General features: G+C 35.7%; 1 protein-coding gene across 1 annotated transcript; it reads right to left on the reverse strand.

Moving 5' to 3' along the window:
• Positions 1–23,449: 23,449 nt before the first annotated feature.
• LOC132565004 (PR domain zinc finger protein 1-like) lies at positions 23,450–73,912 on the reverse strand. Its single transcript, XM_060229612.1, has 5 exons — positions 73,840–73,912; positions 44,897–45,063; positions 32,636–32,758; positions 28,689–28,941; positions 23,450–25,527 (listed from the first exon to the last, which is right to left on the reverse strand). The coding sequence occupies exons 1-5, from the start codon at positions 73,910–73,912 to the stop codon at positions 23,450–23,452; spliced, it is 2,694 nt and encodes an 897-aa protein (XP_060085595.1).
• Positions 73,913–134,865: the final 60,953 nt, after the last annotated feature.

Genomic DNA, 134,865 nt, shown 5'->3' on the forward strand with positions numbered 1-134,865 from the left:
TGAATGTAAATGTCCAAACCAATACGGCTACACCAAGTTTCCTCGCCGGCTCATCATTTTCAGGCTGTTCGTTCACTTTTAACTCGAAGTGACGTTACGCCGCCATTTTTGCTGAATGAATGGACCGGCACGGTAGGCCTACGGTTTACACCTGCGTAGTGAAATTTTAATTCTCTGGATTGAAGTACTGATATTAAATAGTAATTGTTAAAAGTGTTAAACATATTCATTTCGTCAGCTAATAAAGTTTCAAACTTTATTGTTTTATCAATTTGTCATTGTTTTACTGTTGTTTTTCCACGCACTATTTTTGTCGTCGTCCATCAACATCGGAACACCAACGATTGAGCGGAAAATTTGAATTTCAATTATTTCTAAAAATTAAAAAAAATTGTAAATATAACCATTGAACGTCTGTAACGGGCGTCATGATTATTTATCTGGCACCCAGATTGCATTCATATTGACAATAAATGCAATCTGACAGACGTTCAATGGTTAAATATATCCTGTATGGAAATCATCTAACGTATGTATTGATCACATCTTTCAATGCTTAGATATGACACAAAAACGTGCAGATTACGAGAAAAACTACGATTAATTGCAAAGAGGCCCTCAAATGGGGGTTACAATACGGTAACGAACATATAGAACATCGCGCAAAATACCCGCTACTTTATAAGTTAAGTTAGTTAAGTTAAGTTTATTTCCGGTTCAGGACTAAGACAAGTTCTCTACACCAGACTCATATATGTAAATACATAATATACAGGTATAGAAAATACACATGTGCATAAATATAGCTATAGTTAAAGTTTGATTGTTGCCCTATAGTTATAATAAAGTTCTTGATTCTTCCAGTGGTTGTCCAGACTGTTTTTAAAAGAGTTTATATTGGGTGCCGATACTACTTCTGCAGGTAGACTATTCCATATTGATACTGTTCGTATTGAAAAAAGTTTTTCCGTAACATGTTGTTGCTCCGTTTGGGGAATATTTTTTTTTAATTTCCTCGACTGCTGTGGCGATCTGCCACATCTCTCCATAGTGGTACAGACGTGCAACAATCTTAGATCTTTATGATTTGTTTTTAAATTCAGTTTGGTTTCACAGCATTCCATCTTTCTGTATGCTCGCCAATATAAATCTTTGCCTTTGATATATCACGGTCTCGCGCAATCTTCCTTCTTTTCGCCTCAGAGTCCGTCAAAACACGCTTTCTTCCCCACTTCCCTCGCACGCTTTCTGCCATGTTGGAAGATGGCAGATTTATTTAGAGTTCTTTGCGCATGCGTCAGAGGGCAGGACTTCCAGCATCGAGTTTTTTCGAATTCTTTTTTAAAACTATTTATTACGTTAGATTGGTAGTGATTTACTTAAAAATAGCGTATTACAGGGTTAGTCAGAACTTTTGCTACCCGAGAAAAATAAAAAAAAATCATGATTTTTTTTTAAATATAAAATAATATCAGCCAAGGAGTTGGTCTGGCTCTTTAAACTTTAGGAATATTTTTGAGGAAAAATGAAGACGTATTTCATAAAACACTCATATCTGTTTTGATCGCGGAAGTATGCAATACATCTTCATATTTCCTTAAAACCTGTTCCTAATGTTAAACACTCGATGGTATTAATGCAATAGAAATTCATTATTTAAAAAAAAATAACATTAAATATAATGTCCTTCAGCATTTACAAATAATTATTTATGGGTTTTTTATTACATCTTTTTTAATCTCTTAATTTTGTTAAAGCTTGTGTATCATGATCGCATATGAATGAGAGTTAAACCCATCTTTTTCTACATTCCTTACATATAATAAATGGGTTAAAACTTCAATGATACTATCTAAAATTCGGGGAAAGTTTTGTTCTTTGTTGATTTAAGAACAGTTTAAAATAGTTCAAATGGTTATTATTGAATTGATTCATTTCTTTCGACTCGCACTATATTTTTCAAAAGTACTCGAATGTATGTCAGTTGATTACCATCTATTAAAATATTGAGTTAGTGTGATAGCATAAAAGTAATTGGCAAAAATTTTAAAAGTTGTTAGATGGAGAATAGTTTTTTTACAATTACTTTTATAAAGCAGCTATTACCATAGATTTTAACATCGGAAAATGAAGAATTCGGCTTATGAATAATGTTTTTACAGTTCTTATAGCAAAGTTATTTCTTCTTCTGTTGGTCCTGTGTTGTTGAAGAAAAATCGTGTTATACGTGTCCTCGACCTCTTCTTATTTCTACGTCCAGCTGAAAGAGGAAACAAAATTGCATGATCCTTGTCATAGATTACGAGGTAAACAAACGCACGTCTTATGTATGACACTTGCCGTTGCGCCTTTCTGCTAATTCTTGTTTGCAGTAAATGATTCCATAGTGTTATAATATATAATTTTTAACAATCAATCTTAGTAAATCGTCTTGTTTTGGGTTCGCCTGCGCTCAACTAGTGGGGCCCCAAAGGGGGTAATTACAATCGGAAAAGGAAAAAAACTCATTGTGCAGAAATGCACAGGAAGTGATACTTTGTCTGTACACCGGATTAATGGATATTGCTTTGTTTATTATGAAGGCTATGTTTATCATCACGGTTGTTATTCTTACAGTAACACCAGTACCGTCATAGTTTTACACTTAGAACGAATACTGTAACAAAATCAGTGTCATGGATTTGAGATTATTTTAAAATATAATTTAAATTATAACTACACAGCTTGGGAATTATTTAGAAATATAATTTAAATTAGAACCTTCATAGCTTTAGGATATCTACCTTAATATCATAATTTTTACAATTTGGGATTTCATCTGGTAAAGATACTGTAGTGTATAACAGTGATTTTGGTCTTAGTCTAGACTATATTACTGTGCTCCGTGGGATGATCAGGTGGCAGGTAATTAACAAGTGGCTGTATCTTAGATTCACGTTAATGAATTGATCGGCGGGGGTGGGGGGGGGGGGGGGGGGGGGGGGGGGGGGGGGGGGGGGGGGGGGGGGGGGGGGGGGGGGGGTCTTTGGTCTTAGCAGAGAAGTGTGTCTCTTTCATAATATATAATTACTCAAGGCTGAAAACTGGAACATCTGGTGTTCTAGAACATTCTAAAGGAGGGGGATCAGTCACGTGATGTTTCTAAGTATAAGTCATGGTTCTCGGAACTAGAGGGTATGGTTCAGGCCATATTCGGGAATGGGTTTAGAACCAGTGTCCAGGGGCTATAAATCTAGGGCTGGACACTGGTTGAGGAGAGCGTACCTGACTGAGCAGACATGGCTATTAACACCTCCAGAAGACCCGAAATAAAACTACGATGTAACCAACAACAGAGTTTTGTCCTACTATACTATAGGACTTATTTTGGTGCCGTGAGGACCAGGATTTTTGAACCCGAGACACAACGACTTTGAAGATTGACTGAAAGAAGAACGAACGAAAGAGACAATGGCAAATCTTAAAGAGCACCTCGCCACCCTCCATTCGGAGCTCCAGGAGCTCATTAGAAGCTACGTTGTCAAGGACCGGGTCGCGACGCTCCGCCCCTTGACCCGGGAGATTAAGCTTTTCGCTGAGGATGTTCGAGACTCAGTAGGTTTTACACCCTCCAAGATCTTGGATCTCTCGGAAACAAGGGAGTGAAAGCTAGAATTACGGGCGTGTGAGGTATGGAGGGAGGCTTACCTCCAATCTCGCAGAGAACAACGACGCCCTAATTGGGTTAGACATCGACAGGCACCCGGGGCACCATAAGGCCGTGGGCTTTAATACTGACCCTTTCACTCTCTGGGCTAGTCGATTGTGATGTTCACAATCACATTGTTTTTCAAAAACTTAATGAAGTCACCACCACTCGTTCTAAGTGGCTGGTCAGTTTTGTAATAGATTTAGAACCGTATCACTTATTTTTGTCTAGGCTATCCGCTGATATCAATCAGACTATTGCATCAGCCGATCAAGTACTACAGAGGCATGGTGATAGTAGTTCGCAACATTATACAGTATCAGTATACACCACCATCTCTAAACTGAAGTTAGAACTGGAACCAGTTCATGACGCAACAAAAGAGTTATTATCAAATTTTATAGCGTACAGGAAATTACACCCTCGAATAAAGCGATCTATTCTACCTATTCTGGGAAAGGCTCTCAGTTTTCTGTTCGGTACAGTGTCAAATAGTGATTTAGGTGCTATCAGAGGTCAATTAGGGATATTGGCATATAATCAGGCAAAACTTAGTCATGTCCTTACACAAAGTCTAACTATTCAAAATATCACACGTACACATGTAGAGGAAAATAGGGTATTAATAATGTCATAGAGAGTTTTTCACAATTAAATAAGAGGCTACTGACTTTATCACTGGATTAAATCGTAGATTGGGAAAATTAGAGGAATTTATGCACATTTTTATTCAACTTGATATGGTTGTTGTGGAAATTCGGTACAGACTACAAACTGCGACATTCTACACTGAAACTATGCGCGCACAATTAGATATGCTTGCACTAGGACATCTGTCACCGAGTGTCATTTCACCAACAAACTTACAAGAATTATTAGTCAGTTTAGATAACAACTTGCCTCACACATTAAAATTACCTCACGATCCTAACAGCAGCAGCTTCGCAGATCCTCCTTCATCTTTCGCCATCTATCGATCTCCTGTCTAAATATAAATTCTTGCCTGTCTTGGAGTTGCTTCCCTTCTGTTAATAACGCCGCTGATTGTAATAGGACCGAATCATTTGTACAAAGAAGTGATATGGTCTTAAAGATCTTAAAGTTAGGATAATTGCAAAGAATTTACGAGTAAGAATATGAAGATTTGCGAAGACTATAGACAGTACGAGAAAGTTGATTTTGAGTGTTTACATCACGTTTATTAAAATGAACGAGTTACTTCCCTTCCACCATATCACAATACGATTGATGTAAGCTTGTGTGTGAAATTATGGCCAGTATTAATTTGCAAAACACCAGATTTGATGCAATATTCTTTAATGATATCACAAATGAAACTGAATTGATCTATAAACATTTCCAGTAAGTTAACAGTAAACTTAACGATTTTTTTTTATTTCTAATTAAAAACGCTTAAATGTTCAAGATATTTTTATATTATTTTCTTTGACCATTTGTTTAACCGGGATAAGAAAGGCAATGTCTGTGAGTTGCCGTTTTACTTTCCAAACTATTTGATTGATATAACTGTAACGATTCGGCAGTATCACCTATAAATTGTGGTGGTAGTACCTAACGTTGTTTCACCGATAATATTATAATGCTGTGGTGATGTAACCTATTTATTATAGTGCTATCATAAAATTAATTGTAGATATCACCACAATGAATGAACGTGATCCCACCATAATGATCATCAAGCGATATTGGTGATACAATCTATTCGACTGATGATATCACGTGATCATTCTAGTGATATCAACGTAAAACGACGTCCCTTATCTATTTACGTCCATGGTTTAACATATTATATGAAGGTCCACGAACTCAACCAGCAAATTCTCCTTTTCATCTTGTTTCCTTCTCACCCAAGAAATTTTATGCGTTTTAAATATTAATGTGATACGTTGCTTTCTTTGTTTAATTGATAAGTATTTAGGCTATTAGGAGTCCAATCACGGTGTTGTTATGTTGCTGCGACAGTGACCTTGACCTTAATTTGAATTTATTCTGCATGCGATTATAGTTTGACCTTTGTCGGGTTATGACATTTGACCTTTACTGACTGTGACCTTGATTTAATTATGATTTAAATTGGCCTGGTTGTGGCCTTGACCTTTGTGCGACTTTTCTTTGCTCTGTTTCTAACGTCCAGTGTAAGTGACTATATTATGGCAAGTTATACAGGTGTTGTGTTTGTTTGGGTAAATTTCAGTACAGTTGCAAAATTGGTTTTAATGTCACTACAAATAATGACACACACATATATATATATAACCTTAGATAAAAAAATTAGCTGGTAAAAATGAAAGTAAAACAGATCAATTACACTGATAACACAATGACTTGTCCTAGAGGTTAAATTGTTTTCTAAACTTTCCTTTTCAACGATGAGCACGAACCCAAGCCGAGAACACCCACAGTAGGGAACTCTAACGACCCCAGTCACTGGAGCACGACTCAAAACTTACACACACCACCGATTCCTTGTTCAATCTTATTCAAGCATTCGTAAGCGAACGCTTCCAAACCCGCCACCCAAATACAAAAAAAAAAAAAACGGGGTCACTCTCACAGGACAGAAAAAAACAACCGTTAACATTAGCTGGTATTGATCACATCAATAGATCTGCTTGAATTTCGCACCTGTGAAAGAGTTTCAAAATCAAAAAGAGGAGGTGATCAAAAAGGGCGCTTTCTATTGACGTTGAGCATTGCCTGTTGGTAGGGAGATCACTTTCAGGTGTCGGTTTCACCTCCAGAACGATCCGATTTCTTTGGCACTTGTTTCGTTGCTACGAGTACAAAAACGGGTGGCGATTTCTCACGATGGTAAGGAACATCCAAACCAGATAAATCTCTTTCATGTCCAAAGAACAACACCTATTAATGAACAAGATTCAGGTGATCAAATTCGTGGGAAAACTTTTTATCATCCTGTTGACTGTTTAAAACAATTGTTTCTTACATGGAATATATGTATCGCTTGTTCAATACCGTTTTCCTTACCATTTCTCATCAAGGAGTAATATTACATTACCATGGAATATTTTTTGTCGGTTTTGTTGCTTATTATTATAATTTTATTAATTATTATTTCCATACATATCACGTGATAGTCACTAAATAAGGAAAATGTCCAATTATGACAGGACCTTGAGCGTTATCTAACATTGGTCGGTATCTGTCAAGACTCATTTGGCGAGATACTTCGGAAAATGACGTCGTTATTCTTTAAGAAAGCTTTTACAATTACATCTAACCCATATTCCAATTCTCATCTAGCCACTAGGTTGGGCGCTTAGTTAACCTTTGGCCATTGTGTAATGGATAAATAAATATTGACAAAAGTAAAGTTTGCAGCTATCGTGTTTAGTTATCCATGATATCAAAGTATTCACAATATTGAAAAAAAAAATCTGTGGCCATCGTCACAGGTTTTCATGACATTCAAAGTATTTGAAAAAATGATGAATTCGATAATCCTGGAGTTGCGTTGCACTTTAGATTACAAAGCAAATATAAAAAAAAGAAGTGTTTACTGCCAAACTACCGCCTATTGTAGCAACACTACTTTCTCACACTAAATATAGGGGAGATATGATAAGTATTGTTTTTATGCCAGTCCGGGTGGACGACTTAGTGATAGCCCCAACGAACTTTACGGATACCATCGTCACAGCTTTTGTTCATCTGTACCATTTTTACGCTTCAAGCAATGAAAAAAATCACTTAAAGGAAAATTGCCACATTTCAAAGCATTCATTGAATGGTAAAATTCCCCATGTATTCATAAACCGAGTTTCACTGAACAATGGTGTAACTATCTTATCTGTAAGTCTCGTCGTATCCGAACGAATGTTACAGACGTTTGTTTTTCACAAAGAAAGCTTCTACTTGTTCAAATTAAAGAATAAAAACTTCGTTTTCACTGTAATTTTTATCAGATTATCTTTGTTCTAGCTATCTGACGGATCCTTCTGGTTGTAGATTTGTGTGGACAACCACCTGTTTACATCAAACAGTCACCCATACAATATCGAAAGGCGCTCACCGTAGTTATTTTAAATATTCAACAAAAAAAATCAGTGTTAAGAAGGTAAAATACATTTCCGACAAGAGATAGCTAGCAAACTAGTCCTGGTCATGAGGCTACTTCTTGGGAGAATTGCATGCATTGCATGTCAATTGCCATGGAAAAGAGTCGCGGGCTTTCAATACCACATTTTACTCAAGCAATTTTAAGAGACCAGATCTACCTCATTTTCACAGGGCATTCAGAGATCAGTTCGGTGCCAATTATTAATGGCGGCGTTCAGGGGTCAGTTTTGTACCCTATTTTTACTCGGAATGTCTTTATTGGGCGTCTGAGAACACCCTTCAATATTAATTTTTTTAATTGAATACCCGGGAGCCGTGCACCATTTTTTTTTAAAAAGACGCTCTAGGTTAATTATCTACCTTCTACTACACACTTGAAATGAGTCTATGATCAAGTTCCGGTTTATAACCGAATTCCGGTATGTAACTTCCGTCTGGTCGCTTCAACAAAAGAAAATAACTGCAAAGTACATGCATCCGTGTGAATGTCCGTTAAAATTTTATAGATAAGGCACACTCACTATCGTTGTACCAATCAGAGGAATGGATTACGTCAATTTGAAAGGATTTAAAACTCACGATGTGGTTGATTTACAGCAGAATAACAAACTATTTTGATAGATATCTGATGAGATCGAATCGGAATAATTATAAAAAGCGACTGCCGATCGAAGAAGAGATATGACACCTTTAGCTCAGTTTTCATGTCAGCTATCTTACTTTAGATAGTAAAATTAAAAAGAAATTAATATAAATAGGAAATCTTTCTCGTCGCAACATTAGGCAATGCTGATCAACTCGATAGTAACTGTAGCGCTACGATGAACCGTGTCACGCGATGTACGTCATTCGGTTCGTCGGCGTGCCGCCATGACAGAAAGGGAAGGCGCCCAATAAATGGAATGCTATCACGCGCTCCATTCATAAATCACATCGGATAGGTTGACGAGAAATAGATACTATGTAAGATGATGATGAATACACCTTATCTCTTAAGAAAGGGAAAAGTAAATAACGAGTAAATTTGTACGTAAACACGAAGGACAGAAAAGTCCCACGGTCGTAGAGGCATGGCGGGGAACACGAAAGCACCTTTGATCATCACGCGAGGCTCGGGACCGATCTTCGGGTACTCAAAGAAACTACGGGTGGAATTTCGTGTCACCTATCTAATTGTGATTTCTGAAATACACCACTGATGTAAACGTTGAGCAACTGAAAAATAGCTCGTGTGCCGAGATGAATGTATGGTATATCGGACTTGAAAGAACGCGTTCAACAGGGATGTTTTAACAAGAACATCTAACAGCATCTGAATTGTAAAATGGAAAAACAAAATCAAGCAGAGGATGTCCTTCGCCATCTTGTAACTGTGGTAAACGACAAGAAATAACCTCTCTATGTATCTGCAATAATGGCATTTCTACAAAGGGAAGTTATATCGCATACTGCCGTCTCCGTGTAGCCGAAACCGATGCAACCGGAACTATTGATGAAAATATTGTCCAAATTCTTGCAGTTCAGAAAGTCTTTTTGGACTGATTTTTTGTGATTGATGTCATTTAAAATACCGTTCATTGTTTAGCTGAATTGATAGCCATTAGGGCACGGGGATATATATCGTAATGACTCATAATAAAATTCAATTACAGACATATACGTAACCATTAAAACGAATCCTCTTAGTCCTTGGGTTACGTATGTGTGAAAGCAATAGATTTGATCATCAGATTGAAAATGGATTTCAATTTCAAATAATCGATCCATTTCTTTTTGAAAATTGATCAGAAATATTTTTCACATTCCAGTATTGACATTCCGATCTCTTGATACAATTATCATAGCAACTTTGACTAGGTAGAACGCCAGAATTTGTACTGGTTGTGGACATGTAACACGCAGTCTTTTACTATGAAGTAAAGATATTACAGAGATAGCGGGTATCATTTCCACGCATTGGCTTACCGCATGCTTTTAGTAAACGCACGAATGCGCAATGGATATGTAATTATGTTAGAAATAGTATTTTGGTGAATAATCATCATTGTTCTTAATTGAAACCCACAATCTAAATGTGTGAAAGAAACAAAAAAATGAGGAAAAAAACGTCGATATTTCCTATTAAACATAGGATGCTTTTGTTCAAAAGAATTTTCTAAGTAACCACGGATTGAGTGGGTGTTTACACTTGTAAAACTGAAAGTCTGAGAGGCGCTGACTGAACCAAAATTAATGAATAAAATAGAAAATAAGAATCATGATTATTATTATTTTTTGTCGGACTGCAAGAAAAAATATTTCGGGTAGATAAAATTGTTTGAATTAATTGTTCCAACAACTTACGGTTTGAGCGATGGATAATGTATAATGTTTTCTTTCCCTGAGTGAGTGATGTGTATCAGGCGGAACTGAACGGTCTGAGTATAATAAGTGGTCAACCAGAACACCTTTTCCCCCAGTTTTTCCTTTCCGGAATTATATATTGATATTTCATAAAATATTAGTTTAGACGTTTATCATCTAATGTTGCCAGAAGCGTTATATTATGTATTGTCTAAAGATGGCTTCGTAAGTTTTAAGAAATTGTGCCCAATTCCTTTGATTGTTTCTTCAATAAAACACGTTTGAGTTAAATGGACATGTGTGATCTAGATGTGTTTGTGAGGGATGGACATGTGTGATCTAGGTATGTTTGTGATGGATGGACATGTGTGATCTAGATGTGTTTGTGAGGGATGGACATGTGTGATCTAGATGTGTTTGTGAGGGATGGACATGTGTGATCTAGATGTGTTTGTGAGGGATGGACATGTGTGATCTAGATGTGTTTGTGAGGGATGGACATGTGTGATCTAGATGTGTTTGTGAGGGATGGACATGTGTGATCTAGATGTGTTTGTGAGGGATGGACATGTGTGATCTAGATGTGTTTGTGAGGGATGGACATGCGTGATCTAGATGTGTTTGTGAGGGATGGACATGTGTGATCTAGATGTGTTTGTGAGGGATGGACATGCGTGATCTAGATGTGTTGGTGAGGGATGGACATGGGTGATCTAGATGTGTTTGTGAGGGATGGACATGCGTGGTCTAGATGTGTTTGTGAGGGATGGACATGCGTGATCTAGATGTGTTTGTGAGGGATGGACATGTGTGATCAACATCTGTTAGTGAGGGATGGACATGTGTGATCTAGATGTGTTAGTGAGGGATGGACATGTGTGATCTAGATGTGTTTGTGAGGGATGGACATGTGTGATCTAGATGTGTTTGTGAAGGGTGGACGCCCTGTAGCAGTTTACAGACTGCTGTACGATCGTTTTAAACATTTATGAATACTCTTGAAAGTGGTATTTTCCCTTTGAATTGATGGTTGTACATAGACCAACACGCAATATCCCTTAATAGTTCAAAAGATAAGCATGTAATTCTAGCTTAGAAGATATATTTCTGTTAAATTTGAAGTGACGAATTGATTTCATTTGACATAAAACCTACCTCTACTCAGACTACCGTTGATTGCATTTTGCATACTGTAAAAATCACCGTGCTTTTCTCGCAGTTTTACTAATAAGAAAAACAAAAACAAAAAACAAAAAAAAACAAAAAAAAACAAAAAAAAAAAAAACAAAAAACAAAATCAACAACACTTTATTCAATCATTGTAAATATCGGAAAATAGAACACTTGACGGTGTTAACTTTTACCCTTTGCAAACTTTTCTTTCTGATCTTTATAACCGCCTTCCCTATAGGATCTTTATAACCACCTTCCCTATAGGATCTTTATAACCGCCTTCCCTATAGGATCTTTATAACCGCCTTCCCTATAGGATCTTTATAACAGTATTCCCTATAGGATCTTTATAACCGCCTTCCCTATAGGATCTTTATAACCGCCTTCCTTATAGGATCTTTATAACCGCCTTCCCTATAGGATCTTTATAACAGTATTCCCTATAGGATCTTTATAACCGCCTTCCCTATAGGATCTTTATAACCGCCTTCCTTATAGGATCTTTATAACCGCATTCCCTATAGGATCTTTATAACCGCATTCCCTATAGGATCTTTATAACCGCATTCCCTATAGGATCTGTATAACCACCTTCCCTATAGGATCTTTATAACCACCTTCCCTATAGGATCTTTATAACCGCCTTCCCAATAGGATCTTTATAACCGCCATCCCTATAGGATCTTTATAACTGCCTTCCCTATAGGATCTTTATAACCGCCATCCCTATATGATCTTCATAACCGCCTTCCCTATAGGATCTTTATAACTGCCTTCCCTATAGGATCTTTATAACCGCCATCCCTATATGATCTTTATAACCGCCTTCCCTATAGAATCTTTATAACTGCCTTCCCTATAGGATCTTTATAACCGCCATCCCTATAGGATCTTTATAACCGCCCTACCTATAGGATCTTTATAACAGTATTCCCTATATGATCTTTATAACCGCCATCCCTATATGATCTTTATAACCGCCATCCCTATAGGATCTTTATAACCACCTTCCCTATAGGATCTTTATAACCACCTTCCTTATAGGATCTTTATAACTGCCTTCCATATAGGATCTTTATAACCGCCATCCCTATAGGATCTTTATAACCGCCATCCCTATATGATCTTTATAACTGCCTTCCCTAAAGGATCTTAATAACCGCCTTCCCTATAGGATCTTTATAACCGCCTTCCCTATATGATCTTTATAACCGCCTTCCCTATAGGATCTTTATAACTGCCTTCCCTATATGATCTTTATAACCGCCTTCCCTATATGATCTTTATAACCGCCTTCCCTATAGGATCTTTATAACCGCCATCCCTATATGATCTTTATAACCGCCATCCCTATAGGATCTTTATAACCGCCCTACCTATAGGATCCCCTATATGATCTTTATAACCGCAATCCCTATAGGATCTTTATAACCGCCTTCCCTATAGGATCTTTATAACCGCCTTCCCTATAGGATCTTTATAACCGCCTTCCCTATAGGATCTTTGTAACCGCCTTCCCTATAGGATCTTTATAACCACCTTCCCTATAGGAACTTTTTTGTAGCCACCTTCCTTGTAGGATAAAATTGACAACACTGGATTTCAATAACCTATTTCTTTGTTGTTCAAAACTGAAACTTTCACTTAAAACGTTTTTAGCGCTTTTCACTTGTCGATTTTTCAAATCATTTGTTGCCTTGAGTAACTCTTTTCTCGTGATTTTCTGAGCAATGCCGTAAGGTTTCGTAATATAGTGAAAGAAATTCTTAATTTTAGCTTCTAAACTATGTAGATCATAAAGCTTATAAGATAATGATTATTTATACTAATTTTATTGTCTATATTTAAAAACTGATATGATTTCACCGACTTCTTTATTATTCCGTAACTAGGAATCATCAACCCTCGTGCGATGAAACATTATTTAAACATTTTAAGGGCTCAAGTTAAAATATAAACGAGCAGATTGTATTTCTAAAATGACAATAAATTTCTTTATATCGTGGAAGTTTAAATGACCTTGAAATTCAGGAAAGCCACAAATACGTCCCGGGCCTACATACAGATAACATAGACATATGTCACCACGTGGCGACACAGAAACTGGTAGCGGCCATATCTTCGTAAATTTACACCTTTTTCTGTGTATATTTCAAACCTCGTTATTTCCACGTGAATTTCCTAACTTTACTTCTGGTGACCTTCGCGTGACATACAGGAAAAGTGTCTCCCAGATCCTCGTTTATAAAATTTACCCCATTTTTCACTTCTTTGATATATTACGACAAATCAAAATTATATACATACCTAATTTTAGCACAACTACTAATTAATTGGCAATGTAGTAATAAGTTATAATGTATATAACCATGTGAGCAATTTGTTTATAATAGTACTCATATAAGTAAACATTACATTTATATTATATATATAGGCTCCAAGCCATTCCGTACATATATATTATATATAAAACTCGTTGTCTATTATATAATATATGATGCAATTATATAGGCTCCAAGCCATTCCGTACATATATATTATATATAAAACTCGTTGTCTATTATGTGATATATGATGCAATTATATAGGCTCCAAGCTATTCCGTACATACTCCCGTCTATTGTATAATATCTTATGTAAGTATATAAGTCCCGACCCTTGTAATATCGCCCAGTTACGTGACCGATGTATCGTTATGTTATATATACATTACCAGGAACAAAGACCAAAACTACCTGATTCTTAGTACAATTAACATGATAGCGCAAAAAAAAGACATTGAAGAGACCAAAATAGATCTGTTTGTCCCACTTTGGTCTTGATATTTGCTGTTCTTTCTTGTCATGCGCTTTCCTTCTTTGTTCTGACACCCGTCATCATACGTTGACGGATTTGGCAGAGAATTTACAATTGTAAATACAACCTACACACACTATATGTAGGCATGAAAATCGCGGATGTTTGCCCCCTAAAACCACCGGCTATACGATACCCTTACCTTGCATCGGAAAAATATCTTTTTAAAAATTTGTCAAACTATTGTGATTTATGTGTTAATTTCTTAATTTGTAGGTAAAACATGGGGCAGAATTGAACCAGATACCCGAATGCCGTTGGCGACAGCGGGGGCTTACAACAGGAATAAGTGTAGAGGTGCACCCCACTCAATTAATTAAGTACCACGTAAATGGTATCGTACAAGCAATTAGGTAGCAAACGAACAATATCATTATAGTCCTTTTAGTGAAACAAAATGCATAAAACAATGCAACATATTGCAAAAAACATTGGCAATATGTCAAATGTGCCATTGATATGGAATTGTATTTTGCCTCCCCGCCGAGTTGAATTGAAACACAAGACTTTTTCGTATTTAGTGCCTTATTAGTCCGCTTCAATGCGTTAAAATAAATTCGTTGAATGGAAAAGATTTTGATAATTGTAGAACAATGGCGTAGAGTGATTTTACCGAGGTACTATATCAACAGAGCGATTGAACGTATGACATACTCTGTTATCTTCGGACAATCTTGTGTGAAGCCTTACGAACTCTCAAATCTATCGTTGTCGGTCGCGCGGGCATTGTACGCGCCACGCCGACCGTAAGCAAGAAGGGCGTACTTGGTTGATAATTCTGTTGTACGATTGCTTTTTCTTTGGTCACACGGACAGTAGAGTGCAGATAGCAGTTGTGTTACCTTGGAATGATACATGAACGGCAAGGCAGAGGGTGGGAGAGAGAGAGAGAGAGAGAGAGAGAGAGAGAGAGAGAGAGAGAGAGAGAGAGAGAGAGAGAGAGAGAGAGAGAGAGAGAGAGAGAGAGAGAGAGGGGGGAGGAGGAGAGAGAAGGAGGCCATTTGAAGCAAAACACATCTATTATAAATATAGGAATATATTAGTAAAATGTATCCTTTATAAGCTAGGCATTCATGCAATCATAAGTTTTAGATTGCTCCAATATGTTATCCTATAGGCCTACAATGACTGTAAATTCCTGTTTCGAACTCAGATGCTGCTCTGCGTTAATCGAACCCGTAACCGCAGTCTGATGGCGTCTTGCGTAGATTATCAAACTGAAACTATCTGATTGCTAATCGGTAATCAGTATCATATGCCTTTGCATGTTTAGAGGAGACGAACGCATGCTCGACTCAGCTTTAGATGACCAGATGGTGTATATGTACGACTAGAGAGGATGAATGCATGAGGAATGTTTTAGGTAACGTATAATCACGGTAAAGTTTGCGCAGTCGTTCCTCATGATTTCTCTACCATCCAGCAGGATTTCCCTTAATGACGATAAAGATATATTTTAATGGAAATTTGAGAATATTGAAAACAGAAATCCGAATCGTTGTTGATACGATCAGATATGATAGATGCTACAGATTGCCTGATACTTCAGCAATGATCCCATGATACAATATACACAGATCCGAGAGTCGGATTTCGGCGAGCAGACGACACGGTTTCCTCATTTGGGAGAAGGAATGAAAACAAAGTCTCCATTTCGTTTGATTACAAGATAAAATTGTTTATTTGTTCAACACCTGTGTATCGTTACAAATCTCTTAAAAACTCAACTTTTACAAATATCTTCTGCCTATGTAACTCTTTCCATGCCATACAAATTTCATGTCAGCTTTGATCATACTGTGTCATTCTGTTGATACAGGGTCGGCAATATTTATATCTTGTCAACTTAGAACCATACGTCATTCAGAAATCTATTGAAGATGCAATCAGTTATCCCGTATTAAGTCTTTTGTTTTAAGAAATAGCTAAACATCTTAACAATACCGACTGTAAACGACTGATAGTCTGTCAGAGGGTCCCAGCGTGCGTGAGATTCACCTCTTCCTAGCCGTGGTGGTAAATGTTTCTGACTGGACTGTACCATTGTTGTTGTGTCCTTGGAAAAGACACATTATCCTTATTGTTGCGGATGGCATACAACGGACCTCCTGCATGTTGTTCAGTGAGGTAATTGCTATTCCCACAAAGATACCCTGTCTAGCAATGACTCCAGCTGTTCACGGGACGATAAACCCAACTCACTGTAACAGCCAGATATCCTGTCGATATCTGACCCTGTAATAGTCAGATATCCTGTCTATATCTGACCCTGTAACATCAGATATCCTGTCTATATCTGACCATGTAATAGTCAGATATCCTGTCGATATCTGACCCTGTAATAGTCAGATATCCTGTCTATATCTGACAATTTAATAGTCAGATATCTTGTCTATATTTGACCCTGTAATAGTCAGATATCCTGTCTATATCTGACCATGTAATAGTCAGGTATCTTGTCCGTATCTGACCCTGTAACGGCCAGATATCCTGTCTATATCTTACCCTGTCACAGTCAGATATTCTGTCTATATCTGACCCTGTAATAGCTGTCTATATCTGACCCTTTAATAGTCAGATATCCTGTCTATATCAGACCCTGTAACGGCCAGATATCCTGTCTATATCTGACCCTGTAAAAGTCAGATATATCTACATTAGTCACTGTAACAGATATCCTGTCTATATCTGACCCTGAAACAGTCAGATATCCTGTCTATATTTGACCCTGTAATAGTCAGAAATATCTACATTAGTCATCGTAACAGTCAGATATCTTGTCTATATCTGACCATGTAATAGTCAGATATGTCTACATTAGTCACTGTAACAGATATCCTGTCTATATCTGACCCTGTAACATGAGATATCCTGTCTATATTTGACCCTGTAATAGTAAGAAATATCTACATTAGTCATTGTAACAGTCAGATATCCCGTCTATATCTGACCATGTAACAGTCAGATATCCCGTCTGTATCTTACCCTGTAATAGTCAGATATCCTGTCTATATCTGACCCTGTAACATCAGATATCCTGTCTATATCTGACCATGTAATAGTCAGATATCGTGTCTACATCTGACCCTGTAATAGTCAGATATCCTGTCTATATCTGACCCTGTAACATCAGATATCCTGTCTATATCTGACTCTGAAACAGCCAGATATCGTGTCTACATCTGACCCTGTAATAGTCAGATATGTCTACATTAGTCATTGTAACAGATATCCTGTCTATATCTGACCCTTTGATAGTCAGATATCCTGTCTATATCTGACCTTGTTATATCAGATATCCTGTCTACATCTGACCCTGTAATAGTCAGATATGTCTACATTAGTCATTGTAACAGATATCCTGTCTATATCTGACCCTGAAACAGACAGATATCCTGTCTATATCTGACCCTGTAACATAAGATATCCTGTCTATATCTGACCCTGTAATAATCAGATATCCTGTCTACATCTGACCCTGTAACATCCGATATCCTGTCTATATCGGACCCTGTAACATCAGATATCCCATCTATATCTTACCCTGTAATAATCAGATATCCTGTCAACATTACAACCTGTAATAATTAGATATCCTGTCAACATTGCGACCAGTAATAAGTAGATATACTGTCAACATTACGACATGTAATAACCAGATATCCTGTTAACATTACAATAATCAAAGATTATGTCAACATTACAACCTGTAATAATCAGATATCCTGTCAACATTACGACATGTAATAATCAGATATCCTGTCAACATTACGACCAGTATTTATCAGATATCCTGTAAAAATTACAACTTGTAATAATCAGATATCCTGTCAACATTATATGCTGTATTAATCAGATATCCTGTCAACATTACAACATGTAATAATCAGATATCCTGTCAACATTACGACCAGTATTTATCAGATATCCTGTAAAAATTACAACTTGTAATAATCAGATATCCTGTCAACATTATATGCTGTAATAATCAGATATCCTGTCAACATTACAACATGTCATAATCAGATATCCTGTAAACATTACAACTTGTAATAATCAGATATCCTTTCAATATTACAACTTGTAATAATCAGGTATCCTGTCATTATTACGACATGTAATAATCAGATATCCTGTCAACATTACAACCCATAATAATCAGATATCCTGTCAACATTACAACCTGTAATAATTAGATATCCTTTCAATATTACAACCATAATAAGATATCCTGTCAATATTGCAACCAGTAATTATCAGATATCCTGTCAACAGTGTAAGCCTTCTCTATTGTTGAGACATTTAGTATAAACATTTGACTGGTATGATCTGATATCAGTTAGATATCCAGAAACATCTGTCCTTGTATCTCATCATCATTGACCGACCTGTATCAGTCAGATATCCTGTCATTATTTCACTCTATATCTGTGAGATATCTCATCATCTTTGACCTGTATCAGTCAGATATCCTGTCAATATTTCACTCTATCTGAGATATCTCATCATCATTGACCTGTATCAGTCAGATATCCTGTCAGTATTTCACTCTATATCTGTGAGATATCTCATCATCATTGACCGACCTGTATCAGTCAGATATCCTGTCAATATTTCACTCTATCTGAGATATCTCATCATCATTGACCTGTATCAATCAGATATCATGTCAATATTTCACTCTATATCTGTGATATATCTCATCATCATTGACCTGTATCAATCAGATATCCTGTCAGTATTTCACTCTAAATCTGTGACATATCTCATCATCATTGACCGACCTGTATCAGTCAGATATCCTGTCAATATTTCACTCTATATCTGTGAGATATCTCATCATCATTGACCCTTGTATCAGTAGGATATCCTGCCAATAACTGACCATTTATCAATTAATTATGCTGACTAGATTTGGCCCTGACAACATATGACCATACTCTAATTTATCTGTTACTACTACTTAATGACCCCTGTGATATCCTGATCTATGTTCTGTCTGACCTCTAGTGTATTGCCATGATCTATTCTATCCATGCAGATACTGTCTGTAATATTCAGGCAGTAAAATGGCGTTTAATAGCAGAAATAAGTAGAGTAAACAATCAACAACAACAGACACAAATTGTTTTCATTTTATGTTTTTTATTACTCAGTATTTTGTTTATTTCCTATAAGTTAAATACAACTTGTATTTGTACATCTACTTATGGTGGAACAAAAGCCAGAAAAGGCCTCCAGCTAAGTTACATGGTAATTCTGTATTTTGATTACAAACTTTTTCTCTATTATTGTTTTACTATCATAACCATAGTTACAAAATCATGTGTTTACACACAACAACATTTCATTCCTGCCATCTCCATATTTACAAGATAGGCCCTGCCTTCATTCATTTAGAAGAGTCTAAGATGCCTTATGTGGATGGACAGGTTGATTACCCTGAATTTTCATGTCACTGGTCCCAGTTTGTGATAAGCTGTACATCCCCATAAACGACATAAATGAACTCTTCCATATATATCAAGTAGAAGTGGTCATATATATCACTTAGGAACACAAAAATCAATATACATATGTCTAATGAAATTAGAATATTGCAAGTTTAGAAGCAATGACAATCTTATGATAGTTTGAAGTAACAAATCTTCTGGTTTCAATTTCCTATGAAATATGATCAATCATGAGTTTTCACTTAGCCCACTTAAATGAAAATATATTTGATTTCTATCATAATCTCAATTAAAATGGACACTCATATAACATTTTAATTCAATTTTGATTTTCAAGGAGAAGTTAAAAAATGTTTTGACTTAAAAGAAAAAATATAAATTCATTTAAAAAATAAGGAAAAATATTCTGTTTAAGACAACAAGTCATAAAATCCTTGAGTGATTTCCCAGGATTAACTGAAACAATGAAATAAGGTGCACGTTACATTTGTGTTCTGTTAACAATGTGCTCAAACAAATATAAAAAAAAAAGAAATAAAAAAAATAATCTAATAAATTCTTGTGAAACTGTTCAACATGTGAATGAAAGAAAATAAAGCATTTCAGTTTGAAAACGTTCATGTAAGTGCAGAATGGGACTAGGACCTTTTAACCCTTCAAAACAACAATAGTATAGTCGGTATATTGATCCGGATGATTCAAATGTTACATACAGGGGTTGGGAAACCAATACTGAAAAATATCATTATTACTAGGATTTTTTTCTATGTTAATGAATGATTTGATGGACTTTGAAAGCCTAAGTGGATTTATTACGTTTAATCACCGTTGGTGTCAGTATCTGTGATTTGTTGGTGTTTATCATTGTACTCTTAATACAACACACCTCTAATATCCCTTTCATTTCTCTCCGGATGTATTGTCATAAATAAAATTCTAAATTGCACAAACTGACAAAATCTCTGTATGGCAAAGCAGTCCTTTTTTAAAAAAAAATACCGATTCTGCTTAAAAAAGTAGGCAACTTTCACAATGAATGTTATCAAGCAATTGTCAGACTCTGACAAAAGCTCCTGTATCGGAAAACGCAATCATCACTTATTAAACACCAATAGGAGTTAACGTGATGAATAGAGAACACAACCAGAATTTCTTTTCAATTTCCATTTTTACCTGTTAACATAGTCATAAGAGAAGTGAGGTAAATCATTATTAAAGAGGTTTGTACAAGTGTACGGATCGCTGTGATTGTCAGCCTACCATTCAGCCACTAATGGTGTCACCACAGTTTAAAACAATTACCGATAAAAGGTTTTCACTAATTCGTATTTCCAATATTGGAAAAGTGTATTTCATACGCGACATTAGGGAGTTACCTGGAAATCTTATACACATCAGGGACCGAAAGTGGTCTGAAATTTGACCCAGATTACATTTCACTCTTTTGAAATAACAGCGTTTTCTGTGGATTTACAGCAATGCTGATTAATGAAGCACGGATTTGAGTAAATATTACAGAGTTATTGCAAATGTATCTGTCCGAGTTCATAGTCTCTGAACAATTAGCGGCTTTCTTGTCTCTCCATTTAGATTGTGATCATAATGCACTAGAAATAAAAGTGCTTTTCTTCGTACCCAAGTGAGGCGGAATAGCTGGGTACGCACACACTGCCCTGGTTGAATTACTGCAATATTCTAAACATGACCTGTGATGTTTCATTGATCTTTCATAACAAAAATCACTGATACCTCTGATTATAGCTCCAATTCTTGTCTCACAAATTACAACACCTACACTTTATACTTTGTACCTGGTGTTTTATCATAAATATTAGGAAAAAAAAAAGTGATTTTGATTCATATAGTAAGGATAGTAAGGACAGTATATGAATGGTTTAAAAGTGATTCTTAATTCCATTTCTTTTAATGATAAAAATCAAGGCTGTCTTATACAAATGAGTATGTTTAGAGATTATAAAATCTTCAATTGCATTGTAAGGAAGTATATTTACTATCTAAATTATGATACAGACTGACTGATGTACTGCGTAACTACTCATGTGATTATTAATTATTTTTCATACATCAAAGTATTATTCTTAATGATGAAAAACCTGACGTCATTGTGTAAAATGTCTAACATAATTATACTATATTCCATGCATGTAGTTGAATGGTTTCTATAGGATGATAAAATACTGGCAACAAGGATTTTAACCAGGACAGTAAGACTAGATACAAATCTCAAGTGACTATCTCGGTAAATTTAATATACAAATGCTCTTTTTTACTTATAAATTAAATCGTTTTGAAATTAGATATTTCAAAAATAATTCATTCATTTTTTGTGTGTGAAGCTGTATTATCTCCATGGTAAGATAAATTTCAGTAGATCCTTTTTGTATCGTATGAGAAAATCCTTTCAATAAGAATAGAAACATCTGTTCCAACTGTAAAAATATCAGCAGACCAATTCCAACACGCCAAACACTATACTTCTTTCTCTGAGTGGTTCAAGATATTTGTACATGTAATTTGCTCAGAGATTAAGTGACGATCTAAATTAAACAAAAATACTAGAGTAAAGCGGACGGATATTTGATCTTGAACAATTATCCTTTATAGCAAATAATTTTCTATAGTTATGCACTCCTTTTATTCATTATGGTACAATAAATAGCTTATCTTATGTTTTTTTTTCAATAGAAAAACAAATTTAGCAATAGTTTTCTTTATAAATTCTGATTTGATTAATTTTTATCTTTCTAATTAGAAACTTTCTCTGGAGTTGCAATTAAACCTTGCTATAAAGGAAACTATACAATTAGATTGAATACTTGTTTTTGAATATACATTAAACATTGGCTATGCTGATATTTGACAATAAATATGAACAAGTTCAGATTAAGACACACCAAATACTGATTTGGTCAAACTTCAAAGTGTTAGTTATGGCACTGCAAAAAGAAAAACTGTTAAAAAAATTCAACCTGAAAATATCATTATATTAAAATTTCAAATTAAACATAATGTACTTAAAAAAAAATTGTAGCTTTTTTCACACATTTACAAAATTCACCATAAATATTAAATTGTCTCCTCAAAATAATAAATTAACGATACTTAAATAAAGAAATACGAAAAATCCATCACTGTTTATCCATCGTGGTTACATAACAGATTTTACATGAATTAAAAGATGATACATGAAGTTGATAAAGAACATGGCAAAAAATTAAGAAGAAATTGAAAATGATTTTAAATGCAATAATATTATACAGAGAGAAAATAAAGTTCAAACATTGAGAATTGATTTAAGGATAATCAGATACAATGTTGACTTTTAAATCAAATAAATGCATCCTGGCAGAGTGAGAGCATAGCAAGGACAAAGTGTCCTCAAAGTCAATTACCAGCTCGATTTGGAAACAAAATAGAGTAACCCCAAACAGCTACGAAAAAGCTCTGTATAATATTGGTTATGTCACCTCTGATTAAATCACAGTAGACACCTTGATTGGTACCCATCAAAACAAAACATTTCTTAAAACAGAACACTGAATACATAATTTGGCATATTAATCATTTATGATTAATTAAATAAATATCATATTTAAATATCATGCATGTCTCGCTAACATTCAATGCAACACTCATTCTTGTCAACACTTTTTGCAAAATACTTAACACTGACTACAACTCAACAAGCGTACCCCAGTATATATTTGATTAGGCCTGGGACTGTCAATTTGATCGTTTTCTTTTTTCATAAATATTTGACACAATAAAAACAATTTATGACAATAACAAATTAACACTTAATCACTGGACCAATTTATGCAGTAATGGCTTCAATGCTGTGTGAAACCCGTGGGGGGCTGATTGTGACCCCTGTGGGACTAAGCGAGCTCTGGGGGCTGGGACTGTCTGATTTAGGAGGTGACGAGGCACTATAGTCTAGTGATTTCACATATGGTCTGGACATGTCTTGGTCATTATCAATGTCAGAGTTTTGTGGGGAGAAAGTTTCCTTCATTTGTAGCATTTCTTCCTCTTCTCTCATCATCATCTCCTCTTCATCCTCCTCGCTGCCAATCATACTGCTACTGACACTGTGAAGGCGGCGGTACATCACCTCCGACGTGTCACTAGGCATGCTCTTTTGAGCATCAATATCACTGTTATCATTAAGTTCACCGCTCATACTCAATTGTTCGTTGTCATGGTATTCCATGTTGTCCCGAGACAAACTTTCCCCATTCAGCTCATGTCGGTCCTGATCCAAGGCTCCTTGATGTGTATTTTCAAGAAGAGCATTATAGTCAAGGTTGATCCCAGGAGGAATACAGTTGCCCGTCTTCCAGTGTGTCTTCAATCCACTAGCACTAATGTACTTCCTGTTGCACTGCGGACACTCATATGGACGTTCATTTGTGTGAAGTCTTTTGTGAAGCTTCAGATGCACAAACTGAGTAAATTTGGCCGGACAGAGTTTACAGTGAAATGGCTTCTCCCCACTGTGGAGCCGCATGTGGGTTTTGAGGTTGCTCGTGGAACTGAACCGCTTGCCACAAACTTGGCATTCATGTGGCTTTTCTCCGGTGTGAACAAGGTGATGCTTCTGTAAATGAGCCAGCTGGGTGAATCCTTTGCCACAGGTTTGACAAACGAATGGACGCTCGCCTGTATGTGTACGTAAATGCACTTTGAGGTTGGATAACTGTCCAAATGTCTTGAAACACACATTACACTCATAGTGCATCTTCCCATCCCGTTTCCTCAATGGGTATGGTAGTGACCTATGACCTCTGGCAGATGAGCTATCTGCCTTTGGTTTGGTGAGGTTGAGGACCTGATCAGGATGGGGAGGAGCTTGTGGAGGATGTGGAAATGGTGGCGACACCTGTTGCTGATTTCCCATCGGATGGAACTGAGGTGGATACATTTGCCAAGCCAGACTTTGGTAAGGATTGAAAGGATACATTGAATTCATTGGGTTCATAGGATTCATTGGATACATGCCTGGAAGAGTTGGGGTAGGGAAGTACAGTGGCGGTCCGGAGTTTGATCCCATCTTGCTTCCCGACACCAGCTTTGAGTATTGTTCATCTGGTCTGTTCATGAATGGAGACATTGGTGATTTGTCCATTATTGGACTTGGAGGGAAAAATTTGGAGTAGAAGAACGGATTAAATGGACTGAATTGGTCTGAAGCTGGCCGATCCTTGGACAATTCCTCTGATTTGGGTTTCTGTTCATGAGCAAGATGTGCTGGATGACCAGGATGAACTGGATGAGCAGGATGAATAGAATGTGCAGGAAGGGTAGGTAACACTGGAGGTTTGATGTCCATGGGAGGTTTAAAGTCAAATGCTAGAGAATTTCCTTTGAGTATTTTCTCAGTAATTTCTTCACCATTTTCTTTCATTTTCTTCAGGAGCAAATTCTCAATAATTCCAGAACTTTTCTTGGGCGTGCTATGAGCCATTTTGATTGATCCCAGATGTAAGTCAACAGAGCTTGGTGGCATTTGTAGTGACAGGGGCTCCAATGGATGACTGGGCTCCTTGAGAGGCTCATGTTTGGGAACTTTAAGTGGTGAGAGTATGGATCCTGCAGACACAGAAAGGCTGTCACTGTGCCCCGACTTGTTCCGGTCGCTATGGTAAACCTCCTGGTCATCACTTGTAGGGCTGCCATCCCGCTTGTGGAGGCTGTAATCAATAGCATAGCCATCCTCCCGAATACACTCCCCATTTTCACAGCTGTCATCCTTCAGTGAGTCCTCTTCATGTGGTGGTGTCTTGGGACGGGAAGGACTCCTGTCTTCCTTGAACAGACTGCCTGGGTTAGGCGGGCAGATCGGGAGAAAACTCTTTGGGAAAGGAAGATGACGTTCAAGCATTTGTCTTCCTGTAATGATACAAAATACAACAGCATTACAAAACTGATCACAAATGGGTTTTTTTCTTCAATTTCAATTTTCATTTTTTTTTTTTCAAAAATAAAGGAAAAATTCAATAAACCAATTGAACAGAGTTGAAATACCACCCAGCTCAATAAATTTACAAAAGCCAGAAAAAAATTGCTTTTAAGTTTAAAACAGAGAATATTATATTACAGAATAAAGTGGAGGATTTGTTCCTGGAAATTGTTTTGTGTGTATGTAGAACAGACTAATTCAAAAGTATTCTGTATGAACAGGACCTGCCTTTAAGCTCAATCTACGGTTCTTGAATATTCTAATGGGAGTTAGAAAGACACTAAATCATCAGAAAGAATTTATATTTAAAATTGGGAAAAAAAGAAGGCTACTATGTGGATAAAACCTGAGACTTTTTGAAATAATTACTATCTAATCTCAATTAATTTATCTTTCACAGAAGAATAACTAAATAGATAAATTGTCTGCACGCCAAATGGACACTTGGTTCAAATAAAATGTTTTAATTAGCATATTTAAATGAAATGCTTTTACAAGTAAAGTGAACAAGGAAGGACACCAGTACTCCAAGATGAAAATCTTTAAATAAGAGATCTTGAAATTTTAATCTAAATTTACAATTTAGAGGAGTTTTTATGTTAAACTGTGGCAACCATTGAAAGAACAGTAAAGCATTGAACTGGAAATGAAACGTGTTGAAAGCTTGATGTCCTGTCTTTACAACAGCTACATTCTCAAAGATAAATTTCCATAACAGTAGAATTCAAAAATACAGATATAAGTTAAAATTGTCATAAAACTGTCATGTCATTTAAATCTAACTTATCATAGACTCCCAGAGAGTGTTAGTCCACAGGAGGGCCAAATGTTAATTTCATCTTCAAAATTTGTAGGTGTAAACAATGATAAAAATTCACCAGGCAAATCTCCCTATAAAAACCTTGAATGAAATGTCTTAAAAAGTCACTTGGGGTTGTAATTTCAACTTTGTTTATGGCCTGGGATGTTCTATGACAGGCCCGGTACCAGTCACCTTAATCTACTCCTGTATTAGCATTTAAAAAGTTGCATGCAAATTAATGGGACTTTTATTGACTTAATACACCCAGCAGCCATCTGGATTAGGGTTTTGTTCTCTGCGTCCATGCCATTGACCAGTTTCGATTTCCACCGGTCACAAGACAATAGGCGTGTGCCCATTGATCATTAAATTACTACTCAACACAATTTGTACATGAAACCGCCATCCGTCATCACACGGAATACCTAGTGTTTTTTAAAAGCATTATTATGAAGATGTTTGATTCTATTCCAGAACGAAAGTTCTCATTCCTTTCACAAGATCTAGATATCATATACTGCGACCAGAGACAGTGTAATTCTAATGGCCACATTTTGACATAAGTGGCGGACAAAAATTAAATTCAATTATTAAAAACGTTCATGTTTACAAACTTAGATATTGAATTGCTTTAAAGGAAATATAATACTAGATAATAGCAGATTTTTACTGCGAATGTCACTTTAAATTATAAATGTAAATTAAAAGGGGCTACTGACAAAGTCTGAATTACCCCAGTCTTCACGAAAACTGACACAACCTGGTTATAAAATTGAATAACTGGGATTTACTTTTAAAACATTTATTTTCAAAGTGTGTGTCGTCTTACATCACCTATAATTAGCTCTGCTGTCGGCCACTATGGCTATATAGAGTAACAAAAGAATGTTGTTTTATTTTCCTCAAACATACCAGCTTTTTAAAAAGAAAAGCAGGAACTAGGAAGTTATCCTATGAATACATCCACACAACTATGAATTTCATAATTCAAACAATTTTTCACACTTTTAAATATAATACTTCCTCCGAGGTGTTGACATTGTTTTCATACTAATGCAAAAAAAATATAATAAATAAAAAAAAATTGCAAATATTTTTTTGCATAAAAATAAAACTGATGAAACGCCTATTTATAAATCACATAGAAAATACCAGTATATCATCAACAAAAATGAAGCTCAAAATGACTTGTTTTCATCACTTTGTTAATTAACTGATGAATTTAATGAATAGGACCAGTGACAATAAAATTGCATGGTCGTATGCTGAAGCTGCACAGGCTGATATGGCTGAAGGATATGGTACTGAGAATCAGGTACACCAAAGGCTCACGACCGTTGTCAAAGGAATTTCTCTTCAGTTAATTTATCAAAGACACCCAAGTCTTGTTCAATAAAAACACCTGTGGCATTTACAACAGTAATTACCTGGGTGATACTCCAAAACTTTACTTTATTAGCCAAAACATAATATAAGATTAGGAAAAACTCTCTTTGATGAAAAGAAGTAAAAATGTGAATATCTTCATTCTGCCACTATGATGACTAGGGGCTATCGCAATAGCTGTATCATTCCTCCTAATCACTTTGAAGTACACTGTCATCTCAATTTCAAATTAAGTCTGAAGTTAGCTTACAGGCGTAGTTCAAGAAACAGTTACTGGTAAGTTGTTGTTGTTATATGATATGCATGAAGCCAAAAACATAATGTGCTTTAAGATTCCAATTTCACACAAATTTCATCTACTATAAACATGTTATTCTAGTTTCCTTATTTCACAAGAATTATCAGTGAAGAAAATATTATCATGACTGTTATCAACAGAAAGTTTTCTGAATAATGTAATGCTTATTATTTTCAATGTGTTTGATTTTTTCCTATTTTTGAAAATTTTAATATCTAACCGAGGATACCATAGTTGTCTCATGATTTTTTTTTTTACAAAAATCACATGCTTTCTATTTCTAGTTTTTCTTAAACTCCAAAATTAAGAACCACAAAAACAAAAAAAACAAAAAAACAAAAAAAACAAAAATTTTTTTTGTCCTTCTACTAGAGCTATAACATACTGTGAGTGTCAATCTTTTTGTGAGCTTTCATTTTCCAAGAATTATCAGGCCAACAAAAATGATGGAAAATTGTGTATGTCCATCAAATGTTTATTACAAAACATAATCTCTACTACCACTTAAATGATGCTGGTCAGATCAGGAATTTAAAGATTCTGATCAAAACAAATAAAGTAAACTGAGAGAAAGCTAAAATTAGCTGAGAACAACTGAAACTTACGCCATGACTGAAGCATCTCCTCGCCAGTGATTGGGCAGTTGATGCGGTCAGCATATTCCCGGCAGTACCAGACCATCAGTTCTGTATTAGGAGGGATCGGCTTTATGGTGTAAAAGTAGATGTTGAAGTCGATTTGACAGGCAATTAGGTTCTGTTGCACGGATGAATATGCAAAATTGATGTAATGCATCCAGCTACTCTTTGTCACGTCACTGTTGTCTATGTATTGGTAAACTGTGTTGTTACTGAAGATCTGAAAATACAAAAAAAATCATACATGTAATTATTGAAGAATTAATCAAGGGAGTTAACTGGTCTGTACAGGTGTTAATAATTGGGAAAATGTTGTAAATACAAACAAAATCGTTCATGTAATTATTGATGAATTAATCAAGGGAGTTAACTCGTTTCTTCAGGTGTTAAAAAATAGCAAAATTTGGATATCAAATCAATGTACTTGAGTATGTCACTGAGTTAAAATTAGAAAAAAAAATTGTTAAAGTTTGGAAATAAAACAACTGTTTGATGATCTTGAACAAAAAACACCAAAAAAAACTCAATACTACATGACACTTCACATTCTACAAAGATATGTTTCGTGGAATGCTAGGAAAATGAAGCACAGATAAAAAGGTATGTATCTTATGGATAATTCCTGAAATAATGGTATCTCCCGTTCAGTTGGTAATCCATACCTTTAACATTGATTCATGTAGAACAACATAACACTTGTTTACCAGATAGTCAAGCATCTTCTACCGTAAAAAGCTAATACTTTCGTCCCATTAAAAGTTAATATTCTGTCTATGTAATGATTAAACTACGGACTAGAAAATGAAAGGAATTATTTCAATTTCTCTCACTGTATTATCTCAGATTAGGTTCTTCCTCTTGGAATCCAAGGACCTTTCGTTTCATTTTCGTAATGTAAATCTTCTATGAGTTAAAATGTTTACATTTAAGGCTTTCTCTCCACAGGACTGGTTTTAGCCTCGGCACATCCCTAAATCAACTTTTGATCTGTAGTGGGAGGCACATCCTGTAATTATGATAGTTCTACTCAGAGAAGACCTAAGTTATAAATCAAGTCTTACTAACCGATGTGTAAGTTTCCTGTATGGATGTAAGACAACAAAAAATCACCCAATTTAAGTGTGTGAACTGGATGTCAGGAACCATGATACATCAAATCATTATCACAATAAACAGTTTTTTTCTTCTCCTTTTTATTTTTCCTGTTGAAAAAAATTCATCCTGTTTTTTGTCCACATGAGTTATTGAGTCGAAAATATCCATCTATCAAAATATCATCCAAAAATATCGCAATAAATTTTTGTATATTAAAAAGCTGACATTTTCCTTTTACTTATCAAACATTGTGACATAAACAAGGTGTATAAAAGTACTGAGGAAGATCATGGGAGCTTGAATCGAAATGTCAAAAATGATTATTTCAACCAAATCTACTGAAACGTTTATCTTGACCGGATAATTCTTACACTATGTGTTTCTGTAGACGAGATAGAGGCCCCAAGGCTTCTTATGACATGTGCCTATCTAAGAGTATGTACAGGAAACAAAATAGTTTATTACAAGGAAAAAAAGTATCAAATTAACCTATCGTTCTTATCAAGGCTATCTGCTGAGATATGGGCTATACATCTTGGGAAATGGCAGAAAATGTGTGTTATACTGCGAACACGATTCTACAACACTGACCTCCAAATCAGACCTCTTTTAAAAAACGTTACTTCAAGTGGAGTGAAACTTTTAAACAAATTTGTCATTAGAACTTATGAATGAAACATACAGGCTACCTGTGGTGAAGTTGCAGGAAGCGCACTCACACAGATAATTCACTTTAAATCAACAAATTTTTCTCATAAACTTTTTTTTTTCATCCCATTTACGGAGATAAACAGGCAGTTGTTGAGTATAGACGACAGCTAGACAGTCTGTTACCATACAAAATAAATCTGCTTATTTTATTAAACATGTCATTCGTCTTTCAAAGTTTATGAATTGATGACATTCTCTTTAACGCTTAACAAGGCATTAGTATTCACAGCAAAGGAAAATAAATTTAATTTTCATACCAGACTACATATTGTAAAACACCTGACTTAAAATCATTTTGAATTAAATACATTTTTACATGACTTAATTGATGTATGGTTTTAATATCGCCTAAAGATATATATTTAGAGAAACCGATTTAAATTTTATTTTCATCTCTCTTACATTTCAGATTATGAAAAAAAGTTGATTTATTTCTCCACAAAAAAAATTTGAATGAATTAGAATTTTTACATTGATAGATAAGGTAAATCAGTTTAATTTTCGCTTTCTTTTCATGACCTCCCTGATCATCATTCAGACTTTCAATAATATATCAGAGCTTGGAATCACCACCGACTCAAATTCTATTCACTATTCAAACCAATTCACATCTCAAAATAAAATTGATAAAAATAAAACCGCTTTTCTAAAATGAATTGACAAACACCATTCTGAATTCTAGGTTAATATCACATTGGGATGAGAGCTACAATGACATAAAATAGGTGTTTTATCTTTTTTTTTCTGGCACTTTTTTTATAAATGTCTAGGTGTAATTGAAGAAATTATTTGGGATACATGAGAAAATTGTATATCATTACACTTGTCTACTCTGCTTTCCTTTTCTATTCAACCTTCATAAATTAACAAGCAATTACCAGCTCCGGTAGCACTCCTAAAGAAGAATCTAATCCATTTATTAAAGGGAAAATAGCTTCCATAATTTCTCCCGTTTCACTTTCTCCGTCAGTAATACCCGGCCCCTCCTACACTCCAGGTAACTGAGGTAATGATATGTTACACTGAGCGAGTGGAGTCTAGGATTATCCCTACCTTAACTTCACAAGTGTATTCAAAATCTTATCTCTTTAGAATTTGTTTAAAATATTGTTTTTTCAAACATTCGAATCACTGACGATTATTTTAAATCCAAGCAATGCACTTTTAAATTTCATTCTATTGACTGAAGTGTCAGAATTTGAGAAATCTAACATAAGTAAGTTTTATATTTATGTGTGTTTAAAGCTTGTAAGGCCTGTACAACTGTGTACTAGCCTCAAGAGTATACATGATCTAGACAATATGATCCATACAACACTTTCTCCACCTGTGACCAATTAGCAATTTATTATGCAACCACCCAGAGCCAAATTACTCTTTCGTAAATCAATATATAGAGACCAAGCACAAACAGACTTGTAAAAGGAAACCTTAATCGTTTATATCATTTCTATCAGGGAAAAAAAATCATGTATAAAAAACGAGATCCTTCTGTTATATGACCGGCAGCTGTCTCTCCCGTTTCAGATTTAACAAACAAAACTTGACAGAAGACACTGAAATATTGAATGCATTTTAAACCAACTTTCAGATCAGAAGAAAAAAACTTTTTCTCCTTGTGGACTTTGTTTTATTCCAAGGCTAAGCTGGGATGGAATGTCGGTGATGAGAACACATGTTTTGGTTATAAATACACAGTTTGGCCATCATAGATTTGTCATAGGACACTACTGATTAGATGTCCTTCATAGTCAATAGCCTCCGTCCATACATAAATAAAATTAAACTTTAGTTTAGTGCAAAAATTACACTACATTATATCTAATTTCAAAAATTATTAAAAAAAACTAAACCAAAGACTCAAGAATAATGTAATTTTTCAAAGAGAAAAAAAATTGAAAGATAATATTATGTTTAAACAAAATTTTAAAACCATTGAATGGAATTCTTGGACTGAAAGTCAGATATGACAATGTTTTGGCCAAGAAAATAAACATGCTCATCTAATTCACATAAAAAGATGAGGATGGTTTGTTCCCTGTATTATAAAATATAGTAGTGTAATCTTTCTTAGATTAGAGACCAGGACTAGCAAAATAAGGACTTACCTTCCATATAGAAACCCTATCCGATTCTTTTCGTAGGAATGGTTCCTTAGAGTAAACGTCTCCGACTAGAGGTCCAAATCGTGTTCCACGTGGTATGTAGTCCACACTCCACACCCCTAACGCCTGCCGATCAGAAAAACCAGGAGAAATTGTTAACGAGTGATTAATTCAACCCCAAGAATATCAAAAGAAAGTTGAAATGAGTTCAGGTTAGTTATCTCTTGGTAAACAAAATCGTCCTCCAAAGGTAGATGGACCTGTACACGGTATAAAGCTAGGCTTCCAAACAGCACATTTCCTTTTTGCTCAAAGATAGAATAACAGTTGATCTGAAAGAAACCATGGTACGCTCGATGGTTATCTACCCCAAAACCACTGAAGTAAACTATTTCCCTGTGCAGATATGTGATTAGCAAATTAAAACCAATTAGCAACCAACCACTGGAAGAGGATGAGCAATTCATCCCATAATATATTATAACATCCGACATTATGTCATAAACAACAAGTGTTATTGCCTCGCAAATCTACGTCATTACAAAAGTGAAACTCCAAGCATTACTTCACAAACAACCCAAGGATGAAAAGAAAATTACAAAATATCTTTTTGAAATTTTTTTGTAAAAAGATTTAAAATAATCATTAGGAAAATCTATCTATGAAATCTATCAAAATGAAACACCTTGTATGAGTGAGGCTTGGACCGAGGTCAGAGCTAACCAGCCGTGCTTAAACCCTCACAATCAATGAAGCTGCTGTATGTTTACTCCCCCTAAAAACTTCACAGACTAGATAAAAAAAGAGGATATTTTTTGATGAAATGATGACTTATTTCCAAGTTGCATCTCTGAGTATGATGATTGGAGGATAAGACCTCGTGCAGGACATATCCCCACCAGCATCTCCCCGATGGGGGGTTTGTAAAAAAGGAAATTCTAGATTAGAGTGAAAAAGTTGAGACCCAGCGTATAACATTGATACTAGTTTCATTGGCAGAGTATTTCAGCTGTCAAGAAACACCCACCAGTGTTTACCTTCACATTGTGAGAAAAAATATGGAGCCGCTTGACTTCTGTGTGATCTTGGGGTATCTCTAAAGAAAGTACTGTGGGTTTCCCGGTGACCATGGCGATGGTTAGTCCCGCAAATCACTTCAACAGCTAATTATTCAAATTAACCTTCATGTTCTTCTCAGAATCATAGAAATCTAATAGTGCTTTTATAATTTTGAGATCTGTTTGCTCAACTGCTTTGCTGGGGCAATGATAAACAGGAACAGAGGTCTACCACTGGCTTTTAAATCAAAGAATGCAAAAAGCTTCAATGATATTATACTTGTACATGAAAAGTTCTCAGTCAAACAAATTATACCTACCACTCATCCAAAAAAAAAAAAAAAATCAAATTTGAAATTCTTTATAAAGATGATAAAAGTGAATGTTAAAAGAATGAAGAAATTTAAAATCTGTTGTTTTTATATCAAAACCTAAATAAGATAATTCAAAGTATTTTAGATTAAATATATTAAAAAGGTAAATTTCAAAAGCATTGTGCAATATAAAAAAATGACGTAAATCAATGGTACTAGAAACAAATATGTCGATAGATATATTTGAAGGAAACTAATATATCAGAAATTTTGCACCTGCATAGCGCACTTCACACAAAGTACTTGAGACTTTTTATGTAGTTAAGATGAATGATTAGGGCCCTAAAACTTTCATGTGGAGAACTACATAAATAGGCATGGTCAAAAATTTCACAACTTAGAGATTCAAATAAATGTAATTCACACAAAAGTCGTTTTTACTCATTACGGTATTATACATATCTTATTAAAAATGTCAAGTCTTTTTTTGAAGGACTCTACTTTTATGAAGCGCTGGCTTTCAAAGAAGTGAAAGTCTGTTAATTCAGAGACCCTCAATTCAAGTGCCATTGGTATCGTTTTGGCAAATCTTGCTTTTTAGTTTCAATGGGCTCCATCAAAGACACTCTTATCAAAGTCTAGTTTCCGCTACCTAGTGAGTAAAACATAGAGAAAAAACGTTCAAGATCTCGCCTGATGTCACTTCAGGCAAGTAAAGGGAAATTGAAAAGGTAAAAAAGCCAAGATTCTGTATTAACACCCAAAAACAGGTGGGTCAATCTTTGCGAAAAGAACGTAAATATATAAGTGAGGAATATAAAAACAAGACAAAAATTAAAATCTTTCTGATTTGGGAGATGTCGTGAAAACATGAAAGTGTGCAGATGTTTCTGTGTTAAGATCTGACAAATGTGAAATTTGAAATTTTGCAGACTTTAATAATTCTTAAATTGGTCTGTTGATGTTTAGTGTGATTTATCATTCATATTAAGTTAAAATCTTATCACTTCCGATGGTGGAGGTCTGTGGATGGCATCTTACGTGTAAATTCAGGTATCGTTCAAATCAAAATTATACTCAACATTACTTTAATGTTATCTTCAAAGATGTTTTTGGCTTCTATCTCCCACCAACACATTATTGCATTTTCTGTAGAGTTTTTAACAAGCAAATTCATAAAACTGCATGAAGAATTTGAAATTTTTACAACCGGAAGTTAACATTCACATATATCAAATTGATAAATCTATGTCAATAAATTATTTAGATTTTTTTTAAGTAAGTTAACAAGTAGTGTAAATTCAAACTGATGTTTTATATATAACCATGGCAGCTTGAATACTTATAAAAAATACATGGAAGTGATGATGAAGTAAACAAAATGTGAGTTTAATTGAACAGAGTGCAAAAAAATGCATTTCAGTACAAACCTAATATACAGCCTCCATTTTAAAATCTCCCAGGCAACTGGAACTTTAATATGAAATTAAATCCCAACTTTCCTCACGAGAACCTGTCCCTGAAGTCAAACCTCAACAACTGACCATGCAGTTTTGTGTTTGCAAGGATTCAAGCATGATAACTACTTACCAACAAAACCCTCTCATATTAGCTTAACAGCAGTTAAATACCTTCTAAATATCCTCAAAACTACCACCTTCAAAAGGCAACGATAATCTCATTCACCTCCGTTTAAAAATAATCCTGACCTCTCGTCTTTGTATTCACTTTCTACAAGGATAAATTGCAGATAAACATCTTGCCATGGAGCCACTTCCCGTTAAGTTAATGCTCCTTTCACTTCTTATGCAAATTAGTACAAGTCATAATTAATATCACAAAAACTGGAGAAGAGAAGGGCCAATGAAAAGCCTCGGATGAGGCCACTAATTCAACTGTCACACTGATTAAAGTAATTTAAATCCCAAAATATTTCATCAATCTTTGTGGGGACCTACAACCATAAATTTGTCTATCTGAAAAGAAATATCTCTTTTGTGAAAGGGAAAAAAAATATTTAAAATGCTCATATTTTTTTTTATAATGACAGTCAAGTTAAATGTACACCCAATTAACATGTGTTAAAGAAAAGAGGTGAAAGTAGACGGAAAATTAAGTTTTGAAGGTCATAATTAAGAGCTATCTTTAAAATCAGGATAATAGGCCCTATCCTATTAAGTTAACTATTCCACTTACTTCACAATTCATTTTTATTTATTTATCCAATTTTCCATTGACCAGAGAAATAAATAGGTGAATTAGCAGGAGACAGTTTTAAACAGCTGAGGTTTAATTAGGAACCCATCAGGAACATCATTAGATATCTCTGTAACATCACACTAGAGTCAATCCTTAAACATTGTAATTCTGGGTTTTTTTTCTTCTGGACATGATAACATCGCTGATAATTTTTTTCCACAGTTATACACAAGGCCAACGGAAATGATCTTCATAAAACACATAGTAAAAACATAAAAACATGATACACTTATAAACTCCTCCAGTTCATAAATTGATGGCTTAATTATAGAAGAATTTTCTATGATTAAAGACAGTTTAAATTTTCTTTTCAAATTACAACAATGATCATGTAATTTCGCAAAAAGAAATCAACTTTCCATTCTTTTCAAAAGGCTGTAAGTCATTAACAAAATTAAACCATTTATATTACCTTGAGAAATATATATTACATACACTAAGGATAATTTGTTTTTTTAATAATCCTAACTGTAATAAAAGATATAAGTTTGAAGGTCAGTTGAAAATATAATAATTTAGTAACTTTACCTTTCAGGTACTGTGGCTTTTTTGAATTGTTAATTTCTTTTAACAATTTCTTTACAAGCTCTTTCACTGGTTTTAAGATCCATGTAACCTCCTCGACATGTGAACTTGCACAGTAACCGTAGCTGTATTTTCTCCCAAGCCCTAAGTGATTTTGTTGAAGAGTGTTAAAAGTTTAGTTTGGTTGTCTTTTTATAATTTCCTGATCATATATAAAATTGCTCTAACTGTTGTGGACTTTACAAAAATACCATCTGTTCTTCCTACCATTTTGTTCAAAATTATTTACTAAGGTTAAATATCTTATGCTGCTTTCTGTCATTTTTCGAAGTATTCTTATTAAGAAATGGTGAAATTTTTATCCTTTGAATTTTTTTATCCTAATGCCTTGTCACTTTTGAAAATGTGCACTCTGTTGATGACTAAAGAATGTATGGGTGTATTTGTTTATTATGAGCGGATAAATGTCTTGTCTCTTTGAGAATGTTGTGTATCAGTCGACAAGTCATCTTCCTGTGTATTGTTTGTGGAGTGAAAGTATTTCTTTTTGCAGGGGAGGTCCCTACTGTCGCCTTGATCAATAAAGGAAAGCCAGCCCCTTTCACTGCAAACAGACGAGGGACACTACAAAACATTGCTGTCGCCACTTTTTACCATAATTATAATGCTTCTTGTCAGCTCAAGGTTTTGCTAAATTTACTTTTTGATGTTTCTAAACATATCAAATATTGAAATGGAAAATAGCTGTGTGTTTGCCATTGGGAGAAAATTACTACTTGAGAGGAATGAAAAATCTTGGCCACTCAATGACCGTGTAATATCCAATTCTATACAAATATACTTTTTCAGACATCGTTCAATTTCTGCAACGTAATTTGATTGGTGCTATTAACTTTGTGCAATTTTCCTTTCATAATTCTCCCACTGTCCCACCTGTAAAATGTACAATGACATTAGGTCAGGGTTGAACTGAATCCGAGTCTCAAGCAAAACGAAAATTAGTCTCGTGTTCCCGTCAAAGCTTCAATCCTTATAAGAATTACTGATCATTGTTGTATCAAAGCAGGTTAAAAGTACCAACAGACAGGCAGGAAGAAGGGTAATGATATGCTTATTATATCCTTTGTAGGAATATTTTCACCTTTTAACCGTCTGTCTGTTAAGCACTTCAATGCATTTGTAATCTGCAGCTCAAAAAAAAAAGAAAATAATTGCATAGAAATTGAAATGAAATTTTTTAATACAAATAAAATTGCAAGTGCCTTGAAATAAGATACAAAAATTTCTTTTTAAATCATTATTTATTTGAATGTCTTGTGAGTCTAACAGTGTCCCATGGCAAACAGTTTGAAGTGATATTGAATATCTATATCTGAAATGATTGCTATCAGCTCCTCGAATCCTTATAGAACCTTTCAAAGAATGAAATTATTGGAAAGTTTTAAAGCTAAAAATGCATTAAAGTGGTCAAAATTACATTTTGCAAAACTGTTGATAATAGCTTAATAACTGTTAATTACAAATCCTTAAGCATATCATTACTTCCAATTGGCAACAGGCAAAAAAAGGAAGAGCTAAAATAGGGGAGACAACCATTATCAGATAAAGTTGTCACCTGTCAAATTCAACCCAATTATAGTACATTTTAGTTGGAATTTAGTGACAAAGCAGCTTAATAGTTATATGTCTGTACATCAATAATATTTTCAGTCATTAATTTGAATTGGGATTGAAGTTTTTCCATAAAGCAGGTACTTTCTGGAATCCAATCGAAACATTAAAAAGTAGCATGCAACTTTGATTTTAAACTGTATAAGAGTGCTACCCTGAATGACTACAACAATTAAGCCACACATTCACATTACTGTTTAACTATAAAATGAAAGGTTAGAAAAACAATACCAACCTATATCCTACACAGGGATGCTTCTACCAATGTAAAAGTGCATTCATCTACTACAGTGACAAGTCCCACACCTATCATACAGCACTGTCATTGGTCAGAAGTGGACAAAGGTTTCCTCTCCACCAATGGAAAGGCATGTAAATAGCCACATATTTACTGCTAATAATATCCCTATATTGGTATCTAAATACCTTTATTTAAGTATACGCCTCACCCCCATTAAGTGAGAGCGTAATCAAATTCTAAATCCACTTGTATCTAGAGTATTAGAAATATGACACAATATCGTGTCAGCTCTCTCCATTATCACAGATAACTGTCCCAAACTTTCCATTTTCTGCTGGTCAAACCAAAACAATGTTAGAGAGTGCTGACGAAGTTAACACTGGCTGAGCTAATTAAACACAATGTTTGACAATCATTCTCCATCCAGCTGAGTGTACGTGACCCTCCCCGAATATTTCACACAGTCATAACAAAATGATTCATATGATCTCAATATAACAACTTTTCGTTTGTCAGCAGGACAGGTATCTACACAAACTTTGTGGTATACTCGATGGTAAACATCCAGATCACCATTCATCATATTTGGGATTCTACTATCACTTTTCAGATAAAATCTGACACAATCAAAATAGAAATGGCTTTTAATTATGTCATTGTTGTGGTGAGGTCCGGGAGATGGTTAGTACAGGTAAGAATTCTGTCACTTCTCTCACACCGCAGGGAAGATAACACATGCCCAGGTGACAGGTAGCCAGATAACCTACAGATTATCTTATTAAGAAAAGTCGGTACTTACTCTCTGCTCTCGTACTTTGGAACTGGGGGTACATCTTAGAGGTCTAATTCACGATTAAAAGTACCCAGAACATTGGTCAATTCAAATATAACAAGCACCCAAGTACTGTGTAAAATGTCTGACCTACCCAAACTTTCAGGAAAAGATAACTCTTTGTATTTGAGATTAACTTCTGCGAATGTGAAACAAGATGGACCTTGATCAATTGATTATACAGATTAGAAAATTATCCATTTTGGTGTGAAGCATAAAGAGGTCAAAGGCTTTATCTGGATTCCAACACTACTGTTGTAACACAATTACATTTATACAAAGAATTTACATAAAATCAAGGGCAGATAAACCAATAAAATATTCAATTTATTAACTGAAATATTAATTAATATATCAATGATGACATCTTAACATGTAGAAACTGACACAGTAAACCTTGTCAAAGAACTTAAGAAATTTAAATTGGGTATTCCACCTGTAGATATTTTCTAACCTTTGTACATGTATTTTATCCATTACTGATGATAGAGTCAGTTAGTCCAAGCAGTAGTTTTGACTTGATCAGAAAGTGTGAGAAGCCACTTTAGTAATAAAGACCTTTCATTAGCTGTCAGATTCATTACAATGAGAACCACTTGTAGACACACAGGGAAAGTTATTCACAAATCCACTATTAAACGACCAAATCATATTGTCCTTGAATTTGCTGTTAAAGAGATCTCAACTGAGTGTCCGTGTCGAAACAGCTGCCTAATGCACCATGGAAAGTGTCTCCACTCAAAACAGATCAAGGCCTTTATACCAGTCGGAACCTTCACAAGTACCAGACAAATAACATGAAAGTAAGACAGGGGATTTTAGCCTTACAAATCCAATTTGGGATATAGTTTTCATGGCCGATAACTTGGATTGAGGGATTTTTTTCTCTTGGTTTTTTTCAAAGCTGATATTGGTCCACTTATTGGGACTGATATAAATTCCAATTAACAATAATTAGTTTAAAAGTAAATATTTTTTTTTTTTAGAAATAAACATGTAATTAACATTATGAACATGCTTCATGATTCCATATGTAGAACTACTTTCCCTATATTTCAGAGTTGACAGGTCGACTGTTAAATTCATGTCAAATCTATTTCTGCATTTTACACCCAAGTACTTACCAATTAGTGTGAATGTGAATGAAGGAGTGAAAATTTATCTTACTTGCTCTGATACAAACAGGTTTGGTGGTATCAATTTACTGGTAGGAAACAGCTTGATAAAGAAAGTATGAATGATGAACAGGATGAGTAAATGATTAGAAATCAGATAAGATTAAAAGTTTAAACTTCATGCTTATCACAACCAATCGGCTAATAAGCCGGCTACATCTTACAGCAATCGCCCGACAATCTGGTGTTTATCGCTGAAATAATACTGGGAGAAACTTGTAGTTGGGACATGAGTAGTAAGCATGTTTATACCAATAAAACATTATTATATTACAAAAATAATAAAGTGGTCTGCCCATGTTGATCGGAACTCATGGACATCTAACTGTATGTTTAGATCTAATTTTTCAAAAATGAAAATACTGTCATACATTTAAAAGAAAGAAATTAATAAAACATTTTTTATTTCTGTTAAATCAGTAAAATATTTTAAGAAGGACATAAAAATTCCAACAACATGTATAAAACCATTATTTATTTTTTTTCTTTTTATAAAACCCTAAAATGACAAACTCTCTCTCCTATGAGGGCTACAATGACTGATGTCTCCTTTACGGAGCAACAATCTTGCAGCTTGTTACTATTAAGTTGGACACAAGTGACTGTATCATATTGATGGGAACATGCACGCTATCTTTAGAGCAGCAAGGGTCTTTTTTCTTCAAACTCACAACAAAAGGTGTGTATTACAACTAGCGACAGAAATATTTAAACCATTACTTTTATTGTCGTCATCATAATGTACAAGTCCATTCTAGTGAGATTTTAAACAAAACTGTTACAACTAAACTGTAAGACCTATCCGATTCCTGGCAACTTTAGATATTAAATAATACAGTAAAGATCTAACACAAAAGAATAAGCAAGTCTGCTTGGCGAAAGGTTTAGACGTGTATAACTGTATTTCATTTGTAATTCTAAATCTCGGGTGTTATTTTACTGTTTATACAGAGAATTTCATTACATACATTATTGTTTCGGTAACAATGGTAAAAGACACGAGTCCCCGAGAATAAGATAACTAAACGCCATTGTTGAAGGCAAACACATTGTTACCTTCGCGATGGTTTCTAATTTGCATTTGGATAATCAAGTGAAATCTGTATTTAAGGTTAAAATGTCTTGCGGGCTTTTATTTCCATTAACAAAATATTTACGATAACAGATTTATTTTATTGCTTCGCTTTAATGAAAATTCCGCCGGCAGTATTTTTTGGAAGTTTTCATGCTGATTAAGTTCGGGCATAATACCGATAGTTTTCTTGATTATATACATATATACATGTTAAAAAGTTGAGTGAAACTTCAAGATCAGACTTGAAAACTCATGAAATCTATTAAATTGTTATCTGATGATTTTCCTGAACCAGTTTCTCGCTTTAAAAACACAAATATGTAATTTTTGTAATTGAAACTGTGACAAAGTGTTTTAAAATACTCCAGAAGTAACACCACAAACTCATCGACTCTCTTTAAAATCAATGACTTACAAAAGACTAATAATTACTGAATCATTTACCCATAATGATTAATACACTTTAGAAGTCTGTTCTTATTTGAAGTCTTCGTGAGCCCTTACTCAGCTTTTACAGGCGACATATTCTCTTCGTTAAATCATCAAAATGCTTATTGAACCCAAATAAATATTATCATTCAAGCTTGTATTTGATATTGACTTGTGATTATGAACTGAACTCAAAACAGAAAGTAAAAGATTTCTGATCACAACTTTCAGGCAATATTGGTGTTCAAACTGATATGTTTCATCGGAACAATTGTATGATTATACTCGGTGAATAGACGCTGTTGTTCACTTTTGAAATGCATCATATACTGTGTGTTTCAATCTTTAAAAGTTATATTTATGAAAAAAAAAATTTTTGGACATAATTTCTATCTAAACAGAGATGACGGTTGTAAAAGGAATCTGTATCAGTCATGTTTTCTTTCAAAACAGAAGTTCTGAGGCTACTTTTCTGTGATATGTCGGTGTTGAGTGCGTCCTGACTGAATTCATCCTAGGGTCACTGTGAAGATGAAACACCTGCTTCTTCACATGTTTCTCACAAGATTTTGGTTTCAATCACTGTGACCCCACCTATCAAAATCAAACTTGAGTTGTCTAAGTTCATGTTTGAATTCACCAACCTGCTTGTGCATTCAACTCTTCACAAAAAAAAGCAAAATTTCAACAAGTTCATTTTCATGTTAAGACGATTTTTTTTCACCAATAAAACAGAATTAAATGTCAACTGATACCCAGCCATGTAGTCAAGGGCTGTACGACAATGAAAGTAAGACAGATATATTCTGTCGAACTCCCTAAATTACCACCGTAGGGGACTTGACCATGACAAATACAGTGACCCCAGCTTTGTGAACTCGACACCCTGCCACTCTCAAAATGAAAGTACCTCTAAAATGGTTAAATTGTTAAACATCATTATAAGTATTTATCTTCAATTCACACAATAATAGAAAGAAAACAAGCATGAAAAATGCATAATTCCTCCTTTTTGAAAAACTGTATACATTTATGAGAAGACTGGTTTAGTGCTGGGATAATTATACAGGTATCTAAAGTCACTTGTGGTGTGGTGTTGCGTAAAATTAACCTAATAACTATTTCTTTTGAAACACGTCCTGATTTCTTTAAAGGGAAAGGAGAGGCGTGTTGAAAGGCTAAACGATGAGAAATTACGCCAATGTCCTTGTACCAGTTTGTAAGAAACAGGAAAAAGAACGTTTTAATAAAGTGCTTAATATATGTTTAAATAAGCCTGGTGGCATATATTATACCGATTTTTAAAAGGTGAAAGTAAATCGTAGTTAAAACAGAAACAAATATCAGCTAGTGGTATTGGTTATAACATGTCCACATTTATATTTGTCACTTTTGAGTTGTGTTTTCTGATTCTAGAGACAGGAAAGTGTCAAGAGCTTTGAACTTCACGTAACCACATCAAAAGTAATATCAAGTTCTACATGACGAAAAAAGAACTTTTCTAATTACAGATAATAAGCAATTCAATCTTTATCATCCCAATTTTGCAGAAAAAAAAAAGCAATTAAGAGATAATTTTTTTTTACCAGTTGTGAAAGGTGAATATCATTCATTAACACCGATTAATACTACATAAGCAGACTAAATCCAGCGTGTTACAGGTTTTTAAAATGCACTTTTCGTCCGATCACACTTTTAACATTTGAACGGGAGATAGATCACTTTGACACTTTGGTGTCTATCTTTTAAATCACTCCATACAAAGAAACGAAGGTAAAATCAAAATTGGTACTTGAAGATTTTCGCAACAGAAAAAGACCTCAGGCATCATTAGCACTCACTGTGGCGCAATGTAAAACACATACTAGCAGAATCATGATGTATAATCCTTATCAGGTCCTCCCATCTTGGTTTTTTGACAGGATCATATACAATAATGTCGGGGAATTAATGGGATAAAAAAATGCCTTTTTAAATGGTTTTTATCTAAAAATTTCTCATTTGTGTCAGCTTATAATGTAAGTGAATATAATTCTACTTCCTGCGAAGTTGATACCGTCATTCAAACCAAACATGAATAGAAACCAAGAAAATTGAAATTATTTCTTTTTCCGTGAAGACAATATCTAAACCAAACTAAACATCAATTGGCAGAAAAAATCTTTCCCTAAGCCTACAAATAAGCTTCCAAAGCACACTTCAGCCTTATTTACTTCTCAGTCTTACACATAACACTGCATTTATAATCTTCAATATCTATTGGATGGTATGACTATTTGGTTTTCCACTTAGGTTCAAAGGTTATACCCAAACAAAATGGATGATTAAGAAATGAAAAATCTGTGTTAGATCATCTTGAACAATGAACAACACATTAGCAAAGAATCTGTGAATAAAGTTGAATATTTGAAAAAGTAAAATATTTTACATATTTGTATGTCAAATTTATTTACCATGTCAAAAATAACCATTTATGATGTATTTTCAAAAGGGAGGTAACTGTGCAAAATTATAGAGATTAGTCAGAAAGAAGTACTTTCTCTTTTACTTCAGAAATCAGAAAGTTTGTTCATCACAATTGGACATCTTCAAGTGTTTGGAAGCTGATCAGTATGGACAAGGTGACAACTATAGACAGGTTAACAACACAAACAAGCTAGGAGATAGTTATCAAAATCTGCTTACATTGTTTGATTGGCTCTGCGATGGTTTTAGTGTGAGGTTGCGAGGAAGGGAGGCCTGGGCGCGATTCTGACACACACGCTCACATGCACGATCGTGGACGATATAGACACAGAATTCTTCAAACTCGTCCTCCTTTAGATTGCTGGAGTCCCATCCTTCCTCCATGTCTGTAACCAAACACAAAAATGCAATTAAATAGAAATATTCTATAATCAAGGACATATCAATTTCTTCATCAGCCGCTTATAAACAATTACATTTTATGTAGATATTAATTTCAAGTGGTGACATACCTATTCATGTTTGTTATCGCATACTCATATGTAACGGGATTGAAGCAGGATATAGGAAACACTTTCATCAAATAGGTAGATTTTCTTAGCTCTATTTACATCCTTGCATCATCCGAAAGGTTTATAAACTAATTCTGAAATTTCTATGATAGACCTAACTGATTTTTGTCAACGGGATGACAAAATTGCCTCGTATCTTTCCAGTTACTTCAGTTTTATTAATAGAAAAAGAAAAAAAAAAATGTTTTGAAAGTTTGATGTGAGAAAGTTGTGGGGTTAGCTACACTAGTAAATGATTTTACTTGAAATTTGAAACATGTTTTAAGTTTATCCTTCAACTAGAAACAGTTTTAAGAAACTATAAACCTGTAGATTTGAACTATCCCTCGACTGGTTTTTATGACTGTTTGATAGACTTGTTTCCATTTCTGCTAATAAAACGTTTCCGTGATTTGAACAAGATTGGGATATATCTGTCAATCTTTTGTGTACATCTGTAGACGAGATGAACATTATGAATGGAAAAGATGTCTCGGTACCAAATCTTTCAGGCCACACTAATAGGTTTTTAAATGAATGGATAAATTTGTACAAATTTGAAAATCCTTGAAATAATCCTACATGAAGCTTTACGCTCAGGAGGAATGAGAATAAGAAAACAAGACCCCAAACTTTCAAAGAAAAAAACTACTATCACTTGTAGAAATCTATGACGAGGTAAGTGCTATTCTTCAGGCTGTACAGCAAGCTATACAATAAAGATAAGTCTAGCTGATCAGCTAGAACTTTGAAGTGGCAGAAGAGAAGATGAAAAGAGCGGGATTTTTCTATTTGATGCACACAGTGCCTATCTTCTATGATTCCTGCCGAGCTGAAAAGTGGCCAGCTATCTTCATAAGCAAACACTTTCAAACAAACAAGCAAATATAGAGGCTTGCAGTATGGAAACATTCAAGTACGGGTATGTATATCTTATCACTACGGACAGCGCCACCTTCCCAGGGTTCTAGTATCCTTTGGACTTTCCACCGCAGCTTCACCTGACAATATCAAATCAGAAAAGAGAAAAATAGCTCTAGTCAAGAGGGTCCGTACTTGTTATTTATCAGCAAAAGCACGATTTTTCATTCACTATCTTTTGCACCTCCTATGGAGAGGTCCAAAGAACGCTCGTTCCCTGGGAATCCTGTGCTCAAGATGTAACAGGAACAAGTAAGGGCCAAAAATCCACGATGGCCACAAACACTTGGTTACCTAGGGCAATGACACTTCAAGGTTAAAACACAAGTTGTTTTCTTTTAAAACAACACCTAACCTGTGATATGTTTGTCAAGTTTGAACAACAAATATTTACAAGTTTAATTCATTTATTTACATATCTTTTTCATAACAAGATGATAATTTTTGCTACTTGTTTACTTAATTTGATTTTGAATAACAATGCTCTGTAAGTGAATATAGTTATATCCACAAAGAAATGTCTTTATCACCAAAAATCTGATACTGAAGTTCTCAAATAAATAACTTTAAAAGAGGAAAAGTTGAATAAATTGAATGAAATCGTATCACATTACATTTGCACTATTATTTTTCCAGTCTCATTCGCAAATTCTAATGCAACAGTTCTTTATTAACTGTTTCACAAAAGAATTCGTAGAACATGATAAAAAAGTCAATAATTTATTCATTAAAGTTATCCACCAAGACCATAGGAGCATACTCAGGTTTGCTTTAATTTTATGTACAAAAGAAAATGATTTAAGAGTTCTATTATATATATCTTACAATCAGATTTTGGTATAATTTCATTAAGTTACAAAATCTTAAAATCTAAATAAAGGTTGATATTTGTTGAAAAGGTTTTGAATTATTAGAAAACAAAATTAGAAGAAATCTTAAGTCACTTGCATTTTTAAAAGGTAATGAACGCTTGAAAACAAATGAATATAAATTACTACAAATGTAGGTTTTACATTCAGTTTTCATAAATTGTCGCTGGTTATACTCAAGAGGTCAAAAGACTAAGACTGGTGACTTAACAGTTGATATGCATGGCTCCGTAAGATTACTACATATCCTATCCTGTCTGTGTGGAGCCTCTGTGGGGCTAGCACGCCGCTTGCCTGCTCCGCAAGATTGCGGACTGACAGAAACTCGCAGGCGGCCTTCAGTGGGTGAACAGGAAGCACAAATGCCGTGGTGATGTTGAAAGCTGATAACTCCCCCACACCATGCTGAGGGAAAAGCCAATAGGATGTACCAATAATATTTATGATAAAAATGATGTTTTTATTTCAATTTTTCTACTTGATTTGTTTCATCCCCCTGTTTCTTTCAATGAAGTGTTGATAACCATGTCAATGTGATATCTCCTCTGATTCCGGCCAAAATCCTAAATATAATCTCATGGGTTAATTAAGACTGTTTATCTCCCCCTAGTAAAATTAAATTACAGAGTATTAAACATATACTCTGATATCTTTGTATATCTTTAAAGCTATGATTTATTTTAAACTACTGTCATTTGAAAACACTACAGTATTTTTATTTTGTTTAAACGTTCTTAATTTGTATATCCACTGTTGACCCATATTTAAACATTCACTCTAACACCTTAATGCCAATTGTTTAAAATGATTTATAAATCAACCAGTCATAGCCAGTACAATAAAAACTCATGATATCACAAGAATATATTTCAACAGAGTTATATATAATTATATATATATTTATTTAGGACAGATAAAAAAATGTGGCATATTTTCAGCATAGAAAATGAAATGCAACATATATTCTGCATGGAAAAAGTGAAAAGCAGCATATTTTCAGCACAGAAAATGAAAGGCAGTTTATTTTCAGCATAAATAACAAAATGAAACATATTTTTATCCCAGAAAAACAATTACAGCATATTTTCAGCACAGGAAACAAAAAAGTAATGCAGCAGATTTTCAGTGTGGAAAACAGAATACAGAATGTATTCAGGTTAAAAAATGCACTGTATGAACAGAGGTCGTTAAACCTAAAAAATGACATATTTTAACCAAAATCAATTGGTCTCACATTTATCAGATTGCACACACCCAAATAATTACTATTCTCCTGTATAATGCTTCCAACTTCAGACATGAAACGATAGATTAAGCACCAAATTAAGTGAACATAACTAAAACTGTCAGATATTGGCAACAGACTTTTTGAAAGTAATTCATCAATGATGAATGATATATTTTATCTATTGTTATAACAAAGACTCCCTATCTTACGTCTTGGCAAGCTATATAACAAATACAGGACAAATGGAAAGCTAAATGATAAGTCAATTTCATATCAACTTATCACATTAAAAAGAAAATTGAAAAAGGACAAATTACTATCATTAAGATGCTTAATGTTGAAATGCAGAAAAATCTATAGTAACCCTGGTATTGAATCTTTAATACCAATTAGAACTGTATAATACAACAGAAACTGGTGTCACAGATTGGCTTACAATTAGCTTTTCAAATGTCATTGACATGCTTGTAACAGATGGAAATACACATAGCGAAAAACCTCACTTCACGTTTCATTTCAATTAAGAACATCATTAGGTTTATCGTGTTAATCTTCAACTTTACGTTTGTATTTATTTTCAGTAAAATTTTGAACAACACATGCTTATTAATCAATAAATCTAACCGTAGAACCGCTTCTTTAAGCAAGCTTCTGTAAATGTTTTTTCAGCTAACTATCTCTAGCTTAGTAAAAATACATTTGGTATAAGATATTCTGTTTAAGGATGAGAAATAATTTGTTCAGGATGATCTGCCAGCTTGTATTATGAAATCTGACCATCCTATCATTTGTGGCGATCAACAATTACATTGTGGTTACAAGCAAACAATGGAAAACAAATATGTTGTTGATGATGGAGATTGTCACACAAACCACTTTAACAGTCATTCTTTACAGCTTGTCGTTAATGTGAAACACGGAGACCAGACAACAGAGTCAGACATCAGCTTACTAATCTATCAGTTAAACAATTAAGCTTTGATCTGAATAATGAACCTGTATTTTGAATTCTTTCTTATTAAATATATCAATTTTTTTCCTTTTTATTTTCAAATTAAATTAAATTTTAAAGTAGAATGAACTTCTGTGGTAAAGAACTTATCAATTTGGAGACAGATATTTAAAAAAAATTGTCCTACCTTCTGGAATCATTCTCCGTCTCTTAATACCATCCCAGAACCTCATAGCTTACAAATTTACCCTCCGTTTGCAATACTTTATACTGATCTTTTAAAGATGACTTTCAAATTCCATTCCGATATACATACATTAAGTGTTGAAATTTAATAAGTCATTTTACTTAATAAACTTTTAAAGATACATGATATATATATATATATTTTATGTTCGTTTTCTCAACATGCACTGACATATTTTTTTGGAAGACTGCTTTCAATCGAAGCGATACAAAGTAATAATCATTAAAATTGAAAATAACCTTCCTTCTTTTCAGAGAGTTATCACAAGTCTGCGTCAAACATCATTGAACATGACTTACTCGTGTGTGTTGCAATGAATTTTTCACAGGTGTAAATGGCAATTAATGTAGATACAGTTCATCCTATCCTATGTTTGAAAGTAGATTTAATAAAGAAAGTTTACCTGTTAGATCATGTATGATCTTACATACCAATAAACATCGCTAAGTAATCTTCGAAAATCACATGAAAACCAAAGGTATACATACTCATTTTATATAGCGTAAATCATAATCTATTTAGAATGTAAGGCGGGAGAAATTTTGTTCAGCCAAGCATACCGTTAGAACCTCCTCATGCCTCTACTTAGAATTAAGTGCCTATTAATCGTTATCATCCACCTGTAGCCATCATGCTTTTTTTTCAAATGTTGATGAAATGAAAATATAGTAATGCAAGGAGCACTCTCCAAATGGTATAATTGATGGTAAAAATTTGTGTATCAGATAAATTAAGATTTCACAGTGAGTGTCTCTATTGATGTGTAAGAAAAAAGAAAACTTTAAGTAGAAAATTAATTGCAAGACAGAGAATCCTCGCCCCATCACACAATTACATGTTAGGACACACAGCAATGTAGATAGATCAGTGCTGAGACTTGTCTACTGCAACAATTATATCATTACAACAGATTTTATAACCAAAAAAATGAAATACATTATAATGATAAAACCATTAAATATTGCAACATATCCCATCTTGTCATTTCAATTTTATTTCTCTGTCAAGCTTGAATGAAATTTTCTGAACATTTAAAAAACTTAATATGTGGATACACTTATGATATGATTGCTTTTTAAAAGTAACAATACTGTATTTCAGCACAGTCACGCTTCAGTGTCACACACGATATTTTAATAGTTCCATCGTAAACACCAGTCAGGTATGTTATGTTTAAAAAAAAAGGAAATGCTTCTTAGTCATTTGAGATGATAAAACAAAACAGCAATTTTTGTCAAAAAAAAAAGACAAATTATTAATTAAAAATGCATTCACTAATTAATCTACATATTATATATTTTGGATGAAAAATAACAAAAAAGTATCAAAATATATATCATAACCCCTATAAGTCAGAAACTGATATAAAAAGAAAGTTGACATTCAAATATTGAAAATATATATTTTTTATAAAAAAAAATAAAAGTTACTTTGGTTTACTTACTGCCATATCCAGGAAGTCTTAGCAACATGGTGATTTTCTTGTGTGAAGTTCAAAATATTGCCAAGTTTCTCATAAACAATACAAGCACCCAAGTTAGTGGGAGTCGGTAACAGAGTATCCTTCTAACAGCTCCCGAAGCACAAGGCTGTGGGTCTGACAGTAGTAAATTATAACGCACACCTTTCCTCCTTGCAGGACTTAGTTACAATGTGTGTAAATGATTCCAGACCAATTGTTTTCACTAGAGTACTGATAAAGTCACCTAGAGCCAGCCCCTTCAGTCACACCTATTGATTTACCTGTAAGGTCTTTACCTGAGCGAGATCAGTGTGATGCTCCACTACCCCGGGTAGGGTAACAGTGAGGATCACACACAGCATGGCTTTCCCACAGTAACAATGGCAAATGTATTGATATCATTAATGAGTCATTATCTAATCGTCAATATTGATGTAGTTAAATCTATAAAATAAACTGAATACAAATCATTTTTAATTTTATTTACTTTAAATTCACTGAATATTCACCAATAGGCAGAAATATTTTGTTTTGTCTTCATTTCAAAAGAAAGAATTTTTTTTTTAAAAAAAAAGAGAGAGATCAAGAGCTTAAAACAACAGTCATGAATATTAATGATGGGAGGGTCTTCAACCTGTCAATCAGGGAAAGAAGACAATATGAGAACACTGATATGGGTCAGCACTAGAAAAACTGAGGCTGGCTGCTGTGGCTGGCACCCTGCTGATTGGTCAGTCCTTCCTAAAGCTTGACTTTGATTCGTCTGTGCCAAGAACTGGCCACAGATATTGATTTTATCAGATACTAGCAGCTTGATATGCAGGTTTGTTGGCGATACTGTATCTGTCTCCACAATTACACAAACCAGATAGAGAATGATAAACAATGCAACATGTTTATTTTGTTTTTAGGTTTGATTTTTAACTTTAATAATAAAAAAAAAAATATTGTTACAAAAGAAAGTTTTTTTTAAAAGTTCCTAATTATAAATGTCATTTAATGAGAAATAATTTTATCAAAACATGCCTAAAAGATAAAGCTAACATTTTGAGTGTGATTTGTGTAGGTATTATTAACTCAAAAAACTATCAAATAGTGAACATTTATATATAGAGAAAGATTTATTTACAAACGGGATATATTTATGATCAAATAATCTATACCCATATGTAAATTTATCTTTGTTTTTGATAAATCATGTACACCCATATCTGACATATTGATTAACACATGGAATAAATACCTGCTACATCAAGGTATAAAACGACGCCACTGGCTCTATGAGAGTAGTCTACCTACCAACACTTATGTAAAACACAGCAGGAGGAAAAAGTTTTCTTTGAATTGTGGAGATTGAGATAGAGACACTAATTTTTTTCTGACCCCTCATATTAAAAATCACTTCACCACCACTCTGGGTAATTCTCTATGTAAGTTCTTGCTCCCCATGGGGGGATAAGCAGCTACTTGAGACAAACAAATTTCTCCGCAGAACCATTAATCCCAAACTTCATTAGTTGAATCTACTGAGTCGGGGATAAGTGAAGAAATTCACTGTTCATGATAAAACTGCTTTTCCTGACGACAAAATCCACATTTAGATTTTAATCAATGGTTTTTGTCTACAAACATATCCAGAAGATTTTAACAAATGACCCTAACTGTCAGCAGAATGGTCTGTGCTATCACTTTATCAGTTTTTTAATGTTTCATTCTAAACCACATTATCAAATCCAAAACAAGAGAAGCTGCCTGTCTACAGCTTTACTACTTTTAATTACCAATAGCAATTAACATTATTATCCTTCAATGAATGCATTTTTACATCTAAATTTTACATTGCATTTATCAAATTCATTAGACTATTAAATCAACTTTTTAAATATAAAAACGTATTAACTGCATGTCTAATCCACTTTGCCACTATCCCTATCTCAACTCCTCCCCCACCCCCCACAGCCACCCAGTTCAAACAAGATCACGTTCAATAGCAAGACATAATAAATCAGTCACTTTCGTCATTGTGTAGTTTTCACATCTCTGATATTGTACTATACATTGTAAAGAAGTGCTTTACAAGCACAAACAAAAGAATTGGACATGAAGCCATCCATTCAGTCAGGCATGTAACACTGCATAATGAAACACCTGTAGCTCAGGTAAAAATACAGGTAATATACAGATCACCTCACCATCCAAACTCTCTATCATCTTTATAATCAAGATACGAAGGCTCTGGTCAAATCACATTGATCTTGTAGGACGTTATCTGTCCAGGTAAGCGGAAAGGAAACTGATTGTCAAGGATTACCCGGTAATACCCGTTCCTTTTCTCGTTAGAGATTACAGATGAGCAGATAAAGTAGATGAAGCCAGAGAAATCAGGGTAGATCAACTTTTGTTATGTGGAGAGAGCAGAGAAACTAGGGGAGGGGGAATTAGCCAGGTTTAAACACCAAACTGCTGATTATATAGTTACATAGTTAACACCTGTTCTATGCCTGTGTGACTTTGATCTCTGATGTGAGGGTAAAAGGCTTCACTTGTTTGGTGAAATGATAAAAGTTGTTTGGTTTGTCTAATACTTTTATTACTTTGATACATAAGTTGTTGATAAGGGAATCCTATAGCAGTTAGAAAAAACAACATCTTCCTTTCTTTAACAACTAATGACAATACAATGACAGTTGATAGGAAAAGACTTATGGTTTCATTTTTCTTTACATGGAACAAGATTGAACTTCTAACTAATGCATCTTAAAAGTTTCCACCATAACAGATTAAAATAAGGTTGCTTTGATATACAATTGGTTTTCATAATATTTGTAAATAAGCCCCTTTGTCCATTTCCTCCTCCTCCTCTTCCCCATTATTTATTTATTTATTTATTTATTTATTTATTTATTTATTTATTTATTTATTTATTTATTTATTTTTATTTATTTATTTATTTATTCTCTTCCACTTCCCTTATCATTTTTTTGTTATCTAATTTTTGAGTGTTTATTTTTTTTATAAATTTCTTATCTATTGTTTGGCTGTCCTCATATTCTGGGGGCATGTACACGGTTTCATGTGATACAGACATGTCTACACCTGTGATACTCCTGATACATCTGTGTCCTAGACTGACCTAACTGGACTTTGAGTCAAACTGCAGTAGATATACAAGTGTGCAATGACAAGTGTTCACTACAGGTAAACACATCTGTACCTCAAATCAAAACTAAAGGAATTCATTCAAAATATCAAAATTTTTCAACATTACAACTTACTTTCCACCACACTTTCAAACACAGAAAGTAAACATTCAGATATGATATAGGGCCACTATTTTTTAAGATGTAATTATTTTCAGTTGATAGTCATAAGAATTCTTTAAAAAAAAAAAAAAGAAAAAAATTCAATTTCATCTGTTGTTGTTGATATTCCTTTCCATAAAGATGTACTTGATATTTGAACGTGTTTTCCCCAACTTGATCTGTATGTACAGATTTATCATCATCAGGACTTGCAGGGAACCTGTTTGATGAATGTTACACCCAGAGTTTATTATCTATAGCCACATGTCAGCATTATACAACCCCCATATGATCCAGATTGTGTCTGTGATTCATTATAACTTCTAATCTGAAAGCGTCATTTATTTTACTGACATATTGAAGTGTATCATCAGATATTGTATTTTTTCCAAGTTAACAAATTACTGTGTTTTTTTGTAATAGCAGTTTAGTTTATACCGATGTTGAACACTGTGTCCGTATGCATGATTCTGAATATGTTGTCATATCATTAGGTTAATGAATGAAGATATTGAAAACAAATTTTTTGTGAAAGGGTTAAAATTGAGTTGATCTGTCAAAAGAAAACAATTAAATTTTACCTGACATGCCTGTTCAATAAATCTTAATTGAATATCAAGCATTTATCTTTAGGTACTGGTGTGTATGTACATAAGAATACACACAATAACAAACAGGTAAATATGACAGGTAATTCAGGTGTTTATCCCCCAGGTGTTAATCAAATAACAACTAAGTCACTAGCAATATAATCACCTTTACAGACAGGTAAGGGACAACTTTCACCTGTAATACACATACAACACATCCATTGATAGGTAGTTAATGATTTGTCAACAGGTGATCTTTAATTAATCAACAGGTAGCTTTATGACATGCATGGTTAAATCTGAAGACAGTCACAGGTATTTGGTAATAGAAATACAACTACTGACACACTTGTACCTGGCAGGTAAACAATATACAACACTACAGGTAATAGAGAAATCTAGCATTGTTTTAAGGGTGTATGTTACCTTACCATGCAGGTTTTAATTGATGAATATCCCATTATGCACTTTATAAAAAGGATATTAAACATATATAATAAAATTTTATTTGCATAATGACGTGTCTCAGAAGTTAACACAACAGTTTAAGATTTCAGGAAAGGGAAAGCTCACACACCTGAAGGTAATAATTTAAAATGCAGGTAACAAGATTTCAAACAAACATACTTGTGGTTGAGGCATGAGCAAACAAGTAAACAAGCTGAGCGTTAAGAATACATAAGAATATGATCTCAAGACATCATAATGTAATAAAAAGGTTTCAATCACTATGCTTTGAAAATATGGAGCAAAAATAGGACATTATATTCCAACCATTCCCCTTGTCATTCTAAACCCTTAGATGTATACTGTATTTAAAGAATAATACAAATCAAGGAATATAGATACAAACGTCTTACTCAATATATAGGATAAATACTTTTAATCCTTTTGCCTCATCCTTGGATATAGTAATCAAAAAACATACAAACTTTTAGTCTAAAATGAAAAATTAAAATCCGCATATTCAGGAAGTGTTCCAAATACAAGAGTTTTTTTTCATAACTTCCTTACCTTATTTATCATTTGTAAGTAGACCGACATCGTACTGCTGTAGTTCGGACAGTCAAACTCTACTTAGTAGTGTCTCCTTCTAATTTGCTCTTTTAAAATTTAGGATTTAAAAAAATGTATTGACTTGTCTGGGTTTTCTCTCAAATGCACTACATAATGTCAGGTTTTCATTTTTTGGTTTGAATACTTCCTATAAATTTCATTTGATTTCCTTCTCCAAGTTAGATGTTTAAATTCTGCACCTCTTTAAGTACACTGTCAATGAATAAGTCAACATTTGGCAGTATGATCATAAAAGATTTCCAATGTCAAAAGCCTGACAATGGCCCCTTTGATCCCTTTTCTTGTGAAAAGCACTTGCCAGCTAATTGATTTGCATGCCATTTAAAATTACATATCTATCACCACAATAAATGAAAATATTTTTTCTCATTTTAAAATGGATTGAAAACTTTCCCTTAAAAACCAATTTCAATTTCATTTTTCATGTTTGCATAATGACAAGCAATGTTAAGCTTACAAAAGACCCAGAACCTCTTAAGGTCATCTGCAAACAGTAATCTTTATCGGCTGAATGTTTGGATTGAAGTTTTCTTCAACAAAATCATGTTTACAGTGATGTGCTTTTCAATGTACCCAATAATTATAAAAAGTGACTTTGAATCTTGAAAGGGGATCCTACAATAGCATATGTACTTTTAAAAGATTATTTAGAGAAGAAAGTCAAAAAAATCATTTTTTGAAAATGAATATATTTATAACCATTTATGGAAATTTAATACATTTTCATCATCAATTTTAACATGTTGTAATGTTTGACAAAACGATAAGTGTTATGGAGATAAATAGATTTATTATGTAATGCAGAATATACAAGTCCTCTACGATTCGGGAAAGTGACATTTTTTCATAGCCTGTCAGAAAGGCTTACCTGTATTATAACAAATTCTGCAGGATAACATCTATGAGAAACTGAAAAATACTTCAACAGAATTATTTTAACTCAAAACTGAAATAGAGTTTACTAATTAAAGTAGATTTCTGTTGGCAGACTGCATAATTTAAAACTTCAAGGGTATTGTCACATTTAAGTATATAAATCAGTTTTGTATTACAATTTATGCAAATGCTGCAAGACAGAGATGAAAAGAATACAGAAGTTGTTTTACTATCACCGGAACACACAGCGAAGCCGCAATTTTAACAAGAAACACATTTTAATGCCATCAATATATATATAACAAACACAAGTTGAAGAAATCTATGATTTCTACAAAAAATTTATCTGCAAGCAGGAGAAGACCATGCTGGAGATATGACAGGACAGAGACAAGATACTACATGTCACCTGTATCTCCTCCAAGTGTTTTCACCTTTGTCGCTGGTGCTTGCCACTGTGTGATAGTATACGGTAAAAGTCAGTGACAATTTTTACAGATTACCCGTTTATCTTATCACGTGCGCGGTATAATGACTGGATCATCTACCCTGGCCTATCACCAATTACCTGTTGTGTAAACATCTATATATGATAATGTTATCACTATAACCAAGTCATTTCCTTCCAGTCACTTTCAAAATGTTTATATTATGATGTAGAGCAGAGATAGTGCACGGACTCTCGCTGAGGACACCCCATGTCTAGATCACAGAAGCAGCCTCTGTCTAACTGTTATCATTTAAAACACATTGTTGGATGATTCCTACAGTTTAAAAAATCTAAAATAGATGCAAGTGTCAAGTCTATTTTACTTCATGAATTTTTTCCGTATAAATGTCACGATAACTTTTATCAAAATGAAATAAAATTTCCTGCCCATTCAGTGGTAATTTTTTTGTGTTATTCCCTTTTCAATATGATATTAATGTTTTATTCACATATCATACATAAAATCTGGATGTAAACTATGGAACTGTATCACATACAAAGATATAATAAAACACCAGCCTCAAGACCTACTGCCAATCAATTACCTAAGAATTAGTGTTGCTATGTTTCAAAATCTAATTTTCTTTCCTGAAAATAGAATAATAGGCTGAATAAAGCTGTAGAATCCTGGGTCAATAATTCTGAAATGTAATTATGATCACCAACTCATTACATTTTGTCAATACAAACTTCAAGAAATGTGCAATGCATATGTTCTTTGTTGTCAACGGAAAGCAATAAACAAGTTCTATGTCATGTTGATTTCCATTGAATACTTTTGTTTCCAATACACATTTTAACGAAATAGTTTCAACAATCAGATAAAAACTTGAATGATAAAGAGTGACACATTATTCAATAAAAGTCTTTCAAACTATAAACCTGAAATGGCTTACATACCCCAGATAAAGAAATGAAACAAGAGATTTATTTGTCATCAATATGACAAAATCTTTCCAGTAAAATGTTCTAATTGTTGAGAGATTTAAATGTAACGCTACTGAAAGTCAACAAGTGCTGTGTAGATTTAGTTTAACTGAAAGGCTGGCACATCCCAAATGAAATGTATACACTTGACTCGCATTTCTCCCCATGTCGTCTGAATTCCCTTCGATTTTTGGACCTAAACCTGTCAGGAGGGCAGCTTACCATACCTGTGTGCCCCGGTAATCTGCCTCCCTACCCGACCAAGTGGACACAGGCCTAGCGTTACCAGGTAAAAACGCACAGCATGCAAGCTCTGAAGTATCACAGAGTGCCATGGAAAACGCAATCCTCCAGCACTTCTACGTGATGGTATCCGCAATATGAACAAATACAAAAACCTTTATTATTTGCAAATGAATATTTTCTCTTCTATCCAGAGTAAAATTGATTCAAACTTTCAGATAAGGTTACCCCAGAAACTAATGTATTAGACTAAACTGTTGACCGTTCAACACTCTCCCAAGCGTTTTTACCTGTTGTTACATAGTTGATTAGGGGCTGCTGTTCACGGGCTCGGGTAGCTAACGGCCATCAAGTCATGCCAAGTGGCGGATACGAAATGAAACACGGTATCAGATTCTAATGTTCAACAACATTCAAGAGGATAAAATGCTTGCTTAATGACAGCAACTAAATGGTATCTTTCCGAGTGGCTCTGATCAAACTCTAGATAAACACTGTCCAGGGTAAAACTCTCTGCGAACTTCACTTTGAAACTAACTTGTATCAACTTTGTCACAACACGTTGGATCATCACCACGATAAATATCTTTCCCAGTGAAAAAAATTAACCTACCCAGCCTCTTATATCAATAAAAATTTCACACACTGTGTGCACTGGTACACATGGCATTGTCTATGCTGCATCATGTCAGATTTCATATTTGTATAGCTATGTTTCATCGTTTTTTACCTATAACCCATTCATCACCTAAGAATGCCTTCCATGAATACATGTGAATTTTAATTAAAAATTAGACGCATTAGGGCATACGTTTTAATTTTTTTTTCAAATATATTTTTTTAAAACTTCTTAAATCATTATGTCAAGAATCCATTTTTGGTCTTTCCGAAGAGAAAACAAAAGAACAAAAACAAAAAAAGACCAGGAAAAACCAGGAAACATGGAAATATCTATCATATATCTTTTTTTGTCTGTTTCAGTGATAAAAATTCCTTTGTCCAGAATCTACCTAGAACTGGAACGCTGCACAACAAATGATATTAACTCTACATTAGTTTTGTTGTTAGGGTAATGCATAACTGGGGTACCATCCTGCCTCTGACACATTACAATTAAAAGTGGTGATACTTTCATATGTGTGTGACATCTGAAGTATCAGATAACATGTGATATAAACATATTCCTTTCTGATGTGCAGTTTATTATTCAATGCTTATTTAAAATGCATTTATTGTAATGAAGCTTGGAAATTTTATCTACACGAAACATTCATAATGGATCGCAGAATTCTTACAGAAGTCAGAATTCACAGTAATAGTTGCTGTAAGGTAGTAGTTATTCTGTCATGCAATTTTCTCCTCTTGCACTTTGATATGCAATTATACACCAAGGATTCACAATAGAATTTTAACGGTTCTGCAAGACCTTAACAGCTTAATTCATCACCTTCGTTCTTTATGTCTTATTTTATGATAATTTCTGGAAAGACATTAAAAAATACGAGATATTTATGCATTCTCCATTTGTATAAACATCTAAGGTTACAGGAAAATTGCCACAGGTGCCAAACCAAACACTACATCTACTGATTTTTCCCGTTTCCTTATATGACCTCTTGAATAAGAACAAAGTATTAGTGTATGACCCCTGTTAATGACATCACCTATCTCCTGCCCAACGAGACATTCAATCTCTAATTAACCTGTACTTGTGGTTTTACCCACGATGTTTAAATTTCATTGGCTTGACCAGATCCCCAGCGATTGTGTTGTCTATATGACCAAAGAATCAATGGAATACGACCGTATCAAACCATGATCAGGCACTTAAGATCGAATGAGGATAGTTATAAATGTCGCTTCATGATCCTCGATTTCAAATGGCATGACAAAACACGTTCAACACAATGAGGCCAACTCTAGATAATAATTACACGCAGCTTGCTTCTCTCTACCAAGGTGGGGGTTCCTCAGGTCTCAAAACAGAAACCTGCGGTTAAAGATTTTTGACCAATCAGGAAAGTTTCTAGGTGCAACACTGTAACAAAAATGTCACAACAAGGCAGGGATGTACCTTTATACAGACCTACCCATGCACGACAAAATCTTTACCGCTACCTCGAAGATTTACACACAAAATTAGACCATATAGATTTTCAAATAGACAAACGTTTTACCCTACAACAGATTTACGTTGACCTGTTGAATACAGGGTTCAAATGGGGTCAAATAATTGAGGCAATTTATCTGATATCATTAAATAACGGAGAAGACAAAATTTTGTTTAGAAGTTCAACGCTCAGCGAACAGCATTCGTTTCTTTAAAAACCACTATATGGAACACAAACTTATAGCGTTCATTGTATCACAGACCTTTATCAGGCGATAAAGACAAACAGAAAGAAAATAAGTATTAAATTTAGTACCTTATACCAGCTTTTGTCACCAAGTGAAGAATTCCTATTGAAAAAAACCAAATGAAGATTTTGAACAAAAGCTTCCAATCAGGCTCCAGAGGCTTTGTATAGTCGTTCATTATTAATCCTCCATTTTCTTTTGCATATAAGACATATCAGAATATCAGGATAAGACAATACCTACATGGGTTTTTTTTTTCGTGTGAATCACTTCATGTTTTTGAAAGACGGGAGATTTACCGATTAATTTTTATAACGGAACAGAAAAAAACTACTCTACGGCATGAAAAGCTACTCAATGTTTCATAGAACACAAAATCTTATACACATCAAGTGAAGGATATTCTTTAACAAATCTTTCCTGTAAAGTAACAAATAGAAGGTATACAGAGAAATCCTACTCAATCAACTGGAAAGAAAACTTTACGTAGCAGTAATGTTTATTTTTTATGAAAATAAAAACTAGAGAATTATGGCAATGATGGGTCAATGATAAATGCTTACATTTTTAACGGACGGTACAAAAAACACACCTTCACATTATATCAAAACCTGTTTAGTTTCACTTTAGCCATTCACACTCCCATTCTGACTAAGATTTGACAATTTCCACCCAAAAGACACCAACAATTACGATAATTCATCAGAATAACTCCGGCTGATAAGAACGTCCTAACCTATTTTTCGTTTCTATTTTCCCTTCTGCACAGTAGGAAGTTCTCCTACTTTAAGAAATATACATACATTTTTCATTTTTTAAAGCACTGCTATCGCAGCGCAAGTGAAGTGTCGGCAGAATATGACAGTGTATTAGGCTTGCTATCGGATTTCTGCTGGTTGTAACTCCACAGGCCATCTTTCACTTTTACTTACTATGGAGCAGATGATAGTAGTTAGATAGCGTAACATTTTGGCAGGAATGCTCCGGATATTGGGACAGCAGAGAGCAGGGTAAGGGACCTGGCAGCCAGCCTGACCCCTTGTGAGATAAGTGTCCCTACCCCCTACAGGGCCCAACCCTCACCTGTTCCCTCAATCCGCCTGATGGCACACAAATTTGATTTTTAATATAAATGTTTTCTGCTTCAATTTCCTCGCGTAATCTGACAGAGAATCTATCTTGACTGTTGGGTGAGCACCTCACTGTGGGGATAACACATGTACTTTCATTTCAAGCCCCGGCCGGACGGCAGGAGGGCCTATAAACAACTTCTGAAACTCTGACATACTATGATAATTTTTTGATAAGCTAATACCCTTTAAACACTTTATCAATATATTTCCTTCCCGTAATTTTTTAGGCTTTAAAGTCAAAAGTCAAAGAGGAATTGCGAACCCAAACGAAAAAATGCGGACTGCTAGCTGTCAGACCTCTCTAGTGATTCTGTTTTAAGTCCACAGTTCCTCCGCTGAACTGTTTCATCCGATTCTGAAGCAAAGCTTTCAACAACATGTTGTTAGTTGCTGCAAGAAATTACTGTTGTTTCTTGGGCTTAAGATTACCAAGATGAAGTGTTATCTCATCTTGTCAAATTATTCAGCAATATGGAAAGTGAAAATTTATCTTCAAATTCATCTTGAAGAACAATGTTTGCACTCATTTAGTCTAGTTAAAAATACTGTATGAAAACTCAATGACCCCAGTTCAGGTCCATTAGCGCTTTGATGGTAGGGTTAGTGCAAGGGCCAGTTACTGGTCTTATAAATGGAAATCAAGAGATAAAGTACTGGAGTAACAGGATAATCCCACTGCCAGTTCATACCTCTATAATAAGAAGCATGTTTTACACCAGATAAATCTGCACGCTGAATTTGTGTATCAATTCAGTGCTGTTGGGCTCTCTAACATACACTATGACAGCAGGATTCTGAACCTATAGAAGTAAACTTCCTCTTTGGTAAAAAAAACCTATACTTGTAATGAAATATCAAAATTTAACATATCTTTACAAACTGTTATCCTGTTGAGGACATTTGCATAAAGAACACACCTGTTGCATAACATACTTTGGTAAATATCAATACGCAGGAAACTGATTAAAGGGAGTATGCTAATCACTTACATCCATGTGTCGCCTGTACAGTGATCAGTAACAGGTTTAACCTCCATATAGAGGTCACCTGTACAGTGATCAGTAACAGGTTTAACCTCCATATAGAGGTCACCTGTACAGTGATCAGTAACAGGTTTAACCTCCATATAGAGGTCACCTGTAAAGTGATCAGTAACAGGTTTAACCTCCATATAGTGGTCACCTGTACAGTGATCAGTTACAGGTTTAACCTCCCTATAGAGGTCACCTGTACAGTGATCAGAAACTGGTTTAACCTCCATATAGAGGTCACCTGTACAGTGATCAGTTACAGGTTTAACCTCCATATAGAGGTCACCTGTACAGTGATCAGTTACAGGTTTAACCTCCATATAGGTCACCTGTACAGTGATCAGTTACAGGTTTAACCTTCCTATAGAGGTCATCTGTACAGTGATCAGTAATGGTTTAACCTCCATATAGAGGTCACCTGTAAAGTGATCAGTAACAGGTTTAACCTCCATATAGAGGTCACATCTGTACAGTGATCAGTAACTGGTTTAACCTCCCTATAGAGGTCACCTGTAAAGTGATCAGTAACAGGTTTAACCTCCATATAGAGGTCATCTGCACAGTGATCAGAAACAGGTTTAACCTCCCTATATAGGTCACCTGTAAAGTGATCAGTAACAGGTTTAACCTCCATATAGAGGTCATCTGTACAGTGATCAGAAACAGGTTTAATTTCCCTATAGAGGTCACCTGTAAAGTGATCAGTAACAGGTTTAACCTCCATAAAGAGGTCACCTGTAAAGTGATCAGTAACAGGTTTAACCTCCATATAGAGGTCGTCTGTACAGTGATCAGTTTAACCTCCATATAGAGGTCACCTGTACAGTGATCAGTTACAGGTTTAACCTCCATATAGAGGTCACCTGTACAGTGATAAGTTACAGGTTTAACCTCCCTATAGAGGTCACCTGTACAGTGATCAGTTACATGTTTAACCTCCATAAAGAGGTCGCCTGTACAGTGATCAGTTACAAGTTTAACCTCCATATAAAGGTCACCTGTACAGTGATCAGTAACAGGTTTAACCTCCATATAGAGGTCACCTGTACAGTGATCAGTTACAGGTTTAACCTCCATATAGAGGTCACCTGTACAGTGATCAGTTACAGGTTTAACCTCCATATAGAGGTCACCTGTACAGTGATCAGTAACAGGTTTAACCTCCCTATAGAGGTCACCTGTAAAGTGATCAGTTACAGGTTTAACCTCCATATAGAGGTCATCTGTACAGTGATCAGTTACAGATTCAACCTCCATATTGAGGTCATCTGTACAGTGATCAGTAACAGGTTTAAACTCCATATAGAGGCCACCTGTACAGTGATCAGTAACAGGTTTAACCTCCATATAGAGGTCACCTGTACAGTGATCAGTAACAGGTTTAACCTCCATATAGAGGTCAAAAGTATGGAGTATCAAGTTTGAAATGGGATCAGCAAATCCCACTTTTAGTCCATTCTGATGATCATGCAATGGAATACAGCAGGTCATTTTTTGGGCTCTCTGATGTCCCCTGAACAGAAGACATCGGAAAAATAATCCGTTACCTGCAAGGGGTGCCCCACAATCAGTTGTAGAGAGATACAGCAGTGGTATTCTTTCCCCACCTCCTGCATGAGTAAGGTCATCTGACTTGTTAAAGAGAACACATACAGCTTATACCTCCATATAGAGGTCAACTAGCGACCATACACATTTATTCTTGCTCAATATAGAGATTAAATATTATAAGGTATCTCTCAAGGTATGTTATGTGACCCAAACTCAGGGTACACCTCCACACAGAGAACACTTGATAGTGAAATCTCTACATAGAGGTCAATTGTTACAGGGTCCAAATCCATAGTACACCTCACAGAGAACACCTGTATAGGGAAACCTCTATATAGAGGTCAATTGTTACAGGGTCCAAATCCATAGTATACCTCACAGAGAACACCTGTATAGGGAAACCTCTATATAGAGGTCAATTGTTACAGGGTTGTAATTCAGGGTACACCTCACAGAGAAAACCTGTATAGGGAAACCTCTATATAGAGGTCAATTGTTACAGGGTTGTAATTCAGGGTACACCTCACAGAGAAAACCTGTATAGGGAAACCTCTATATAGAGGTCAATTGTTACAGGGTTGTAATTCAGGGTACACCTCACAGAGAACACCTGAATAGGGAAACCTCTATATAGAGGTCAATTGTTACAGGGTCCAAATCCATAGTATACCTCACAGAGAACACCTGTATAGGGAAACCTCTATATAGAGGTCAATTGTTACAGGGTTGTAATTCAGGGTACACCTCACAGAGAAAACCTGTATAGGGAAACCTCTATATAGAGGTCAATTGTTACAGGGTTGTAATTCAGGGTACACCTCACAGAGAACACCTGAATAGGGAAACCTCTATATAGAGGTCAATTGTTACAGGGTTGTAATTCAGGGTACACCTCACAGATAAAACCTGTATAGGGAAACCTCTATATAGAGGTCAATTGTTACAGGGTTGTGATTCTGGGTACACCTCAAAGATAAAACCTGTACAGGGAAACTTCTATACAGAGGTCAACAGTTACATGACCTAGATTCATGGTAAACCTCCTCAGATAGAACCCCTGTATAGGTAAACCTCTATAGAAAGGTCAACTGTTACAAGGACATGATGATTGAAGACGTCATTATAAGACCCATTTGTTTAAAAATCAGTTTCAATTTTACCCATTGACCTTTCAATTAGTGCCATGACAAGCCTTCAAATAAAGATCTCTGTGTCACTATTGATAGCAAAGGTGAAAGGTCAGCCAGGTACATCATTGCATACCTATCTTATATCATTCACATTGTAAAACAACAAAAAGACCCATTACTCACATTGATATTAACAAAATAATTTTACAACTTTACTGATAATTATGAAATCATCTTAATGACAAGTTAAATGGTTTGACAAAGAAATGAAATTATCACCATGATATAAAAATTAATGTGTTGAGTTTTTGACGGGGTTTAAACTTCGGAAATTTTAAAATGTTACTGACAAGTTCAACTTCTTTTCAATTCACCGATCCTAATTATTTTGTTCCCTCTCGAACTGTTCTACACCCTATATCTGTACAATAGTGTAATTATTACTAGCCTGGGGTTGCAGTTTGATCCAGCCACAGATAACTTGGCCAATTTAAACCAAAATGGAAGACAGTAAAAACTATCCCCAATGCAGGTGTCCTTTGGGTACAGGATCACTGGCTCCCCCCTCCTCCCATTATCTGATATAGGATAATCCCTTATCCCTACATCTACCAGAGTCATTTTAAAACACAAACAAAATCCTGAAGCATGAAATCTTCCCTAAAGATAAGACAATGAATGTTAGTGTTAGAATAACAGAATTCTTTCTCTTTTATGGGTTTATTTAAAATTGATTATGTTTAAACAGGCCATGGTTTAAATATGTAGATTCAACTGAAAGAGTTCACTGTGAAATGTCTTGGTTGACAAATTATTTTCATTGTTGTGTGAATTACATTTAGATTGATAGTGTATTGTTCACAGTTCACAAAGGTTGAAATGTGTTTGGGAATGTATTAATTAGACATTACATTAATCCTGACTCGTGTCAAGTACTTCAAAACAAAAGGAGAACTAACTGGTACATGAGATACATTCACAATAATCAATCTGATTTAAAAAAATTGATTTTCTAAAACCATTTATCATTTATTATAACTTCATCAGCATTTTTCTTAGTTAAACCAAACAAGTGAAATATTTCAGCAATCTTTTCTCCTGTAGAGATGTATTATTAACAACTAACAATATCAGCAGTGAATATTATTGACAATAACCAGGTTCTTATCAATATAACTTAATCTGAAATATGAGAAAATATTAACAAATTAACCGGAATCAATTTATGGGAAGATTTTCTTACATTAATCGATAATGAATAATCAATGACATAAAAATGAATTATTGATGCGTTAAATTGTCTAACCTGTATTGCGGACAGATTTGGGGTGCATTTCCTGATCACAGGTCCGAGATCTTGAAACTGGTGATTTGTCTTCATGTGAATCTGTTTTATTATCTTTCTCGACTTCTAGGAGCTTCATTTTATCACGCATCAGTTTACTGGGTATCAAAATCATTTTCCGTTCCTCTATATACATCCAGGCTTCCTCTGATACTTTTTAATAGTTTGATAAAAATTAAGCACGACCCAATGATCTCTGTGACATGCCAATTACTGTCCCACCAGGAAAAAAATCACCACAGCTGATTCGTTGTGTATAATAGCATTGAGCAAACACTAGGTGGGAAAGCGACTGTGAAGGTTTGTAAGGATGTCTTCTGACTACTCTCACATCCACGGTCTCTCATGTATACACCCCGGGTAAGAAAGGCCGTTTAATCGACCGAGACCACACAATTCACGCTTTAGCTATTCAATGAAAACATTTCGGTACAATTCTCTACACCAGAAAAAAGGAGCTTTTAGTAGTGTCCGATCGTCATAAAAGCAAACAATGAAAAATGAGTTTAATCGTTTAATATTTCCATAACGATGGTCATCTCATATAAAAGTTAGCTTAAAAACTCAATCTTTTTATTATCTTAACTTCTTGTTCCTTTCACCTGCTGCTAATGCTAATTTAAGTAGATAATTATTCTGTGATAGAGTCTGCTGCAGTACCTTTAGAGAGTTGGTCCCATAAATACCCTCAGATAACGTCCTAAAACCCGAAACTAAATCCCTATCACACCTGAGTAATGATATATTTCACCAGTATCTCTTAATACCAAAAAAGAGAATTATGAAAATGAAAGGTTGAAAGGGAAAATAAAAAAGTCTTCATAATATTCAAGATATTGCAGATAATGACATTTGATGTCACCGTAGCTCATGAACATTTAATGGTGAATGAATTATGGGCCATATATCTCCCTGATAGTTTAACGCTGTTTAAAGATGTCAGGAAAGCGAAAAGATAGGATCATTTCAGTCGAGTCAGTCTAATTTACCGGTAAGAAGGCTGCATATGAAATTAAATTGCAACAAAAAACGTTACTTTCCTGTCAGCAAGGGTACTAGTAAGAAAAATTTACATTTTGCTGTAAAACATTTAAAAAAAAAAATAAAATAAAAAGTTTGACACTCTTAAGAAAAATTACCACATAGAAAATATAAATTTTCCCTGAACATTATCAAGTCATCTACTTTACTTATCCTAGTTTTATCAAGTAACGGCCATTACCATAAACAAAGAACATTTAATAAAAATAACGACAGGGAACATGGTCTGACAAATCGTCATCCATCTTGTCGTACGTCTCTGGCTCACCCAGACTTAGACAAGAATGGAAACAAAACCATATCTCTCTGCTCGTAATTTCTGAAATACTTGAAACTCTATATCTCATCAAAGACTACACTCATCTTCCATATGCAAATTATGCAGAAATGAAATTGCTTTTTTTGTTTTTTTTAGTTTTTTTTTTTTTTTACGGTTAGTGGTTTATAAAATGGACATCCAGCGAAAAATTTGTGTAGCTCATGGTGTTAATTTTTATTTTCATAATCGTTAAGGTTTGGATACAATAGTTGAAAGGAGTAAGAAATTTATATCTTCCTTCCCTGTCTCTTTTCTATTTAATGTGGTCATGGGTTGTCTAAATATTCTTTAAAATAAAAAGAAACACAATTACAGATGCTTTTAGCTAAATAATGAAATTTGTTTTTTCTAGGAATCACAACTAAAATGAAAATTTCTAAGAAACAGAAAAATGAAATGAAATATTACTTCCTTTTAGTAGAAATTTCTTTTCTATTTTAAAATTAAGAAGATTTTCTAAAAATATAAAAAGATTTGATGGAAATATCGTTTCTATTTCAGGTTTAATGAAAACCTTGTCAAAGATGATAAAGTTTCCTCTGTTATATAAAAACAGACACCTGACATGTAAAGAATGTATAAGGAATCAATAGGTTAAAGAAATCCATGTCAAAAGAATGAAAAGTCTTTTAAAAAAATGCTGGTAACTTAATCAATCATATTGAAATTCCTTGGTTGTACGAGGCCTGTGGTTTGTCATCACTGATCAGTGTCTTGGTCAATACTGCGTTTTTATTCTGTGTAAAGTGATGGTCAATCCATCAGTGTCCACTACAACACAGACCAGTCACCTGTCACTAGAAAAGACTTCTGCTTAACTTTTCAGCATCATTAAAAAGTAACATGATCATCCATGCAACTTTTAATTGAGGTACATGGTATAAAAAAGGAAAGAGGTTCACATAAGCAATAATTTCGATAAATAAATAATTAAATGTGAAACTAGAAAGAATATTTTACAGCATTTAAACAACAGTAATTTTATTCCAATAATGAAAATTGTACTGTCATTTTTTATTTGTCAATAAAAAAAAAAATGGATCCCTATGGACTGCAATACCCCTGTGAGTGCCCCATCAAGGTTGACCTGTACTCAGTTTGTGTTTTATGATAATGTAACATGTGATGATGCTCTAGAGTTTATGCTTTGGACCAGCTGGACCCGAGTAAAGACAGTTGCCATGATTACATGGTAACTAAATAATATGATTGCTTGCTCAATCAGGTGTAAAACTCATAGAGAAGTCCAGACTCTGCCTCATTCCAAAGTCATTAACTGTCTTCAGTTAATTACATTTTTATTTACACCATAATCTTGTTTTGCTTTTTATTTGAAAACTTCATTTTTTTTTATTGGTCCAACAAAATGGCCCCTTCACTTGTACTGTAACTACACTGCTGCTCCCTTCCTACCACATCAAAAAAATGTCTGTAGATAAGTTCCTCATCAATTGTTATTTCATTAATCTTCTCATCTTTTCCATCTTACTAACTGATGTACGAGACCTTCCAGGTAATCCTATCCCCTTTCTTTATCTCTCATTCTCTCCCTCCTCCATTTCTCCACTATTCACTTCTATTTCTCCTCCTCCCCACTTTTCTCTCTTCATCAAATAAAACATATTTGTATTTTCCCCAGAATTTTTATATAAAGAGAGAAAATTAATTGTAACAATATCTTCAAAAATAAAATCTCAATATACATGTGTAATTTTCAAATGGATCACACATCCCCATTGTCTTCATTTGATCCTCATTATCAATGAGTTATCTTCCCCTGGTGCTGAGGTGAAGTTGGTGCAGAAAGATGGCCACTTTTTGTACCAAACTCTTCTTAAGTTTTGATCGGAACTGATACCATCCCTAAAACACAATGTCAAATCCCTTTCATTTCATCCACTCCCAACCCCATCAGAGTACTTTGGATTGATACCATGGACAGCTAAACAGAGACACGAGTGGGTCAAAGAGTTATTTTAAATATCACGTTTATAAAAAGAAATAAATAAGAAATTAAGAAGCAAGAGTTTTTACTAAAGAGAGGTTTATCAGTGTAACATTACACTAAACAGTGTAATCAGAGATCAAACGGTGATACTGACCTCCTCTCGAGTGATCTTCTCTTTTTGTTCCAGACATGGCCTCACATTCTGGATCGTTTTCATTCTCTTTTATCTTTTTGGAGGCATGTTCTCATACTCATCGAACCAGGTGACAAGTTTGTTTTCAGATAAACATTATAAATAAAAGTGCTTACATTTTTGTTGCTTTGTAAGAAAGTAATCTGACATAGACTTTTCAGTTTCTTTATATTCATGAAGGCAATGATTTTGCTGGTCATCCATAAGTAATTGTATGTTTTAGGTCTTTGACACAAGATTTTAATCAGTTTTCTGTTTCATTTGAATAGTATACTTTTACCTACAAATGAGATTCTATCAGTTTTCTGTTTCACAACCTATCTTTTGTTTCTGAGAATAACAAAGCATCGGGCGACTAAAGGCTGTCCCTCATACAACACCAAAATGTCATAGAGTTGATTTCCTTTGAAACCAACAGGAATCTATCTGTACCTGATGAAAGCTAATACAAATCTGTACGTATCTGTTTCAGAAATCCACTCCACTTTTACCAGGGATACCTTACCCTTGGTAACAAACAAGAAAAAAGATGTAAATGTGATAGAAATCTGAAATTTCGTTTTTCCTCCATAACTTTTTCTGTGTCATCACAAATAGACAAAACTGAAAACAAGTTGAATACGTTGTCGGGTCTCGAAGCCAACACATAAACATTCCACTATGAAATTGGAGCCAGTATTACTTCCATCCTATTTTCTCATAAAAAGTGAAAAGCTTGAATTTAATTTAAAGTTTGAATAGTGTTTGTTGCATTGTTGAAAAATGAGCCATTTATTAGAACATTAAGCTGGCTGGGTAGATTATCACTTCACAAACAAAATAAAACCTTATTTCACGATGAATCAACTAAAAGTAGGATTTTCTTTTATCCTAAAGTAACAAATATGAGCATTTGATAGTCTAAATTTGTAGTTGTCTAGCCTCAACAATAGCTTAAAAGATTACTTTTAATAAAGCACTAGATAAAACAGTCTGAATGACAGTGATCTATATCATCAGGAAGTTTCTACATATTCATGTACTTAATGGAATTCATTTTAAATTCTTTAAAAAGGTATAATTTTTCTCCCATAACTTGTTTTCCAAATTTTCTCAGGATTTTCGTCACATGCAAGTGAGATTATTATACGATAACTGATCCAAATTCTCAGTCCGTAACCTATTCCTATGAAAAACAAGTTTATCGGCACGCTACCACAAATGCTGTCTCTTTTCATGTTGCTTCATTTCCTCCTTTCAATCGAAACTTGTCACCAGAAAATACCTCCATTTCTGAAGATGTACATGAGCAACACGATGAACAATGGCAAAGTATTTTGATGTCATCACATAGGCTAAATGTCTCCGTTTCTGTTTCAATGTATTGAATGGTGAAACCTTTTATCAAAGACAAACAAGAGATATTCTCACCATCATGTTACACAAATTTCTAAAGCTGCTAAACCTGATTCCGAGTCTACTAAATCAGATGAGATGAAAATCTCTCAAGAGATAAAGGGTCTTCTTCAAGGTTCAGTACTTAGCCCTTTCTCAGGGGTGTTTCATTACCCTGTTAAAAACCAATTACATCTACAACTTTTACTGCTATTGTTTCTATTCCTCTTTAGAAATACACAGGTAATATCAATTACACATTTTGAAAATAGCTCTAGAAAATCACAAATACATTAACTTTCAATAGCCATGTTTTAAAATGTCTACAATGTTATTCTAACGATCACTTTTTTCATTTTATCTATTCACTCCCTTAAATACCTAGGTGATGTTCAGTTTACTCTGAAAATTTTAATCTTTTTGAAATCAAAATATGCAGTAGTTTATCTTATCCATCGTTGAAATAGAAGATGATTATTTATAAAAGAAGTTCAGAACTCTCTTTTGTACCAAATCTTATTTTCCTGAAGAAGCCCGAATGTTCAGGCGAAACCGGTAGACGTATTAATAAAGTTATCACACCAAAGATCCTAAGTTTGTTGCGATTGACCGCACCCCCTTCTTAAATCTTATTTCTGATTCCCACATAACAAGATGTCATTTTATTTCCCAATTCTGACATACCAAAATGTATACGATTCAAAAGTATTACAGATCTTTGCCTTTGATACTTGTTCATAACACTGAATAAAAAAATATCCAACCTTCAGATGAGGTTTGAAAGCTAAACACAATACTTCAATATGAAGGTGTGAAATGTGTTCACTTACAGGGAAGCTATTATTGAGAAGACAAAAATTTTAAAAGATAAAATGAAATTTGACTGAAACAGATATACTTCTTTACTTATGAAACCTAACAAGTTTGTGCCATTAAAACAATGAAATTCAAATTGTTTTTATTTAAAAGTTTCCTGCTATGAAAAAAGAGTCAAACTCAGAAAGGAAGGAAAAAATAGTGAAACAATATTTTTTTGTTTTGTTTTCAAAGCTTTGAAATTGTTACTGTATCTATGTATACGTAAATGATAGTTTTAAAAGTACGTCAAAACCCGAGTTTGCTTTTTTTTCTCCATTTCCCTGTAGACATGCTTATAATAGCAAGGGAAGGTTGTGTCCTACCATCTGATAGCTATGTTGGTCAGAGATAGCAATCAGAATACTGATTGTCACCATCATACAGACCAGGGAAATTAGTACTTTTGATAAACTTAACAGATATTTGTACGAAACTCCTGGGAAATGCCTTTTTTTTGTAACCTACCTCTCCCCTATTGTATCTGAGAACACTTGCTAGTACTTTGCCCTAATGTTTTAATCTTTTACATATGGATACGCTGTTTCAATTAAAATTTTCTAAAAAGAAATTCATTTCCGTTTACTAGTGCAGGGTTTGAAAAACATCCTGACAGACAGATCCATATCTAAAGCCAGCCACTGGATAAACCACAAAATTTTGTAATTTTATCTGAAACCTCTATCTGAAATTTAAAGGATTTGGCAAGAATTTAGATAAAAAGATTTAAAAAGGATTTACAAAAATATTACTTGTTTACATGGAATGAATATACTGTATTTCTTACTGATTAATGACCATCCATTTTAATTTTTGTGATAATAGTTTGCAACAAATAGATGTTTCCGAAATGATTTCTTTCAACATGGAATAAATTAAATTAAAAAAATGAATGTTATATATTCTAAAATAAAAATCGTTTAAGATAACCGTAAGCCATCAGATCAGAGTAATATATACAATTTCATTAAAACTAATTAATGCACATTTTAAACTAATCAAGCCCATGATTCCGTCCTTCATCTTGAATTAAACAATTCCTTTGTGGGTCTGAAGTGATTTACACTTCATTCTTATTCTTAGCTGTCAAATTAAAATGATGAAAATGACAGAGAGACAAAAAAAAAAAAATAAATGAATGAAACCTACTTGTTGGCTCTTCTGATTGGATGACCTGACTCCCCTCAGCCAGTGTAGCCGATGCAGGTGTACAACCAGCCATGACGGAAATCAGTCCGTCCACTCTCAATCCAAACCCCACCAAACTGTGACCACTGACTTTATTAACATTTTATATTGAGCATATAGCTTTACACTTCATTGAAATCTCAATCTGAAAATCTTTGGGTTCTTCGTTCGTTAAAATAAGATCACTGGTAACATGCAAGTGGATAGTGGTGTAATTCGATCGGGAAGCATTGTCTCGTGACTATTGACCGGTAACAGCCAAAGTCGAACTGATCAACTGTAGCCATTTTCGACTCAAGATAATACACGCCTACTTCACAATAGATTACAATCATCTTCCCTGACTTGTCTAAACAGTATGAGAGAGGATTTCAACTTATTCAAAAAGTTTTACAGTTACAAAAATCATGCTGAAAAATAATAAATGTATTCATGACAGGGGAGTCGGATCACCAAAATGGCGTTATCATATATTGATTATGAAAAAAGAATATTCTATACTAGGGTTAACACAGAACAAAAAGTCCTCATTTCAATGGAGTTTAATCTTTCTCATCTGAATTCTTGTGTCTTGTCTAGTCATAGACTCGGACAAAAGACTGACAAGTTTAGTCCCATTTCACTGTACAGGCACATTAGTATACATATCATAAAGTTACCAGACTGTTAAATTTCTAATTTGATTGTGTAAGTTTCAATTTGAAATAAAAACATGTCAATTGAAACTGTTGCTATTTTTTACACAATAAACAGTATACTATATACATTCATGGTCAGCTGATATACAATACTTATATGGTAATTCAGTTTGTAATCGCAAGCTGTAACCATGAATTTAAATTTTCTTTCCATTTAAAATTTGCAATAAAACCAATACCAAATTTCACCTTAAGTCCCAAAAAGGATATTTGCATCCCCTTTCTCATCTTCACCTTTATATACTCTCATACTCCACCTTAACACTTTCATACTCCACTTTCAACACTTTCATCCTCCAACTCCACATTCTCATCCTCCACCTCAACACTCTCATCCTCCACCTCAACACACATCCTCTTCCTCAACACACTTCCTCCGCCTCAACACTATCTTTCTCCACCTCCACTCTCACTATCCACTCCAACAATCTTATCCTCCAAACTAACACTTTCATCCTCCACCTTAGCATTCTCATCTCCACTCATCATGCTCACCTGCAATCTCACACAACACTTTTAAACTTCCACCTTAACACCTTTATCCTTCACCTTAATGATCACCTCAACTTTTTCATCGTCTATCATTTACCACAATATTCTTATTCTCCACTTCTACACTCTCATCCTTCACCATATCACTCTCATCCTTCACCATATCACTCTCAACCTCTACATTAACATTCTCATCCTCCACCTTAATATTCTCATCTTCACCTCAACACTTTCCTCTTCCATCTCAACACTCATCCTCCACCTTAACATTCTCATCTTCACCTCAACACTTTCTCATCCATCTTATCACTCTCATCCTCCACATTAACACTCACTTCTTCCACCTAAATGCTATATGGAGGAAACATCCTTGGTACCAGCTTCTCCCTGAGACTGCTATCCAGAGGAAACATCCTTGGTACCAGCTTCTCCCTGGGACTGCTATCTTGAGGAAACATCCTTGGTACCAGCTTCTCCCTGGGGCTGCTATCTTGAGGAAACATCCTTGGTATCAGCTTCTCCTTAGGACTGCTATCTTGAAGAAACATCTCAGGTACCAGCCACTCCCTGGGACTGCTATCTTGAGGAAACATCCTTGGTACCAGCCTCTCCCTGGGACTGCTATCTTGAGGAAACATCCTTGGTACCAGCTTCTCCCTGAGACTGCTATCTTTAGGAAACATCTCAGGTACCAGCTTCTCCTTAGGACTGCTATATGGAGGAAACATCCTTGGTACCAGCCTCTCCCTAGGACTGCTATCTAGAGGAAACATCCTTGGTACCAGCTTCTCCCTGGGACTACTATCTTGAGGAAACATCTCAGGTACCAGCCTCTCCCTGGGACTGCTATCTTGAGGAAACATCCTTGGTACCAGCTTCTCCCTGGGACTGCTATCTTGAGGAAACATCTCAGGTACCAGCCTCTCCCTGAGACTGCTATCTTGAGGAAACATCTCAGGTACCAGCCTCTCCCTGAGACTGCTATCTTGAGGAAACATCCTTGGTACCAGCTTCTCCCTGGGACTGCTATCTTGAGGAAACATCCTTGGTACCAGCCTCTCCCTAGGACTGCTATCTAGAGGAAACATCCTTGGTACCAGCTTCTCCCTGGGACTGCTATCTTGAGGAAACATCCTTGGTACCAGCTTCTCCCTGGGGCTGCTACCTTGAGGAAACATCCTTGGTACCAGCCTCTCCCTGAGGCTGCTATCTTGGGGAAACATCTCAGGTACCAGCCTCTCCCTGAGACTGCTATCTTGAGGAAACATCCTTGGTACCAGCCTCTCTTTAGGACTGCTATATGGAGGAAAAATCCTTGGTACCAGCCTCTCCTTAGGACTGCTATATGGAGGAAACATCCTTGGTACCAGCCTCTCCCTAGGACTGCTATCTAGAGGAAACATCCTTGGTACCAGCTTCTCCCTGGGACTGCTATCTTGAGGAAACATCCTTGGTACCAGCTTCTCCCTGGGGCTGCTATCTTGAGGAAACATCCTTGGTACCAGCCTCTCCCTGAGACTGCTATCTTGAGGAAACATCTCAGGTACCAGCCTCTCCCTGAGACTGCTATCTTGAGGAAACATCCTTGGTACCAGCTTCTCCCTGGGACTGCTATCTTGAGGAAACATCCTTGGTACCAGCCTCTCCCTAGGACTGCTATCTAGAGGAAACATCCTTGGTACCAGCTTCTCCCTGGGACTGCTATCTTGAGGAAATTCCTTGGTACCAGCCTCTCCTGAGGCTGCTATCTTGGGGAAACATCTCAGGTACCAGCCTCTCCCTGGGACTGCTATCTTGAGGAAACATCCTTGGTACCAGCCACTCCCTGAGACTGCTATCTTGAGGAAACATCCTTGGTACCAGCTTCTCCCTGGGGCTGCTATCTTGAGGAAACATCCTTGGTACCAGCCTCTCCCTGAGACTGCTATCTTGAGGAAACATCCTTGGTACCAGCTTCTCCCTGGGACTGCTATCTTGAGGAAACATCCTTGGTACCAGCCTCTCCCTGAGACTGCTATCTTGAGGAAACATCCTTGGTACCAGCTTCTTCCTGAGACTGCTATCTAGAGGCTAACATCCTTGGTATCAGCTTCTCCCTGGGACTGCTATCTTGAGGAAACATCTCAGGTACCAGCCTCTCCCTGGGACTGCTATCTTGAGGAAACATCCTTGGTACCAGCCTCTCCCTGAGACTGCTATCTTGAGGAAACATCTCAGGTACCAGCCTCTCCCTGGGACTGCTATCTTGAGGAAACATCTCAGGTACCAGCCTCTCCCTGGGACTGCTATCTTGAGGACCATCAACACTTAGAGAAATCCTGTGGATGAGACTTCTTTGAAACCAGGACACAAATGACGGGTAATATCTGATTGATATCAGCACAATTTGAGGTCCCTTCTGATACAACACCTGTATCTGCTTGTAACCCACATCATGACCATTAATCATGTATCAATTTTGTTACAAAAATCTTTAAAGATTCAAATTTCGCTTTTTGAATTTCAAGGCCAATAAATTGGAAGTTCAAAACTGATACAATATTTGAACAGCATGATTGTATAACATTAAATTTGGTTGAAATAAGACTGAAAAGGGGTGATCACACAGAATACTTATTGTCTTTTCAGTTTGAGTACGCCTGTAACTCAGGATGGCTTTAAAACCTTCATCTTTATATTGGTATGTCAACCCAGAGAGAGACAAAGTTTAAAATGAAATTATTTGCAATTTTGAAAATTAAATATTACAGAATTAATTTAGTCATTTTCAACGACAATTCTCAATGCCAACTTTCATACAGTTTACCTCACTTGAGTACCTGATCATCTTAAAAAGATCTCTTGTGGAGAAATCGTGAAGAGAATGACTGAAACTGGTGATTATTACATGAGTAGGGAGAGAGTGTGAAATTGAATACGTGTGAATTTTATGATCAGATTAGCATAGTGCAGGCAATTTTCTCTCCTCCATATCATTTATTTGAGAGAAGTTGAAATGTAACGACCACTGCCTGTACACAGAGCCATCAGATAACCTGTTATTAACTTTTACCTCATTACCATAGCAACGACATCATGTTGGATACAGAGAATGTGAGAACTTGTGGTTATAAGTTTGTCTCTCTCTGGTTTCTAATTGTCATTCCTTGTCTGGACATCATATATCTAACTTGACAGAGAAGAAAATCGAAAAAAAAAAAAGAAATTTATTTACAGTAGTTTTAAGCATTCTTTAAAAAAAGTAAACAATGCTAAATATAGAGTCAGTACAATGTAAGAAAATGAAAAAAAGGCAAAACTTTAGATGAAAATATTCCTGGGAAAAATCAAGACTGGTATTGGACAGCTGATGAATGTGGACTCTTCGGAAGGCCATATAACAAAATATCCTCACCTGAGTCGGACAAGTTTGATTAATTATATGACATCACGTCGGAGACAAGCATTAACTGTGTATAACAGGAAATCAAAAACCATAACGATAGGTCATTGGGGATAGTACGAATTAAAAATCCATGTTTTACCTGTGTTTGGGAGAGCCTGGTGATTAACACTTCCTGAATGGTTTACCTTCCCTTCTACAGCAGCAATTTGGACGACAAATACTGCTGAATATGCCAGAGAGCATTGCACGGAAGAATAGCTACGAAAAAGAGGCCAATTTTGAATAATGTAATGATGAGAAAATGACATTTTTTCCTACAATTTCCAACAATACATATTGTTTAAAGCTGTTCCTTGTCATGATAGGTGGTCATAGAAGGAGAGTTAGTCCTTCACGAAAAATGATCACCCTGGCTATAACGGACAAAAGACGAAGATGGCCGTAATTACAAGATCAATAGACAAGTCTTTCTTCCTCTCATCGAGTATTTATCGATAAACCAGCTCACAGACATGAAAACAAATCTGATTGTCTTGGATCTTAACAAACTTTATCATCATTTCATGGTTTGTTTAGGGTTTGTAATTGTCGGTTAGTAATTCACACAGTCCATTAAAGTCACTAGACCGTATATAGGCTAGTAAATGTAACTAATTTGGCCCCCCTCATCAAAAGCAGGTAAAAACATTCCCCACACAGGTTCGTACCAGAGACAAGTAATTGACTTTGCCAAAAATTCACTGAATTATTATTCAGGATAAAGCATTATAAACACTATTTTTGGAAAATAAAACATCATTTCATTTACTATCACTTAAATCTGCTAAGAAATGGATTTATTCAAGAGATGATAAAAAAAGTAATTTTAACCACAGTTTATCAAGCATTGGATTAATATTAAACCTGACAATTATTGGATTGGACATGGCAAAGATCAACTTTTCTCGCACCTCAGACAAGGATATCCCATGTAATACCCTATAGGTTTTTCTATCTCTCCTGATCTGTAAAGTACCCTTACATGCGTTTTTGCGGAATTTTTTCAGCATTAGTGTATTAATCCAGATGTAGGCATATATATATAGAAATCGCTTCAAAATTTACTATCTGCTTTATATTACCTGTTTTGTGTATTTTTTGATGTTGTTAAGATTCCTGATGTTGTAGATAAGATAAGATCTTCACTTTAAAATGTATTGCATTTTTCGTAAGTGCTGCCTACATTGTTTACGCGGCACTATTCAAACATTGTTTAAAAGTGAAGAGGCTGTGTGGGTAATTTGAGGCTCCCACAGGATAAGTCAAACTCTGATGAAATATTGAATAATTTTCAGAGTAGTAGGGGTGAGAAAAAAATCTATTACCTGTCACTGAGCGAGATCGGGGTATCTCAGTCTCAGGCTAAGATCCTGTAACATCTCAACCTTGGCTAATGCCTTAGTTGGGATTATGTTACAGAATCTTAGCCCTGGACTGAAATACCCCGATCTTGCTCAGTGACAGGTAATAGATTTTATTAATGTTGATATATAGTGAGAAATATAAAGATCTTTTTGAATATTGAACAAGAATTGATTTATGTTAAGATCTAACAAGGTGTTGAAGTGCATCACATTATTACATTAGTATTAACATGTTAAAATTTTAACGTCTTTTTCCGAGATTAAAATGACATAAAGAAATAAAATGGGGGCTAACAAAGACTCTCTCCAAAATTAGACAATTGTGACATCTAGCCATTTGACCACTAAATCTTTTAACTCAAAACATTGAAGTATTATATGTACCATGACCTTATAACCTTGAAGGATGAACATCAAAATTTATCAGGCATAGGAAATAGACTATAATTGTACCAATATCTTCAGTTACCTATGATAGCATACAATAAGCCCTGGGGGTCAATTTACCACATCTGACAGAAAATTGAGGGCGTGGCATTATTACGGGAAAAAGAATAACCAGTTTTTGTGATTTTAGTGAACAGATATGGTTAGGCTTTTTACCAGACATGGTTTTTATGCCAGCTTTATTTGGTATGTTTAATGAGATATAGAATGATGTTCAGTTCTTTTAGAGTTTTGTTTTCTAGTCTTATAGCAATTAAGTTCAATGGCATTAAAACAAGCGCAGTAAGCTGACCAAAGAGTTGGAACACTTACCCAAGTAAGTAAGCATTCTTTTTAAAAAATCACACATAGTAACAGCTGACATTGATCAACAAAACAGTAAATACATGTACTTTGAAAAAAAAACAGGTGAAACTGCAACAGGTGAAAGGGCGGCATTAACAAGAACTTCGAGGTGTAGAGGTCGTGTGGCTTCCCAGGAGGGGGCCACACTCCAACTCTCAGCTGGCTCTCCTCTACTATACCATAGAACACACGACAACATGTCTACCCACCAGTGTATAACAGATGATTACATTGCTAACAAACTGACTTTTTGGTGTGTGCTATGTGAACTATGTGATATCCTTAATGATGAATGTTAGATTTGAACAGATATTCCAGGTTTGCAATCCACATGGGAATGTATAGTCTCCTATCTTGTATGAATAATAAAGCACTTTTCTAAACTTTAAATGATAAGCTCTCTTTAATTTTGGCGCTGTCCTTTCTTGAGCCTGATTGGTCAATTGTCTTTAGACTTGATTTTAGTTGTAAAAAATTAATTTTAGTGATGTTTTAGTTCCAATTATTCCCAAAATGTCTCCTTATGTTGCATTGTTCTGCTTCCAGTTGTCTTTTCATCCTTCCATAGTGGGTAGTTGGTCTTTCAAGCTAACCTCTCATTGAAGATGAACGAAGATCATGTTCAACAGCTTATATTCTAGTTAAGTTGCTGTGCACGATGTTGTTCCTGTATGTCAAAATAGTGAAGATGTGTGTAATCACATCATTATAATCAAGGTATTTTCAAACCTGTCTTAGTTGTCATCCAAGTTTTTATTCGTGGTCATATTGGTTGCCATCACTGCCTCAGAGGTCAAGATACTATACAACAACACCTCCACATTCCCATGGTCTGTCAATGTTACTTTCATGCCATCCAACACAGCTTCAGCATTGCAATAGTCCTTCAATGTTTTTTTAGTGGACAAGATGCGTGGACAAGTTGCCATCCAACACAGCATCAGCATTGCAATAGTCCTTCAATGTTTCTTTAGTGGACAAGATGCATGGACAAGTTGCCATCCAACACAGATTAAGTATTGCAATACTTTTCTCCATATCTTAGGGACAAGTTATCAACACACACTGCCTCAGTACTCTTATGGTCTGTCAATGTTTCCTGTGTGATCATGAAGGTCTATAAACGCTTTTTAGAAGACAAATTATCATGGGATACAAAATCACTGGTCCAATGACCTGATGTAATATTACTTTTGTACCTGAGTCAGTCTTGCTTTGTTAACCCAGTTGCTTGCCCATGTTACCTTAGCGGTCTAGTACCTTGCCAAAACATTTACTCAGTAGTCCGACTGCCTTCCAACACTTCCTTAGTGACCAATGTTTTCTAACTGACCCATTCATTGCCGTCCATTACTGAATTAGATGTATGTTTACTTCCTTAGCACTGAGTTGCCTTAATCCTGTTGTAGGAATGGCCAGATTGTCTGGTTACACTACCTCAGCTGTCAATGAAGCTCTCTAGCATTGCCTTCAGTAACAAATCACCTTCCACTCCTATCTTTGAATCTCATCTCATCCAGCGATGGTGGTCAATTTACCAACCAACTTTCTAAAATGTAAATGACTTCCTACCTGCTTAATTATCTAATTACCTTACAGCCAACCATAAGTGTTCAATATAAATTCCATATCTGCCCTGGTAACCAAACATTATTTCAAAGTCACCAAAAAGAAATTTTGTACCTGAGTCACTTTAGAGGTCAAATATTTCAAATAAATTCTTTTTCTCGCCATCTCTCAGGTCAATTCCTGTTCCAACCAAATTTTTATGATTAAGTCACATCACCTGATGCCTTGATTCTCCTCCCAAATAATAGGCTGAACATGATTTGGGACTTCATGTGCCATGTTAATGTTCACCCTTGATTTTCCAAGTGTTGCAATCACTTTTGCACACTGTATCCATGGAACATGTCATGCCTTCAAAATTGAAGGCACAGGCAACATTATTTGATTGAGGAAAAAACAGACCAATCACATGCTTATTGGCTCCTTCTGACGATTATAAAGAAGCGGCACCAAATTTCAAAGCCTTTTCAATATACTATTATGCGACCTTGAGATTTCAAACTAGTTTTTCGTCTTGTCTACAAGGTGTCACACATGGAACCTTCATTTCTGCCATGACATGTTCTAGGGGTGCAGAGAGCGAAACCCCTGGAGAATTGAGAATGTGTTAATGTTCTAGTGTTTCATATATACGATACACAAAGTGTTTCTCATCTTTTAATTATTCATGTATATATGATTAAAAAGATGAAGTCAACACATTATGATGTAATCAATACAGCAGGAGAGGTAATAACATTACTACCTTTAAGGTATCATGTCACTAAATAATACAATTAATTCATATTCTCTTTGCAAAGGCTATTTGTGATACTGATATCTGTCATCTAGTACAGAGGGAATATGGAGAAAGTTACTTGTCCACATGTGTCTCAGTGTGCATTCTGTGGATTTTCACACATTTCAGGTGAACGTATTTCTTGTTTATGGATTTGAACTCTCGCACTCAATCCATTTCCTGTTTGACCTATAAAAACATATACATATATTGTTATTTATCCATGGTTTAATAATCTTTTAAACATAAAAAGTCACCCTACCTTCCTCTTGTACCAGAATTAGTGCTCCATGTTCGGCCACGGTGTTCTGCCTCAATGTCCATGTCCAAAGTAAAGCTCCAGTCCCAGTGCCAGTCCTCCTTGGTCCTCAACAAGTTCCTGGAAGGCATACAGCCAGTACATGTAGAAATCACTGTCCCAGTTCATGTTAGGACTTCCATCAGACCCCCAGCCACATCAGCGAGGGATAGGATTCCATGAATAAGGTGACAGCCACTATTAAAGACAAATATAGTAGTTACAATATCCAGGAAATAAAAAACTGCATTTATATCCTGTAATAAGACCAAGGGGTCAACACATTAGCTCAAAGTCGTGGGGTGGGCTTATTACAAAACAATATATGGCATTTGCTGTTTGTTCTATTGTGTAGCAATAAATATAGGTGGGCTTATTTTCAGGCCTAGGATATCAGAATGGTAAAGAAGCCCTTTAAGAGCTATGAAAATAAAATTTGATATTTGTAAATGTTATAAATAACATAGGGCTCTAACAAAGCCAAGGATTAAGGGACACAACTCTACAGATTTGTTGGGCCGGAGACCTGATAATAGTAACCTTTACTTATTTTACAACAATTGTTGGCTCGGATGGAAGCACGTGAGGGGTCCTATTGTGGGAGGAAACCGGAGTACCTGGGGAAAACTCACTTGGTCAGGCAGGTGACCCCATACCTTTTCACATCCATTCTGGGAATTGAACCCCGGACATATTGGTGAAAGGCGAGTGCATTACCACTGTGCCACCAGACCACCATAAACCTGATCTAGTGTGAATACTCTAACAAAGAAGAGGAACAAGCTTGCAAATTTGGCAAAAATGAAATGAGTCTTGGGAAATCATAAGTTGGGTGTGGTTTTGTCACACTATGAAAGCACAGGTTCAAAATATAGACAAGATTGTGTGACATTATGAAGGCAAAGCTTCAAAAAGTGGACAAGATTGTGTGACATTATGGTGCCACAGGTTCAAAATGTGGGCAAGATTGTGTGAAATTATGGTGCCACAGGTTCAAAATGTGGACAAGATTGTGTGAAATTATGGTGCCACAGGTTCAAAATGTGGACAAGATTGTGTGACATAATGGTGCCATAGGTTCAAAATATGGGCAAGATTGTGTGACATTATGGTGCCACAGGTTCAAAATGTGGACAAGATTGTGTGACATTATGGTGCCACAGGTTCAAAATGTGGACAGGATTGTGTGACATTATGGTGCCACAGGTTCAAAATGTGGACAAGATTGTGTGACATTATGGTGCCACAGGTTCAAAATGTGGGCAAGATTGTGTGAAATTATGGTGCCATAGGTTCAAAATGTGGACAAGATTGTGTGACATTATGGTGCCACAGGTTCAAAATGTGGACAAGATTGTGTGACATTATGGTGCCACAGGTTCAAAATGTGGACAAGATTGTGTGACATTATGGTGCCACAGGTTCAAAATGTGGGCAAGATTGTGTGAAATTATGGTGCCACAGGTTCAAAATGTGGACAAGATTGTGTGACATTATGGTGCCACAGGTTCAAAATATGGGCAAGATTGTGTGAAATTATGATGCCACAGGTTCAAAATGTGGACAAGATTGTGTGACAGTATGAAGGCAAAGCTTCACAATATGGACAAACATTGATTTTTTTTTGGAGTAGCTGTAAGCCTGATTAAATACAAACTATGTATTCTTCTTAAACGTACTGCAACCATAATCACGAGGAATATCAAAGTTAAAAAGGAAACTCTAGAAATCTAGCCTGAAAATAAACCTTTAACAACTAACAAAAAAAAAGTTACATAAAATTTTTTCCTAAAATCTTTTCTGCTTCCAGAAATTGGAGAGATTTGCTGAGTAGTCTCACAGATGTTTAAAGTACTTGGTATGTTAATTAATTTTTGTCTTACTGTCTAATATAAACTCAACAGTTTTCTACACATGTGCTGTTCAATTGTTTCTGGGAATCAGAAAATGCAGGTGATCAGTTTTGTCCTGGATTTATACTTCTTCCTATCAAAGGAAGAATGACACAATCATACAGGGAGGACTTTTATAACTTCAAGTGGATTTTAAGGGCAAAGAGACAACAATTAACTTTATAGAAAATAACCCTCATCACATACTAAAAAACAAAACAGTTCAGGTCCTCGGTCGTCAACAATATTAAGAGAAACCTGTTCAATATCCACCCATTATACTGACAGTTATCCATTATCCCCCCTCCCTGTACTGTAAAACCACATCTTTTTGTGGGCTCTAATTTAAAGCTTTCGTTTAAAACGCATTCTCATTGACATTTGATTTCATTGATGAATAATACTTGTGAAATTCACTAATTCTAAGGTTGTATGTAATCTTAACTTTATTATCTGTGGACAAACTTATTTGTGGATTAAGTGTTCCCATGATATCAATGAAAATAAATCCCCCTGAAAATTAATTATTTCACAGTATGGGGAGAAAAAGTTTTTTTCTACACAGGTATAAATCCTACCTTAAATCTGTCCATGATCATGTCACCGCTACTAAGGAAAATATTATAAATCAGATAACATTTAAAACGCTTTTTTCTGACCATGATTTAGAAGTAAACGGAGGTTATCATAAACTTTAAATAAATAATACGTATGTAATCTTACAGGTGTGTGTATTTAAAGAAGAATTTCAGAAAACTTTCAGATGTACGAGAGATTGATACAAGGTAGAGAGAAGGTCCGCGGAAAGGCTATGTCAAAATCAATTACAGATTTACACTATAAATCTTACACTACTTCACATGCCAAACTTATCCAGCGGTGCATTTAATGACGGTAAGTAATATACTCTTTTTTTTCCAACACAAAACACTTCGGTCACTTTTTTGAAATATTTTTTTTTCACATTTACCTGGTGCTTTCTCACCTGAGTGATATATAATTATGTGTGTTCAAGTCAAGCAATAAAACTAATCTACCACAGATTCTATTTCACATCCATAACCCTGGAAAAACTGACAGTGTTTCAACACTGTTATACTCCAATACAACCTTAACATTCTTAGTAATGATTAATTCTCTTAAACAGGTATTTTTTATTTTTCAGGACAAATTGTGGGTGACAATCATGGCGTGACCCCTAGGGAATTATCCCCTCCATCAACCCGCTTACTTTCTATAGGGTCCTTCGTGACCAGTCCCAATCTCATCTATACCACCCCACTTGCATTTTCCTTATTCTTGCTGTAGATGAATTGAGGGGCCTTTTCTGGGTAACTCTTCAAAGATGTTTATTCTAAAAACCACAAAAAATTCAAACCTTCCCATCATAGAATAAAATTGATTCACTTCGTAAATAAAAAAAAAAAATTTTTTTAATAATTTTGAAGAATTTTGCAACAAAAAATGTTATGATTTTTTCCCCCTTATTGTTTTAAGAATCTCCTCCCAGCCCCTGATTAATGATGTTGACGTTGATTTCACTATATTAATATCCCACATATCGGCCAAAATTTTACAACCACGTTTCATCTCTGTAATTATCAAGGTCAACTGGTATAAAGGCAAGTGCAGACTCACGTCCTGCCATCTGTCATGGCTGCAGAGTCAGATAGATAAAAAAAAACTAAAAATCAGTCAAAGATAAACCAATCATTAGGCATTATCTACCTGGCTGGACTTTTTCTTGCAGCACGTTTTTAAGACAGTTTAACAACGTGTCAGTAATTCTGGTCAGTGTAGTGGTCGTCTGTTGTTGACGATAATGATGATGAGGACACAATATTTACAGAACCAACACCTGGCTTTTAACATTCCATAGAATACAACTTTCCTTGTGATCTTGTCAGGTGGATTTTTATCGTTGTCATGTGGGAGAAATGATTTCTTAGACAGTCCATAAACTACCCTGATTTTATCTCATCAAACCTGAGATTGTCCGTGGCAAATTAGAAATGTTGTTATCACATCAAGTTGATGACATATTCAAATATAATAAAATATTGATTGTATTTTCATCAGGTAAGGAAGATTATAAACTGTTTTTACTGAATAAAAATAAGAGGCCCACGGGCCTTAACTGTCACCTGAGTCACAATGTTTCTTGTATACAATAACTGCTGTCCCATGCTAAGGCTTCTAACCAAGTTTGAATTAAAAGAAATTACAATCAAGATATGAATTTTTCAATATAAAATCTTCCACCCAGGAACAGTAGAACATCTTGGAAATTTCAGTCAATTGGACCCTTTCTTAACTCCCTCCCCTGAGGTCAATATATGCATCTCATGAAATGGTCAACTTAAACTAATAATTCTAAAGAGTTTTGAACTATTACCAATAAAAAAACAAACAAATAATGTTTGAAAATGTAATATTCTGTATAAACTATAGTAAACTTTTCCCCTTCCCCTGGGGGAAATGTGAGATGCTGGGATCATGAAATTTACAATTTTGGTAAAGCATCTGAAGACCTTTCCATCCACAAAGAGTACTTGATTCTATCATACCTGGGATTTGAGAAGACCTTTGAAGTTTCAGTCAATTTAACCCTTTTTGGCCCTGCCCCTCAGGCCCTTCAGGGTTGGGGACCATATGATTTACAATTTTGGTGTGCCTTTAGTCATGGAAGTTGCAAAATTTCATTGAAATCAGTTCATGAGTTTTCCAGAAGTCGAAAATGTTAAAAGTTTACGACACACGATGCCGGACAAAAGGGGATCACTTTGTCTCAGGCAACCTAATGATACCAATGCTAAAGATTGACAATGAGTTTCTTTGGCATCGTACATTATTGTGACACTGGATCTGTCTGTCAACAAAACAACCACTCTGAACCTGATTCTATTTGTCATCAAACATCACTCTGATATTGATTTTCTTTGTCATATCAAACATAACTCTCAGTCTGAAACTGATTTTTCTATCAATTAAACATCATCCCGACACTGATTCTATATTGTCATATAAAAAAAACTCTCATTCTGAAACTGATTTTTCTATCAATTAAACATCATCCCGACACTGATTCTATATTGTCGTATAAAAAAAAACTCTCATTCTGAAACTGATTTTTCTATCAATTAAACATCATCCTGACACTGATTCTATATTGTCGTATAAAAAAAACTCTCATTCTGAAACTGATTTTTAGATCACCTGGTGCTCAAACATAATCCTGTCATTTCTTTTTCTTGTAATTGAATATTTTTGATGTTGGTGTTTGTTTTCCTATGTTAAGATTCAAACACTGGAAAACAATATGATTGTAGAAAAAAAAGTTAACATAAATATTGAATGACTTTGATAAGTGTTAAGCTAGAATAACTACCAGTAGTTAGGGCACAGCTACAGATATGAATCATCAGTATTATTTTGAACATATCTGAAGAGTGCATGTATATCTGTTTTTGTTTATTTTGTGATCTTGTAAATTTTGTATGAAGATAAAAATGAAGTACACCGTATATGATTAATGAAGACAGATGCAAAAGGGATCAGGTGAAAAATCATGTTTTTTCGATTCATCGACCGAGTTTTTACAGGGCCCTAAAGAGTTATATAACAAAACTTAATTCTAAATGACGATGCCTGATAACCAATACCTTGTGATGTTAAACATATCTTGAAAATAATTTAAATGTACAGCTTTTCTGAAATTATGACTATCCCAGTATTAAACAATCACTAAGATAGGGCTTATGTAAATAAATATCTGTTGTGAACCTTATTATATAACGTATTTAAGATAAGCAAACAAACTTAACATCATTGATATGCGAGTCGGATTACCGCCTAGACCTAAACCGTCGCAGTCACACATTAACTGGCTACAGATACTGGAGTTGGGTGTACTTTCTATTTCATAGCAGCTACGAAACATTAGTAAAAAATGTACTCTACAAAATACGAAATCCATTTTTATAATAAGATTATATCAGGGTTTCAACTTAAGTTCTTACCATACGATAACATTAACGTCATATTTCTGTTAACAGGAATATATACATAATTTGTCTGAAGAATTCTTTCTGACGCAGGTTTCTTTTAACACTCTGAGATAGAATAAAAGATACATAAACAAAAAGATAGTAAAAATTGGCAATAAAACACTCCATCAAGTCCTAAAGGTTTAACAGGGTGAAACTTTCATAGCAGAACAACAAAAACACATTGCTGATTACAGGTTACTTCATTCCTGATCCTGCTACAAGTAGTTCTCAGAAAGTTACAATTTCAAAACAACAATAGGAGATACCCTGATTACAATCAGAATGCAATGGTCCAAACCAAAACATGTCATTTAAAGAAACACAGACCACTTCTTTGCTTACACCTGTAGCTCTGGAATAGTGTAAGAATTTTACGCTGACAAAAACTGATCTCTTACGACAATAAAAACAAAACCGTTAGGTGTTGTGGGAAAAAACGTGTGCAGTAGAGAAACGTAAGACCTATTGATGAGTATCAATAGACAGATCACTGATGATCTTCACATTGGGGGCCAATCGGGGGAAACCAAGCTCAAAATACGTTATCAGCACAAGCGTAAAAGGTCTCGTGAAAAGAGCGATTTTCCACCTCTTGCCTGTCCATTGTCCTCCGTGGTTAGGTCCATGAGAAACACAGTAATTCTGACACTCTGGGAATCATTTCTGAGCCGTAGGAATTTAAACGTATTGTATCAGACGATTGGTGTTCTATACTCACATTTCATGATCAGTCGCAACAGAATTTTATTTTCTCAGCGAAGAAGTAGATCAAATGTACTTTCTAGAAAGATCAAATGTCTCTTGAGAAAATTTGTAAAATTATGGAAGATTCTTCAAAAATATATGCCTGAGTAATTTTCTTTTTTTCACAAATTCCTTTAGTATGAGTACTTTGAAGGAATTTGGTAAGAATTCATCTCAAGTTTCAGAAACTGTTTTGCTGGGAATGTCACATGTGTGATGTAATCATCCATTGTCTGATACCTGATCAAAGTGATTAAGCTTTAAAACTAGAAATCACATCTCTATAAACCACAAAATAATCATAACTTGCTACAAATTATATCCATATTAAATTTTCATTAAGAATCAAAATAGAAATAACATAATTATAAACAATAACTTCAATTTTTCTTTAACCTGAAAGTGATTACACTCAAAACATGTCTTAGAATTTCACCTCTAATCTCCGTGTTATTTTTTGTAAATCTTTGATTAATAGAAATAGCTTACTACATTTAATTATGCAGTATAAACACACTGATCTGGGTCTTAATTTTTGACTTAATTTCAAATCTTTTCATTTCATATGATACCTCTATACAGTAAATGTTGTACATATTGAGTATAATTACCCCAGCCCTTCTGAGAGATTTTCTACAAAAGTGACACAAGCGGAAAACACCTTTTTGTACAAATTTATAAATCTACAAATTTACGAATAAAAATTGACATGGAATACAATACTGGGGGATTTTGTGAAAAAGATAAATCAATGAATTCACGTGTCAATGTGTACTTTTGGAAAACCACAAAATTTGCGTCCCACAAAAATATGAAATTTTACAGTTTGAGGTAAATAAGGAAAACCAAACAACCATATCAAATTTTAAAATATGGCCGGCGAGTTGCACTAATTCTAGAATTCACTGTTATGATTTTCACAATACTGGGTGAGATCAAAGAAAGTCAAATGCTACATGTTTTATTCTGAAACAGTCCACTTTTCTTAACATGGTAAATCTGACCTCCATAAATAACCTTGATGTGTTCCAAGGTCAAACAAAAACATATAATCATTACAGAAAATATATTTATTTTATTGCAATAAGACAATCGTACAGGTCACCAGTTACACAAAATGGCTTGCGACTTGAATAACAAAATGATAGCTATGTTGATCCCTTATCTTTAACATCAATTGTAATGGAAGCACACGAGAGCAAGGTTAATAAAATATTTCTTTTTCTCTTCACTTTGAATGAGTACTTCTGAAGATCACCTGATGTAGCTAAATAATCCCTATGGACTGGACAAGTTTCCTTAATACCTGAGAATACTGTTTCATCAGCTGTACTTGTGCTCATATAGACAAAAGATTGATGTCAGTATCAAAGAAATGATTTTTTCAGACTGCTTGACGAATACCTCTTGAAACTGATAATGTATACGACATCAAAGATTTCACACGCATTGTTAATTCAAGTACCGTCCACATATCGTGCACCACAATGGACTGATAAGTAATAATTCAACGACTGGTCTTCTTGTTGAAACTTATCGAGATGATGTTGAGTCAGGTTACAGCTTCTCTATCACAGTAAGACTGGGTTTCTTAAGAAAAATGCACATTGTCATTACCATATATAAATATGCAATTTATTTTTGCAAAATTCTACCACTGTATATTCAATGTAAATGAGTATGGCTTTCAGTTTGTTAGGTTCACTTTCATTTTGAACATAAGAAATAACAATATCGTGTAATTAATATCTAATTTTAATCTGAGATTTCAATAAGATATATTTTACTTGTTGTCAATTCTGAAACAAATTTTACCTGTTGTTGGTCAACGTCTGGAGAGAAAAATGAGATATTATAATTTTGTCTAATTGAAAACACAGAAAAGATTCTAATTAAGCCGATATCGATGTCAGACAGGGTATGTAGACAGAATACTTTATTTTGTTTTATTATATAGGAAGTAAATTTGTGTAAAATAAAAAAGGTGTGAGTATATGAAACAATTTCTGCATCCTAAACAAGAGTACACAATAGAGAAAGTCTACATGCAGCACTACATGTTTCTGTTCACATGACAAACTAAGCATCTCCTTACCGAAGTCAAACAGGAGAAACCTCGCAGATGTTTAGGTTAAAGAATAAATATTTATAATTTTACATGGACGTGTACATCAAACAGCAGCCTGCCTGAATCTGTGACACGCGGATGTGGTAGGCATGATTTAGTTACATTGACTACAATAGCAGAACAATTTGTATGTAAGTGTCCCCAAGATTTACTGTCATTTAAGCCTCAATGTTAATATGTAAATCTACGGAAAAACACATCAGAACTTATAACATTATGTAACATATATATGACACTGATTTATGAGGTATACTGTGTTTATTAGATGGATAACACTGTGATTCATGACTTAATGAATTCGCTGCATTACAATATCATTTGAAAATATGACAAAGTGAAACTTGCCAATCAAAAGACAAAGAGGATTTGACCCCCTTAGTGATATTTGTTGCACATACAGGAGAGTTCCAAACAGGGTAGAATACTAATCATATAGTGTTGTCAATGTCATTAATCTTACTCAAAATGGAAACCTGAGAAAGGAGTTTTGTCAAAACATGTTATTTTTTATGAGTTTTCCCGCCTGGAAGGGATGAACGGGTACAAACCTACAGTGTTTTATTTATTTTCTATTCAAGGACTGAATGGCCGATTTTGTTAACATCATAAAAATAAGTATCCACAAACATAACCTGTTACATAGTATGTCATGTTGCTATAGTGATCCTGGAATGTGTTCTGTAATACTTTAACATTTCAAATACATGTATTATTTAAAACACATTCATATTTTTATCTTCTTATCAACCAAGGAATATAACAATAACTTATTACTCAAAGTCAGTGGGTGGGCTTATTACAGGACCATACAGGGCCAGGGGGCCAGCAAATGACTTCTTACTGAAAGTCAGTGGGTGGGCTTATTACAGGACCATACAGGGCCAGGGGACCAGCAAATGACTTCTTACTGAAAGTCAGTGGGTGGGCTTATTACAGGACCATACAGGGCCAGGGGACCAGCAAATGACTTCTTACTGAAAGTCAGTGGGTGGGCTTATTACAGGACCATACAGGGCCAGGGGGCCAGCAAATGACTTCTTACTGAAAGTCAGTGGGTGGGCTTATTACAGGACCATACAGGGCCAGGGGACCAGCAAATGACTTCTTACTGAAAGTCAGTGGGTGGGCTTATTACAGGACCCCAGGGGTCAGCAAATGACTTCTTATTAAAAGTCTGGTAGTTGGTTTATTACAGGACTTCAGCAAGCTAGCAATAACTTCTAATTCTTACTCAAAGTCAAGTGTTGGGGTTATTATGGTTCCAGGATATTAACTAAGTATTTCTTACTTGAAATTAGGAGTATGCTAATTACAGGAAAATGGAACAACAGTGATTTTTAATCTGATGGGGATGGACAAAAAACTGGACATATAACTAGGCATCATCTTACATCTAATAGTCAATAGTTTTGAATTATGATGAATATCGCCAATAAAAACTCCATGTGTTTTGAACAATCAGAGCTTTTACCAAATATCAAATTTCTTTTCCTATATAATTCAAAGAACTAAGACTTGACTCTGCACTGTGGCTTAGTATTTAACAGGAATACACTTTTCTAAGTAAATAGAATCAACATGTCCTATTTGGTACTAAGTGAGTACCTGAGTCAGTAGAGGGGGTCCTGAGGCAAAAGAAAGCTTAAAAAGGCCACTACAGGCAGAACAGGGGAAAATGTACCCACTATAAGTTTTTTTTTAGAAAGAAGTTATGACATAATCAAAGTTGGCAACATACTTAAAAAGAAACAACAAATATCTCCATCCCTTGATATGACATAGGCTACCTGATATATAGCTAGGCTGTGGCAGGTTGCCAATGTCTCCATCCCATAATTATTGACAACAGCCCTATTGTTTCTTTGTGCATGTGACTGAAGTTGTGAGGTCTGTCTGATGTCCCAGTTTCCTGGAGATATTCCCGCTTACTACTATCTCATCTTGCTCCTGGGACCTTTCCAAACTCATCTATATCGCCTTACTTATCATACAGAAATCACAGTTATCTCCCCCTCATACTGATCACATGGTCAGGAATGTCCTTCTTACTTATCTTACCGAAACTCGTCTATCTCCTTACATACAGTTATCTCCCTCTTATACATATCACATGGTCAAAAAACTTCAAACATTGTAAGTACTTCTATTTGGTTTTGAAGTCAAGTGAAATACAAAGAAGTTGTATCAGGTAGGCTTACAATACAACAATGATTATCCTAAACAGGCCCACTGGGCCTGTAGAGCATCACAAGACAGATACTACCCTGGTAGTAGCTGAGCCTATCATCTCTCTTTGATTTTAAATCTGTTAGGGTTATATACCTTACATGACCAAACATGTGTCTATTTGATGTGTTGTACAAAAGGCTACAGACATTGACATCTTGGGATCAAGTGTTATAATTACTGCAGTGCCCTAATTCTCATGTATTTGGTACATTTGCTTGGTCTTTGGTGACCAGACACCAGACAAAGGCAATATACATTGTTCTTAATACATACAAACGATAATGCACCCAAAACATTTCAACGCATGGAAAGTAAAGTTCATCCTGATCATAACAATGGATGACTTGGAGATGGGGCCAGTCGGATGAAATTCTATTAAAGAATAAATTTAGCCCTTCCCCTGGCTGGACAAGGATGGAACTTAATTGAATTGATAGTAAAATTGGCGAGTGATTGAAAAAAAGGGTGACAAAATGCATTCCATTTTACTAAATGGTATTACTTTAATCTGCTTAATTAATATGATTGTCTTACCTGTTGCCTTACTGCATGATGCTATGATGAGTGTTGTACTACGCTCATCAATCTTGAAAGAACAGGAAACTCAAGGAAGAGCTCATCCTAATAATATGCTTTTATTCAGAAGCGTCTGAATTGATTTTGTGTAGATACCAATGCCTCATACTCCAAACTCAGTAATATCTACTCTCACATATCAAAGAACAGAAGTACAGGCAAACTTTCAAAAGAGATTTTAAGTTCTTGCTTTTTTCAGTATTTTTAATAATTTCATATCGAAATAAAAAAAAAAAAAAACCACAACTATCAAAAACTATTTCATAGGTTAAACACATACGTAAATGATATATATCTATTCTTCACAGGTCTAAGAGGTTTCCTCTCCCTACTGAGGGGGAGGGGGAGGGAGTCACCTACTACTCTCTAGATCCCATGGCCACCTGGCTACAATGACCGTAACTAATAGACTTTAATCAATAAATCAGGTTACATGAAATCAAAACAATACCTATCATCTAATTAATTTTAATTAACTTTTTTTCTTCCAGAAAGTTTCAGGCCAAAGTTTTTAATTAGTCGTATTACAGAGATATTGTTCAATAGAGATAATTAAATCATTTAAAAACAAAACAAGACGAAACAAAGAAAAAATTTATCAAAGTATAAATGAACTGTCATTTTGGTAGAAATAAGCTTGATCATTGTACATTGTTTACGAGGGGAGGGTAAAAAATTTGTAAAACTGACATGGCTCTGCGATCTGGGGGACTTGTTAATATGTCGTTACTGATCAAGAGGAGAGTAATTAAACGCCTTTGTGTGATTGCTAAAGTCACCCTGAATTGATGAGAAACTTAGATAAGCTACTGGTTATCTGTGGGGTCAATTTCTGTCAGTGGTTTTCTATAGAAATCAATGTTATTTTATCCCATCAGATTGAATACTTGTAAATTTTTGGCAATCTTCCATGGTCCATTTACGCTTTTATTGTGTTCAGACAGCTAGTGAGGCGTGTTTTTCGTTAGCGGTGTATTTTGAAACTGTTACCTTTACAGGATATCAGTAAGTCAGATCTTTTACCTGTATTTAAAACTACTCAGAGGGAAAGAGTGTGTGTATAATAAAACAAAGGTTTTTTTACCCGTCTAAGTAGAAATCTACAGGTATATTATCTCCACTTAATACACTATATTAATCAAGGTATGACACATTATACAAAGACTTGTTATGAACATTTCTTCTCCTATTGTCTCAAGCTTGTAACTTGTTGCATTAAAGTGTTTCTGCTACACAGTTAAAGGCTCACAGGTCTAATTAAAAATTGTCAATTCATTTCGAAAGCTGAAACATTTTTTTTCCTCAATATGTAAAATTTTTCAATTTTTGCAACTGTCAAAAGTTATACAATCACGCCTGTCAATGATGATTAGAAAAAGTAGTAGATAATTATACAACATTGGAAAAAAACCAAAAACTGATGATTTCTATGCAGTGGTCTCATAAATGAGATGTTTCATTTTTCTTGTCATCCGTTTTCTTTGAGACAGAATTTCAATATCAAACAAATTTTTCAATTAGAAATATTAATAAAAATTCACATCATAATCAATGAAATCTTAATTTTTTTGTTTTGTTTTTTTTCTTTTTTCTTTTCATATTTGGATTTGTGGTTAAGATCAACATATGAATCAGCAGATATTGATGATAAAACTGTTGAGTTTGTCCCTTTAATGACAAGTCTTTGTTTTTACAATTTTATCTGTAAATTAACAGAAAAGACCTGGTTTTTTTATAACTTACCAAGTGATAAATTCAATAGCGTGGGACAAGCTTTAGAAACAATATCAACAGAAAACAGATACGAATGAGAATGCTTTAAAACAAAAGACTACAACGGTCCAGATAAAAAAAAGAACAAAGGCCAGAACATGCCAAAAATGTAACAGTACTTTAAAAATGGTCTTCATTTTCTACAAGTCTCGGCCCAGCCGATGTTCCATTGTTACGATCGTGAAATCTCTGTTACCAAACACAAATGAAGATGAAAGATTATCATGCAAGCGTGCTAAATGATGCAGAGTGTTACCTTCTATAGCGTCCTAACAATTAACCAGGTTTATTGTCATAAGCAATGTTAGGTATTTAATTCTTTGATAAAGAAGCTGATGAAAAACCTCGCTCGACAAGAAAAAACCAATCAGCCTTTCAAATAAAATTTGATCGCAATTGTTTAAAACCGAACTAATCGATCTTCCAATGTCGACTAAGGAGATCTAATATTTTGAAAACAAAGAGACAAATTTGGCAGGAATTCAAATGTCTTTAGACATTATAAAATGTTTTTCCTCTCCTATCTCTCTCACACACAAAGCCACTACTCCAAAAGTGCAACAGTATTTTTTATGAGTTACCTATTGTTTCTGCAGAAGTCACCTTCAACTTGACTTTAAAGCCAATCCTAGCAACAAACAACACTGCCGAAAAAAACAAACAAGCACTGGAACAAAGCCATGTTGACTAGGAAAGACAGAAAGCAAAGTTAACACTTTCAAATTAAAAAAAAAAATTGTTTGAAATACACAAAAATACACAATTTCAAAAAGCATTACTTTGCAGAATTAATTTTCCAATCAACGAGATTACTGAAATATTCAAACAGTATCAAAAGTTCATGTTTTCACTTTCAAATATGAACAATTTTACTGCTACTCTCAAATTTGCCTGAATTAGCTTTTCAACAGACAAAATTATCTTTGTGAAAATTTCCAATAAAATAATCTGATTTGTTGTTTTCAAATAAAACACAAAATTTTGGCAACAGTCTGAAACAACATTCCGCCACCATTTTCAAAGAAATGGCATGTTTTTGTAGAAATTATGTCTAAAACATTTTGATTAAGCAATTTAAAAAAACAATCAGAAATGAAGTGCATAGATTGTTTATATATAGAATGACTATCAACAGGCATCAGTCTGAACCACATACCAGGTACTGAATGATAGCTATGTCCCTGAAATATAATCTAGACATACAAACATATTAATCCTCCATCTATACACAAACAAATTAGTTTTAATCATCCATTTTATGAGGATTAGAAGGGAAAAAGTTATTACAATATAATCTAATCTACTCCCTGATCCCACTAGTAACGCATAGAGTGTGACTGTGGCTGCTGGTGAGGCCTTATCCACAGATCTTAACAGCTACTGATGGGATCTTTATTGGACATCAGGTATCCCTCTCTCTGACTTTTGTGTGGTCACCCACAGGCTGGACATGCCATTCCTAAAGCCACACTGACCCCCTCCTGAGAGATAGCGATGAGAGCGGTCAGATCAGTTTCATACACCTGCAGCTTGGACACTACCCCAGTACAAATTGATTATTTGTTTAAAAGTATTGTCATCTTAATACCTGTAATAAAAACCTGTAGCAGGGCTATTTTTGATGAATAAATCTGAATAAAAGGCTGAAGTTATTTTCTCAATTTGGTATCAATGTAAAACCTGAAAAACATTGAACCTAAAAGTATGAGCTAAATGGTCTTTAAATATCTGAAATTTAAACAAGGCTAGCTTTATAATGGTAGGGAGTATCACTGTTTAGTCTAGAAGTTATCAAATATGCAAATACAAAATTCAACCACATACAGATTTCTGGGATCAAAATAATACTTTGAGGCTAGATCAAAGAATTCTGTAAGAAATGACAAATCTAGAGAAAATTTGGAAAACTGCTCAGAAGATGCACCCTAGTAAGTACAGTGGTCAGTGTCAGTGGCACTACTTACCCTACTACACTGACCACTGTTACCAGACTGACCACTAAACTACACTGACCACTGTTACCAGACTGACCACTAAACTACACTGACCACTGTTACCAGACTGACCATTAAACTACACTGACCACTGTTACCAGACTGACCACTAAACTACACTGACCACTGCACCACACTATACCGATCACTATAACCACACTTTGTACCAAACTGACCAATCTATATTACGGACAACAATACCATACTGACCACTGTAACCAGACTGACCATTAAACTACACTGGTCACTGCACAGCACTTATCATTGCATTATACGCAGAGCTGTACAACACTGACTACTATACAACACGGGCCACAGTACAACATTGACCACCGTGCAACACTGACCACCGTGCAACACTGACCACCGTGCAACACGGACCACCGTAATACACGGACCACTGTACAACACTGACCACTGTACAACACTGACCACTGTACAACACGGACAACTGTACAACACTGACCACTGTACAACACTGACCACTGTACAACACGGATCACAGTACAACACTGACCACCGTGCAACACTGACCACCGTGCAACACTGACCACCGTCCAACACTGACCACCATAGAACACTGACCACCGTACAACACTGACCACCGTACAACACGGACCACCGTACAACACTGACCACCGTACAACACGGACAACCGTACAACACTGACCACCGTACAACACTGACCACTGTACAACACGGACCACCGTACAACACGGACCACCATACAACACTGACCACTGTACAACACTGACCACTGTACAACACAGACCACAGTACAACATTGACCACCGTACAACACTGACTACCGTACAACACTGATCACTGTGCAACACTGACCACTGTACAACACTGACCACTGAACAAGAAGGACCACTGTACAACACTGACCACTGTACAACATTGACCACTGTGCAACACTGACCACTGTACAACATGGACCACTGTACAACACTGACCACTGTACAACACTGACCACTGTACAACACTGACCACTGTACAACACGGACCACTGTACAACACTGAACTCTGTACAACACTGACCACTGAACAACAAGGACCACCATACAACACGGACCACTGTACAACACTGACCACTGTACAACATGGACCACTGAACAACACGGACCACTGTACAACACTGACCACTGTACAACACGGACCACTGTACAACACTGAACTCTGTACAACACTGACCACTGTACAACATTGACCACTGTACAACACTGACCACTGTACAACATGGACCACTGAACAACAAGGACCACTGTACAACACTGACCACTGTACAACAATGACCACTGTACAACACGGACCACTGTACAACACTGACCACTGTACAACACGGACCACTGTACAACACAGACCACTGTACAACACGGACCACTGTACAACACGGACAACTGGACACACGGACCACCGTGCAACACTGACCAGCGTGCAACACTGACCACTGTACAACATGGACCACTGTACAACAATGACCACTGTACAACATGGACCACTGTACAACACTGACCACTGTACAACACAGACCACTGTACAACACTGACCACTGTACAACACTGACCACTGTACAACACGGACCACTGTACAACACGGACCACTGTACAACAATGACCACTGTACAACACTGACCACTGTACAACAATGACCACTGTACAACACGTACAACACTGACCACTGTACAACACGGACCACTGTACAACACTGACCACTGTACAACACTGACCACTGTACAACACAGACCACTGTACAACACTGACCACTGTACAACACTGACCACTGTACAACACAGACCACTGTACAACACTGACCACTGTACAACAATGACCACTGTACAACACTGACCATTATCTTAAACTGACCACTATACCACTGACCACATTGTTACAATGACCACTGTATCATGTTGACCACTGTATCATGTTGACCACTGTATCATGTTGACCACTGTATCATGTTGGCCATTGTATTACTACACAATACTCACTGCTGTATTTTACTCACCACTTTACCACTTTGACCACTGTACTAATTGACCAATGGTTTAATGTATTTGAACCTGTTTTGAATAAATTTGAACATGTTGGAGAAGTTCTCTCTGTGGATAGGTTGACAGTGTGTCTTCATGTTGACAGGAAAATTCTATTTGGATTGAGTTCTGAGCTCAGCCCATCTGATATCCAGTATATCTACAAACATTTACTATAGGTGTCAAAACTCATTGTTAAGGGTAAATCAAACTCGTAAATCACTAATAAAAATTAGGCAGCACTTTCATTGTGTGGTCTCAATAATACAGCCTAACATGGTCTGTCTACTGCAAATACACAAATCAACATCGTAAATCAACCCCCCTCCCCCACCCCTCCCCCCCACTCCAAAAAAATGTGGGTCTCTGATACACTGTATCCACCTGTACACCCAGTACCTCTGTATATCAGCATAATGCAAAGTGCCAAGTGAAAATGACAGCTAGTTATAAATACATTTAAAACACCTCTGGGGAGTCGTGTCTTGTTACCGCTATAATTATAGGCTTTAGATGAACCTTTTTTCATGTTTTATGTACTGGAAAAAGATTATTGTGTCTGGTTATTTGTGTCTCTGACCACTGGTCAGTGTGATAAATTGGACTGGTCACTGTCGATTAATCAATATGTTAAAACTATTTCATTTGATTACAGTAATACATTCCTGTTATGATACACCTGATATGATATGGTATCTTTCAAAAGCTTTCTTTAAACTTTAGACAAAATAATTTTCCAACATTTTTAAAGTTTTTAATCAAATGCTCCAAGAGTTCTTTTCTTCACCCTGAGTGAGGTCAGCGCATGTTCTTCATGTCCTGACAACAAAATGGTGTAACTGAGCAACAATTTTGAAAGTAGTGTGAAATTATAAACGAGCGTATGAGAAGAGAAATTTCTTAATGAATCACTCTGATGCCTTCATAACTATCTAAATAATGTACTTAGTCATCCTATGACCGCTGACTCAGCTGAACGACCTGTATTTGTTTCAAAAATCCAAAGTTATGTCAGATGAAACCAGGAACTTAACTCCACAAACCACTAAAATAAAAACAGAATTTACAAACTTATCAACGGAACTCTTTGTGGAAAAATTGGAGAGTCTGGAGAAAACACACCTGGTTAGGACTTTCCATGTCCAATGGGGGATTCAATATTCTATCGCTAAGGTTAAAGGCAAACACACTGCCACTGCATCTCTTGGTATGGGACTTTACAGTCAATTTTTGTTTTCATCCAAACTTGAGAGAATTTACTACATATGAGACTTGCTTTCGATTATCACCTGTGATTTTACAAAGACAGATGACCGGTACCTGTGTCGAGTGTTTATTTTACCTGGCTGTGAGATACAAAGCTAAGGTGTCACAATGATGAACCACCAAACACAACAGCCAACCTTCAACAATTGTCCCTCAAAATGGACCTTCACTTTAAACACAGGATAAACGCATATCTATATCAACAAGGAAAAACATCAATGCATTCCAAACATGATTTCCTTTTTGTTCATTGGCTGTTTGTGAAGCGAGAGAGGACAAATCTTGAAAGTGATATTAGTGAGTTCAGATTCCTAAATGCTATCACAATAATACATTTTATACGTCCGCAGTTTGGTACATGTGACCTCACAGCCTCCATTTGACCCTTCCTTCTGCTTTCAAATTGAAGTCAGTGCATTTTTACTTACCTCATTACCAAACATACTAGACAAAACAGATTCACAAGATTTCATTATGTTTGAATCTCAGAAAAGTAGCAAAAATTAATTGTGTGAACATGTCAACTTTGAAATAAATTTTCTAAAAATCATGAAAATATATCAGGGAGCAAAATCAAGATAACTGAATGTGAGGAATCTTAACTGGAATACAGCAATGTCTTTTGAATATACTTGTTTGTTTCAATCTTCCAACACCTGGGGAATTAAACCTTAACATATTTGAGTAGAGGATACAGAAAAAAAGGAGTCATGTTGTATCCTTATTAGGAACCTCTGACCATGGTATTTCATCACTGCAGATCACACGATTTTCTAAATGAAGAAAAACAAGATTATCAGGAAGTAAATGATTTAGAATGAGGATAGTATAAACTGAGAGAGGAACAATATTATCTTAACTTCCAACAAAGCCGCGTTTCAAACATCTCTTCACTCTTGAAGCAAACTTTTTTTCAGGGATGACAGTGCATAGTGTGAAAGGAAAAATATTATCTTAACTCCCATTAAAGTACTATTGTATATGTTTAATAGCTGCTCTGTCGATACAAAAAACCCAGACAAGAATTCCTGACAGTAAAGAAACCAATATTTATCTACATCATTGTGTATACAGCTTGTTAGAAATACACAACAAGTTTCAATCTCCATATTAATGAGAAATCTCGGTTAGCAGCCTCCATTTTTAACTGTTACAAGTGATGTCTGCCCAGACAGGTTTCCACACTCTTCTCACAAGTTGGAGCAATACTTTAAGAAGGTAAATTCAATTTTTTATCCTTTAAATTGCCAGTCTGCTGTTTCATTGTGTGTTGCAATAAAGTAAAATACAGGTGAAACTCAAGATCATCATGTCGCAGACCTTTTAGCGTTAAATTTAAATATTTCCGCAGGCTTCTCTTCCTTACATGGCCATCCTCAATATTTCACCATGACAGTTGTGAGGTGATTTTTCTCTCATAACAAAAAAAAAAAAAAAGTAAGAAAAAAAAAAGTCAGGTTACTTTAAAAATAAAAACCATCCCACGTGTCTCCATATCAAATGTATAAAAACCATTTTAGAAGCTTTCATCAACTTCTTGGTATAATATTATATGTTTCATATTTCATCATCGGAGCTACCTTGTAACCACAATAGAATCACTTTCTACATTATGTCTATGACAATGCGGAAAACACATCAAGGATAAAGGCATAATCCCAGCATATCTGTTACACACAGTGTATCATAAACACATACAACCTGAGACACTTCTTCCACTGCTTTTCAAACCCTTCTCATTAAATGAACGATAATCGTTTAATATGATGATGAAAAAGTCTCTTGTGCTGTAATTTATGAATAAAAGACAGATTGATAGTTTTAATTTCATATATTAGGTTTTAAATTCAAATCAAATCTAAAAATTTTTAGTCATTTTATGTTAATAGAAATTTGTGTATGTTTTTTAATGACATTCTTCATGAAAGTGCCACCATGACATTTAAATAAAAATAGAAATCATAAAACTTTAAGCACATTTGAAATAAATGTTTTTACAAACTTCTGAAATATAATATACTTATGAAGACTGTACTTTTATATCTGTTGTATGGGTTCCATGCCAACATTTTGCACAAGCAATGAAACAGTAATGCACTATACAAACTCAGAAATAAATCTTATTTTCAGCTCTGTTTTACGACAATACTTACAGTTACAGTGAAATGACAGAATCATTGCTTTTTTTTCCAGACAAACAAGGTCATAATGTCTCTATCACAATTAAAAGAAATCCTTTTTTGGGCTGTACAACGCATAAAATTTGTAATGATATATGGGACCTTGTTTGTGACATGTCATGTTAATCAACTTTTCTCAAGTCCCAGTAACATTGAACTGTTTACTTTAAATGGTTTGTTTGTTTATTTAATGTTGACTGTTTGATAGAAATAAGGGAGATTCTGTCAATAAGAAGAGAGATCAACTCTTAAATGAGTGGTATATAATTTACAAGCGATGAACATCAGTGACAATACGATTTGGGATTATTTTACATTTTACGAAACAGAACAGAATTTTGGTCAATGGGTATCAATAATTTCTTATTTTTACAAGAAATGTTTAATATAAAAAAAGAATGTTACAGAAATCTAATTTGGAAATTGTCGAGAATTATCATTTAACAAAACATTGGTTACCAGTAATACTACATAGAAAAAGTTTGAGTAGGTTGGCAAATACATTGTACATAGAATTAAAACTATATAGGTAGATAATAAATATTTCATTTAACAAACTATTAGATCAGTAATTCCTTGTCCAAAGAATTCATTAAAAAAAATCACTCCTTACATGCTTTCACATCTGATCTTGTCCACAGCCAGAATAAAACTTTTTAATTTCGTTTCATAAAACTGATAATTTACTTTAATTTGATGAGTTTGAAAAAAAAAATCAATCACAATTCTGGTTATTTCTTGGAGAGTAAGCTATTAACAATCTATGTGTTCATATTAAGATTAAGGTGGAGCCTGTTCTTGATGCAGATTTCTTCCTAATAGTGATCCTCGACTTAAAATCAACACAGGTAGTATGGTTATATCAAAATTCAAACTCTGAACTTTCTCACACACTAAAATCAGCATGTTTTCAGAAAAAGGACCATGCATCACTGTTGTTTAACTTAAGATATAAAAAAAGATTTAAAATCTTTTAATCACTCCACAAAATTTTCTAGCTATTGCTGGCCTATAGAGAACTTCTACAAAAACTCAAACTGACCACTGACCATCAGCTTAGAGGTCAGCTCTAGTTCTACTGGTCAGTTTTTATGACAGAAACTTTCAATTTTATGATGTTCACACCTGCAACAAATGGTACCTGTATCAGATTTTGGTGAAATCTGAGACCGTGAAATATTTCTAATTTCCACCGACCCTGTTGGATCATGGTTTCATGAGATTTTCATGACTTTCTATAAAGCTTCTTCCTGAGTTTTATTGGTTTTAAACAGTAATTCTTTTTCACTTACCCTTTACAAAAATGTGCCAACTTTTATTTGGGTTCTGTAAATCTAAAATATTCATGATCAAATAGCAAATACAGTTTCGTACTATAATATTAAGGACCACCATGATGGTATAATTGACAATAATTCTACAATTGTTTAATTGTCGTCTGTCCTTTTCACCAGCTGTCTTTTTCATCCATAAAATTAATTTAATACCTTAAATGCTATCACAAAAACCTGATTTACAACTAAATCTACAAATACGCTTATCACGATAAATTATACATTCAAAACTGGATAATTAAAGATATGTGCTGCCTATAAAGATTTCAACCTTCGGTCAAAACACCTGTAAATTATTCAGTTCTATTTCAAAATTATGCAATTCTTGAAATTACTTCAATGATAATACACAACTCCCATCCACCCACTTCTTGATTCCCCTAGAAGACAAAAAAAAACCGCCACATATGTTAAAATTTTTCTTTTTGTTTGAAAAACATTTTTCTTTTTCTCTTGCTAATAGAAAAACAGAATTGAAAATATGAGAATTTAAGAAGATTAAATTTAATCCTGTTTTTCCAATAAGCAGACCTAATTGGCTGGATAGTGTTTGTGAGTTTGTTTGACTTGGTGACATACTGTCAACTTTTGCTCCGTAAGGTCAATACATCATGCTGGTCAATACTGACCAATCCAATGACCACTTCACTCTTGATGGACACTTACACTTTGTACAACCCTCATCACCTCAGTGGTCAGTAATGTCCACTCAGCGGTCACTCACTGTCCAGTGTCTGTAATTACACCCTTCCTAATCAACTTAAACACAGAGGTGGACATTTTGGACTGACCATACAATTTGTATGCATGTAATTTTCTTTGATGTGGATGTCCAGTAATTGTCCGTGATAGTCGGTGGGATGCCCAAATGCCAAAGAAAAGCACCCCCAGATCTTGACCACTGTGCTAGCCATTATGAATCCCTACAAATCTGTCATGGCGTCTGCTCAATTCTTATATTTGATATTCATTACATTTGGAATAATCTGATTTCAATTTCGAGTAGGTTCATTAATATGCAAAGTAATCAGGCAGAGAAATCCAGGATATGATGAGAATTCTGTCAGTATGCCAGTAAATCCTCCGAATTATATGAATGTTTGCACCAAAGCAACTAATAAGAGATCTGGCGACTAGACTTGCAACAGATTTTCAATACTTTCTGTGCTAACAGCTGTCAGCAGAAGACAGTTCCATATTGTTCAACCTCCAGCAGAGAAGAGTTCCACAACACCTAGTATTTAGTAAAATCATCCATTCAAGCCAGTCAAAAACTCCAAACCTGTAATTTATTTAGATATTTTTCCATTTCATGTGAAATATCAGCAGTTCTATTGATGAAAACAAATTTGTTTCAGAGAGATTTGAAGAAACTTGTAAAATTTGACCTTTGCCACTCATGTCTGCTGTGAGAAACCATGGCAATTGACCGTAAATCAAATTCCTCAGTCATGATTTGTTACTACTTGATCCAATTTTGAAGCACCAGGTAAGAAAATATGTGGAGACTACAAACAGTACATGTTGGTAAAACCTTAAAACAAGAAATGTATCAGAATGCTATTTACGCAAATCTTTCGGACTCTGAAATTGTAACGATCATTTATAAGAACTAATGCGGTGTACATATTTCTTATACATTGATATAAAAGCAAATTAAGCTCTTTAGATAAAAACACAGAACCCATATTTACAAAGTTATTTTTTAACCTACAAATCCTTTATTTGTTTCTGTTTGCCTACCTTTTGTAATATATCTTATTTTTACCCATTCAAATCTAAATATCAACATATTGATAAGTAATATCTAAGAATATACATTATGTACCAAAAAACAATATCTAATATGGTTAAATACTAAGTAAAAAAAAATATCACATTTTTAGGAAAAATAGAAATTTTGCAGATTTATTGTTGGGAGTATATGTAGGAGGGATCAAATTTGATATCACATAGTATACAAATCCAAAATAAAAATAAAAAAGAACTGTGTGGGGTCAAGTGTTCTTACTACTTCACCACCAAAAATATCCCAAATGATTAGACAAGTGAAGGTCCATTCTCAAGATTCTATGAGCTAACAACATATCAGTTTAAATGGACCACAGCCATTGACCACACAAACATCAACAGCTATTGAAAGTGATCATCCTTGAAAATAATGTCATCAAAAGTTGGAATGTTGTCCTGAATTGTTGTGGATTTCGTTTGTGTGACAATAGGAAGTAGACAAAATCTATCATTTCCTGACATTTGTATACATTTTTTCGAAAAGAATTTGTAAGCGTAACCAATATAAATCTGCCTCCTTAATGGCCAGGTAATACTTATACCAAAAAGTGTAAACAGCTCTTAAATTACTATCTGGTTTTTAATGGAGTCACCTACAACTTTATAACTTGAATGAAGACACCTACAAATTTAGCGGTCATCATCACAGTAATGCCTGAAGATATTCATTTCACTTTCCTGACACCTTGCCAACAAGAGCATAGGAGACCCCAAGACTATATTCCCACAGTAAGTCACCTTGGCACCTCCAATAGGCGACGCCCCATCGTTACCCGAACCCCAGACACTAACAGCTGCGTTCCTCAGACAGGTAGAAATGTACACCTGTCACTTTCTTCTCGTTTTTCACACCTTATTATGAGTCGAATTTTGCCGCTCTCAGGAGGGTCAATTAAGGTCGGCCATATACAATTCTATCGGATACCCGGGGTGTGTCTTTATAAGGATGTGAGGGGATTCGGGGTTGAGGTAAGGTGCACATCTAAAGCCCACATCCTGTCATTACGACCCTAAAACTTTTACTAGTGCCCAAGATGTTTTGTGTGACCTTACCATCAAGTCTAATGAGAAACATGGGGGAGGAACCTTAACATTATCCTCTTTTGAATTTACTGACTTGATTTCCATCCCAAACGACCTGTTGATTTAGCACTATTCCTGTCAATGAAAGCAGGGAAATGGTTTTTAGCCAGAGGTAAATCACCACATTCATGTGAAAGGAAAAGAAAATTATATTCCTTTAACATTTTTGTTGATGCATTAAGGATCCAGGTAAAAAGTTCTAATTACCTGAAACCTTCAGCAAGAGTTTAATAATCAATAGCATTCAGATATCCTTCTTTCTTTTTTCTTCACCAGGAAGTTGTCCGTAAGAAGAACACATTTTTCATCTTAATACTTTGATGTAATACAGCAAAAGCAAACATATATTCCTGAGATTTATCCTAATATTGTAGATTTCTATCAACGTCATGACCGACGAAAGAAGTTTAAAGTTAACAAAAGGAGATTAAGTTGTCTATCAATGTTGGAATACAAATTTCTCCTTTTACTGACATTTGAGTAAAAGGGCATATTTAAAACTTAAATCTTATTTAAAAAATCAGATGCCTTTCACTTATATTGAGATAAAAAGGAAAAATGTTATTGAAAGTACCAAACATTTCGTCATAACCAAAGGAAATTCAAAGGAAAATAAAAAACCTTTAAATAAAATTTCATAAAAGAGTCATACATCAAGAATTATTTAACCTCAAGATCTGAACTATGTTTATCCTTTTGTTGAGATTTAAATTTCACTTTTCTAAAACGATGACTACATCATGATAAAGCAGGTATCAAATTATGTCTACAAACAACAGATATACTGTCACTTTCCCGTAGTCAATACAGACAGAAATAAATGTCATGACTTTCCACACAGGTAGACAAGATCAGTGTAGAAAGGGTCTAATACAGCATGAAACTGTAAACACCAGTTAGTGAAATCACTGGACGATTTATTACAACTCTTTACCCGAAGCCATTTACGTGACGAAAAAACCACAGCAAATGCAAACCTCTTTCACCCTATTCCGATTCTGCCTCTAGGGATTGTCAGGACAAGAACGGAAAGCTTATTGCTTTCAAGAGATGCCTTTAAGCTCCTGGACCTTCAGTTTTGTTCTTTGATAAAGAAAACCTCGAAATAATTGGAAAGAAGACCTCAACTGAAATGAAAAGGAAATCGTTGAATGTAATGAGAAAAGTTGAGGAATTCTCACTGAAGCAGGTGACAGGTGAAAACAAGCGAAGGATGTAAACACTGCCTCAAGACTTGTTACCATGGTTACAATCTCAGCGGACATGTAGAGCACATCAGTTGCAACCTAAATATAATGTTTTCCTGCTATCAAGATCAGTGAATACAGTTTTTGGGGTCTTCATGCATTGCACAACACTGTCCCCATACAAACAAATGTTAGAGAGAGAAGACTCACAAAAAAAAAAAAAAAAACAAACAGATCCAGTGTCAGGACAAGAAACTCCCAAATAGAAAACCAAAATTCTTCCTTATAGTTCAATCAGCTTATAAAGTGTATGTCATTACGGTAATATATAAGTTATGGTGCCATTTTCAATTTTTTCATATTTATGGTGATGAATTGATGTTTTGTGGCAAAATTTATCTGTCTTGAATGAAGGCGGAGGTGATTTAATTCAACTCAATATCCTTGATCTTAGCAAGTTGCAATCTTTATATATCATTACTCTCAGCACTGTCCTTCATAGAGCTTTGGAGATTTCAATACCTAGGACCATTGGACTATTGGTTCATAACAAGAAAACATTATCAGTTCAAATAATGGATACTACCAAATTTGTATTAATTCAGAAATCATTTGGTAATACTTGATGCTGTTGGTTAGTTTCAGAAACAAGGACTTTCCTATTGTCTACTAAGCCTCGTTAATTAAAAACACCTGACTTGTGGAAAATCTCACATTTTAATAAGTAAATGCTTCAGTCACCAAAAGACGAAAAATCAAAGCCTTCAACATTTCTAAATTCGAAATATCATGTGAGCAAAACTACCAGCTGAATGAAATTAATATGTGATTATATAAACATTAAAGAGTAAAGCATGAATTGTGAAGACATATTGAAGGGCAATACTAAACATATTTGACAGTGAAACAAACAAAACAGATATCCACTTCAAAATATTATAACAAATAGTGGAGTAGTTGTCACACTCAAAAAGACACCTCTCTTCCCTCCAAGCTCTCTCCTACAGAAGGGATACTAGTATTGTCACACTCAAAAAGACACCTCTCTTCCCTCCAAGCTCTCTCCTACAGAAGGGATACTAGTATTGTCACACTCATAAAGACATCTTTCTTCCCTGTAAGCTCTATCCTACAGAAGGGACAGTAGTATTGTCACACTCATAAAGACCCCTCTCTTCTCTCCAAGCTCTATCTTACAGAAGGGACAGTAGTATTGTCACACTAATAAAGACACCTCTCTTCCCTCCAAGCTCTCTCCTACAGAAGGGATACTAGTATTGTCACACTCATAAAGACATCTTTCTTCCCTGTAAGCTCTATCCTACAGAAGGGACAGTAGTATTGTCACACTCATAAAGACCCCTCTCTTCTCTCCAAGCTCTATCTTACAGAAGGGACAGTAGTATTGTCACGCTAATAAAGACACCTCTCTTCCCTCCAAGCTCTCTCCTACAGAAGGGATATTATTATTGTCACACTCATAAAGACATCTTTCTTCCCTCCAAGCTCTATCTTACAGAAGGGACAGTAGTATTGTCACACTCATAAAGACCCCTCTCTTCCCTCAAAGCTCTATCTTACAGAAGGGACAGTAGCATTGTCACACTCATAATGACTCCTCTCTTCCCTCCAAGCTCTATTCTACAGAAGGGATACTAGTATTGTCACACTCATAAAGACACCTTTCTTCCCTCCAAGCTCTCTCCTACAGAAGGGATACTAGTATTGTCACACTCATAAAGACCCCTCTCTTCCCTCCAAGCTCTATCTTACAAAAGGGGCAGTAGTATTGTCACACTAATAAAGACCCCTCTCTTCCCTCCAAGCTCTCTCCTACAGAAGGGATACTAGTATTGTCACACTCATAAAGACACCTCTCTTCCCTCCAAGCTCTCTCCTACAGAAGGGATACTAGTATTGTCACACTCATAAAGACATCTTTCTTCCCTGTAAGCTCTATCCTACAGAAGGGACAGTAGTATTGTCACACTCATAAAGACCCCTCTCTTCTCTCCAAGCTCTATCTTACAGAAGGGACAGTAGTATTGTCACGCTTATAAAGACACCTCTCTTCCCTCCAAGCTCTCTCCTACAGAAGGGATACTAGTATTGTCACACTCATAAAGACATCTTTCTTCCCTGTAAGCTCTATCCTACAGAAGGGACAGTAGTATTGTCACACTCATAAAGACCCCTCTCTTCTCTCCAAGCTCTATCTTACAGAAGGGACAGTAGCATTGTCACACTCATAATGACCCCTCTCTTCCCTCCAAGCTCTATCCTACAGAAGGGGCAGTAGTATTGTCACACTAATAAAGACCCCTCTCTTCCCTCCAAGCTCTCTCCTACAGATGGGACAGTAGTATTGTCACACTCATAAATACCCCTCTCCCCTCTCTTCCCTCCAAGCTCTACCCCTCTCTCCAAGCTCTCTCCTACAGAAGGGACAGTAGTATTGTCACTCTCCTCCAAGCTCTCTCCTACAGATGGGACAGTAGTATTGTCACACTCATAAAGACCCCTCTCTTCCCTCCAAGCTCTCTCCTACAGATGGGACAGTAGTATTGTCACACTCATAAAGACCCCTCTCTTCCCTCCAAGCTCTCTCCTACAGAAGGGGCAGTAGTACTGTCACACTCATAAAGACCCCTCTCTTCTCTCCAAGCTCTCTTACAGAAGGGACAGTAGCATTGTCACACTCATAATGACTCCTCTCTTCCCTCCAAGCTCTATCCTACAGAAGGGGCAGTAGTATTGTCACACTAATAAAGACCCCTCTCTTCTCTCCAAGCTCTATCTTACAGAAGGGACAGTAGTATTGTCACGCTAATAAAGACACCTCTCTTCCCTCCAAGCTCTCTCCTACAGAAGGGATACTAGTATTGTCACACTCATAAAGACATCTTTCTTCCCTCCAAGCTCTATCTTACAGAAGGGACAGTAGTATTGTCACACTCATAAAGACCCCTCTCTTCCCTCAAAGCTCTATCTTACAAAAGGGGCAGTAGTATTGTCACACTAATAAAGACCCCTCTCTTCCCTCCAAGCTCTCTCCTACAGAAGGGATACTAGTATTGTCACACTCATAAAGACACCTCTCTTTCCTCCAAGCTCTCTCCTACAGAAGGGATACTAGTATTGTCACACTCATAAAGACATCTTTCTTCCCTGTAAGCTCTATCCTACAGAAGGGACAGTAGTATTGTCACACTCATAAAGACCCCTCTCTTCTCTCCAAGCTCTATCTTACAGAAGGGACAGTAGTATTGTCACTCTTATAAAGACACCTCTCTTCCCTCCAAGCTCTCTCCTACAGAAGGGATACTAGTATTGTCACACTCATAAAGACATCTTTCTTCCCTGTAAGCTCTATCCTACAGAAGGGACAGTAGTATTGTCACACTCATAAAGACCCCTCTCTTCTCTCCAAGCTCTATCTTACAGAAGGGACAGTAGCATTGTCACACTCATAATGACTCCTCTCTTCCCTCCAAGCTCTATCCTACAGAAGGGGCAGTAGTATTGTCACACTAATAAAGACCCCTCTCTTCCCTCCAAGCTCTCTCCTACAGATGGGACAGTAGTATTGTCACACTCATAAATACCCCTCTCTTCCCTCCAAGCTCTATCCTACAGAAGGGACAGTAGTACTGTCACACTCATAAAGACCCCTCTCTTCCCTCCAAGCTCTCTCTTACAGAAGGGGCAGTAGTATTGTCACACTCATTAAGACCCCTCTCTTCCCTCCAAGCTCTATCCTACAGAAGGGGCAGTAGTACTGTCACACTCATAAAGACCCCTCTCTTCCCTGTAAGCTCTCTCCTACAGATGGGACAGTAGTATTGTCACACTCATAAAGACTCCTCTCTTCCCTCCAAGCTCTATCCTACAGAAGGGACAGTAGTATTGTCACACTCATAAAGACCCCTCTCTTCCCTCCAAGCTCTCTCCTACAGAAGGGATACTAGTATTGTCACACTCATAAAGACACCTCTCTTCCCTCCAAGCTCTCTCCTACAGAAGGGACAGTAGTATTGTCACACTCATAAAGACCCCTCTCTTCACTCCACTCAATCTTACAGAAGGGACAGTAGTATTGTCACACTAATAAAGACACCTCTCTTCCCTCCAAGCTCTCTCCTACAGAAGGGATACTAGTATTGTCACACTCATAAAGACATCTTTCTTCCCTCCAAGCTCTATCTTACAGAAGGGGCAGTAGTATTTTCACACTAATAAAGACACCTTTCCTCCCTCCAAGCTTTCTCCTACAGAAGGGATACTAGTATTGTCACACTCATAAAGACCCCTCTCTTCTCTCCAAGCTCTATCTTACAGAAGGGACAGTAGCATTGTCACACTAATAAAGACCCCTCTCTTCCCTCCAAGCTCTCTCCTACAGATGGGACAGTAGTATTGTCACACTCATAAATACCCCTCTCCCCTCCAAGCTCTATCCTACAGAAGGGACAGTAGTACTGTCACACTCATAAAGACATCTTTCTTCCCTGTAAGCTCTATCCTACAGAAGGGACAGTAGTATTGTCAAACTCATAAAGACCCCTCTCTTCTCTCCAAACTCTATCTTACAGAAGGGACAGTAGTATTGTCACACTAATAAAGACACCTCTCTTCCCTCCAAGCTCTCTCCTACAGAAGGGATACTAGTATTGTCACACTCATAAAGACCCCTCTCTTCCCTCCAGTTTCTCTCCTACAGAAGGGGCAGTAGTACTGTCACACTCATTAAGACCCCTATCTTCCTTAACACTCCAACCATTAAACTGTTGTGTTACTTTTATGAAGAAGCAGATGCATTGTATTCAGTTTACAAAACTGGTTTTGATTTCACTGAGTGCAAGCAGAACAAACCAGTTTATACATCCATGGATAATATGCAGCTTACAGAAAACTGGAGTCTCATGTGTGGATAACTGTTCATTTGTTTTTCAGTTAACTTCACAAAAATGTCATAAATCTTCAGATTTTGTATTTTCCTCTCTTTTTTTCTTTTGTAAGACCAGATTTATTTTGCCTGTCATGGATACCTGAAGACACTATGTACATGTGTCAGGTAACAAAAATCCATGTTCATACATAATTTACTTGTTTCCATTCAAGAATCAAATATCAAAACTGTCAATTTTAAGGCAACACTGAATTAAACACAGCCTCCTTGGACAGCCAGGTGATTATACTTTTCAATTTTGTGACATTTTTTTGGGAAAATTCAAAATTTAACACTATAATCCCTTAGTTTTAAGAGAAATAAAAGACATCCGTGTAAGCCAGGTGACGTCCTTGTCAGGTGAAAATTTCACAAAGATGAGAAATATCTACTTTCCAAAATAGAAGTTGTACAATCATCTCTCTTATTGTTGAAAATCCACATTTTGAAATAAATTTGAATCTAGCAAACAATCAGATTTCCAGCCCACATCGGACACTAGTCATCTAAATCAGAAACACGTTTTGTATGAACCTTTTCATGCACATCTGTATCAGTAACGCCATCACAACAGGTCTATCATCCCTACAGTCGGTATTTATTTATTGGATAATAATGTGTGTTTTGTCCAGTATAACAAATGTGTCATATGAACTTTGAACTTAACCTCTCTGGTATGTATATGATTGGTTGGATTGGACAAATAAATTGGTGATGAAAATGTTTTTTTTTTTTTTTTTTTGGAAGGGAGCTGGGGGTGAGGAGGGGGGAGGGGGTTGAGATAGTAAAATAAAGCTTTAACAACTGGATAGTGAACTTTATCTAATCTAGTGACTTGACAATTGAATGTGAACATCAGTTTTTGACAAAAAATTGTACAGACAAAATCTAGTACCAACAAAAACTTGTCAATTATATTATCATAATGTGAATTACACAGTCACACGAATAAGATATGATTACATTATAAATGTGAAGGGGAGGTTAGCTACCTCAGGACAGGTATTCAACCTACCCCATACTGGCTGTCTTATAGAATGCAATTTTAACAAACCTGTCAACCATCGGCAATTACAATAAAGTATTGCATGTGTCTTTGTCAATACAACTACATGGTCAATGGTTGGAATGATTAAAACGGTCTGATGACACCAACAGGTGCTCTGATTGACCAATGAGCAATTCCTACGCATGGAGAATCTCTTGAAATGAAATCAGTGTCACTGATAGGTTTGAAATTTGTTTGATAAAAAGAAAAATTGTTCCATGAAGCGTCACTTCTCAGGGATAACAAAAAAACTATTCAAATTCTTTCCAATCTATAATTTTTTTTATTAAGGTTTATTTTTCATTTGTAATTCAACAACATAAAGATTTTATAGTGGAAGGTACAATTAACAGATTTCTACCATATCAGTTTTTCTATGTTCTAATTAGCTTACAATTAATTCATTAAGAAATGAACACTGGCTTTAACCAGCATCTAATGGCCCCTAAGGGATATATCTGAGACATCATATTATGTTGAATATTTTTCAATTTTTCCACTCATGCTAAAATCATTTTTTCACCGAGAAACACAAAATACTTAATATTACTGTAAAAAAATTATGAATTTTATGAAGTATTTCATTAGCGAAAATTCCACATGAAGAATAGCTTTAATTTTTATCAACACATTTCATGTTTATAATTCTTGTTTTAACCCTTTCGGCACCAATTATCTCTCACAATGTACAGCTCAGCGCCAAATATTTTCCGGAAAATATCCGAAAACAATGGCAGCATAACTGAAATAAAGATATTAACTTTATCGACCAAAAATCGCCTACGACAGCCTGTCTGCATGTCGACTTCAGTCGCCTTCAGTGCCGAAAGGGTTAAACATTAGCGTCAGGAAATAATCTCCTTTTTTTCCCTTGTATATTAAAACTTGCTATAAAAATATATGAAATCTTATTTCAGGAGACTGGGTGTCAGCTCATATGCTTGACAGCTACAATATTGTATGCATGTTTAATGCATTCTCTGCACCATACTTTACTTGTTCTCCACCGAAATTGACTAAATAAATTCATCTCCTGCCACTACTTAATACAAATTATCACATTAATACTAACAGTGTGCATTTATCTTTGTATTATATCTACTAACATGGCATTGTTGTGCCAGATTTAGATCCTCTTAAATTACAAAGGTGACTTTCATATCTTGAGTCTTATAAGAAATTTTTATCGTAACTTAAGATATCCTATACTGTTTCTTAAATCACCGAATGAAAGTATCCGACTTGGCATGTTATTAATTGCAAATGAACAAAACACATATAAGTTTATGTTAATAAAATGGCAATTTTCACTTTCTTTTTTTTTAAACTGGAAAAAAGATCCGAAAGTTTTTGCTCCAGTGGATTTGTATCTTTGATAACAAATATTGTTAACACCAAGCATGCTATTCACAATTTATATACGGATATCAATGTACTTTTGGCAACAAATGCAGAAATGTAACACAGTTATATTTCAAAACACCAACACAAAAAACAACCCTGCAAATACCTGTAGTATCATTAATGTATATTTAATACCTGAGGAAGCAGAACATTCCCAGAATTCCATGGTCCCCATTTACCCCTCTCACTCTCTAATTTACAGATCATATGTGTTTGTGGTCAATACGTCTTTGTGTACTGTGGCCCTCGCCTTTCCTTTGCACTAGAATCAGTACCTCAGTGTGGAACTTGATCATCGTTACTCTCGCGTCTGTCCTTTATACAATTTTTTTTTCATTTCATACACATGTTTTGTCCCACTGTCTACAGCTTGCATGTGAGAATCACAGATTTTATCTCTACTTTCTCCTACATTTTTAGGCGGTGCACTCTCACGCACAAATGGTTTGTAATATAATAACATTGATTCTAGTGCTGCAATTGTCGAGTGTTTCAACAAAGGTTGTCATTTTTAAAAACTGTATGACTTTTATATCACAATGGTCTGGCTACTTAAGTCATGTGATACATATCAGTACAACATGAAAGAGATGGAGAAGTAGAAAATGAATGATGAGAATTAGAAATATTTGTCTTTTTATGTCGAGTCATTCTGACAATGCTGATGTTGATTAACTGTCATATAACAATGCTCATATTACATCATCTCCTTCAAAATATTTCATAGAACTATTAGAACTTGTTTCTAAAAGCTTGAAGAAAAACAATATTTGAGAATAGGCACATCTGGAGTTCAAATCAAGTGTTCTGATAAAGGAAACATCACTAAACTTATAAAACTGCCATTTTGACAGAAAAAAGGATCAAAATTTCCCTTTTAGAACAGAATGCTACCTGGTGACGACTTGTCTTCTCAGACCTGTTGCTGGAGACTACTTGTCTTCTCAGACCTGTTGCTGGAGACTACTTGTCTTCTCAGACCTGTTGCTGGAGACTACTTGTCTTCTCAGACCTGTTGCTGGAGACTACTTGTCTTCTCAGACCTGTTGCTGGTGACTACTTGTCTTCTCAGACCTGTTGCTGGAGACTACTTGTCTTCTCAGACCTGTTGCTGGAGACTACTTGTCTTCTCAGACCTGTTGCTGGTGACTACTTGTCTTCTCAGACCTGTTGCTGGAGACTACTTGTCTTCTCAGACCTGTTGCTGGAGACTACTTGTCTTCTCAGACCTGTTGCTGGAGACTACTTGTCTTCTCAGACCTGTTGCTGGAGACTACTTGTCTTCTCAGACCTGTTGCTGGAGACTACTTGTCTTCTCAGACCTGTTGCTGGAGACTACTTGTCTTCTCAGACCTGTTGCTGGAGACTACTTGTCTTCTCAGACCTGTTGCTGGAGACTACTTGTCTTCTCAGACCTGTTGCTGGTGACTACTTGTCTTCTCAGACCTGTTGCTGGAGACTACTTGTCTTCTCAGACCTGTTGCTGGAGACTACTTGTCTTCTCAGACCTGTTGCTGGTGACTACTTGTCTTCTCAGACCTGTTGCTGGAGACTACTTGTCTTCTCAGACCTGTTGCTGGAGACTACTTGTCTTCTCAGACCTGTTGCTGGTGACGACATGTCTTCTCAGACCTGTTGCTGGAGACTACTTGTCTTCTCAGACTGTTGCTGGAGACTACTTGTCTTCTCAGACTGTTGCTGGAGACTACTTGTCTTCTCAGACCTTTTGCCTTGAGAATTGACTGACCTGCAATCTGAGGACTACATGTCTTGACAGACCTGCTGCCTCGGGACTACCTGTCTGGAATGACCAACTCTTTGGTGACTTCCTGTCTTGAAGGACCTGTTGCTTAGGGATTACCTGTCTTGACTGACCTGCTGCCTGGGGACTACCTGTCTTGACAGACTTGCTGCCTGTCATGACTGACCTGGTACCTCAGGACTACCTGTCTCGAAAGACCATCTAACTGAAGACTACTTGTCTTCACGGACACGTTGCCTAGGGATTACTTATCTCGACAGACCTGCAATCTGAGGACTACATGTCTTGATAGACCTGCTATTTGGTGACTACATGTCTTAAAAGACCAACTCACTGAAGACGCCCTGTTATGACAGACTTGTTGCTAAGGGACTCCCCGTCATAACAGACCTGTTGATTAGGGACTTCCCGTGTTGACAGACCTGTTGCTTAGGGACTCCCTGTCATCACAGACCTGTTGCTTAGAGACTCCCTGTCTTTATAGACCTGCTGTCAAGGGACTATCTGTATTCACAGACCTGCTCACTAGAGACTTCCTGCCTTCACAAACCTGCTCATTGGAGACTACCTGTCCTGACAGACCTTAACTTTGGGACTACCTGTCCTGACAAACCTGCTGCCAAGGTACTGTCTGTCTTTACAGACCTGCTCACTGGAGACTACCTGTCTTCACAGACCTTTTCCCTAGAGACTACCTGCCTCACAAACTTGTTCACTGGAGACTACCTGCCTTACTTACAGACCTTCTCACTAGAGACTACCTGACATTCAGACCTTCTCACTAGAGACTACCTGCCTTACAGACCTTCTCACAAGAGACTACCTGCCTTACAGACCTTCTCACTAGCGACTGTCTGCATCACAGACCTTCTCACTAGAGACTACCTGACTTTCAGACCTTCTCACTAGCAACTGCCTGCATCACAGACCTTCTAACTAGAGACTACCTGCCTTACAGACCTTCTCACCAGAGACTACCTGCCTCACAGACCTTCTCACTAGAGACTACCTGCCTTACAGACCTTCTCACCAGAGACTACCTGCCTCACAGACCTTCTCACTAGAGACTACCTGCCTTACAGACCTTCTCACTAGAGACTACCTGCCTTACAGACCTTACTAGAGACTACCTGCCTCACAGACATTCTCACTAGAGACTACCTGCCTTACAGACCTTACCAGAGACTACCTGCCTCACAGACCTTCTCACAAGAGACTACCTGACTTTCAGACCTTCTCACTAGAGACTACCTGCATCACAGACCTTCTCACTAGAGACTACCTGACTTTCAGACCTTCTCACTAGAGACTACCTGCCTCACAGACCTTCTCACTAGAGACTACCTGCCTTACAGACCTTACTAGAGACTACCTGTCTCACAGACCTTCTCACTAGATACTACTTGCCTTACAGACCTCACTAGAGACTACCTGCCTCACAGACCTTCTCACTAGAGACTACCTGCCTCACAGACCTTCTCACTAGAGACTACCTGCCTCACAGACCTTCTCACTAGAGACTACCTGCCTCACAGACCTTCTCACTAGATACTACCTGCCTTACAGACCTTACTAGAGACTACCTGCCTCACAGACCTTCTCACTAGAGACTACCTGCCTCACAGACCTTCTCACTAGAGACTACCTGCCTCACAGACCTTCTCACTAGATACTACCTGCCTTACAGACCTTACTAGAGACTACCTGCCTCACAGACCTTCTCACTAGAGACTACCTGCCTCACAGACCTTCTCACTAGAGACTACCTGCCTCACAGACCTTCTCACTAGATACTACCTGCCTTACAGACCTCACTAGAGACTACCTGCATCAGAGACCTTCTCACTAGAGACTACCTGCCTTACGGACCTGCTCACTAGAGACTACCCTTACAGATCTTCTCATTAGAGACTACCTGCCTTACAGACCTTCTCACTAGAGACTATCTGTCTTCATAGAACCCTTCAGTTTTCAAGGGCTAGTGACATTAAATCCGTCTTTTTCTATTACGTGTATTAGCAACCATCTATCTGCACAAGAACATGTCAAAAATTGTCACCTATGGTTTTGATGGACCTAAAAATTTCAAAATAAAGTTCTATCTGCTACTCCGTATGGCTGAACTAAAGCACTACATTGTTTTTACAAATGTGTCCCTTAAATCCCAGTTGAATCCAGCAAAATCATGAATATGTGTAAAACATTTTGATCATCAAACAGCAGTTAAATAAAAAATCATGGCAAGGCCAAGGTATGAATTTTGTTCATAACTATGCATACACACTGATTTCCCTTCATCTGTGTATTTTGCTTTTGATACGAGAAACCTCAGATCTCCGAACAGATAGTTTGCCAAAAAAAATGCTTTAAAAAATGAGAGATTGACATTTTTATGAGTGTTGAATATTTCATTATCTTTAATTAAACATCAAAATGTCATCAACATCCTTAAATCTCCCTCAAATAAAAAGGTAAAGTGTTGGAGGATTACACCACCCTCCCAATCTTTTGTCATTGCCATTGTTATTGTAGCAAGCTCTTAGCCCCACCATTTAACTTCTCATAATCCGTGACAGATTTTGCTGGTAGGGTGCAGAGAAAGTCAACAACATTTACTTTGTTATGAGAGATCAATGTGACCATAGAAAATTAAACCCACCCCCTTTACAACCCATAAACGGTTGATAGGACAGAAAAAGACCACCCTAAACTGGACATCCAGACAACCTAGGTCATTCTCAAGACCAGGTGGTCAGTCTGACACATCGAGGTGTCTTTCAAATGTGCCTGTGCACTTGTCCATCATTCTTTTCCCTGCAGTATGGAGATTTGAAATTAAAATGAAAATGGACATCTACTTCCATTACCTTTTTCTAGGATCGAGAAAGGGTGACCCCAATTGTTTGGTTCTCGTCAAGGGAGATAATTCATTTTCAACAAAATAAGTGTAGTGTGAATAATCCTGTAAATTCCACACATTTTATATTCATAGCTCTTGAACATTTTTTTTGTATCTTTTGACTCTTTAACACAACTTTCAGTGATAACATATACTTTGATCTCAGTTAGAAGGAAAAATTGTATAAAAAATGCTTTCCAATAGGAGACAGTCGATTAAATCATTACCGCAGTATACCTATAAATTATGAAGCTAGAACACAGGACCTTGTATCTGAGGTTTTGAACACAGAACCTTCTAATTTTGATTATTTCTCCTTGTAAACATTGACCTCCCAGAGGTGATTGGGGTACTTTCTCTTGCTAATTAACGAGCTGTGTTTCAGGAGTATTCTATTTTATCAAGATTTTAATGTTTTCTGTCAAGATTCCATTCTTTTATATATGTTTTATGTAAAGATTTCATTGTTTTATTTAAAGATTTCATTGTTTCATGTAAAGATTTCATTGTTTCATTGTTTTATGTAAAGATTTCATTGTTTTATGTAAAGATTTCATTGTTTCATTGTTTCAGGTAAAGATTTCATTGTTTTATGTAAAGATTTCATTGTTTTATGTAAAGATTTCATTGTTTTATAAAGATTTCATTGTTTTAAAAATTTCGTTGTTTCATGTTAAGATTTCATTGTTGTATGTAAAGATTTCATTCTTGTATGTAAAGATTTCATTGTTTTATGTAAAGATTTCATTGTAAAGATTTCATTGTTTTATGTAAAGATTTCATTGTTTTATGTAAAGATTTCATTGTAAAGATTTCATTGTTTTATGTAAAGATTTTATTGTTTTGCTGTAAATTTTCGCAGTTGCTCCAACTATAATTTGAACTTTGTGTTTTTTCTAATAAAAAGACTAATCTTCCACAGCATCTTATTATTTTTGTTGTGTCTCTACCCATCCCCTCTACAGCATCTTATTATTTTTGTTGTGTCTCTACCCATCCCCTTTACAGCATCTTATTATTTTTGTTGTGTCTCTACCCATCCCCTTTACAGCATCTTATTATTTTTGTTGTGTCTCTACCCATCCCCTCTACAGCATCTTATTATTTTTGTTGTGTCTCTACCCATCCCCTCTACAGCATCTTATTATTTTTGTTGTGTCTCTACCCATCCCCTCTACAGCATCTTATTATTTTTGTTGTGTCTCTACCCATCCCCTCTACAGCATTTGATAAATACAGTGAAACTGCCAAAAAATTAATAAATGGTGAAATTTTCACGATTACGATCTTACTTCTTAATCCATTGATCCACCCGTTGAAAAAAATGTCAATAAAAGTTGCTTATCATTAAGAGGAATTTTTCACAATTAGGTGCCACCAGATTTGTAATAGAAACCCAACACGCTTCAATGACCTCATGAAAGTAAAAAAAGAATTATCTTTGCAACTGAAATACTGTTAGGGATTGTAAAAAGTCAACATTGACTTTGTAACATGCTGATCTTGTATTACAAGGGAGAATGTCCAGCCTCTCCCAGACCCCCCACTAGCCAATCCTTTGTACAAGTACTTTCAGACCAAGTGTGAAACTGATCGCTTTAAACCGTCACACTCCAAACTCTCACAAAAACTCAACCCTTCAGGGTTAAGGTAGAAAATCTAATTTAACTTTGAACAATGCCATTTGCTGGGTGAGGGATGAAAAGGTCTTTTTAATGCTTTGCAAATTTTAGAAGTGTATGATCCAAATTAATTACCATTGTGAGTATAATGAAACACCTTTAGTGTTGATCACACGCAGTTATAGGCCTAACCTGCTCAGGAACATTATGACTAGTTTAAAGCTTCACTGCACCGTTGATGATGATGATGATGGAGGTTTAGCTCCTTGTCACCGTGGCGATGACTCCCGTGGGGTCTGCTCTTCATAGTGATTTTAGCCCTCCTTACTTTAACATACAGACACTTAACCTTGCATCTGTGCATGTATACAACTTATAACCTTCTAATGCCAAATACAGCACATCAACTAGCAAGAAGAAGAAAATGAAAAACATCTGCTTTGGTGCTAATTTCTCCACTTACTGTATTAGCATTTTCGCTGCTGACAAAACTGGGCTATCGTATAACTGTAAAGCCCTCGGTCTCATCAGAGTGAGAGTTGACACACATATCCACTCGAATATCATTCAAATACATACCATTATGCAAGGTTTTATTTCATAGCAGTTACATGACAATATGAATGTCCTTCAATTACACCATTTCAACTTTTTCAGTAGTCATTTAAATGAGTTCAGTTTATTCGCTGCTTATAAAGGAAAACATACGAATCAGATTGCACAACATAAAAGTCGGGGAATTTTTAGAGTGACACTTGTTTGGTATATGTTGGACTCCGATATATACCTGTAGATACGAGACAAAACAGATATGTCAATATCACTACTATTTTATTCCTCATCTTACACTGAAAAGATTATTTTTTTGCTGTCACACATTGCAAAATAAACAAAATGATCGCTGATCTACTGGTATAATATTGCAATGAAGTACTTATATACTGTCAGTATTTGTGTCCCCAAGTCTTCAGTCTCAATGACATTCATACCTCATAATGTTGTATTATCCAGTTATCAAATAGTAGAATTAAACCACAGTGATATCATCAACTGTTACTGGTAAAGTTTTATTTAGACTTTCATTAGTTGGTACAGGAATTATAAAACAGGTTTTTCTAAACATAATATGGACATTATATGTTGTAATGTCAGGTGAATGAATCATACAACAACATCAATAATTAAGGAATTTACATATTTGAGAAAATGTTATTTTTAAAAATATCTATTGTAACACAATTTAAAGGGCCAAGGACAACTTTCAAATCAAACAAGCATCAATACATGAAAAAAAGGGGTAAAAAATTTTCATAGTCAAAATCAAAGATGGCCACCTGTTTGTTTTTTCTGATCATCCCCAAAATCAAAAGGGCACAAAATGGGACCTATGGGAATCTTGAGAGGAAATCAGAGGAAGATATATGAAATTCTACTGAAGAAAATTGTGGTAACAATCTTTCAAAGTCAAATTCCAAGATTATGTAAGCCATCAAAGATGGCCACCTGTCAACCATTTTGTATTTCTAGAAAGTCTCAAAATTTAAATAGCATAACAATGGACAAAGCAGAAGGCTAATATGAATTATGAGAAAGATCTATCAAGTACTTCATGGAAAATTGGTAGCAAACTTTTATTGTCAAATTAGAAGATGGCTACTTATCAGCCTTTTGGTTATTCTGATCAATTCCAAAATCAGAAGTGCAGAACAAGCTCTCACGGGAAACCTACATAAAGAATAAGAGAAAGATTTATCCAGTCCTTCTCCAGATAATGACATATTTTATGGTCCAATGAATAAAAAATGGCCACATATCAACTATGTTGATTTTTCTGATCATTTGTATAAAAGAGTGAATAAGGGCAGACAGAGACCATGGATACAGGATCATTGGAATAGCAGTGCCATTTGATGGTAGTGGGCTAAAAATGTCCAGACTAGCAAGGTTCCTCTGTACACCAAAACCAAAGTGTCCAGACTAACAAAGTTCTACTGTACACACAAACCAAAGTGTCCAGACTAGCAAGGTTCCTCTGTACACCAAAACCAAAGTGTCCAGACTAACAAAGTTCTACTGTACACACAAAGCAAAGTGTCCAGACTAACAAGGTTCTACTGTACACACAAGCCAAAGTGTCCTGACTAACAAAGTTCTACTGTACACACACACCAAAGTGTCCAGACTAACAAGGTTCTACTGTACACACAAACCAAAGTGTCCAGACTTACAAGGTTCCACTGTACACACAAACCAAAGTGTCCAGACTAACAAGGTTCTACTGTACAGACAAACCAAAGTGTTCAGACTAACAAGGTTCGACTGTACACACAAACCAAAGTGTCCAGACTTACAAGGTTCTACTGTACACACAAACCAAAGTGTCCAGACTAACAAGGTTCTACTGTACACACAAACCAAAGTGTCCAGACTAACAAGGTTCTACTGTACACACAAACCAAAGTGTACAGACTAACAAAGTTTTACTGTACACACAAACCAGTGTCCAGACTAACAAGGTTCTACTGTACACACAAACCAAAGTGTCCAGACTAACAAGGTTCTACTATACACACAAACCAAAGTGTACAGACTAACAAGGTTTTACTGTACACACAAACCAAAGTGTCCAGACTAACAAGGTTCTACTGTACACACAAACCAAAGTGTCCAGACTAACAAGGTTCTACTGTACACACAAACCAAAGTGTTCAGATTAACAAGGTTCTACTGTACAGACAAACCAAAGTGTCCAGACTTACAAGGTTCTACTGTACACACAAACCAAACTCTCTTTAGAAGATCTAACTGTACTCAAACTGAAATACTTTGACTAACAATAAAGTTAAAAGTGTCCAGACTAACAAGGTTCTACTGTACACACAAACCAAAGTGTCCAGACTAACAAGGTTCTACTGTACACACACACCAAAGTGTCCAGACTAACAAGGTTCTACTGTACACACAAACCAAAGTGTCCAGACTAACAAGTTCCGTTGTACACACCAACCAAAGTGTCTTGACTACAAAGGTTCTACTGTACACACAAAGCAAATTAAAACATGTGCTAATGATGTCTGTGCTGATGTTGTTGTGTTTTTTTGGCAAGACACTTCTACCAAATTGTTCTGAATGGCTTGCAATGGACTTCCCCTATCTTGTTCAGTGAAGAAGCCACCAGCTTCTACAATGAGACCACACCTCAAAATGCTCCTGGCTGTTCATGAAGTGATAAACCCAGAAAACAAACTATAATACAAACTTTCCTCTTATTTTGATGACTGGTTTTCATGCTCACAGTGGAACCACAAGTATTAAAAAGTATGTACAGTGTGCTAGTATGGCTGACTGTCAAAGTTTCTCTTAGAAAAAACAGAATGAACAATAGCCAACAAAAATTCCAAGTTGGTCAATATGAAAAATCTATCTGAGTAATATAAGACAGGAGATTTTCCCATCTATATTAAAAGTAAAACCACACAGGTAAGAGATATTCTCCAACTGTTTGAGATAATACTAAAATTATGATTACCAAGGACAGTAACCAAAGCTACTGCTATAAGCTAGTACTTTCACTTCAGTAGGGGAGGGAAGAGATCTTGATACTTAGGGAAGATATCTGAAAAAAAATTAGGACTCCGCGGGTAGAATCTTCTTCTCACAGGGGAAGGCTGTTCATCCCTGTACAAACAAAAGAGAGATATTATATAAGGAAAATGAAGTTGGCTTGCAGCATATTTGTCATTGAGAGTACACAGGACAGATTATGTTATCAACAAAAGGATGTCAAATTTGAGGAAATGTCAACAATGTTATCCGTTATGTTAATCTCCACCGTGATGTCGGCTAGATGTTTCACCACTCCACAGATAAATGATTGACTGCCAAGACCACAAGTCAAATTTCACATAACAGAGGATTGTGTCCTAATTCCCTTCCCCCCGAAATCCAAATACCATCAAGTGATTCAATACAATTGAATGTAAGTGCGATTAATCACCTAGCCAATCATGTTGTAGGACAGTGTGAACAGATAATCAGTTGCCCAATTGGAACCATGTACAGTTGTCTTTGACCCTCTATAAAAGATCATGCCTAAATCTGTCCTCAAACAGTATAGATACTTGAGTATGTAACTGTCGATGGGTCTAAGGTGAATGGCTTCACCAGATCAACAGGTGTTCATGGCCAAGACATCTTGTCTTTATCTACATGCACCTGACCAACGGTGAAACCAAAATCAACCAACACCTGTACCAACCAATATGAATGCATGGCCTGAAGACTACTTAAAAATCAACTTCAGTAAAAGTATTACGTGGAATATTTCACAAAGAGCAAAAAATGTAGAACAAGACAATTCAGTGAATTACAGTCACCAAATGACACAATGCCTCACCGAGGCAAACCCATAACCCAAACATGACCTTCAAATGACTAGCAGTATAAGGGAGGGTGTCCGAATAAACCGTTTCTTTAATGTAAGTTAAAGGTCAAAATTTCAGTCAAAGTTAAAAAGTTTTGATAAACAACACACCCCCTCATCATTATATGATATTTCATAATTATGCATTTCAAATGATTTGTAATGAAGGAGGTTAAAACAATAATTTCCTTTCATATAGGTCAAAGGTCATAATGTAGGTCAGAGTGACCTACTCTTGATACAAGATACGTCATCTTGTCAAGGCGAACCATACCAAAAGTATAAAGTTCCATTGAAAATTACTACAAGACATACTGCCTAGACAAACTTCTCATTTGATGTAGGTCAAAGGTCAAAATGAAGGTCAAAATGACCTGTTTTTATTAAAGAATACATTGTACACTGCTTCATCAAAGTCAACCAATATCTCAAATATGAAGTTTTAGTAACAGGTAGGGTAGCAATAATGTTTGGACAAATGAGAGTGACCTACTTTTGATACATGACATACCACCTCATCAATGTATCCTAAGTATGATATGTAGTGAAGGGTCATTGGTCAAAAGGTAGGTCTGTTACTGACTTTAGATACATGACACACACCATCTCAACAAACTGTGCACATAAACCAAGTGTAAACTTCCAGCGACAAGTATTGTAGGAGATACAGCCATGCCAACATAACGAAATGATTGAATGGTGGGAGGATGAGACGATGGACATAATGTTAAACTACAGACCCCCCCTCCCCCACCCCTCCTCCTTTCGCACCCTGGTTTGTGTATGCACAAATGTAGAAATAAACAAAACGAAATCGACAGTATCAAAAAAGATGTGAATAATCCAGTCTGATGACACTGGCTCTACCAATAAAATACCACTTCCAACAATCGGCCCAACTTTTGTTCAAGTGCTCCGTAACGAAACTGTATTAGGTATCATAGCATCATACTATAACATATTGTTTTTTATGATCTTCGATCAATTACCAACCTTACCGACCAAAAAAATGGGGGATTGATAATGATATTGTCATGTCACATACAAACTGAAAAATCTGACACAAAGTATATCTTAAACAGAAGAGAAGATTAATGAAAATTAACTCATATTTATAACTTCAATATTATCGGCCTGTATTTTTTATCCTTGTGTTGCTATCAACATGAAACATGGATATCATTTTTTTTTAAAAGCCACATTCTACATCAATTTCAGACTGTCCTGTCATTTATCACAAACAGACAAAGATGAAAAGACATTACCTCTGCTATGAGCTTGCTGTGATTTCAACAATATATCAGAAGAAATAGACCATTTATCCAAACTGATTTGTTTTTGGTAGATTGAGCTACATGTTAAACACATGTACCTATCTGTCTCCACAGGAACATGTGTTACCCACCTCAACAATTCCATCACTCTTTCTCTAGTCCAGTCTAGGGTCAAACATCCATATATCACCTTGATAGTATGTTCATGAAGACTGAAGGTTGATAACCTTTTTTAAATGTATATTTCTCCAAGAGAATAAAACAAAAAGTTTTGGAATACAGATCATTTCACTTGTCATGGTTTCTTTATTTATATGATAGGAATGATCGCAAATATTTGGATTTTCTTTACATCATATCGAAAACTAATATTACACAGTTAGATTTTTCATTTTTTATCATGTCTATTATTTGGGGTTAACTTTTTTCAAAAAAATTATTTCTTTCTTCTTTTCATAATCAAACCTTTTTTTTTGATAAAAAACACACCATTAATTTCTAGAGATAAAGTTTCCTGAAATGAAATGGTAATTCTAAATCATTAGAAAAAAGCTAAAGGAAGATAACTCTAACAAAATCTAAAGTACAATAGGATTAATAGCATACGTCCTTAAGTCTTCACTATTTTTTGACAAAATGATTATAATACGGTGCAACTTCTCCAAACCAATCCTTTTCAAACCCAATCATCTAATAGAAAAAACTTTTTCAATACTGACCCCTCTTAATTTCAAATACTGAACCTAGTTTGTGTCTGAAAGGATGAAAGCATACAGAACATGACCTCTGAAAACCATATTTTTCTGAGCAATAAAGACCCGAGTTCTAACCAGTGGACCATGAAGTCTAGACCCGAGTTCTAACCAGAGGACCGTGAAGTCTAGACCCGAGTTCTAACCAGAGGGCCGTGAAGTCTAGACCCGAGTTCTAACCAGAGGGCCGTGAAGTCTAGACCCGAGTTCTAACCAGAGGACCGTGAAGTCTAGACCCGAGTTCTAACCAGAGGACCGTGAAGTCTAGACCCGAGTTCTAACCAGAGGGCCGTGAAGTCTAGACTCGAGTTCTAACCAGAGGGCCATGAAGTCTTGACACGAGTTCTAACCAGAGGGCCGTGTAGTCTAGACTCGAGTTCTAACCAGAGGGCCGTGAAGTCTTGACCCGAGTTCTAACCAGAGGGCCGTGAAGTCTAGACTCGAGTTCTAACCAGAGGGCCGTGAAGTCTTGACCCGAGTTCTAACCAGAGGGCTGTGAAGTCTAGACCCGAGTTCTAACCAGAGGGCCGTGAAGTCTAGACCCGAGTTCTAACCAGAGGGCCGTGAAGTCTAGACCTGAGTTCTAACCAGAGGGCCGTGAAGTCTAGACCCAAATTGTAACCAGAGGGCCGTGAAGTCTAGACCAGAGTTCTAACCAGAGGGCCATGAAGCCTAGACCCGAGTTCTAACCAGAGGGCCATGAAGTCTAGACCCGAGTTCTAACCAGAGGGTCATGAAGTCTAGACCCGAGTTCTAACCAGAGGGTCATGAAGTCTACACCCAAGTTCTAACCAGAGGGCCGTGAAGTCTAAACCCGAGTTCTAACCTGAGGGCCATGAAGTCTAGACCCGAGTTCTAACCAGAGGGCCATGAAATCTAGACCCGAGTTCTAACCCGAGGGCCATGAAGTCTAGACCCGAGTTCTAGGCAGAGGGCCGTGAAGTCTACACCTGTAGTGAAAATTGTAAATTTTTCCCTTAGGCACATACAAATTTCAGGTAGGCTTTGTGCACAATACTAACCCCAATCAGGATGAATATAATTAACATTATATCTGATTATCCCCAATGACAAGATAAAACCATACTGAATGAATCCATTGTTCCTCTGCAGACTAATGACAAAATGATATGTACTAACACAGAGCTAGAACACAACAGTTTCATATCTAATTTGTAAATTATGGAATACGTTATTTAAATATATACAAAAGGGAAACAATAACAGTGTCTTTCTTTTAAATATGATTTTATGCTGTTCAGCAAAATAAGCAGTTCATCAAATATATCGGTTGTAAACACTTCCAGAACAAATAAACAGACCCAGCAACAGAGGACTGGATTCCACTGTGTCACATTATTAAGTGCTGACAGACCAAGTGACAAAGGACTGGATTCCACTGTGTCACAATATTAAGTGCTGACAGACCAAGTGACGAAGGACTGGATTCCACTGTGTCACATTATTATGTGCTGACAGACCAAGTGACAGAAGGCCGGATTCCACTCCGTGTCACATTATTAAGTGCTGACAGACCAAGTGACAAAGGACTGTATTCCACTCTGTATCACATTATTAAGTGCTGACAGACCAAGTGACAAAGGACTGGATTCCACACTGTGTCACATTATTAAGTGCTGACAGACCAAGTGACAGAGGACTGGATTCCATTGTGTCACATTATTAAGTGCTGACAGACCAAGTGACAGAGGACTGGATTCCACTGTGTCACATTATTATGTGCTGACAGACCAAGTGACAAAGGACTGGATTCCATTGTGTCACATTATTAAGTGCTGACAGACCAAGTGACAGAGGACTGGATTCCACTGTGTCACATTATTAAGTGCTGACAGACAAAGTGACAGAGACCTGGATTCCACTGTGTCACATTATTAAGTGCTGACAGACCAAGTGACAAAGGACTGGATTCCACTGTGTCACATTATTAAGTGCTGACAGACCAAGTGACAGAGGACTGGATTCCACACTGTGTCACATTATTAAGTGCTGACAGACCAAGTGACAGAGGACTGGATTCCACTGTGTCACATTATTATGTGCTGACAGACCAAGTGACAGAGGACTGGATTCCATTGTGTCACATTATTATGTGCTGACAGACCAAGTGACAAAGGACTGGATTCCATTGTGTCACATTATTAAGTGCTGACAGACCAAGTGACAGAGGACTGGATTCCACTGTGTCACATTATTATGTGCTGACAGACCAAGTGACAAAGGACTGGATTCCATTGTGTCACATTATTAAGTGCTGACAGACCAAGTGACAGAGGACTGGATTCCACTGTGTCACATTATTAAGTGCTGACAGACAAAGTGACAGAGACCTGGATTCCACTGTGTCACATTATTATGTGCTGACAGACCAAGTGACAAAGGACTGGATTCCACTGTGTCACATTATTAAGTGCTGACAGACCAAGTGACAGAGGACTGGATTCCACACTGTGTCACATTATTAAGTGCTGACAGACCAAGTGACAGAGGACTGGATTCCACTGTGTCACATTATTATGTGCTGACAGACCAAGTGACAGAGGACTGGATTCCATTGTGTCACATTATTAAGTGCTGACAGACCAAGTGACAAAGGACTGGATTCCACTGTGTCACATTATTAAGTGCTGACAGACCAAGTGACAGAGGACTGGATTCCATTGTGTCACATTATTAAGTGCTGACAGACCAAGTGACAGAGGACTGGATTCCACTGTGTCACATTATTAAGTGCTGACAGACCAAGTGACAGAGGACTGGATTCCATTGTGTCACATTATTAAGTGCTGACAGACCAAGTGACAGAGGACTGGATTCCACTGTGTCACATTATTATGTGCTGACAGACCAAGTGACAGAGGACTGGATTCCACTGTGTCACATTATTAAGTGCTGACAGACCAAGTGACAGAGGACTGGATTCCACACTGTGTCACATTATTAAGTGCTGACAGACCAAGTGACAAAGGACTGGATTCCACTGTGTCACATTATTAAGTGCTGTCATCGTTTGCCAATGTGCAGATATCTTTATGAGTGAAATCAATTATTGTATACATATATCGCTTTGTTTTCACTTAATCAATATAGTTTTTCCCTATGAAGTTACTTTCTTTATTCAGCTGAGTATGTGTTCATGACCAATGTGAACAGAATGGTTAATGTGATGTACAGAATGGTTAGTGTGATGTACAGAATGGTGAATGTGATGTACAGAATGGTTAATGTGATGTACAGAATGGTTAATGTGATGTACAGAATGGATTTGGATCAATTATATCAAAGTTTAGACAGGTCTATTTTGCTCACTTCTGCAAACCAAACCTTGCTAATCCAGCCAAATGTTCATGTCCCATGCATGGTCAGTTTGGAAAAGTTTCACTTTAATGGAGGTTTTGCATAGCACTTGTTTCACTCCATTTCTAAAGATCTAACAAATTCAATACAGTAACATGAGCTTTCTCTACCATTTTCATAAAAACTCCATTACAGGGAAACATGGCAGCATGTTGGATTTAATCAGAGCCCACCATTTGATAAATTCATTTAAAATTACCACCAACTGATAAAACTTATTTATCTGAATGCATTATGAGACTACACTTTTAGATATACAACTGCATAAAGAATAGTCATTATGAACACTATATGCCGTTATTAGATACCAAACTAAGAGAGTTTCTACACTACTTTTGTGTCTCCGGGTGACGACACACAATCTGTTACTCTACGTACAGATGTCATCTGTATATGTGAATTGAAATTTCAAGCTTGTTTTCCTAAAATTTACGTAATGAGAACCACCATAACTGAGAAAAGTGACAAAAAAAGTTGACATTCTGCACCACATCATAAACTCATTGCTCCCTTTCAACAGGTCAAAAGCTTACCTGAACTTTCAAGCTCTCCTAACTTTTCTACAGAACATAAGCTCAACTGACTTTTCAATAGGTCATAAACTCACTTAATATTTCAACAGGCAATAGGTCATAAGCTCACTGGACTTTTCAACATGTTATAAACTCACTGGACATTTCAACAGCTTATAAGCTCACTGGACATTTCAACAGGTTATAAGCTCACTGGACTTTTCAACAGCTTATAAGCTCACTGGACATTTCAACAGGTTATAAGCTCACTGGACATTTCAACAAGTTATAAGCTCACTGGACTTTTCAACAGCTTATAAGCTCACTGGACATTTCAACAGGTTATAAGCTCACTGGACATTTCAAAAGGTTATAAGCTCACTGAACTTTTCAACAGCTTATAAGCTCACTGGACTTTTCAACAGCTTATAAGCTCACTGGACTTTTCAACAGCTTATAAGCTCACTGGACTTTTCAACAGCTTATAAGCTCACTGGACATTTCAACAGGTTATAAGCTCACTGGACTTTTCAACAGCTTATAAGCTCACTGGACATTTCAACAGCTTATAAGCTCACTGGACTTTTCAACAGGTTATAAGCTCATTTGATATTTCAACAGGCCACAGGTTATAAGCTCAGTTGACTTTTCAACATGTCATAAGCTCACTTTATATTTTAACAGGCCATAGGTCATAAGCTCACTGGACTTTTCAACATGTTATAAGCTCACTGGACCTTCAACAGCTTATAAGCTCACTGGAATTTTCAACAGCTTATAAGCTCACTGGAATTTTCAACAGCTTATAAGCTCACTGGACTTTTCAACAGCTTATAAGCTCACTGGACTTTTCAACAGCTTATCAGCTCACTGGACATTTCAACAGCTTATAAGCTCACTGGACATTTCAACAGGTTATAAGCTCACTTGATATTTCAACAGGCCACAGGTTATAAGCTCAATTGACTTTTCAACATGTCATAAGCTCACTTAATATTTTAACAGGCCATAGGTCATAAGCTCACTGGACTTTTCAACATGTTATAAGCTCACTGGACTTTCAACATTTTATAAGCTCACTGGACTTTTCAAAAGGTTTTAAGCCCACTTGACTTTTCAAAAAGTTCAACAGAACAAAAAATGAATTATCATGCTCAGTATTGAACTCAAAACATTGACTTACTTTAATATCCTCAAATTGTCTTTCCTCTCAGGTCTGCTAACACAACTATTTGATGTTGTCTTGGTAACCGTGACATTTGACCTTGCAATGTTAACTTGGCTTTTAA

This window comes from Ylistrum balloti, unplaced genomic scaffold, assembly GCF_031769215.1.
Source record: "Ylistrum balloti isolate Yb309-2 unplaced genomic scaffold, AGI_CSIRO_Ybal_v1 Utg369686, whole genome shotgun sequence".
NCBI classification, from domain to species: Eukaryota; Metazoa; Mollusca; class Bivalvia; order Pectinida; family Pectinidae; genus Ylistrum; species Ylistrum balloti.

Bases quoted from the DNA above. Each gene is read 5' to 3' on its own strand.
- LOC132565004 (XM_060229612.1), bottom strand. From the start codon at position 73,912: ATGGCTGGTTGTACACCTGCATCGGCTACACTGGCTGAGGGGAGTCAG. The intron at 32,759-44,896 runs GTAAGCAGATTT...TCTGATCGGCAG, and splicing joins CGCAGAGCCAATCAAACAAT to GCGTTAGGGGTGTGGAGTGT. The intron at 28,942-32,635 runs GTAAGTCCTTAT...TTGTATTTTCAG, and splicing joins ATAGGGTTTCTATATGGAAG to ATCTTCAGTAACAACACAGT.